Here is a 144,179-nt window from a genome sequence, read left to right as displayed (position 1 = left end):
ATCGTTATTTTTATATAGCTAGAGGTCAGACACAAGGGCCCTGAGGCTTTTCAGACGGCTATATATTTTATGTATTGTTATATTGTTATTTTTAATAAACACATACTTGAGATATTATATCCATGTAAATTTGAGCACCGTCATTCTTTTCCTAGATTTGTAAATTACTTCTATAAAAAAATCTTAATCCTTCTAGTACTTATTAGCTGCTGAATACTACAGAGGAAATGGTTTTCTTTTTGGAACACAGTGCTCTCGGCTGACATCAAGAGCACAGTGCTCTCTGCTGACATCTCTGTCCATTTTAGGGACTGTCCAGAGCAGCATATGTTTGCTATGGTGATTTTCATAAACTCTTCTATATCTTTGTATGTTTGGTGTAAGAAGGGAGGTTCACATATTTCTCCTATTTAAGATATTGATATATTTTTGTCCTGCATGGTATTTTATTTGCCTTGCTCAAAGGGATTGTCTGGTTAAGAAAACCCCTTTCCTTGTATAAAGACCAGTTCCTGATATAGTGTCTTCTATAAAAAGTCCCTTGTTGGGACCATGGTTACAGAGATTAGAGGTATATTTGCTTCCCTTTATCATGTACTTTCATGAGTGATTGTAGGTTTATATTTATCCCTTCCTCATGAGGTAAATACAAGCACTCAGGAAATATATATATACAGTGATCCCTCAACTTACAATGGCCTCTACATACAATAGCTTCCTGGACCATCGTAACTTGAAACCAGACTCAACATACAATACTATAGACAGACCAGATCTGTGAAACGTGTCAATGGCCGGAAGAACTGACCAATCAGAATGGGCATTCACTGGTAAAACCCCTTTATTACTGAAGTGCATGCACTGAATGGCTGTCTGGCAGCGCCCCCTACAGTACACGGAGGTATTTCATGTTCTGTACTCTTTACTTGTACCAAGATTAGCTGCTACTTTGCACACCAAGTTACTTTTTAGGACAGTGTGTGTAATGTACAGGACCCTGAAGAAGTTCCTGTCCTCTACATAGACAGTGATTACAGCTCCCAGCAGATCTTTCTTACTTTTATATATAAGGATTTGCTTTATCTATATTAGTTATCTATTTACTTGTCTTTAATCCTCACTTTTTCCTATTTTTGGATGACATTTTGGGTCTTCAGAACCAATTACCAGGTTTCCATAGAGTTATGGTCTCAATATACAATGGTTTCAACATACAGTGGTTGTCCTGGAACCGATTAATATGTAACTTGAGGGATCACTGTACATATATATATATATATATTGTGGGTAAACTGGTGTACCATCTCTGATTATGACATGAACAACCTCAAAAGGATATGTTGGTGTTCAATTCAATGAACTGGTATTTACCTGATTTTACCTGATGGCCCAATGCCTGTCCAAAGTTGACCAAATCCACCAATTTTGCCAGGATCAGAGGAAAGTCTAATGTGTATAGAAGCCTACCCACTCTCCTTCAGCAGATGGTGTTGGGGGCGGGAAGGATTGGAAATGTTGGCTTTTGTTCTCCGCTGAGATAAGCCTCCACCAGAAGAGTCTGAGGAGCGAGCCTTACCTCCTCTATCCCTACTTAAAACCCATGAACACTCAGCTGACCCTACTGTTTATGTGTATCTGATAAATGAGAGAGAAATCTGTCAGAAGAACATTTGGCCAACAGCTATTGAAGGTGTATGGCCACCTTTATTGTTGGCTTCAAAGAACATGGTAAACCCACAACAGCTAAGCGTGTTATGTGAGTCCTATATGGCTGATACGGTAATACAGTTACTGGTAACATTGAGATCTCAATGGTGCCCTCTACTGACCTAGATCATGATCTACTATTCGGTCATTACTGCTCTAGACTCTGGTTCAATTGTCATTGCTTGAATATATCTAATATTTGCCACTCTGACCTATGTTCTTCCCACATCACTCACTTGGGAAAAAAATCTGTTGTATAAAACAAAAAAGTGTAATGTCATTTAATTAACCGTCCTTATTCCTCTTTAAATGAATATACAATGATTTAACAATTTATTGTATGTATAACAACCAGTGATCAGATCACATCTCCAGATGTGTTTTATGACTTCCCTGTGGAACAGGCTAATACTTGAACAAGATGGGCTGTCTACTTTTGTGCCTCATATTAATTACTTAGAATAGAATTTTCCCTTCAAAAGAGAAAAATTACCCTTTTTTTTTTAATCCCCTCACTAGAGGTCCTTTGTAAGTCCTTTGAGGTCCTTTGCCCTTATAGGGCATACTCCGCTCCTAGACATCTTATCCCCTATCCAAAGGATAGGGAATAAGATGTCTAATTGCGGGGGGTCTGGTTGCTAAGACCCTCCTCGATCTCCGAGCTGGCGCCGTGTCATTCGGAACACAGAAGCTTGGAGCTCCATGTTCGTGATGTCACGCCACGCCTCTTCCATTCATGTCTATGGGAGGGAGTGTGACGGCTGGTACATAGCCATCACGCCTCCTCACATAGACATGATTAGGGGGGGTGGCGGCTGTGGTTGCCTGTCATCCGGCACGGAGCGGCGGGGGATGACAGGCAACCACATCCTCCACACCCCGTCAATTCATGTCTATGTGAGGAGGCGTGATGGCTATATCACCAATAACATCACTATACAAGAGATAGATAATAGACTAAAATCCCCCATACAGTGCTCATATGATGGTGACCACAGCTTTATACAGGCCCTGTAGACAGTATAATAGGTTACATCCAGTGACTCACAGGTGGTGTCTTCTTGGAGTGGTGAAGACTGCAATCTGGCTCAGACCACAATGAAGACTTTTTTTTAACCATTAATAATTTCCTCAGAAACTGCCAGATAAACATATTAGGCTCCACAGTTTTCCAGAATATTCTTCAATAGTCACACATACAACACACAATCACCACATTTACACATACAAACACACACTCAATAGCTAAAGCTAATGTGCAAAAAGTCACATATTTACACGTTCTAACAGACATGTTTCTGTACATTAGTGGTCCTATCAGGTTGACTTAGTCTCAGTCTCCTGGCCTCCACACTCCTCAGAACGCTCATCATCCCTTTTATTGTATAAAGAGTTAATGTACTATATTCATGTTCATGTGCCTTTAAGTATTGTTGCTAAGCCTATGTAACCAAGGAAGGTGCCAGTGACCAGGTGACTTGTTGGTGACCTATGGGACTCTTCCAAATTGCTCCCATATATAGCTGGGAGGAGCTAATCAGTTGAGTTGAATCTTAGCTGAGGTACAGTCAAGTGAAGACCTGAGAGTGTCTGCTGTTCCTGAGGGAGACCAAGGCCTAACCATGCAGCCACTATCTGTGGAACTCCCTTCAGGTGAAAGTCAAAGCCTGGTAAGCCTAAATACAGGGCAGAAGTCTAGTCTGCATACTTAAGTCTGTCAAGTCTAAAGTCAGAGTTGGATTGTATAATTGAGTCCAAGTCCACTACAAGACCCAGCGAGCCCGCAGGTCCACTGGTCATCACGTTGGGCCTAAACTGAGAAATTGAGCTGTTAAGACTTTAACATCTGTCTGCCTCAGTAAAGCTGCCATTGTTCTGTAACCTTGCATCGGAGTGATTATTTTCCCTGCGACTGGGCCAGGAACCAGCGGCCATACCTCTGGTGGTGTAGAGGACAACCATGCCCTGGCGTCATGAATACTAAGGGTTAATAATATCTGCCCTAAGGGTAACAACATCTGCCCCTCATCACACCCCTCACCACAACTTTTGGCGTCATGAACAGGATACGGGTGTGCGCCTTATGCGAAAAGTACCCCCCCGCCCCAGTCTGAATTGTGTCTGTACTGCCAAAAATTTGCACGTCAATGCAAAAAGAAATTGCCCCCAATAGTTACGGGACTTTGTCTGTAAAACTCATATGTTGAGAGGCACGAAAAAAGTCCCGCGCAGGTCAGCGTCCCATCCCTGGGTGTGGAAGTCAAGTTGCAGTCTCAAATCCAAAGTTGAACCAAAAAGGTCGGCCCCTTGTTGCCGGGGGAGTGGAAGTAAAGGATGCTCCGCTGACGTACTTCCTGCCGGCGACCATCTTGCCAAAGCCGAATATAAAAAGGAGCAGTGCCGCTTAACCTCTTCAGTCTGCAGGAAGTTGGTGAGCAAAGCAAGATGGAGGAAGCACAGGAGAGCACGAGGTCTGTGAGTCCTAAGATGGCGCCCAGCGCCTGCAAAGTAGCAGCAGCCGCGGCTTAAGTATTCCAAGAGCTGGCGGACCTGCTACAAAATTTCTCGATCAGGGACGAAGAGGCATGCTTGTGTGGTAGAGGGTGTGAGATGCAGGGCAGATGGTATGTATTTGTGATGCCAGGGTGTGGTTTATCCTCAATACCACCCAAAGGTATACCGCTGGATCCTGGGCTAGGCACGGGGGCAATAATGACTCCAAAGCCAAGTTATGGACAACGGTAGCTTTACTGAGTGACATATGGAATAGTCTATACAGTTCAGCCAGGCCCACGGAGGTGACCAGTGACTTCAGAGACCTTAAGGGCTTGCTGGGACTTGCAGTAGATTTGGACAATTTTAGTGCAGGCCAATCTGACTTGACAATAGATGACTGTGACTGACTTGACTTGAGACTGACTATGCTGTGGTTGTAGCTTACTTGTAGAATTGTGGCTGCTGGACTGACTTGAGGCCTCCCATGGACTCCAGACACATTCTAGGACTTGACTGCACTGCAACTCAGCAGAAAGAGAGAGAAGAGACTCCTCCCAGGGCTTTTATAGGGGAGACTCTGGTGGGGTCCCATAGGTCACCCTTAAGTCACATGGTCACTGATACCTCCTTGGTTACACTCACTTACCAACTTGTGATCACATGTTAACCTCTCTTAAAGTAATAACACTTTCTATATGCATTATACAGTATAACACTTAGCAAACAATACAGTGATCCCTCAACTTACAATGGCCTCAACATACAATAGTTTCAACATACAATGGTCTTTTCTGGACCATTGTAACTTGAAACCAGACTCAACATACAATGCTACGGACAGTCCAGATCTGTGAAATGTGTTAATGACCGGAAGAACTGACCAATCAGAATGGGCATTTTACTGGTAAAACCCCTGTATTACTGAAGTGTATGCACTGACTGATATCTGGTAGCGCCCCCTACGGTACAGGGAGGTATTACATGTTCTGTATACTTTACCTGTACCAGGGTTAGCTGCTCCTTTGGACACCAGGTGAGGGCGACTCCGTTACTTTTTTAGGACATTGCGTGTTCTGTACAGGACCCTGAAGAAGCTCCTTTCCTCAACATAGACAGTGATTCCCAAGCAGGGTGCCCCCAGCTGTTGCAAAACTACAACTCCCAGCATGCCCGGACAGCCTTTGGCTGTCCGGGCATGCTGGGAGTTGTAGTTTTGCAACAGCTGGAGGCACCCTGCTTGAGAAACATTGACTTAGACAGTGATTACAGCTCCCAGCAGATCTTTCTTATTTTATATGTAAGGATTAGTGTTGAGCGGCATAGGCCATATTCGAATTTGCGAATATTCGCGAATATATGGACGAATATTCGTCATATTCGCGAATATTCGCATATTCGTAATATTCTCGTTTTATTTTCGCATATGTGAATATTCGCGTGTGCGAAAATTTGCATATATGAAAATTCGCATATACAAAAATTAGCATACGTGAAAATTCGCACACCAGTCTCACACAGTAGAATTAGAGCCTTCTTACACCACATAAGCTGGAAGCCGAGAGGGATGATCACTGTGATGTGTACTGTGAAAAAAAAAAAAATATGAATATTCGTAATTACGAATATATAGCGCTATATTCGCGAATATTCGAGAATTCGCGAATATGCGATATTCGCGCATAAAATTCGAATTGCGAATATTCGCGAGCAACACTAGTAAGGATTTGCTTTATCTATATTAGTTATCTACTTATTTTTCTTTAATCCTCACTTTTTCCCATTTTTGGATGACATTTTGGAGCCTTTAGAACCAATTACCAGGTTTCCATAGAGTTCTGGTCTCAACATACAATGGTCGTCCTGGAACCAATTAATATTGTAACTTGGGGGACCACTGTATATACATAAGGGGACAGGTGTAAGGGGGCCCAGCGTACACTGTAAGGAGGCTGTCTGACAGGGCAGCAAGGGTAAGGGGCACAACTCCCATACTGGGCCACCACAAGCATATACCGTGTAGTATATTATATATTATGTGTGGTAGCCTGTAGACAACATATGCAACTGCACTACTGGTGCATATGCGGAGAGATTTTCCAGGTGTTTGCACCAAACGTAATGCCAAAACACAACGATAAGAAAGCCATGTGACTGATCCCCATATGACATTTTCATACATGACCTCATTGTATTTGGTAGCCACAGAGCAACCATCTCCATCCAGCCTGAAGCTGCCTGCAGTGTGAGATAACATCATGTCCTGAATGAATACTGCAGCAGGGTTGGGTTACAAGCCGAGCCACGTATAGCACTTGCCAAAAGCACCGTGCCAGAGAACATTGTATTCTAACCGTACGTGCCTTCTTATGAGTCTTTCTTTGCAGATTACGTAAAGCCAACAAACAATTATCACTTCAGACTGTCTGGTTTTGTTTGTGTTTAGTGGAGCTTTGGGGGTTATCGGGCTTAAAAATAGCATCTTCTACATCACAGTGTATTTCCGGCCCCTATCCATCTGTTATGGGGCTGGGTTGGGAGAACAAGGAATTCCCAAATCTCCCCTGCCAAAATATTTCTAGGAGATTGTAGCTTATGTTGTGATTCACACTCCAAACAATGAGCTCCGTTCATAGAGAAAGTGATCCATAAAATCTCCTATTCTACAAAAAGAGAACATTTATACGAGTAATCTAATAAGGGTCACAATACAAATGGCAAAAATAAATGCTGTTACTGGACCTTAACACACTGGGATTCATGAACACAGCTTTATTTTGGCTAGATTTAGTACGAAGTTGCGATAAGGCTTCTATACAGGTGTGCGGAACCTCTAAGGCACCTGGGATTTCCTATAAAGACAGAGGCTTTCTCCCGAAGACACATTGTTGTGTTCACACCTTTTGGTCATGTTTTTGCAAAGTTTTTCTGCATTTTTTTGTAAAAAGTCTTGGCAAAATGAAGGCCTCCAGAGCTGCCATTATAGTACAGTGGTCCCTCAACATACGATGGTGATCCGTTCCAAATGGACCCTCGTTTGTTGAAACCATCGTATGTTGAGGGATCCGTGCAATGTAAAGTATAGGACAGTGGTCTACAACCTGCGGACCTACAGATGTTGCAAAACTACAACACCCAGCATGCCCGGACAGCCAACGGCTGTCCAGGCATGCTGGGAGTTGTAGTTTTGCAACATCTGGAGGTCCGCAGGTTGAAGACCACTGGTATTGGAGGTTATACTCACGTGTCCCCTCCGCTCCGGACCGTCACCGCTGTCCTGGATGTCGCCGTCCATCTCTGTCGCCGCGTCCCTGAGGTGTCCCCGATGCTCCAGCAAGGCCTTTGCTTCCCCGGCATCCTCGCTCTCCGTCGCCGCCATCACGTCGCTACGCATGCCGCTCCTATTGGATGACGGGACGGCGTGCACAGCGACGTGATGACGACGATGGAGAGCGCCGACGATGCAGGGGATCCCGAAGAGGACGCGCCGGAGCCCCGAGGACAGGTAAGTGACGTCAGCGGACCACACGGGGCACTGTAAATGGCTATCCGGTGGCAGCTGAAGCGGTCTGCGCTGCCGGATAGCCGTTTATGCGATGGCCCCGACATACAAAAGCATTGATGTTGATGCTGCCTTCAACATGCGATGGCCTCTGAGATGGCCATTGTATGCTGAAATGATCGTATGTCGGGGCCATCGTAGGTCGGGGGGGTCACTGTATTCCTATTATACTCTGAAACGGGACATTGGTATAATGATAGTACTTGTACATTTAGGGGGAGATTTATCATTGAGTTTACCCCTTTTTCTTGTGTATTTTTTTGTGCAGTGACAATTTGCGTCCTTTTTGTGCGTCTTTTTTGATAGAATATTTTCCAATGTTCTCTACGTGCTCGTGTACCGTAGAAAGAAAAATGCTTTACACACTAATTTACTAATTGCACATTTTTTGATTAGATATTAAAACTTTACGCAAAGGCAACAGATTTTGAGCAAATATAGAACACCGAGGAGTACACGTACAAATGTGTAAGGCGGTAGAAACATGAAGGAATGTTGTCTATGTTTCAGCAAAATGTATCAACAAGCTTGCGCACGGTTGATACATTTTGCACAGACATGCAAAAAATAGAAAGCACTGACATGGTTTAAATGATTTCTACCTCACACCCACATTGATAAATCTCCCCCATGTTGCTTAAGTGGACTAAAAGTAGAAGTAAAAAAGCTAAATTTTAAGAATATATGACAAACACTTCTCTTAGTTATAAAAATAATAACAAAAATGTTATTGCAATATCAGTGTCTGAACTACTAAGATATAATTTAAGTTATCCTGCACAGTGAAAATAGAAAATACTCTATGCCAGAATTGCTGTTTTTAATCACCCCATCTCCCAAAAAGAATAGATTGAAAAGAAACCAAATATTTGGATGTGTGATGGTCCAGTGAGAGCTACACCAGCTGTTATGCTGCACTTAGTCAGGTAGGTGAAGGGATTATAGGGTTTGCTGGACAGTACAATGTGTATTGTAGGTGCTGAAGGTCTGTAAAACTGTATTTTCTACATTGCATATGTATTTTCCTGTCATGAGTTCTCAGCATGCATAGAGTTAACAGTTGCACTTGCAAAATTATTTTCTGTACAGCAAGAAGCAAAATATACTCACAAGCAAGATTCCTAGCCGATATATGCAGGAGTTGTCCCAACTCCACCCTCCTAGCTTGTAATTAGAGGTGGAAGTTCTTTCCCTTTAGTCAGTCTAAATCTAAATTCCTAAGGTTTGCTCTGAGCCTAGGTATAGCCAATGTCAGGCATACCTCCAATAATCCATAATATCACTAGTCTCGTTTACATTTAAAGTCAAGCCTGCCCAGGGGTCTGAGGAGCTCATCTCGGTACCTAATGGCAGTCAGGCTACCTCTGGCAAGAACATGGAGGGCTGTGCGGCCCCCAAAGAAATGCCACCCCACACCATTACTGACCCACCGTCAAACTGGTCATGCTGGAGAATGTTGCAGGCAGCAGAATGTTCTCCACAGCGTCTCCAGACTCAGTCATGTCTGTCACATGTGCTCAGTGTGAACCTGCTTTCACCTGTGAAGAGCAAAGGGCACCAGTGGCAAATTTGCCAATCTTGGTGTTCTCTGGCAAATGCAAATCATCCTGCACGTGTGTGGCTGTAAGCACAATCCCCCACCTGTGGACGTCGGGCCCTCATTGCACCCTCATGGAGTCTGTTTCTTACCATTTGAGTGGACACATGCACATTTGTGGCCTGCTGGAGGTCATTTGGCAGGGCTCTAGCAGTGCTCCTCCTTGCACAAAGGCGGAGGTAGCGATCCTGCTGCTGGGTTATTGCCCTCCTATGGCCTCCTCCATGTCTCCTGATGTACTGACCTGTCTCCTGGTAGCACCCCTATGCTCTTGACACTACGCAGACAGACACAGCAAACCTTCTTGCCACAGCTCGCATTGATGTGCCATCCTGGATGAGCTACACTACCTGAGCCACTTGTGTGGGTTGTAGACTCCGTCTCATGCTACCACTAGAGTGAAAGCACCGCCGGCATTCAAAAGTGACCAACACATCAGCCAGGAAGCATAGGAACTGAGAAGTGGTCTTTGGTCATCACCTGCAGAACCACTCCTTTATTGAGGGTCTCTTGCTAATTGCCTATAATTTCCACCTGTTGTCTGTTCCATTTTGCCCAACAGCATGTGAAATTGCTTGTCAATCAGTGTTGCTTCCTGAGTGGACAGTGTGATTTCACAGAAGTGTCATTGACTTGGAGTCACATTGTGTTGTTTAAGTGTTCCCTTTATTTTTTTGAGCAGTGTATCTGTATCAGTAAGTGTTATTCTCTGTAAGGTCATCTAATGTGAATACTAAAGCTTCCATTGTTACCTCTATGTTATGAATTATACATACTTATTATACATACTTTCCTTCTATTAATTTATTTTGGTCCTGCGGTGACATGCTTTGCTCAGAGTATGTCCACCACCATCTTTATGACTTCATGCACACAGCTGGGATGTTCCCATTGACATTTCAGTGCAGTAAAAGGACAGCAAGTCCCCTATACCAGGTAAGCATAAATGAATCCACATAATGGGCAGCGTCCATGTGTTGTCTTCTCTAAAGGAACTATCACAGCAGGACGATACATGTATTAATAAAACATGACCATGATCAACATAACCAGCTGGCATTATGGGTAAAGGCCACAATATGGAGAATGAGGCTAAGCCTACACATCAACTATAGTCAGGTCACACAAAGTTTTGCACCGTTACTGTCACGATGCCGGCTGGCAGGAGGTGGATCCTCTGTGCCAGAGAGGGATTGGCGTGGACCGTGCTAGTGGACCGGTTCTAAGTCACTACTGGTATTCACCAGAGCCCGCCGCAAAGCGGGATGGTCTTGCTGCGGCGGTAGTGACCAGGTCGTATCCACTAGCAACGGCTCAACCTCTCTGACTGCTGAAGATAGGCGCGGTACAAGGGAGTAGACAGAAGCAAGGTCGGACGTAGCAGAAGGTCGGGGCAGGCAGCAAGGATCGTAGTCAGGGGCAACGGCAGGAGGTCTGGAACACAGGCTAGGAACACACAAGGGAACGCTTTCACTAGGCACAAGGGCAACAAGATCCGGCGAGGGAGTGCAGGGGAAGTGAGGTATACATAGGGAGTGCACAGGTGAAGACACTAATTGGAACCACTGCGCCAATCAGTGGCGCAGTGGCCCTTTAAATCGCAGAGACCCGGCGCGCGCGCGCCCTAGGGTGCGGGGCCGCGCGCGCCGGGACAGGACCGAGGGAGAGCGAGTCAGGTACGGAAGCCGGGGTGCGCATCGCGAGCGGGCGCCACCCGCATCGCGAATCGCATCCCGGCTGGAGGCGGTATCGCAGCGCACCCGGTCAGTGGGTCTGACCGGGGCGCTGCCGTAGCGAGGATGTTGCGAGCGCTCCGGGGAGGAGCGGGGACCCGGAGCGCTCGGCGTAACAGTACCCCCCCCCTTGGGTCTCCCCCTCTTCTTAGAGCCTGAGAACCTGAGGACCAGACTTTTATCTAGGATATTGTCCTCAGGTTCCCAGGATCTCTCTTCAGGGCCACAGCCCTCCCAGTCCACTAAAAAAAAAGTTTTTCCTCTGACCTTTTTGGAGGCTAGTATCTCCTTTACGGGGAAGATGTCTGAAGAACCGGAGACAGGAGTAGGAGAAATAAGTTTGGGAGAGAAACGGTTGATGACGAGTGGTTTAAGAAGAGAGACATGAAAGGCATTAGGAATACGAAGAGAAGGAGGAAGAAGAAGTTTGTAAGAGACAGGATTAATTTGGCACAAGATCTTGAAAGGACCAAGATAGCGTGGTCCCAATTTGTAGCTGGGAACACGGAAGCGGACATATTTAGCGGAGAGCCATACCTTGTCTCCGGGAGAAAAAATGGGGGGAGCTCTTCTTTTCTTATCAGCAAACTTCTTCATGCGTGATGAAGCCTGTAAGAGAGAATTTTGGGTCTCTTTCCATATGGTGGAAAGATCACGAGTTATTTCATCCACAGCGGGCAAACCAGAGGGCAAGGGAGTAGGGAGGGGGGGAAGAGGGTGACGGCCGTACACCACGAAAAATGGGGATTTGGAAGAAGATTCAGAGACTCTGAAGTTGTACGAGAATTCGGCCCATGGAAGAAGATCTGCCCAGTCATCCTGGCGGGAGGAAACAAAATGCCGTAAATAATCACCCAGGACCTGGTTAATTCTTTCTACTTGCCCATTGGATTGAGGATGATAAGCAGAAGAAAAGTTTAATTTAATCTTGAGTTGTTTACAGAGAGCCCTCCAGAATTTTGACACGAATTGGACGCCTCTATCCGAGACGATCTGCGTGGGCAACCCGTGAAGACGAAAAATGTGTACAAAAAATTGTTTTGCCAACTGAGGCGCTGAAGGAAGACCAGGAAGAGGAATAAAATGTGCCATCTTGGAAAATCGATCAACGACCACCCAAACAACAGTGTTGCCACGGGATGGGGGTAAGTCTGTAATAAAGTCCATACCAATCAGAGACCAAGGCTGTTCGGGGACAGGCAGAGGATGAAGAAGACCAGCAGGCTTCTGGCGAGGAGTCTTATCCCGGGCACAGACAGTACAGGCCCGCACAAAATCAACAACATCCGTTTCCAGAGTCGGCCACCAATAGAAACGAGAGATGAGTTGCAAGGATTTCTTGATGCCCGCATGGCCTGCGAGATGGGAGGAGTGACCCCATTTGAGGATTCCGAGGCGTTGGCGTGGAGAAACGAAGGTCTTCCCTGGAGGAGTTTGCCTGATGGAGGCTGGAGAAGTGGAGATCAGGCAGTCAGGAGGAATGATGTGTTGCGGAGAGAGCTCTACTTCCGAGGCATCCGAGGAACGAGAGAGAGCATCGGCCCTAATGTTCTTATCGGCAGGGCGAAAGTGAATTTCAAAATTAAACCGGGCAAAGAACAGAGACCACCTGGCCTGGCGAGGGTTCAGCCGTTGGGCAGACTGAAGATAGGAGAGATTCTTGTGATCGGTGTAAATAATAACTGGAAATTTTGATCCCTCCAGCAGATGCCTCCATTCCTCAAGTGCTAATTTAATGGCCAGTAGCTCTCGATCCCCGATGGAGTAGTTCCTCTCCGCCGGAGAGAAGGTCCTAGAAAAAAAACCACAAGTAACAGCATGCCCAGAAGAATTTTTTTGTAGAAGAACTGCTCCAGCTCCTACTGAGGAGGCATCAACCTCCAATAGGAAGGGTTTAGATGGGTCAGGTCTGGAGAGCACGGGAGCAGAAGAAAAGGCAGACTTGAGCTGTTTAAAGGCGTCTTCCGCTTGAGGAGGCCATGACTTAGGATTGGCGTTCTTCTTGGTTAAAGCCACGATAGGAGCCACAATGGTGGAAAAATGTGGAATAAATTGTCTGTAATAATTGGCGAACCCCAAAAAACGTTGGATAGCACGGAGTCCGGAGGGGCGTGGCCAATCTAAGACGGCAGAGAGTTTGTCTGGGTCCATTTGTAGTCCCTGGCCAGAGACCAAGTATCCTAGGAAAGGAAGAGATTGACATTCAAACAGACATTTCTCCATTTTGGCATAAAGTTGGTTGTCTCGAAGTCTCTGAAGAACCATGCGGACATGCTGGCGGTGTTCTTCTAGGTTGGCAGAAAAAATCAGAATATCGTCCAGATACACAACAACACAGGAATATAAGAGATCACGAAAAATTTCATTAACAAAGTCTTGGAAGACGGCAGGGGCGTTGCACAGGCCAAAGGGCATGACCAGATACTCAAAGTGTCCATCTCTAGTGTTAAATGCCGTTTTCCATTCATCCCCCTCCCTGATGCGGATGAGATTATAAGCACCTCTTAAATCCAGTTTGGTAAAGATGTGGGCACCTTGGAGGCGATCAAAGAGTTCAGAGATAAGAGGTAGAGGGTAGCGGTTCTTTACCGTGATTTTATTAAGTCCGCGGTAGTCAATGCAAGGACGTAGGGAGCCATCTTTTTTGGACACAAAGAAAAATCCAGCTCCGGCAGGAGAGGAGGATTTGCGGATAAACCCCTTTTTTAAATTTTCCTGGATGTACTCAGACATAGCAAGAGTCTCTGGGGCAGACAGAGGATAAATTCTGCCCCGGGGTGGAGTAGTGCCCGGGAGGAGGTCAATAGGACAGTCATAAGGCCTGTGAGGAGGTAGAGTCTCAGCTTGTTTTTTGCAAAACACATCAGCAAAGTCCATATAGGCCTTAGGGAGACCGGTTACAGGGGGAACCACAGGGTCACGGCAGGGAGTACTGGGAACCGGTTTAAGGCAGTCCTTGAAACAAGAGGTACCCCAGCTCTTGATCTCCCCCGTGGACCAATCCAGGGTTGGGGAATGGCGTTGGAGCCACGGTAGTCCAAGGAAAATTTCGGAAGTGCAATTGGGGAGGACCAAGAACTCAATTTTTTCTTGATGAGGTCCGATGCACATTAGAAGGGGCTCCGTGCGGTAACGTATGGTACAGTCCAATCTTTCATTGTTAACACAATTGATGTAGAGGGGCCTGGCGAGACTGGTTACCGGGATGTTGAACCTGTTGATGAGAGAGGCCAAAATAAAGTTTCCTGCAGATCCGGAATCCAAGAAGGCCATAGTAGAGAAGGAGAAGGTAGATGCAGATATCCGCACAGGCACAGTAAGACGTGGAGAAGCAGAGTAGACATCAAGGACTGTCTCACTTTTGTGCGGAGTCTGCGTGCGTCTTTCCAGGCGGGGAGGACGGATAGGACAATCCTTCAGGAAGTGTTCGGTACCGGCACAGTACAGGCAGAGATTCTCCATGCGGCGTCGTGTCCTCTCTTGAGGTGTCAGGCGAGACCGGTCAACTTGCATAGCCTCCACGGCGGGAGGCACAGGAACGGATTGCAGAGGACCAGAGGAGAGAGGAGCCGGGGAGAAAAAACGCCTTGTGCGAACAAAGTCCATATCCTGGCGGAGCTCCTGACGCCTTTCGGAAAAACGCATGTCAATGCGAGTGGCAAGATGAATGAGTTCATGTAGATTAGCAGGAATTTCTCGTGCGGCCAGAACATCTTTAATGTTGCTGGATAGGCCTTTTTTAAAGGTCGCGCAGAGGGCCTCATTATTCCAGGATAGTTCAGAAGCAAGAGTACGGAATTGTATGGCGTACTCGCCAACGGAAGAATTACCCTGGACCAGGTTCAGCAGGGCAGTCTCAGCAGAGGAGGCTCGGGCAGGTTCCTCAAAGACACTACGAATTTCCGAGAAGAAGGAGTGTACAGAGGCAGTGACGGGGTCATTGCGGTCCCAGAGCGGTGTGGCCCATGACAGAGCTTTTCCAGACAGAAGGCTGACTACGAAAGCCACCTTAGACCTTTCAGTAGGAAACTGGTCCGACATCATCTCCAAGTGCAGAGAACATTGTGAAAGAAAGCCACGGCAAAACTTAGAGTCCCCATCAAATTTATCCGGCAAGGATAGTCGTAGGCCTGAAGCGGCCACTCGCTGCGGAGGAGGTGCAGGAGCTGGCGGAGGAGATGATTGCTGAAGCTGTGGTAGTAGCTGCTGTAGCATCACGGTCAGTTGAGACAGCTGGTGGCCTTGTTGCGCTATCTGTTGTGACTGCTGGGCGACCACTGTGGTGAGGTCAGCGACAACTGGCAGAGGTACTTCAGCGGGATCCATGGCCGGATCTACTGTCACGATGCCGGCTGGCAGGAGGTGGATCCTCTGTGCCAGAGAGGGATTGGCGTGGACCGTGCTAGTCGTCCGGTTCTAAGTCACTACTGGTTGTCACGATGCCGGCTGGCAGGTAGTGGATCCTCTGTGCCAGAGAGGGATTGGCGTGGACCGTGCTAGTGGACCGGTTCTAAGCCACTACTGGTTTTCACCAGAGCCCGCCGCAAAGCGGGATGGTCTTGCTGCGGCGGTAGTGACCAGGTCGTATCCACTAGCAACGGCTCACCTCTCTGGCTGCTGAAGATAGGCGAGGTACAAGGGAGTAGGCAGAAGCAGAGTCGGACGTAGCAGAAGGTCGGGGGCAGGCGGCAAGGTTCGTAGTCAGGGGAGATAGCAGAAGTTCTGATACACAGGCTTTAAACACACGAAACGCTTTCTCTAGGCACAAGTGCAACAAGATCCGGCAAGGAAGTGCAAGGAAGGAGGATAGATATAGTCAGGGACCAGGTGGAAGCCAATTAAGCTAATTGGGCCAGGCACCAATCATTGGTGCACTGGCCCTTTAAATCTCAGGGAGCTGGCGCGCGCGCGCCCTAGAGAGCGGAGCCGCGCGCGCCAGCACATGACAGCAGGAGACGGGAACGGGTAAGTGACCTGGGATGCGATTCGCGAGCGGGCGCGTCCCGCTGTGCGAATCGCATCCCCAACGGCCAGGACAGGGCAGCGCTCCCGGTCAACGGGACCGACCGGGGCGCTGCGGAGAGAGAGACGCCGTACGCGCTCCGGGGAGGAGCGGGGACCCGGAGCGCTAGGCGTAACAGTACCCCCCCCCTTAGGTCTCCCCTTCCCTTTGTCTGGTAACTGCCTCCCCTGGGATGAGGACACCGGGAAGGGATGGAGGGGTTCCTCAACAGCAGGCGGAACAGCAGGAGTAGGGATGGGGAGGGAGGGCAGAGGGCGAGACTTGGCACGGGGCAGTGTGACACCAGGACGAGGGCCAAGAGGGGACACAGAGGTTTGCCTGATGGGACTGGGAGAGGGGGAGAGGTATTTCTTGTGGCAGGCAGAGTCCTTAATGACCTTAGGGGGACCGGATACAGGAGGAACCACAGGGTCACGGCAGGGAGTACTGGGAACCGGTTTTAGACAGTTCTTGGAACAAGAGGACCCCCAACTCTTGATCTCCCCAGTGGACCAATCCAGGGTAGGGGAATGAAGTTGAAGCCAGGGAAGTCCAAGGAGAATTTCCGAGGTGCAATTGGGGAGGACCAAAAGTTCAATCCTCTCATGATGAGATCCGATACTCATAAGAAGGGGCTCCGTGCGGAAACGTATGGTGCAATCCAACTTGGCTCCGTTGACCGCGGAAACGTGGAGTGGCTTGACAAGACGGGTCACCGGAATGCGGAATTTATTCACTAAGGACTCCCGAATAAAATTCCCAGAAGCTCCAGAGTCCAGGCAGGCCACGGCTGAGAGAGAAGAGCTGGCTGAAGTAGAAATCCGAACAGGCACCGTGAGACGTGGAGAAGCCGACTTGGCATCAAGAGACGCCACACCCACGAGAGCTGGGTGCGAGCGTGCGTTTCCCAGACGTGGAGGACGGATTGGGCAATCCACCAAAAAATGTTCAGTACTGGCACAGTACAGGCAAAGATTCTCTTCCTTACGGCGATTCCTCTCTTCCAGGGTCAGGCGAGACCGATCCACTTGCATGGCCTCCTCGGCGGGAGGCCTAGGCGCAGATTGCAGTGGAGACTGTGGGAGAGGTGTCCAGAGATCTAAGTCTTTTTCCTGGCGGAGCTCTTGATGCCTCTCAGAAAAACGCATGTCAATGCGAGTGGCTAGATGAATAAGTTCATGAAGATTAGCAGGCATTTCTCGTGCGGCCAGAACATCTTTAATGTTGCTGGATAGGCCTTTTTTGAAGGTCGCGCAGAGGGCCTCATTGTTCCAGGATAATTCTGAAGCAAGAGTACGGAATTGTACGGCATACTCGCCAACGGAAGAATTACCCTGGACCAGGTTCAACAGGGCAGTCTCAGCAGAAGAGGCTCGGGCAGGTTCCTCAAAGACACTTCGGATTTCCGAGAAGAAGGAGTGTACGGAGGCAGTGACGGGGTCATTGCGGTCCCAGAGCGGTGTGGCCCAAGACAGGGCTTTTCCAGACAGAAGGCTGACTACGAAAGCCACCTTAGACCTTTCAGTGGGAAACAGGTCCGACATCATCTCCAGATGCAGAGAACATTGGGAAAGAAAGCCACGGCAAAACTTAGAGTCCCCATTAAATTTGTCCGGCAAGGACAGGCGGAGGCTAGGAGTGGCCACTCGCTGCGGAGGAGGTGCAGGAGCTGGCGGAGGAGATGATTGCTGAAGAAGTTGCGAATGTTGGTGCACAATGGTGGACACTTCCGACAGCTGGTGGGTTAGAAGGGTGATCTGTCGGGCTTGCTGGGCGACCACCGTGGAGATATCAGAGGCAACTGGCAGGGGAACCTCAGCGGGATCCATGGCCGGATCTACTGTCACGATGCCGGCTGGCAGGTAGTGGATCCTCTGTGCCAGAGAGGGATTGGCGTGGACCGTGCTAGTGGATCGGTTCTAAGCCACTACTGGTTTTCACCAGAGCCCGCCGCAAAGCGGGATGGTCTTGCTGCGGCGGTAGTGACCAGGTCGTATCCACTAGCAACGGCTCACCTCTCTGGCTGCTGAAGATAGGCGAGGTACAAGGGAGTAGGCAGAAGCAGAGTCGGACGTAGCAGAAGGTCGGGGGCAGGCGGCAAGGTTCGTAGTCAGGGGAGATAGCAGAAGTTCTGATACACAGGCTTTAAACACACGAAACGCTTTCTCTAGGCACAAGTGCAACAAGATCCGGCAAGGAAGTGCAAGGAAGGAGGATAGATATAGTCAGGGACCAGGTGGAAGCCAATTAAGCTAATTGGGCCAGGCACCAATCATTGGTGCACTGGCCCTTTAAATCTCAGGGAGCTGGCGCGCGCGCGCCCTAGAGAGCGGAGCCGCGCGCGCCAGCACATGACAGCAGGAGATGGGAACGGGTAAGTGACCTGGGATGCGATTCGCGAGCGGGCGCGTCCCGCTGTGCGAATCGCATCCCCAACGGCCAGGACAGGGCAGCGCTCCCGGTCAACGGGACCGACCGGGGCGCTGCGGAGAGAGAGACGCCGTACGCGCTCCGGGGAGGAGCGGGGACCCGGAGCGCTAGGCGTAACACTGGTATTCACCAGAGCCCGCCGCAAAGCGGGATGGTCTTGCTGCGGCGGTAGTGACCAGGTCGTATCCACTAGCAACGGCTCAACCTCTCTGACTGCTGAAGATAGGCGCGGTACAAGGGAGTAGACAGAAGCAAGGTCGGACGTAGCAGAAGGTCGGGGCAGGCAGCAAGGATCGTAGTCAGGGGCAACGGCAGGAGGTCTGGAACACAGGCTAGGAACACACAAGGGAACGCTTTCACTAGGCACAAGGGCAACAAGATCCGGCGAGGGAGTGCAGGGGAAGTGAGGTATACATAGGGAGTGCACAGGTGAAGACACTAATTGGAACCACTGCGCCAATCAGTGGCGCAGTGGCCCTATAAATCGCAGAGACCCGGCGCGCGCGCGCCCTAGGGAGCGGGGCCGCGCGCGCCGGGACAGGACCGAGGGAGAGCGAGTCAGGTACGGAAGCCGGGGTGCGCATCGCGAGCGGGCGCCACCCGCATCGCGAATCTGCAACATTACGCGACTGCAACAGTCACTAAAAATCTATCTTTAAAGTGTACCTGACGTCAACAAAAACATTTTATATAATGTAGATAATACCATTATATGTATATTTGTCATGTATATTGGTTAACTCCTTAACGACGCAGGACGTATATTTACGTCCTGCGCCGGCTCCCGTGAAATAACGCGGAGTCACGAGGTCCCAGCGGCCATCAACGGCCGAGACCTGCGGCTAATACAGGACTTCACCAATCGCGGTGATGCCCTGTATTAACCCTTCAGACGTGGCGATCAAAGTTGACCGCCCCGTCTGAAATTAAAGTGAAAGTATCCCGGCAGCTCAGTCAGGCTGTACGAGACCGCCGCGGTGAAATCGCGGCATCCCGAATAGCTTACAGGACCCCTGGAGGATCCCTACCTGCCTCCTCAGTGTCCGATCGGCGAATGACTGCTCCGTGCCTCAGATCCAGGCAGGAGCAGTCAAGCGCCGATAACACTGATCAATGGCATGTTAACACACGCCAGTGATCAGTGTAAAAGATCAGTGTGTGCAGTGTTATAGGTCCTTATGGGAGCTATAACACTGCAAAAAAAAAAAAAAAAAGTAAAAAAAAAGTGTTAATTAATGTGATTTAACCCCTTCCCTAATAAAAGTTTCAATCACCCCCCTTTTCCCATAAAAAAACAAACTGTGTTAAAAAAATAAACATATGTGGTATCGCCGCGTGTGTAAATGTCCGAACTATAAAAATATATTGTTAATTAAACCGCACGGTCAATGGTGTACACGTAAAAAAAAAATTCCAAAGTCCAAAATTGCGTATTTTTGGTCACTTTTTATACCATTAAAAAGCAATCAAAAAGACCGATCAAAACAAAACTTCAGATCACGGTGCAAAAAAATTAGCCCTCAAACCGCCCCATATGCAGAAAAATAAAAAAGTTATTGGGGTCAGAAAAGGACATTTTTAAACATATACATTTTCCTGCATGTAGAAAACAAAAAGTGGAGCCAGCACTGGATGACTTCTGGGGATGTGCCCGTAATCCACCCGAACGCCAAACCCGGTTACACTTCACACTATCCCTCTGTAGGAAATAGCAGCAATCGCCAGGTCCGGTATATTAGCAAACTGATTTTTTATTGCATCAAAGCTAGTACAGCAGCAACGTTTCGGCTAAAAGTAAGCCTTTCTCAGTATAGTGCAAATGACAGTGTAACAAACTTATATCCATAGTGAGAAGACATGATTGGTGAAAACACAAGTGCATTACATAAATCATTAAGCATAGTATCTACCCCCAGTCCATGATTGGATGGACTGGCGGTCATGTGATTTTAGATCTGTCAAAACTTATTCAATATTATAATCTATGAAAATAATTATATAATAACCTCCCCACGTGGAGCAATGAAGCCAGCAGGGTTCCACAATCCCTCTCTAGTCTTCTGATTGTCGATGTCTTTTGGCCGATCTTGTGTGTCAGAATCTCCGTCTCCTCGCTCCTCTGTTTGTAAACAAAGAATCTGCGGCTGCGCGAAGTACACGTGTACCTCCGTCTAGCCTCGCTATCATTATCTCATTAATACAATACTGCGCATGCGCTAACGCTTCGCGCATTCAGCACGGCCATCCTGTAGTGAATACATAGGCGCTGTTGTCAGTGTATGCAGCGGCTCCATGAATTAAATTCACCAGGGTCCTGACCTGTGACAGTAAATATGGGGCATTCTGAAAGCCAGCTGAGGAAAACATACATAGAAAAATATTTTTTTGTTTGTTTATTTTAATCCATGTTGTGGAAATCTCCCATGCGTCTTCCCGCTCCACGTGGGTTAGGTGTGAAGAGTGTATCTAAAAAATAACAAAAAAAAATACAAATGATTAAAAATTATTAAAACCAACGCCTCACATTGATTGTCATTAATACAAATAATCACAAATTCCTAAATGAATACAGAAAAATAGAAAATTTTTCAAAAGTTATAGATGAAACAATGTAATGAATTGAAAATGAAAAAAATAAATAAATAATAAGTAAAAAAATTTATAAATAAAAAATTTAAAAAATAAATAAATAAAATAAATGAATAATAAATAAAAAATAAATTTTTTTTAAAATAAATAAATAATAAAATAAAATTAAAAAATAAATAATAAAAAATTAAAAATGTAAATAAATGAAGAATAAAAAATAAAAATAATAAATAATAAGTAAAAAATAAAAAATAAACATGAATAATAACAATTAAGAGATGAAGAATGATAAGAGAAAAGAAAAAAGGGAGGAGAAAAAATAAAAGGGGATAGAGAAGAGGGGGTAAGAGGAAAGAAAAAGAGAAAAGACAAAAAGAAAGAAGAAGAAAAACTAGTAAAAGTAATGGGAAAAGAAAAGAAAAAAGAAGAGAAGAATTAAGTCATAAGTAATCCAAATCTACATAAAAGGTTTCAAATTAAAGTCTACATTTAAACCCTGTGGGTGTAAGGTGTTTAACCTATGGATCCATTTAAGTTCTTTTTGTTTGAGGATCTTCTCCCTGTCCCCACCCCGTCTGAGTGGGGGGACATGGTTGATGACCCGAAAACATAGCTGGCTGATGTTATGGCCTTTCTCTATAAAGTGTCGAGGAATGGGGAGGTCTATTTTGCCTGTCCTAATGGAGGACTTGTGACCGTTAAGAGGTATAATGATGCTATTGCAGTGGCTGCAGCCCAAACAGGGGAAATTCCCCCTCTTTGTGCCCAGCCACTGAGCCACTGCAACTCCTGTTTTACTCTCTGTTTGGCACTGCCAATATCAGATTTAATTAGAATATCCTTAAAATTGCGACCTCTGCGATACGCCATCACAGGGGGGGCTAGGCAAATCAGTTGTACGCTGTACAATACTCCAATTGTTCTTCACTATGGCAGCGATTTTATTACTCAATGTGGTGAACGTGGACACAAAAGGTATTCTTTCTGTGGTATTTTTTACCTTAGGTAAAACGCGAACATGCTAAGTTCGCCGGGAAATGTTCGTCGGCGAACAATTCGCAACATCTCTATTTTTCATATTTCCTTACCTCGGCAGGCTCAGGTGATGCGTCGGGTCTTGTGGGCTGTGACGAGTGATGTCTCCTGCGGCTCCTCTGCTCGGCGTCAGGGACGTCACTCATCATTTCCTGCAGTGCTGGGGTGTAATGGAGAAAACTGTGCCCTATAGCGGCCGCAGGACATGATGAATGACGTCTCTGAGGCAGTGCAGAGGAGCCGCAGGAGACGTCACTCGTCACAGCCCACAAGACCCGACGCATCACCTGAGCCTGCCGAGTGCGGCCAGGTAAGGAAATATGAAAAATAGAAAAAGCAGGAGGAGTCCGGGCCCACAGGAGCCGCCGCTGGTCACTGATTTAAAGTGGCCGCGGCCGGGCTATTGGGGGGGCCCCGATCCGCTAATGAGCAGCCTGCAGGGATGTCCCGAATGTGACGGGGCCCGGAGCAGGTGCTCCAAGAGCGCCAATGATGATCTGGCCCTGCAGGGGAGAGAAAGTTTGGGCACGTTGGATTTCGTTTGTCCGACCCTTTTGTTCTTGGAGAACTAAATCTGTCTAGCAGATTTTCCTCCTCTCTCCATAGAGAACACATGAACATTCCGCCGCGCCGAACATGTATTTGTATGGGGAAATCAGCTGACGACAGCTATTGAAAGTGTGTGGCCATCTTTACTTCCATAGGTCATTAACTCCAGTGAGACACTTGCTATACATCTACAATATGGAAGTGCTGAGAAATAAATGTCACATGAACATACTGTACATCAGTGGTCTCAAACTGTGGCCCTCCAGATGTTGCAAAACTTCAACTCCCAGCATGCCCGGACAGCCGTTGGCTGTCCGGGCATGCTGGAAGTTGAGGTTTTGCAACATCTGGAGGGCCACAGTTTGAGACCACTGCTGTACATATTTGTTTCATGGTAGTTTCAGTCTATTGTGTATTTTACATCCATAAAGTCACACAAGCAGGTTACACACACAGTAGGTGCAGTGTTAGAAAAGCCAAGCTAGGTATGACATCCTACATAGTGCATTAGGCTACGTTCATAATGGAAATCACAGATCCAACATATGATAGGTACCACCAATGCCTAAAGGACCCCAATTTAAATTTCTAGTTATAGTGCAGGCTAGCTGAGTTATGTAGTTCCATAGTAATGTCACGTGGCAGGGTGGTGTAGTTAACCTCTTGGTTCCCTGTGAGCTCAACAATGCTTTTATCAAATAGGTTGTCCCCATAGTACATAGTGTAGGAAGAAGACCACTGAACACCAGAATAACATAAAAATAACTGGAACACTTTACTGAATCTTCTATGTTTAGGGCAGGTGAATTAATATTTGGTCACTGTCCGTTTAAGCATTGCGTTTTCAGCAGTTTTACTGAATGGAAAGTCGCTTGTGCGCTCTTTACACATGTAAGTGAAGTGACGAATGGAGATGCAATGGCAGAAAGTTTGGATTACTATGATGCAAATGTGGCAAAGCCACGGGGTGTGAAGAGAGGTGTATGGGGCAGGTGTTGAAGCCCAGGAGCAGGTGTTGTTAACCCCTTCATGTTTGTGACGCCAGGGCGTGGTTTTAACCGAGAACCACCCGAACGGTAGTCCAAGGTCAGGTTAGGGTTAACAGTAGCTTTATTGAGGTAGACAGATGGTACAGTCTCTACAGCTAGGCCAGGATCCCAGAGAGGTGACAAGTAACACAGGGGACCTCACAGCTTGCTGGGACTTGCAGTGACTTTGACAGACTTTAACACAGCCACGCTGACTATAATAGACTTGAGTTGACTGAAGATAGTGACAGCAGACAGAGATGACTTGACTTATTGACTTTTGGCTGTAATTTAGGCTTGAGGCCTCCAGATGTGCTGGACACTGGCTCTGAGATGTCTGGACTGAACTTGACCTCAGCAGAATGAATGCAATGAATGATCAAAGAGAGAGATTGTAGTACCCCCCCCCCCCCTTATAAAGGGGGGCTGAGCAAGGAGCCCATAGGCTAGCTGCGGGTAACCTGGTGCTCTCTGGGTAACAAAACATGTGACTTTAACATGTGACAACTCTTATCATGTGACTAACAACCATGTGACCATATCAAGGGTCCTTTACATTCAATGTACAACTAATGACATTACGGGGGAACACTGCAGGTGAGCCCTGGGGACGTGTGGGGACTCAAGCCGATAGGACTGTGTAATGATGTCCTGTACTGGGACATCACACAAATAATTGTACTTTTTACTCATAGATATTGTGGAGGGCGTAGGCAGAAAATTTCTGCAATGTGTTCAGTCACACGGTCTTTCTGTCTAAGACGATACTCTTTCTTGCAGTTGGAACTTGAGCACTTTGCCTCTATAGGACCGACTGAAGACGACACATTGATCACTATACACGCATCCCATGCTAAGGCCGAGACATAGCACATGCACAATCTCATCCGCAGTGGCGTAGCGTGGGTTGTCAGCACCCGGGGCAAGGCAAGTAATTTGCGCCCCCTAACCCGTGGATTTTAGCACTCGAGTCTCTTCCATTAGATTAGTTAAAGAAACCCTTACCCCCTAAGCACATGTATTGTTTTTTATGAAAATACTGATGTAATTAAAGTAAAATGCATCTAAATACAAGTTTATTTTCAAACACTTTATTGAGTGCAAACATGCGTTACACATTCTCCACATTGTCAGCAGGTCTATGAATACAAATCTACAAATGTAGTAACCTAGCATGGGCCGTGCTATTATATGTCGTCTCACAACCATCGTAAACGACAAAAAATATCAAGAACAAAAACTAAACATCAAAATGGAACCATACCCTGGAGATGATCCAAGACTGGGCTAGATGGAGCCAACTTCCTCAATCGTAGGCAGCTCCCCCACATTAGGTCAGCATTTCCCCCACAATAGTAGGCAGGTTCCCCACAATAGTAGGCAGTTCCCCCACAATATTAGGCAGCTCCCCCCCCCCCCCACAATAGTAGGCAGCTCCCCCACATTAGGTCAGCATTTCCCCCACAATAGTAGGCAGGTTCCCCACAATAGTAGGCAGTTCCCCCACAATATTAGGCAGCCCCCCCCCCCCCCGAATAATAGGCAGCTCTCCCCACATTTGTAGGCAGCTCCCCCCCACATTAGGTCAGCAGTTCCCCCAAAATAGTAGGCAGCTTCCCCCCACCCCACAGACATACAGCTTCCAGCCATATACAGTGTATGGCTGGAGGCTGTGTGTCTGTACTGCTGCCCCCACAGTGATCCGGTCACCGCTCCTCCAGCCCGGGGTCACATCTACTGCTATGGCCTATGGACCATAGCAGTAGGTGCCGGGACCGGGGGAGCGGGGACCGGAACACTGAAGAAGATGACGCGCCGCCTGTCACTTACCAGGCCCCGCCCAGCGCGCGTCCTCCTGCAATGATCCTGCGTCAGTGACCTCTCGTGCGTACAACCATAGAGGCGGATAAGCGAAGGACTGGGGAATGGTGAGTGACCGGCGGACATCCTTATGTCCCGAAAAGATTTTTCAGGACACAGGGATGTCCGGGATAGGAATACTTCTTTTTATGTGCCCGGGCCGGCTCCCGTGTGTGGCTGCAGGCGGGGGCCGACCAGAGCATATAAAAGCTAATACTGTATACTAAAAACCAGGGGGCCTCCAGCTGTTGTGAAACTACAACTCCCAGCATGCCGGAAACAGCGTTTGTCGGTCCGGGCATGCTGGGAGTTGTAGTTTCACAACAGCTGGAAGCCCCCTGGTTTTTAGTATACAGTATTAGTTTTTATATGCTCTGGTCGGCCCCCGCCTGCAGCCACACACGGGAGCCGGCCCGGGCACATAAAAAGAAGTATTCCTATCCCGGAGAGCGCCCCCCCCCCCCCCCCAGATGTTGCACCCAGTGTGGCCGGCCCCCACGCTACGCCTCTGCTTATCCGTTCCCCTCAGACACACAAAAGGAGTAAGCTGATTGGCCAAAGAAGATGCACATGACAACAATGCTGCCCTTCCAATAGTAAACTAATCGATTAAATCTGAATGCGTTTACATTACGCTCTGCAGAAATGTAACCAAAATGTTAGTAAGCATTTGTTATTAGACAGTTTTTGTTTCGGTCATTTTAGTCTTCTGCATCATTCATATTTCATTTTTCTTATTCATATTGACCATCCGGATCATCTGTTTTGTCCGAATATATGATTTAGATGGATCCCAATGTACAATAACTTTGAAAATTAAATGGGCTTTCTTAGAATCAAAAACTTTTTATATGTTGTACATCTTGACAAAACAATAACCTTTCTAATAGACTCCAGAAGAAAACAATGATCTCCTTTTTATAGAAATGATGGCTTATAAAATCGACCACTAGGGCTCCATTTACCATCCAGAACATAATCCTGTCCGGCTGCGGCATCATCTTTGTCCAAGCTGGAGCACAGGCCGGGACAAAGTCCAGTAAGTGAGGGCAGAACTAGCACTCCGCTGTGCTCACTCCTGTCCTATCAGACTGCAGCATGAGAGGGGGGGGGGGGGGGGGGGGGGTTACAGAGCAGCCTGCAGTGATTGGATGAAAAGAACCAGCACAGCAGACTCGGAAGAAGTGAATGCATGGTGAGTGAGGACGGGCTCAGTGCTTGCCTCAGACAAGCCCCTTATTGAGCAGGGGATGTCAGAATGAATGAGCAGCAGAACAGAGTGATTTGTGAACCAAATACATAAGCTAGACACATAAAAATGACACGTAAAGCATCTTCATGACCTAGTGAGTAACATATATAAGCATAATTTTTTTTTCTGTGATATCACCTTTTAACGAAAAAATCTAATGCACATGTCTAATATATACAAGGGGGGAGATTTATCAAAACCTGTGCAGAGGAAGAGTGGTGCAGTTGCCCATAGCAACCAATCAGATTGCTTCTTTCATTTTCCACAGGCCTCTTTTTTTTCGGTGCTTTTTTTTCGCCAATGTTATTTTAACATAACAGCAGATGCGTCGAGGATACTGAGAAATCCCATTCATCACTAAAGCAGAGCCGCGTGGTTTCTAGTCACACACGTCATTTTTTCATGCCACAGAATGCTGTATTTAGGACGTTTTTGTGGCTTCTTTAATTCCATGAAAGGGGTACTCCAGTGGAAATGTTTTCTTTAAATCAACTGGTGCCAGAAAGTTAAACAGATTTTTAAACTACTTCTATTTAAAAATGTTAATCCTTCCAGTACTTATCAGCTGCTGTATACTACAGAGGAAGTTGTGTAGTTCTTTTCAGTCTGACCACAGTGCTCTCTGCTGCCACCTCTGTCCGTGTTAGGAACTGTCCAGAGTAGGATAGGTTTGCTATGGGGATTTGCTCCTGCTCTAAACAGTTGCTTACATGGACAGAGGTGTCAGCGGAGAGCACTGTGGTCAGAAAATAACTACACAACTTCCTGGAGCATACAGCAATTGATAAGTACTGGAAGAATTAAGATTTTTTTTATTAGAAGTAATTTGCAAATCTGTTTATCTTACCGGGGTCAGTTATTTTCCACGGGAGTAGACCTTTAACGTCAAAGGGGTTAAACACATAACTTCGCTTAGATGTTATACAGCAGGAATCAATATCCCCTTATTGATATTCCCTGTCTATGATCCAGAGAGGAAAGCTACTATGGGGGAAGAGCCTGGCTGGACACTGCGTCCTACACGAAAACTGGTCTCAGGGGCACAGTAAAGTGATAAGACAACCCTTTTGGGTTAAAAGTGTTGTCCAGGAATTGAAAAACAGAGCAAATGTCTTCCAAAAAACAGCGCCACCCCTGTCCTCAGGTTGTGTGTGATAATACAGCTCAGTTCCATTGAAGTGAATGGAGGCAAGTTGTAATATCACACACAACCTGAGGACAGGAGTGGTGCTGTTGTGCTATTTTTTGAAAAAATTAGCTCAGTTTTTCTATTCCTGGACAAGCCATTTAAAGTCGAAGAGTCCTGGCCTGGGGGCTTGGTGCAGGCCGGAGCATCATGTTGGTACATTGTGTGAGTAGTGTTACTCTGTGACAGTAGAACAGTGTTTCCCAACCAGGGTGCCTCCAGCTGTTGCAAAGTTACAACTCCCAGCATGCCCGGACAGCCAAAGGGCAAAGCCAATGGGCGCACACTGGTTGGAAAACACTGCAGTAGAAAGAGGAGGATATTCCGCTGGTTTTATGAGATTAAGGGTGCGTTGTGAGTTATGCTGTGAGTTACGCTACCATTCATTTGAATGGGTCCGCGGACAGTCCGCAAATCTGACACTATTGCGGACTGTCTGTGGACCCATTTAAATCAATGGTAGCGTAACTCGCAGCGGGATTCCCGCAGGGGGCCACCCGCTGCTCGCGATAGTGTGTGAACGCACCCTAAATGACCTTGATATTGTGGGTGCATAATACTGAATGTTTGCATTTGATTCTAAAAAAATATATTATATGTATTTATTACATTTTTAACTACAATAGCTACTTTTTACATATGAGGTCCTGTATGTATATATAAGGATTTATTCACATATTTCCTGTAGTTCTTCCTGCGTTAGGCTAAGTTCAAACAATGTGCAGACTATATCCTGCCGAAAAATTCCGCTGGAAATGCTGCTAATTTTAGTGCACATTGGGGGAGATCTTTCAAAATCCTTGTAGAGGAAAAGTTGCCCAGTTGCCCATAGCAACCAATCAAGTTGCTTCTTTTATTTTTGAAATGAAAGAAGTGATCTGATTGGTTGCTATGGGCAACTGGGCAACTTTTCCTGTGAACAGGTTTTGATAAATCTCCCCTGTTATCTTCAATGGGGATTCCAGTCCCATTGAAAACAAGGAAAGTTCCATTTGACTTCTGAAACTACAGTTCAATACAATGGAAGCCGCCTTCAGGGGATTAAAGAGATCAATATGATTGTCCATTGTGACCAATAGAGAAGGAATGCAACAGAGCCAGTTTACTATGTACTATGGGGGAGATTTATCAAAACCTGTCCAGAGGAAAAGTTGTCCAGTTGCCCATAGCAACCAATCAGATCTCCTCTTTCATTTTTGAAAAGGCCTCTGAAAAATGAAAGAAGTGATCTGATTGGTTGCTATGGGCAACTGGACAACTTTTCCTCTGGACAGGTTTTGATAAATCTCCCCCTATGGGCCCAGTTGCCCATAGCAACCAATCAGATCACTTCTTTCATTTTGCAGAGGCCTTGTTAAAAATGAAAGAAGCAATCTGATAGGTTATTATGGGCAACTGGACAACTTTTCCTCTGGACAGGTTTTGATAAATCTCCCCCATAGGGGGAGATTTATCAAAACCTGTCCAGAGGAAAAGTTGCCCAGTTGCCCATAGCAACCAATCAAATCATTTCTTTCATTTTGCAGAGGCCTTGTTAAAAATGAAAGAAGTGATCTGATAGGTTGCTATGGGCAACTGGGCCCATAGGGGGAGATTTATCAAAACCTGTCCAGAGGAAAAGTTTCCCAGTTGCCCATAGCAACCAATCAGATCGCTTCTTTAATTTTTCAGAGGCCTTGTTAAAAATGAAAGAAGCGATCTGATTGGTTGCTATGGGCAACTGGGCAACTTTTCCTCTGGACAGGTTTTGATAAATTCCCCCCAACCCCCCCCCCCCCTCCCCCCCCTATGTTCCCAACCAGGGAAACAAGACCATACATACAGCCTTTGGCTGTCTGGGCATGCTGGAAGTTGTAGTTTTGCAACAGCTGGAGGCACACTGGTGGGGAAACACTGGTGTATGGAATGGCAGTATGTGTTGGGGAGAAAAGAGTTCCAAAGAATGAGGAAGACCTGAATATGACTAGACGTATCCTATTTCTGTACATCTCACGGTATGTGCTGCTTTTATACAAGGTTGCAGATATTTGTATAGGGCAGAATAAATGAGGTAACACTGCGTCACTATATAAGCCTCTCACTGTGACTGTAGCATGTAGGGAATGTCAGGCTTGGCCTCAGTAGGCGTATAGTAAACACTAGTTGCTGGGTTACTCTGTTTTTGGATCCATTTCTGGTCTCTAGCGTGTGACTCTACCTTATGCCTTTCGTATGTATTTTCACTTTCTGCAGTGTGAACAGTGCCGGCTGGGGGAATTGTTCCTCCTCTCAGACCTGTCATTGCTAATTGACTTAGTACAGAACCTACTGCTCACTTTGTTCCAAATTACCGATTTTAATTGAAACACCTGTAGCAGGAACGTTACCATTGCCGCCTCTCCCAAGACTGGAAGAGACTTTTCTACCATGTATAATTGATTAGTTAACTATACTTTGCAAGAATCATTTATACACATTTCCCACAAAGCTGCAGAATTTCGCCACCCTCACTAGTAAAGCCTATTATCATCTGCGGCAAGGATGGGAATGGTATTATTTATCAGGACAATAATTTGTATTTCTGGACCTATGGGTATGGTGGCAGCAAACGCTGTTTAACTATTGGACTGTGGAATTAGGGTCCTAGTACATGGGGTGATATACGACCAAATAGACTGATATCACCTTGGGTAATAGGGCTGGCGATCAGTCAACAAAGGAGCAGATACTTATTTGTTGGCTGGTTGTCCCTATGTGACCTGCTGAAAAATCATCGGCCAACAAACACACTTCTCCCATGATATGCATCTCACAGTCCTATCAGCTTAAGTCCCTGCCCATCCCCAGGTCTCACCGGCACTGTACCCCTATAATCTGTATAATTGTATATTATGTGTAAAGGACCTTTGATATGGTCACATGGTTGTTAGTCACATGATAATAGTTGTCACATGTTAAAGTCACATGTTTTGTTACCCAGAGAGCACCAGGTGACCAGATGACCTGCAGCTAGCCTATGGGCTCCTTGCACAGCCCTCCTTTATAAGGAAGGGAGGAGCTGCAATCTGCCTCTTTTCTCTTCCACCAAACTTTCTGCTGAGGTCAAGTCCAGTCCAGACATCTCAGAGCCAGTGTCCAGCACATCTGGAGGCCTCAAGCATAAATTACAGCCACAAGTCGGTAAGTCAAGTCATCTCTGTCTGCTGTCACTATCTTCCGTCAAGTCTATTATAGTCAGCGTGGCTGTGCTAGAGTCTGTCGAGTCAATGCAAGTCCCAGCAAGCTACGAGGTCCCCTGTGTTACTGGTCACCTCTCTGGGATCCCGGCCTAGCTGTAAAGACTGTACCATCTGTCTACCTCAGTAAAGCTACCGTTAACCCTAACCTGGCCTTGGACTCTTATTTTCCCTGCCTAACTAGGACTAGCGGTGCTAACGTTCGGGTGGTTCTCGGTAAAACCATGCCCTGGCGTCACGAACATTTAGGGGTTAACATCATCTACCCCTGGGCTACAACATCTGCCCCTACACCTCACATCGCTCACCACATGATAAAGAATGTGTGGCTGATTGCAGGATAGGTCCACACAAATAATCATGCAGACTGGCCACATGACTGATCAAACCTTCTGAAGGCTCTGTAAATGAGTGCCAACCTCATTTACAGATAGGCCATCTACCAGGCCCAGTCCAAGAGGCTCTATGATCTCCAGCACAGATAGATCTCTTCTGACAGAACAATGCTTATGTACGTGCAACCCTTCAGGTACATTAAGATATCTCTGTGGTAGAAGAGCAGGTGCCTACTTAGTATAGCTATAAGCAGCTAGTTGCCTGTGGTGGCAGGTAATAACAAAATCTGATTATGGACCATGTAAATAGATGCTATGTATTCTTGCAACCAATTAAACTGCCCACTAATATATATGGGAAACCTTTGGGTGTCTGTAGCATGTAGACTGATAAGCTGTCATGTTTCAAGGCTAACGCTAATTGGTCCATACTGATATCAATCACCATTACAGAGATTTGTGGGTAACACGTGACCCAAGGACCTCCTAAGGTCCTACAACATACCATAGAGGTTACTAGCATGGTCACATGACCGAAGGTCCTGCGACACTGAACAAGGTAAGTACTATACATTTATAAAGAATATATATATAATTATTAAATATATACATTTATTATCACCAAAGATAGACTTTAGGAGAGGCGACTAGGGGCTGTCCCACCTGAGAAACCCTACCTGAACGTGGTTACTCTGACTTTGGGGACCTCTACACTAGGTACGTAATACGGTATGTAATACGGTACTGGGACACCACATTGCCCATAGCAACCAATCAGATTGCTTCTTTCATTTTTCAAAAATGAAAGAAGCGTTCTGATTGGTTGCTATGGGCAACTCAGCAACTTTTCCTCTGGACAGGTTTTGATAAATCTCCCCCTATGTGCCTTGCTGCTCAGTGAGCAGTGAGGAAGTGGTTGTAGTTTTACCGCAAAACATGTTTCTTACCTGATCCGGTCATGTAAGCTTTTTCAGCTTCTGTATTCATCCCATTATTCTTGGTAGGAACAAGTTCATTTTCTGTGCATTGTAGTTCATGGGAAGGCAACAGAAAGTCCTTGGATACCATTCTACACTCTATCCAATGTCGTGCTTGGGTCGCACAGTCATCCTTGGTAAGCACTAAACGACACTAATACATTGGCGGTATTATGCTATGGGGCGCTTATCATATTCTTTTTAGCTTTGCTGCTCAGTGAAGCATTGATGGACCTGTGTATTGGGGACGTGTTTTAGGTTGGAATACCCTTTCAAGTCCTCCAAAAAGTGTGTATCACAAAAACAGTAAGATTGATTGTAACAGAAAAGTAATGGATAGATAAACATATAGAATGAGCTGCCACAATACTGTACTGTGTACATGAAGTCTAATGGATAAAGAGATGTTTATCCTCAGGAGATTAGTCAGCATTATGCCAGCAAAAAGTGGGTCATGGACACAATACATTGATCTAAATCCTTTATTGGCCCAGTCAGTTTCCCACCGAAATCCAATTCAATATCCAGTTGCCCTATTGGAAGAACATGTAGCAGCAGAGTAGTGCATGACAAAACCTACATAATATGGAAGGAAGTTACTAAGACAAGCAATTCACACAGAGGTCTTAAAGGAATACTCCACTGCCCCAGCATCCAGAACATTTAGTTCAGAACGCTGGGTGCGGGGGTCATGACGTCATGGCCACGCCCATCGTGACGTCACACCCCCTCAATGCAAGTCTATGGGAAGGGGCGTGACGTATGTCACGCCCCCACCCATAGACTTGCATTGAGGGGGCATGGTGTGACGTCACGACCCCCGCAGCCTGTACCCAGCATTCCGAACTAAATGTCCCGGACCCTGGAGCAGTGGAGTACCCCTTTTAAAGGGGTTCTCCGGTGCTTAGACATCTCATCCCCTATCCAAAGGATAGGGGATAAGATGCCTGATCGCAGGAGTCCCGCCGCTGGGGACCCCCGGGATCTTGCAAGCGGCACCCCGTTTGTAATCAGTCCCTGGAGCGTGTTCGCTCCGGGTCTGATTACCGATGACCACAGGGCCGACGGCGTGTGACGTAACACCTCCGCCCCCGTGTGACGTCACACTCCGCCCCTCAATGCAAGCCTACGGGAAGGGGCGTGATAGCTGTCACGCCCCCTCCCATAGGCTTGCATTGAGGGGCTGAGTGGGACGTCACACGGGGGCGGAGGCGTGACATCACACACCGCCGGCCCTGTGGTTGTCGGTAATCAGACCCGGAGCGAATACACTCTGGGGACTGATTACACTAACGGGGTGCAGCATGCAAGATACCGGGAGTCCCCAGCGGTGGGACTCCCGCGATCAGGCATCTTATCCCCTATACTTTGGATAGGGGATAAGATGTCTAAGCACCGGAGAACCCCTTTAAGTAAACCCCCACCAGTGTGTGATCCCAATGGATTTATCAATAGATTTATCAAGAGCTTGTTTCCTGCATTCAGATGGACTAAGCACCAAGCCAGGGAGAGATGAACACTACTATACGCTTCACCCAGCTATATCCAATGAGTAAAGTAGGCCTCAGTACTGAAACTCTGAAGGATTTAAACTTTTGACATGTCTGCATGCCATGTCAAAAATTTTTATAAATGGCAATAACGCTTTGAATATTAGTCAGTGTTAGTAAATCTGCCCCATTGCTTCATCATGACTTACCTATAGAGGCAATATAACGACAAACTGCATTATGAAACTACTGTAATTCGCAGTAGACTATTGTTCAACACAGTTCATGGCAGCGCAGCTGGCGACCACCACCTGGATGGACAGGTTTCTGCAAACACCTGAGAAAGGTTCATTTACAAATAGCAAATCTTGTCCTTATACTTCTTGATAAGTAAGGTGGACATTCAGATATAATGTTATTTGCTTTATTTTTGTTTGATAAAAGTTGATGGAATAATGCAAAAAACAGCTCTTGCAGTTAGAAATGATCTAATATCCTTATACGTGATTTCTATGGATCCTATGGTTGACCATGGTCATGTGCAGTGTTCCGGGACCTGTGTCCCTACTACTACATATATGAAGTCATGTGGCTGATAAAACCCCCTGCTAACTGCCTAAATCTGTGTATGGGGTACTGTCAGTTTACCTGCATGACTGTTTTTTTTGCATTAAGTTGTCATAACAGCAAATACTAAGGTATAATGTGAGTAAAACATTTACATATTATAACAGATAAGTGATTCATTGGTCACATGACCTGCTCCCCAGCCAGCCTTCTATTCAGAAGTTAGAGAGAGAGAGAACACCTAGTTGAGTGTACCCTCTAGGACTCTTTAGTGTCCTGTAACCTGTATAAGTCAAATCCTGCTACAAGCAAGACACAAGTCCCATTTTAGTTCCATATTCCATCCCACCTGAGACAGATCCGGGGTGCGTGTGCAGTGATCATGGCACTTTGCGGAGTTTGGAGTATTTTGCCCAAGAGGTTGTCTCCAGTCCACACTGTGAAGGTATGGCACTCAAAAAAGAGGGCTTTGTGGCTGAACCCGTGACAGAAGGTCTTCAGTGTATGCCCTGTTCATAGGGTATTGTGCCCAAACCTATGAGTAAAAGTACAAGTATTTGCACTACAGTAAGCCAACCTGTGTAGACCTTCACAGTGGAGACCAAATGCATTAAACTAGTAACATTAATTACACTTTCATCAAGCACACAAAAGGCTGTAAAAGCATCTGTTAAACAGACAGTGACCAACTATTCAGTCATCTGCTTAAAACATGTAAAACTTCACTCTGTGTTTACAAGTCTTTATTTTATTTGGAACTGCACAGAACATTCAGTGCAGGAGAAAACCCCAAGAGCAAAGCTTTGATGCTCTGGACAGTTCCTGACAGAAACAGAGATGGCAGAAGGGAGCACTATGTTCAATTGGAAATAAATACACAACTTCTCCTGGGGGTATATTTTTTAAAATAGAGGTCCTGGCGGAAGCCAAACAGTGTAAATTAAGCCCCCTAGGGTAAAGTTAATGGACTGTGAATGCCAAGACTTGTTAAGGAATCAGATAGGAACCACAACGTCTAATATATAAAGTTATGTGATAAAACAAGATAGTGTTAGCTAATGCTATTCCATGAAGCTGTTTACATGGGTGTATAAACAAGTGCAGCATGTGCTACATTAGTCTGCTTTATAGACTAAAAACGTCCATTGAAGTCCATGGGTAAGGATTCAAATAGTTGATCCCTATTGTGTCACTATTTCTTCTGTATTGCATTCATTTGTTTTAAATATTGATACATTTCCTGTTTAGAAGACAGCCCATCCATATGTCCTATACAGAAATACAGACACAATTCTGATGACCTCCTGATATTTCGGATCCGCCTTACGGATGCCTACTAATACGCTCACATGGGCCTAAAGATCTTGGATGTCAATGGGGTTTTTCATGGCTATATATAACGTAAAAACCCTCAGGGTCCACTAGTAGTGATCATGGCAATGTTATAATAAACACCAGAAAAACCATAATAAAATAACAACTGATAGCAATGGTGTTTATTAATGGATACATTGTCGTCACTTGTGTAATATGAAGGGTTAATAATAAATCTCTCTCCCCCTGTATCAAATGTATTGTAGGGCAATGAGCGAAAACAGTGCGCAGTAATGAGTTTTGCTTCCTAGTAATGTAATCTGCGTCCAAAATAAACCCAGAACAACAATAAGACATCCTGCAGACCGGGACTATTCATTGTCAGCTGCTTTGGCCATTTTATTTATCGTCTCCAACGCTGTTCTATGTTCTCGGCTCTGGGTACAGGCAGCAGCCACCTCTGAAAACCAAAGCTCAGAATCAGCTTTTCTTTGAATTCATTTCCTACCACCGTGACCATAGTAATGACTGTCATATTCTTCTTCTTGTCAATTGGTAAGTGGCGGATATTTAACCTATTTTGTGTGCCGGCTCTGAAGAGGCTATACGGGTAAGCTTAATTTAGCAATGTACACAAACACCCGGCTGCCTTAAAGGGGTACTCCAGTGGAAAACAGTTTTTATCAAATCAACTGACTCCAGAAAGCTGTACAGATTTGTATTAAATTGCTTCTATTAAAAAATCTTAAAGGGGTACTCCCCTGGAAAAGATTATTATTTTTTAATCAACTGGTGGCAGAAAGTTACATTTGTAAATGACTTCTATTTAAAAATCTTAATCCTTCCAGTACTTAACAGCTCCTATATGCTCCACAGGAAGTTCTTTTCTGTTTGAATTTCCTGTCTGTCTGATCACAGTGCTCTCTGCTGACACCTCTGTCCAGTTTAGGAACTGTCTGGAGCAGGATAGGTTTGCTATGGGGATTTGCTACTACTCTGGACAGTTCCTAAAACATACAGAGGTGTCAACAGAGAGCACTGTGGTCAGACAGAAATGAACTTCCTGTGGAGCATACAGCAGCTGATAAGTACTGGAAGGATTAAGATATTTACAAATCTGTTTAACTGAGTGCCCCTTTAAAGAGACATAAAAAAATAAGAGTATGAGTGGATAGATATATAGGTAAAAATATAGTAAAAGTGGGGGCCCTACTTATATTTACATGCAAATATTACCTATTTTATCAATTTTTGACCTTCAGGGTGGCAAAAAAAAACAAACAAACAAAAAAAAAAAAGCAAATTCACTGTGATGTGAACAGAGCCAGCACTTTATTGCCACAATTTCTTTCAAATCACAGCAAAATGCGGAGACATGTCTTGGCGATATTTAAAGCCCATCAGGGGATCCATCTGTTCTCTCGTGAACTAAGAGAAGTGTTGATAGATAGATAGATAGATAGATAGATAGATATGAGATAGATAGATACATAGATATGAGAGAAATAGATATGTGATGTCCCAGTACGGGATAAAGTACCGTACAGTACTTAGGCCCTGTCAGGTTTACTCCCTCTGTGTCCTAGGGGCTCTCCTGCAGTGTCTCCCCCGTAGTAATATATTTTCTGTATAATGTTATGTGTGTTATGTATAAAGGACCTTTAAGGACCTTTGAGTTAGTCACATGATAATATGCTTACCTGATGTGTTTGTTTCCAGAGAGCACTAGCTAACCAGGTGACCTGCAGCTTGACCTATGGGCTTCTGGCTTTATAAGAGGGGGAGCCATTACAATCTCTCTCTTTCTGCTGAGGCACAGTAAAGACCAGACGTCTCAGAGCTAGTGTCCAGCATACCTGGAGGCCTCAAGCCTAACCTGCAGCCACTTGTCAGTAAGTCAAGTCGACTATGTCTGCTGTCACTATCTACAGTCAAGTCTATAGTCAAGTCTATTATAGTCAGCCTGGCTGTTCTAAAGTCTGTCAAAGTCATTACAAGTCCCAGCTGCGAGGTCCTTCCGTGTTACTGGCCACCTCTCTGGGATCCTGGCCTAGCTGTAAAGACTATTACCATCTGTCTATCTCAGCAAAGCTACCGTTAACCCTAACCTGGTCTTGGACTATTATTGCCCTGCCTAACCTAGGGATAGCGGTACTATCGTTCGGGTGATTACCGGGAAAACCACACCCTGGCATCACGAACATTTAGGGGTTAATAACATCTGCCCCTGGGCTATAACATCTGCCCCATACATAGTTACATAGTTACATAGTTACATAGTTAGTACGGTCGAAAAAAGACATATGTCCATCAAGTTCAACCAGGGAATTAAGGGGTTGGGGTGTGGCGCGATATTGGGGAAGGGATGAGATTTTATATTTCTTCATAAGCATTAATCTTATTTTGTTCCAGGAATGTATCTAATCCTGTTTTAAAGCTGTTAATTGTTCCTGCTGTGACCAGTTCCTGAGGTAGACTGTTCCATAAGTTCACAGTTCTCATGGTAAAGAAGGCGTGTCGCCCCTTGAGACTAAACTTTTTCTTCTCCAGACGGAGGGAGTGCCCCCTCGTCCTTTGGGGGGGTTTAACCTGGAACAGTTTTTCTCCATATTTTTTGTATGGGCCATTAATATACTTATATACGTTTATCATATCCCCCCTTAAACGTCTCTTCTCAAGACTAAACAATTGTAACTCCTTTAATCGCTCCTCATAGCTAAGATGTTCCATTCCCCATATTAGTTTAGTCGCGCGTCTCTGCACCCTTTCCAACTCCGCAGTGTCCCTTTTATGGACAGGTGCCCAAAACTGAACAGCATATTCCAGGTAAGGCCGTACCAATGATTTATAAATCACCTTCACACCCGAGTGACCACAGATAGATAGATAGATAGATAGATAGATAGATACTGTAGATAGATATGAGATAGATGGAGCTGGAGAAAGACCAGGAGAACTGGTTGAAACGTCGCTGTGACATTCACTTGTTTGATGGAATACATTTTTCACTTTTTCACGGATTGGAGTGCTGAGGATTTATCTATTGTGCCAGATAGATAGATAATAGATAGATAGATATGAGATTGATAGATAGATAATCGATAGATAGATAGATAGATAGATATGAGAGAGATAGATAATCGATCGATAGATAGATAGATAGATAGATACAGGGCCTGACTGACAACACTCAGGGCCCCTGGACCAAAAGAAGGCAAGGGCCCCTGCTAGTCTCTGGAGCTCGTCAATCTTCTGCCATGCCCCTATTCCACCCAAATCCCACACACAATAAACTAAAATTTATATATGTAAGAAACACTTAAACGTAGGTAAATTTCCATGACCAATAATACTGGTATACAAGGAGTAAATATATATCACCACACAATAACTGGATAATACCACCATACTGTACTGAATAAAACTACTATAAACAGACCAGTATAGAATAAAGGATCTGTATAAGTGATTATATACAGGACCATATGGTGGTAAATATCAGCTGTACACAGGAGGTGTATACCATATAAGTGATTATATACAGGACGATACCATATGGTGGTAGATAACATCTGTACACATGATGTGTATACCATATAAGTGATAACAGTTACATTTTGGGACTCACAATTACGTCTTTTCTGATCAGTGGCATCCTCTTTCCTTTTCTTCTCTGTCCTGATAAGACCACCATGTGGATCTCTTAACATCTGCAGGACAAACATGTCAGACTCTGCATTTTCCAGTGCCCTCCCCTCCTCTACACAATCTTTCCCTCTATAGGCCCACAAACTGTAATAATGCCCTCCTTGGTGTCCTGTACAGTAAAAAGGCAAGTAGGTAGGTAGCCAAGTAAATAGGTAACTAGGTAGGTAGATCAGGAAGCCAGACATGTAGGTAGGTGACAAGCCAGGTAGGTAGGGGGCTAGCTAGGCAGTTAGGCAGCCATGTATGAAGGCCAGGTATGTACATAGTTAGGTAGCTGGGTATGTAGGTAGTTAGCCTGCTATGTAGGTAAGTAGTTAGGCATCTAGGTATAAAGTTAGGTAGCCCCCCCCTTCCCCGTAGGTTAGGCAGCAGAGTTAACAACACCTTCCCTGTAGGTATAGACAGTAGGGTTAACCCCCCCCCCCCCTTCCCTGTAGGTATAGGCAGCAGCGTTAACCCCCTTCCCCAAAGGTATAGGCAGCAGAGTTAGCCCCCCACCCTTCCCCATAGGTATAGGCAGCAGACTTAATCCCCCTTCCCCATAGGTATAGGCAGCAGAGTTAATCCCCCTTCCCAATAGGTATAGAAACAGAGTTAACCCCCTTTCTACTTAGGTATAGGCAGCAGAGTCCCCCCCTTTCCCCGTAGGTATAGGCAGAGTTAACCCCCCCCCATTCCCCATATGTATAGGCAGAGTTAAACCCCCTTTACCCCATAGCTAAAGGCAGAGTCCTCTCCCTTTCCCCATAGGTATAGACAGAGTTACCCCCGTTCCCCATAGGTGTAGGCAGAGTCCCCCCCCCTCTTACCCTTTGGGATAGGCAGAGTTACCCCCCCCCCTTCCCCATAGGTATAGGCAGAGTTACCCCCCCTTTCCCCATAGGTACAGGCAGAGTTACCCCCCCTTCCCCTCCCCATTTCCTCATAAATATAGGCAGAGTTACCCACCCCCCTCTTCCCCATAGGTATATGCAGAGTTAAAAAATAAAAAAAAATTATGCTCACCTGATGTCCCATGCAGCGATCTCCTTAGCAGCAGTACAGGCGCCGATGAGTGACGTCATCGGCGCCTGTACTGCGGGGTCGGAGATAACGTCTCCTATGTGTAAGCTGCAGATGCGGCTCAGACAGAGGGGATGCCTTTTCCTGTATGTGCGTGTATTGCACATACCGGAGAAGGCAGCGCTGTCAGCTGGGGCTGGGCCCTCGGACGATTTCCGAATCGGACCAGGCAGTCAGTCCGCCCCTGGATAGATAGATATGAGATAGATAGATCAGTCTCCAGCTGTTGCAAACCTACAACTCTGAGCATGCCTGAACAGTTTTGCAACAGCTGGAGACACGCTGTTTGGAGAACACAGATTGATAGATAAACAGACAGACACTGTAGATATGTTTTCTCCAAACAGTGTGTCTCCAGCTGTTGCAAAACTATAACTTTCAGCCTGCCCGCATAGCAATGTGACTACCCTTTTACATTGCCAGATGTATGTTCAACATCGTAATAATAAAATAAATATCTCTTTTGGATTTACTATTTGGAGTGTATGTTAAATTTTTGCATTTTCTGCAAGTTTTACATAATGTCACATTTACATTGAGTCTGAGCGAATAGTGAAGCTTTGCCATCTGCTTCACAAATGTTTAGGTTATTGCTGACAGATTAAACACAGTTTTTATTATAAGAGCATTAAAGAGGTTTATGGGTTCTAGTAAAAGGTGGAGTAAAAGGTCTAATATCTTACCATAAATTCATGTGGATGCCTGCATTTCAGTACGGGAATCCTTTTTAGGCTATGATGCCATTTAAAGGGGTACTGCAGTCTTAGACACTTATCCTGCGGATAGGGGATAAGTGTCTGATTGCGGGGGGTCCAACCACTGTGACCCCCGCGATCTGCCGTACGGGGACCTGGCATTGCCGTGGCTCTGCTTGGCTAATGCGCGTGTTGTCGCCCCCCTCCATACAGCTCTATGGGAAAGGCGGGGTTGCACACACGCTGCATCTCCGCCTCTCCCATAGAGATACATGGAGGGGGCGTGTGGGCCGCGGCGTCATGCTGCGGCCGACAGGCCTCCTGCACGGGAGATCCACGGCAGAGCCAGGGCCCCGTACAGGTGATCGAAGGGGTCCCAGCATCCAGACCTCCCGCAATCAGACATTTAGGGGATAAGTGTCTAGAGCTGCAGATCTCCTTTAAAGACAGCTTGACTTTCTTTCTAGATTCATCCTATTAACCCAATGTATACCTACATTAGTAGATGCGGGTCTATTGTGTAATAGTCCTATAGCAGCTTTAAGCCTTATGGACAGGGCTGGATTATGAGCCATACCAGTGCTGAGTGGCATTCCTGACCACTACGTTATTCCCTGTATTCCTGATCAGTTCTCACCTGCCTGACTTTGCCTGTTCCCTGACCTTTCTCTGATTCTGTACTACCTCCTTGTTTGACCCTTGCATGCACTGACTCTGTTTCTGGTTTTGATTTTGTACTACGTTCCCCTCTAGGTTTTAACTTTAGAGCTTGTCCCTGGTTAACCCCTTGTATGCCAATTTGGTTCCTAATGCGTCTGTGTGTTGCTGGCCTGGCCCGTTTGACCTCCCTGATGCCCCATGCACTTAGCGAGAGTAGGGACCATTGCCCAGTTGTGGGGCCACCAATTAGGGCAGAACATCCAAATTGGTAGGGACAGTGGTTTGGGGCAAGCTCAGGTCTTCACTGTTCCCTACCTAACAATACAGGAAAGAGTTAGACTAGAGGGTTGAGAAGAGATCCCTACAAATACTGAGATACTTCTAAGTCTGATACTGTGACCGAAAGGGATTTTGTGCCAACAGGCGTAGCCAAAACAGCCCGTTCTACAAGTTGTGTAACTAAGACTGTGCTCTGAATTTGCCAAGCTTTGAGTGCCTCTTGAACAAGAACAGTCTAACTGTGTTAGAAATGTAAATATGGAAACCACAAGCTTGTTGCTTCTAAAGTGAGAAAGACCTTGTACTGTTTGTTATGTACTGCACCACAACTACCCCTGCCTTGTATAAGGGTTCACACTCTACCCCAGTTCACTCATGTCATATTCCCATAGTTAGAAAGTACAAATGTGTGTGTTTTGCCTCTACATCTGCTTTTTTTTTAAACTGTAAATTTTTATTACATTTTCAATAAGTTTTGACAACAAAGAGTTTCACACAAGTTGCAAAAGTCGGGGAAACAAACCCCGATAGGTTAAGGCATAGTACAGACAAACAATGCTATACAATACACTCAATCAAAGCATCAATGTATGGAACACTCAGAACCAATAAACTTTCAGAACCGGTTCTACGAAGTGTAAATAAAGGGGGAAAGGGAGGGGGGGGGAGACAACAACCAACATCAAGGAAAGACCTCCACCTGCTTTTTTGTTAACTTACAGATAGAGGAAGAGTGTGCAAATGGAGGAGAGCAAACCTTGAGACTATGTCCTATTAAGAAGCTGTAAAAACAGCTTCTATTTGTAGACATTATTTGCAGAGTTGCTTTATTTTTTTAATTTTTAGTTCCACTGCAGAATGGGGTTGCATCAGTCCCCCCCCCCCCATGTCCACTGCATGCCACGACTCAGTGGTCTTCAAACTGTGGCCCTCCATCCATTGCAAAACTCCAACTCCTAGCATGCTTGGAGTTGCAGTTTTGCAACATCTGGAGGTCTACAGTTTCGGGGGGAAAATGTGTATATTTTGGTCCCTACAGCTATTGTGTGTGTGTCTCTACGAGGAGTCCAAATACATGAAGTGTGGGTGGACAAGCAGGGCTCTGTACACAGAGGACAAGCAGGGCCCTGTACACTGAGGACATGCAGGGCCCTGTACACTGAGGACATGCAGGGCTCTGTACACTGAGGACAAGCAGGGCTCTGTACACTGAGGACAAGCAGGGCTCTGTACACTGAGGAAAAGCAGGGCTCTGTACACTGAGGACAAGCAGGGCTCTGTGCACTGAGGACAAGCAGGGCTCTGTGCACTGAGGACAAGCAGGGCTCTGTACACTGAGGACAAGCAGGGATCTGTATACTGCGGACAAGCTGGGCTCTGTACACTGACCACAAACAGGGCTCTGTACACAGAGGACAAGCAGGGCTCTGTACACAGAGGACAAGCAGGGCTCTGTACACAGAGGACAAGCAGGGCTCTGTACACAGAGGACAAGCAGGGCTCTGTACACAGAGGACAAGCAGGGCTCTGTGCACCGAGGACAAGCAGGGCTCTGTGCACCGAGGACAAGCAGGGCTCTGTGCACCGAGGACAAGCAGGGCTCTGTGCACCGAGGACAAGCAGGGCTCTGTGCACCGAGGACAAGCAAGGCTCTGTACACCGAGGACAAGCAGGGCTCTGTGCACCGAGGACAAGCCGGGCTCTGTGCACCGAGGACAAGCCGGGCTCTGTGCACTGAGGACAAGCCGGGCTCTGTACACTGAGGACAAGCAGGACTCTGTACACTGAGGACAAGCCGGGCTCTGTACACGGAGGACAAGCAGGGCTCAGTGCAGTGAGGCTCTGTGACATGCTCCAGGCTCATACATCACGATGATTGACAAGCCAGGAGCCTGCACAGAGCCCTGCTTGTCCTGCCCTCACTTCCTGTATATGGTCGCCTTACAGAGACACACAGCATTTTTTAACCCAAAAATATACAAATTTTTTAATCAATGTATATTACAAATATACATCTAATGGTATTATCTACATTATGTCAAAAGTTTTTGTTAACAGGTACACTTTAAATAAAAGTTTCATTGACTTTAATGACATTCCACTGCCCTGCTCACACTGATGAATTTCTGCTAACGGAATACAGATGCTGGGGGAGATTTATTAAAACCTGTGTAGAGGAAGAGTGGTGCAGTTGCCCCTAGCAACCAATCAGATTGCTCTTTTCATTTTTCACAGGTCTCTTTTAAAGTGAAAGAAGCAATCTGATTTGTTGCCATGGGCAACTGCACCACTCTTCCTCTGCACAGTTTTTGTTAAATCTCCCCCCCCTGAATTGAACATATTCATTCTTTAGACAGAATCCGTGTTTAAAAACCCATTGAAGTCAATGTTTTTTTCTTGCACAGAATTTTAAAAAGAAGAATTTCCCCTCACACAGTATTTCCTCCTCCTCTAGTTCTCTTCATTTTTGCACAGAGATTCTGCACCAATTCCACAGAATGGAGAAAATGGCAAATTCAACATTTTCCTGACCGAAATTATTCCTCTTCAATTCTGCACCAATTCCTCAGTGTGAACATACTCTAAGGCTATGTTCACACGGGCAATGTCTGCATGGAAAATCTTTGTGCGTACATTGCCCCTGACAGCAGAGCTAGGGATTGTGTTGTCTCATAGACGGTTATGCATTTCCATTCGGAGTTTACAGAAAGAATAGCCATGCAGATAACTCAATCAATGGGCTGCAGCGGAATCTCCATGTGGAATTAAAATGCACAATTTTGCATGGAAATTCCCTCGTGTGAACATGCCATGATCTGTTGTGAAGCTCTGTAAAAGACTGAATGACACATTATAGCAAACTACTAGACAGGTTAAAGGGGTACGCCGTTGAAATTTTTTTTTACAAAGGAATGAAAACACAACGTTTCCTAGGTTAAACAACATTTTATTTATCCAGAGATTGTGCTGTATTTATATAGATCCATTTAATGAATCTTACATAAGACAAAGCAAACAGAAGATCTGTTGATCTGCTAATCTGTAAATCTGGTACTTTTTGGATAATCTTTTTATTACACAACAGCGGTAACTGATTGACTGCGTGATACTCGTGATACGTTATAATGTTACTGCCTGAAACTAATAAGTGACATTCTGCAAGTATAAACCACAGCTATATCATTTCCAAAACTGCTTTGTGTAATATATTACCAGATACAATGAAGGAAAGAATAATTTAATTTTGTACTTTTGCCCAGAGCTGCCATCTGAAATGTTGGGGCCCTGTACACAGCTCAAGGCCTGGGCTCCCTGGACACCTCATGCCATATCGCCAGTTGCGCGTATCAGGATGTGCTTCCTACAACGCACGCTGCTACCCCCCCCCCTGTGCACTTTTAACCCCCCTTGAACACCCCTCTGTGGCATTTAATCACCCCCTTAGTACCATTTCATTCCCCTGTGCCATTTTGTTCCCCCTCTTGATCTTACTGATGCCGCTTCATTCCTCCCTCCATTAACCCCCTGTGCCATATTATTTCCCCTTTCCTCCTCCCTCTGACCCTCTGTTGTGTCCCTTACCTGGCCGGCAGGCTCAGGTGCAAGGTCTCAGTGGGCTTGACCTCCTCTTGACGATCAGTGATCAGTGCCGCCAGATGTACATAAGCAGGAGACCAATGTTTATAAAGCGGTCTATTGCTTCTCTGCTGGGGCTGCTACAGGGATGCTGTCCAAGGACCATCTTGATGAGAAGTTTACAACAGTTGATGCCATTCCTAAATGGAATAAAACATAAAATAGCTGTCAATCTTCCTCGGTCGGGGGCTCCATGCAAGATCTCACCTCGTGGAGTTTTAATAATCTGTGAGGTATCGGCCGTTATTTTGTGACGGGCGATAGTAACGGGAGAATTAGTGCAGGCACTATTTCTCCTGTTCATTCGCCTGTCACAAAATAACGTCCGTTATTAATAACGGGCAATAACAGGTTAAAACGATTATTCGATTATTAGAAAAATCCCATAGACTATAAAGGCATTTTCTAACGGCCGTTAGTGATTTTGTACCGGCCGTATAACTGCCGATTTCCTAACGGGCGTTCACAACGGAAGTGTTTTTATAGTGTGAAAGGGGCCTAAGATATATGATATACAATAGATATGGAAGCAAAAAATACTGAATATATGGGGGATGAAAAATGTGCATGAGGATGTAAACAAGATAATCTGAATATATGCCCAAATGGAGACACGTAATAGAATGTAAAGAAAATCCATTAATAATACAGTAGAGTATCCTGTCTCTTATTGACCTCATTAGGGACACGTGTCATAATCCAGAAAATTTCACGTGCAAGTACCTTTTGTCTGAAGTCCCCACCTCTATGTGGAAGTGTGACCTGTTCTATTCCTTGTACTTGTAAGGACGCTGTATGGCCTGAGTGATGTTGTACATAGATACTGCTGAGGTATTACGGGTATTGAAATGTGGAATGTCGGATAGGTGTTTTCTAATTCTAACCTTAAGTGGAGTAGTGGTACACCCGACATATTGTAGTTGACAATCAATGCATGAAATAAGGCAAATGACATGAGTTGCAGTTGATATATTTCTTGATGTTATGTGATTTACCTGTAGAGTACGATGTAATGGTATTACCAGACTGAGCAACAAGTGCAAATGTAATGTCCACATTTAAATGTACCCTTATGCCTCAACCACGTAGGAACATGTAGAAAAGGATGGGTGAAAGTAGTTGTCCCAGTGTAGGTGCTCGTCTCGCTATGCACTTATATCCACCTGTCAGGCCCCTGAAAATACGGGATCCGTAAGGATAAGTGGCATAAATCTGTGTACAGTTTTACAGATGTCATCGAAGTGTGCACTGTATTGGGTAGAAAACATGATGGGTTTGGAGGAAGTAGACTGTGACGTGCGTCTAGATGGACTTATGTCAGGATTCGGCAGGCTGGAGGTGGATCCTCTGTGTCAGAGAGGGAATGGCGTGGACCGTGTCGGTGGACCGGTTCTAAGTTGCTACTGGTTTTCACCAGAGCCCGCCGCAAAGCGGGATGGTCTTGCAGTGGCGGTAGCAACCAGGTCGTATCCACCGGCAACGGCTCAACCTCTCTGACTGCTGAGATAGGCGCGGTACAAGGGATTAGACAAGAGCAAGGTCGGACGTAGCAGAAGGTCAGGGCAGGCAGCAAGGATCGTAGCCAGGGGCAACGGCAAGAGGTCTGGAACACTGGCTAGGGATACCCAAGGAACGCTTTTACTGGCACAATGGCAACAAGATCCGGAAAGGAAGAGCAGGGGAAGTGAGGTAATATAGGGAAGTGCACAGGTGAACAAACTAATAAAAACCGTGCGCCACTAATAAAAACCATGTGCACCGGCCCTTTTAGCGGAGGACTCAGAGACTTTGAAATTGTACGAGAATTCGGCCCATGGTAGGAGATCGGCCCAATCATCCTGGCGGGAGAAAACAAAATGTCGCAAATAGTCACCAAGAACCTGATTAACTCTCTCCACTTGCCCATTGGATTGGGGATGATAGGAAGACGAGAAGTTTAATTTGATTTTAAGCTGATTACAGAGGGCCCTCCAGAATTTCGACACAAATTGAACGCCTCTATCCGAGACAATATGCGTAGGAAGCCCGTGAAGGCAAAAAATGTGCACAAAAAATTGTTTTGCCAACTGTGGCGCAGAAGGAAGACCTGGAAGAGGAATAGAATGTGCCATCTTGGAGAAACGATCAACGACCACCCAAATAACTGTGTTGCCATGGGATAAAGGCAAGTCTGTAATAAAGTCCATAGCAATCTGAGACCATGGTAGCTCAGGAACAGGCAGAGGATGAAGGAGACCGGCAGGCTTCTGGCGAGGAGTCTTGTCCCGGGAACAGACTGTACAAGCCCGAACAAAATCAGCAACATCTGCTTCCAGGGTAGGCCACCAATAAAAACGAGAGATGAGCTGGATGGATTTTTTGACGCCAGCATGGCCGGCGAGGTGTGAGGAGTGTCCCCACCTGAGAATCCTGAGGCGCTGGCGTGGAGGGACGAAGGTCTTTCCTGGAGGAGTTTGTCTGATGGAAGCTGGGGAAGCAGAGATCAGACAGTCAGGAGGAATAATGTGTTGCAGGGAGGCTTCCATTTCAGAGGCATCCGAGGAACGAGAGGGGGCGTCAGCCCTAATGTTCTTGTCAGCGGGGCGAAAATGAATCTCAAAGTTAAAACGGGCAAAGAACAACGACCACCTAGCCTGGCGAGGGTTCAGCCGTTGGGCAGACTGAAGATAAGAGAGATTCTTGTGATCAGCGTATATAATAACTGGGTATTTGGACCCCTCCAGCAGGTGCCTCCATTCCTCGAGGGCCAGTTTTATGGCCAGTAGTTCTCGATCACCAATGGAGTAGTTTTTCTCCGCCAGAGAGAAGGTCCTAGAAAAGAAACCACAAGTAACACCATGTCCGGAAGAGGTTTTCTGTAGGAGTACAGCTCCAGCTCCCACCGAGGAGGCGTCTACCTCCAGTGAGAAGGGTTTAGATGGATTGGGTCTGGAGAGTACGGGAGCAGAAGAAAAGGCAGTTTTGAGACGGTTGAACGCCTCTTCCGCTTGAGGAGGCCAGGACTTAGGGTTGGCGTTTTTCTTGGTTAGGGTCACAATTGGGGCCACAATGGTGGAAAAATGTGGAATAAATTGTCTGTAGTAATTGGCAAACCCGAAGAAACGTTGGATAGCTCGGAGTCCGGAGGGGCGTGGCCAATCCAACACGGCTGATAGTTTGCCCGGGTCCATTTGGAGTCCCTGGCCAGAGACTAAATATCCTAGGAAGGGAAGAGATTGGCATTCAAAGAGACATTTCTCCAACTTGGCATGTAACTGATTGTCCCGGAGTCTCTGAAGAACCATGCGGACATAACGGCGGTGTTCTTCTAGGTTAGAAGAAAAAATCTAAATATCGTCCAGGTAGACCACAACACAGGTATATAATAAATCACGAAAAATTTCATTTACAAAGTCCTGGAAGACGTCAGGGGCGTTGCAAAGCCCAAAGGGCATAACCAGATATTCAAAGTGTCCATCTCTGGTGTTAAACGCGGTCTTCCACTCGTCCCCTTCCCTGATGCGGATGAGATTATATGCACCTCTTAAATCCAATTTGGTAAAGATGTTGGCGCCACGTAGGCGGTCAAAGAGTTCCGAGATAAGAGGCAGGGGATAGCATTTTTTTATAGTGATTTTATTAAGACCGCGGTAATCAATGCATGGACGTAAGGAACCGTCTTTTTTGGAGACAAAGAAGAACCCTGCTCCGGCAGGGGAGGAAGACTTGCGGATAAATCCCCTTTTTAAATTTTCTTGGATGTACTCCGTCATGGCTTGTGTTTCCGGAGCAGACAGAGGATAGATTCTGCCCCGGGGTGGAGTAGTACCAGGGAGGAGATCAATAGGACAGTCATAAGGCCTGTGAGGAGGCAAAGTCTCTGCTTGTTTTTTGCTAAAAACATCAGCATAGTCCAGATAGGCCTTGGGGAGACCTGGTATCGAAGGAGCCATAGGGTTTTGACTTGCAGGACTGGGAGCAGACATAAGGCATTTTTTGTGGCAAGAAGTACCCCAGTTCTTGATTTCCCCGGTGGTCCAGTCAAGGGTAAGGGAATGGCGTTGAAGCCAAGGTAGTCCAAGAAGAATTTCAGAGGTGCAGTTAGAAAGTACCAGAAATTCAATCTTTTCGTGATGGGGTCCAATGCACATTAAGAGGGGTTCTGTGCGGTAACGCACAGTACAGTCCAATCTTTCACCATTAACTGAGGTGATGTAGAGGGGTCTGGCGAGACTGGTCACTGGAATGTTGAACCTGTTAACGAAAGAGGCCAAAATAAAATTTCCTGCAGATCCGGAATCCAAGAAGGCCACAGCTGAGAAGGAGAAGTTAGAAGAAGAAATCCGCACAGGCACCGTAAGACGTGGAGAAGCAGAGTTCACACCTAGAGCTGTCTCACCTTTGTGCGGAATCGGACTGCGTCTTTCCTGACGTGGAGCTCGGATAGGACAATCCTTCAAGAAGTGTTCGGTACTGGCACAGTACAGGCATAGGTTCTCATTGCGGCGGCGTGTCCTCTCTTGAGGTGTCAGACGAGACCGGTCTACTTGCATAGCCTTCACGGCGGAAGGCACAGGAACAGATTGCAGTGGACCAGAGAAGAGAGGAGCCGGGGAGAGAAACCGCCTTGTGCGAACAAAGTCCATATCCTGGCAGAGCTCCTGACGTCTTTCGGAAAAACGCATGTCAATGCGGGTGGCCAAATGAATAAGTTCATGCAGGTTAGCAGGGATTTCTCGTGCGGCCAGCACATCTTTGATGTTACTGGATAGGCCTTTTTTGAAGGTCGCGTAGAGGGCCTCGTTATTCCAGGACAATTCGGAGGCGAGAGTACGGAATTGGATGGCGTACTCGCCTACTGAAGAATTACCCTGGACCAGGTTCAGCAGGGCAGTCTCGGCAGAAGAGGCTCGGGCTGGTTCCTCGAAGACACTTCAAATCTCCGTGAAGAAAGAGTGTACGGAGGCAGTGACAGGATCATTGCAGTCCCAGAGCGGTGTGGCCCATGACAGGGCTTTCCCAGACAGAAGACTGACCACAAAAGCCACCTTTGACCTTTCAGTTGGAAATTGGTCCGACATCATCTCCAAATGCAGGGAACATTGCGAGAGAAAACCACGGCAAAGTCCCCATCAAACTTGTCCGGCAATGATAAACGGAGGCTGGATGCGGCCACTCGCTGCGGAGGAGGTGCAGGAACTGGCGGAGGAGATGGTTGCTGAAGCTGTGGTAGAAGCTGCTGTAGCATCACAGTCAGTTGAGACAGCTGATGGCCTTGTTGCGCTGTTGGGCGACTACCGTGGTAAGGTCAGCGACAACTGGCAGCGGGACCTCAGCTGGATCCATGGCCGGATCTACTGTCAGGATTCGGCAGGCTGGAGGTGGATCCTCTGTGTCAGAGAGGGAATGGAGTGGACCGTGTCGGTGGACCGGTTCTAAGTTGCTACTGGTTTTCACCAGAGCCCGCCGCAAAGCGGGATGGTCTTGCAGCGGCGGTAGCAACCAGGTCGTATCCACCGGCAACGGCTCAACCTCTCTGACTGCTGAGATAGGCACGGTACAAGGGATTAGACAAGAGCAAGGTCGGACGTAGCAGAAGGTCAGGGCAGGCAGCAAGGATCGTAGTCAGGGGCAACGGCAAGAGGTCTGGAACACTGGCTAGGGATACACAAGGAACGCTTTCACTGGCACAATGGCAACAAGATCCGGCAAGGAAGTGCAGGGGAAGTGAGGTAATATAGGGAAGTGCACAGGTGAACACACTAATAAAAACCATGCGCCAATCAGTGGCGCACCGGCTCTTTAAATCGCATAAATCGCAAAGAACCGGCACGCGCGCGGGCTAGGGAGCGGGGCCGCGCGCGCTGGGAGAGCACAGACGGGGAGCGAGCCCTGCAAGCGGGCCGGGATGCGCACCGCAAGCGGGCGCGCCCCGCATCGCGAATCGCAAAGAACCGGCACGCGCGGGCTAGGGAGCGGGGCCGCGCGCGCTGGGAGAGCACAGACGGGGAGCGAGCCCGGCAAGCGGGCCGGGATGCGCACCGCAAGCGGGCGCGCCCCGCATCGCGAATCGCATCCCAGCGGGTCTGACCGGGGCGCTGCGAACAGAAGAACGCCGTGAGCGCTCCGGGGAGGAGCGGGGACCCGGAGCGATCGGCGTAACAACCTATTTTGATAAGATTCTATCTATTTGTATTGAAAACAATTCTTGATGCTCGTTTTAGCATCCAGTCAGGGTACCCCCTATTTTTCAGGCGGACACTTATGTCATCCATTTCACGTGCAAAGTCCGAAGATTCGGAACAGTTGCAACGAGCGCGAATAGCCTCTCCTACAGGTAAGTTTTTTATTACGTGGAAGGGATGGCATGAGGTAGCGTGTAGTGTAGAGTTGACCACAGTCTCCTTTCTATGGGTAGTAGATATAACCCTCTTACTTGGTGTGTCACATCTGAGGTTGAAATCAAGAAACGCTACTGTATTTTTATGTGAAGTCAATGTAAAAGATAAGTTGTCCGGATTGGTGTTAAGATACATTGACAGGTCCTAAATCTCTTGTTCATCTGAATTCCACATGAAAAGCAGGTCATCTATATATCGACCATATATAAAGTATGCATTTTTTATATGGATTATTATCAGAAAACAAAAAACTCATCTCCCACCAGCTCATAAAAATATTCGCTAAGGATGGGGAGAATTTAGCCCCCAAGGCCGCCCCGGTGATCTGCAGGTAGTACATCGCATCAAACATAAAAAAAATTGTGTGTAAGAAGATAATCAATAACTGAAAGGATGTACTCCTGCAAATCAACAAGGTAGGATGAGTACTTATTCAAAAACCATTTGAGTGCTATTAGGGCTTTATTGTGTAGAATCACTGAATACAAAGAGGATACGTCGGCGGTAATCCAGGATATAGATTCATGCCATGTAATACTCTCAAGACCATGAAGCAAATGTTTAGTGGATGAAGCCTGGAATAGTGGGGATGAGGGGTTGGAGGAGGCTATCCACTCATGCAGACAGATTTTCATTAAGAGCTGGCATGGGTGGAGGCATGGGTGATACTGGCATGGGTGGAGGAAAAATAAGTTTATGAACCTTTGGAAATGAGTGAAAGATGGCTGTGGTAGGATGTAACACTTAAATAAATTCAGCCTTTCTTTCACTCAGAAAGCCTCCTTGAAGACCACATTGTACGAGATCATACAGAGCTTGGCGAAAGATGTTGGTGGGATTGCTGGACAGAGGTCTGTAGGTGTCAATTTCATGCATTGAAATTAGAAAACACCTATCCGACATTCCACATTTCAATACCCGTAATACCTCAGAAGTATCTATGCACTGTGCACAACATCACTCAGGCAGTACCACTTCCTTACAAGTGCAAGGAATAGAACAGGTCCCACTACCACATAGAGGTGGGGACAAAAGGTACTTGCACATGAAATTTTCTGGATTATGACCTTGGATACATGTGTCTCTAATTGGCTCAATAAGAGACAGGATACTCTACTGTATTATTAATGGATTTTCTTTACATTCTATTACATTTCCATTTGGACATATATTCAAATTATCTTGTTTACATGAACATTTTTCATCCCCATATATTCTGTATTTTTTGCTTCCATATCTATTGTATATCATATATCCTACAGCTCATTCATATATTGCCTTTGTCTCAGTGAACTACTTTATGTATTGTTTGATTTACTATAATAGCATAAATGGCAATATGTTATTCTCTTTTTTATTTTTGTTTATTACAAATTTCATAAAAATTACAACAATGCGGATTAAGATATAGACATCAGTGTTACACATCCAATCTTCAATGTTTCACTACATATTTTGCTGTATAAACTCACAAAACATTCCACTTCCACATTTTATATTTTTTCCCTACTTCCACCCACCCTACCGCAGAACCCATTAGAAAAGGAAGAAATCAAATCACAACAATATCATGAAAGCGACATATATTTCCTAACTCCCAATTACAAAGGATTTACATGAGAAAGAATCATCTCTTACATGTTTTCCCCCTTTTATTAAAGGGTTGAGCCCCACCCCCACCCATAAAGAAAGGAGAGAGAGAGTGAAAAAGAAGGAAAGAAAGAAAGAAAGAAAAGAAAAGGATAGGATACTGTTGTCAATGTTTATGAAGGCCGGTATTTCCATACTTTAGTCCATCCATCTTTTCCTTTCTTTCCTTTCGCCCATAATTGCTCTTTTCTCTTAACACTCTGAATTTCTCTTTGCCATTCTCCCACAGATGGTCCATCAGGTTTAATCCAGTTACACACTATTACTAATCTTGCATAGAACAATAAGAACTCCTTAATCGTCCCCATATTTTCTATGTCCCCTAAAATAATTAACACAAAAGTACGAGGAATCTTTTTTCCTATTTTATCTTTAAGAATGTTCAATACTTGCTCCCCGTAATTAGATATTACTTGACAATAGCACATATAATGTCTAAAATCTGCATCCTTACTTCCACACCTCAGGCAATTTGACGATTCACATACACCAAATTTCCTCATTTGGATGGGGGTACAATAGGCCCTATGTAACATCCTAAACTGGGTGATTTTGTGCTGCATATTCAGTGATACTCTATTCAAATTAACACCAATATTGTGCCGTTTCATCCGCCAACCCACCAACTTCTTTCATCTTTTTTTTTTTTTTTTTTACATTTTTCCAACCATCCTCTCCTTATATGTTGTTCTCCGTTTTCTCCTCTATTGTGTTTCCTATGGTAGTTTTTAGATTGTAAAGGGTTAAGTGACCTGGTACAGGTGTTCTCATCTTCCCCAGATCACTTTGTTGTATGACTAAGGGCAGGAATGCTTGAAACGCGTCATTTATGTTCACACCTTGTGTCTTCTGACTTTTATTCTAATAAATGGGATTCTGCAATTTTGAAAATCCATGCTGCCTATCTGCTGTATTTTCTATTGGACTTTGGTGTTGCCATACACCTGCCGTGCTGTGGATGGGACCTACCTGTGGTGAGCTGGCCTGTTTCCTTTATTCAGATTTTTTTTTGTTATTCTGTCTCTCAGTGATTGAATAAACCATTAAAATTATAGACTGATCATTTCTTTGTCAGTGGGCAACCTACAAAATAATCAGGGGATCAAATAGTGTTTTCCTTCACTGTATGATCAATACAAAAATAGGGGAATGAGAAGGTTACAACATTTTATACAATTAAAAATTGTGGGTCGCTCTGTATTTTGATATTAAAGGGTTATTCCGGACACAATTTATTTTTTTGTTTATTGGACTTGAGGTTCTTTCTATCCAGCCCTGATCCCCCACATCTCCCCCACACTGATACCAGGCTCCTCCTCCTTCTGACCAGAAGTCAGGAAACTCCATCTCTGGCAATCAGGAATCATGTAAATGTTCATATACCCCATATACAACAGCTCACTGATGTTTTGGACTGACTAGGAACAGAGTTGGCTAGAACAAAGTACTGAAAATAGAAATATTGAGTCAAAATGCACAGAGCATATACTATAATCCACACCACACTGCAAAAGTTAGGAATGTTTAATGAGTGGCTAACCAATCAGAAGCTCCTACTCCATACAACCCTAAGCTAAGCAGCAAGATAAGCTGATCCACTAATTGATAAGCTATGAGGCGGTAGCATGGCCACTACCCCTTACAAACTAATACACAGGAGGGGATGAATAGCAGATAGATGATCCCTGCCTTTTGTAGACCCAGATTACAAATGATATTTATTTCAGAGGATTGTCCCTGTGCCCTACTAGCCCATTCACTCTGAGGGTTTATTCCACATTGTATACATAATAAGGGTATATTCACATGCAGCAGATTTTTTTTCAATAATTTCTGCAACTATCCTGTGCATCTAAATAGGAGCTTACAGAAATCTATGCGCATGTTGTAAATATAACCCCATTTAGATGAATAGCATTTGTTTTCTGATATTTCTGCACCAAACATGCTGTGTGTGTGAATGTATCCTAATAAACATCCCAGTTTGAAGGGCGGCCTTCCCAGTGGTTTATGTTTATATACACTACACAGATCTACAGCGTACTACAATTTATACCAGTTCTACCGGCTGGTGTACGAGAAACAAAGTAAAAACAAATTGTTCCTAAATTGAATGTTATCACGGGAGCAGACATGGATGTAAAACATCCCTCTCTTCTAGAGAACATTTTATTTTGGTTTATAGTTTTTCCATTGCCAGCTGGCAAGGTATTCTGCTCTTTGTTATTTATGGGATGCCCTCGGACTCTTTGAGGTATCGTGCGGTGTCTATATGAAATAGTGTGTGGGGCTCAGACAGCAGCAGTGCATTGTTAGAGTTCTCTGTAACTGGGAGAAAAAAACTTCAGCTTTCAGTAGTATTTCTGGAACTGTATAGCACAGACCTGCCTGGAAATCGAGAGATTCCTGCCCTTCACATGGTCCTTCTTCATGTGCCCTATAGCAATGGTTCTCGATTTGAGGCCTCAGCTATTGCAAAACTACAATGCCCAACAAGTTCAAAGTGGCCCATGAGGGAACATCCTGTTATACTGTTTTTGCTGCATCCTGAAGATCTTATAAGGATAGACCAGGTAATTTTGTATGAAAAAGTTCATTTCACGGGTGGTCCCTTGGCACTCCAGTCTGATACTTACGCCCAGTGTGCCCTCACCACTACAGGATTTCGAGGCATGCTGGGAGTTGTTGCTCTACGACAACTGGTGAGAGCTCACCAGCTGAGTTTCTACTGATCGGTGAGTCTGTGTATTAGGCTATATTCACACTACGATTTCTTCATACAACTGCCGAATGCGATGGGGAAATTTCAAAACCAGCCGCTGCCATATCCCTGCCAGACCCACGCCTCATCTTATTAATTTAAATGAGCCGACCGGAGTCAGATAGGGGCTCAATTTTGCACCATAACTGGTTTTGTTGTCAGACTAAAAATCATGGTATGCCGCCGTTTTAAGTCCGGCAATAAAACTCATGCAGTACAAAAATGAGCCGACCGGAGTAACTCCGGTTGGCTCATTTAAATTGTGGCGTGGGTCTGGTGGGGATACATTAGCGGCCAATTTTGAAATTTCCCAACCGGATCCAGCAGCCGATTGAAGTAGTCGTGGTGTGAATTCACCCTTACATGGATGTGATCAGTTCTTTATTTTCTCTACAGAATTTCTGCTGAAAATTAGACTATTTTCCCAGCAAAATGTGCAGATCTCCAGGAGTCAACAGCCATTATTAATAACGGGCGATAACGGGTTAAAACGGCTATTAGAAAAATCCCATAGACTATAATGGAATTTTCTTATAGTCGTTAGTGATTTTGTACCGGCCGTATAACTGCCGACTTCCAGGCTTTTTATAATGGGCGCTCATAACGAAAGTATTTTTATAGTGTGAAAGCAGCCTTAGACCCTAAAGAGTGACCTGTAAGTGATACTGAAAACACTTCAAGGTCAGTTAAAATAGTCAGACAGAACCCACATTAACATCGACCACTATGGTCGATCTGTATGATCAGGATCTGGGAGGATTGAAAGGGTACATCACGGTAACAAGAGAGAGTATCAAGTAAATCTGCTCTAGCTCACTAGGGACTTTATCATTGAGGTTTACTCTGCACCAGATAACCAGGGACTTTACAATTAACCTCCTATATAAGCACTGAATGGAAACTTTACTTAGGCCCTGAACAAAGGTTTTGCATGAGAAATATAGTACAGTGTTATGTAAACACTAAATGGTAATATTAATTAAATAGTCACTGTCATTTCAACAAACTTTGCATAGATCAATAGTACAAGCAAATGTAAGAAACTTTGTAATATATCAGATTAGACAACAATGCTTCTTTCTCCTATTATCGAGCTTTTTCCCTTTCCCCCTCTATCCTGTGAGACTGCCTTCCAATCTGAAAATTAGCTCAGCTTTGTGTCTTCTCAGTGCTGGTCCTGCAGTTTTCTCACGGATCAAATTACAAGCAATACAAGTCTATGGAGGGGGAGGAGGGAGCTCTACCCACCTGCTCTGGGAGAACTGCAAATTAGAGGTTAAGCCTGCAGAGCAGAAAAGTGCTAAAAAAAATGCCATATGTAATGGCCAGAAATCATGCTGCTTCCCATGTACACACAGGGCAGCTTATCCTGAAAAGTTTCCTGAAATGACAGGTATGAGTTAATATAGAAGAAAACTTGTAGGCATTGTATGGTGGTATTATATGCACTTACGTAATATTGTATTATTTGGCATTGTAGAGAGGTTTGGGTATATAAATCAAGGTAGAAAGTGCATATGTATTGTGGGAGTTTGGCTCGGTAGACATGGACAAACGGCAGTAACTAGTGACTGTTCTGCCCAGAAGGGTTTGAGAAGCATTTACCATTTGCTTTCTGCCCCTTTCACTGTATCTGAGAGTTCATTAGTTACACCACCTAGTGGTGTTAAGTTGTATTACACCTTGTTTTTCTTGTTATAAGAATTCTGCCTTGTGGGTGGTGTTATGCATTGTGGGTTGTTGCATGGCATTCTGGGAAGAAGAAGGGGCAGTCCTTAGTCTCCTGGACACAAGACCAGAGCTGCTCTACATGTCTCCCTTCTAAAACTCCACCATCTGTATAACAGCATATCTGGCGAGTCACTTACCTCTAGGACATTATGGAAGCTAGAGCTGTTTAAATATTTGTGTTACTACTCAGGGAGTTAACTGTGTAGATGTTAGACTGTTAGCCAACCATGCAATCCTATGTATAGGGAGCCATTTTGTCATGTGCTTCACTGTTATGTAATGTATGATAATGCAGTTCTTATACTTGTACTTACACATATTGTTTGTATTCTTATAGTTTTACAACATTTCTACATCCCTGTTTTTCCATCACATAATTAACCTGTTAAACTACAAAGAGCAGGCCTCTTATTTGGAAGACAGGAAGGGTTTATGCTGAATATCAGACTGCACACTGTGTGAACGTGTAAGAAGACAGAACAGTGACACAAGTCAAATGCAGAGGTCCTCCTGCTCTTTATTGTCCAAAACAATAATTTACAGCCGTTTTAACACTAGCACAAAACAAAACCTGCCAAAGCGTTTACTACACACTTTAACTTGCCCTCTCTATACAAGTGGCTTCTTAAAAACCACCAGACAAAATAATCTTTAGATGTGTTACTTCATACAAATGGGAAATTGTCCTAGGAGAGGCAAGCTGACTTCACGACTTCATGAAAATCCGCAAACAGCAGGCTGATTGTTGGCTATTCTTAAAGCCCAGTGATAAGCTGTCTCCAGTGCCTGTGCTGCTCCTGGCTTGTCCAAAAAACCTGAAGTTGCCCAGGAAGCGGGATGAAAGACCCCACTACCAATCCTGCCTTTCATCCTATAAAAATTGAGGCCCAAAAATAGGCCTTACCAAAAGTCCCTAGCAAGCTTAATCTTGCCAGGGATTTAACTATCTTTCAGATTCTCTATAACTCACCAAGCTTATCCTGTATGAGATACATGTTTCCTGGAACCTGTCCACATTCGACAGATATACATGGAGGCCCGATACCAAACATAAATGTTCAGAACGCCTTTGGATAGGGGATAAGATGTCTAGGGGCAGAGTACCCCTTTAAAGAACAAGGATCTATCAAGATCTCATTTTCACAAGACATGTATGTGAAAGTATATCATGGCCTGAAAAAAAGGAGATTTCTGAGGACCTCAGAAGAAGATATGTTGATGCTCAAGATGGAAAAGTTTACAAAACCATCTCTCAGGAGTTTGGACTCTACCAATCCACAGTCAGACAGATTTACAGTGGGGATCAAAAGTTTGGGCACCCAACGTAAAAATTTGTATTAATGTGCATAAAGAAGCCAAGAAAAGATGGAAAAATCTCCAAAAGGCATCACATTACAGATTAGACATGCTTATAATATGTCAACAAAAGTAAGATTTTATTTCCATCATCTACACTTTCAAAATAATAGAAATAAAAAAAATGGCATCTGCAAAAGTTTGGGCACCCTGCAGAATTTATAGCATGCACTGCCCCCTTTGCAAAGCTGAGACCTGCCAGTGTTATGGATTGTTCTCAATCATCATCTGGGAAGACCAGGTGATGTCAATCTCAAAGGTTTTAAATGCCCAGACTCATCTAACCTTGCCCCAACAATCAGCACCATGGGTTCTTCTAAGCAGTTGTCTAGAAATCTGAAACTGAAAATAGTTGATGCTCACAAAGCTGGAGAAGGCTATAAGAAGATAGCAAAACATTTTCAGATGTCAATATCCTCTGTTCGGAATGTAATTAAGAAATGGCAGTCATCAGGAACAGTGGAAGTTAAAGCAAGATCTGGAAGACTAAGAAAAATATCAGACAGAACAGCTTGCAGGATTGTGAGAAAAACAACTCAAAACCCACATTTGACTGCACAATCCCTCCAGAAAGATCTGGCAGACACTGGAGTTGTGGCACACTATTCCACTATGAAGAGATACTTGTACAAATATGGTCTTCATGGAAGAGTCATCAGAAGAAAACCTCTTCTACGTCCTCAACACAAAAATCAGCGTTTGAACTTTGCAAATGAACATCTAGACAAGCCTGATGCATTTTGGAAACTTTGGAAAAGTTCTGTGGACTGATGAGGTTAAAATTGAACTTTTTGTCCGGAATGAGCAAAGGTACATTTGGAGAAGGGGAAAAGAATTTATTGAAAAGAACCTCTGCCCAACTGTTAAGCATGGGGGTGGATCAATCATGCTTTGGGGTTGTATTGCAGCCAGTGGCACAGGGAACATCTCCCTAGTAGAAGGAAAAATGGATTCAATGAAATTTCAGCAAATTTTGGATGCTAACTTGATGCCATCTGTGAAAAAGCTGAAGTTAAAGAGAGGATGGCTTCTTCAAATGGATAATGATCCTAAACACACCAGAAAATCCACGGGGATTACATCATGTAAATTGAAGGTTTTGCCACGGCCTTCACAATCTCCTGACCTCAACATAATTGAAAATCTATGGATAGACCTTAGATAGAACAGTGCGTGACAGACAGCACAGAAATCTTAAAGAACTGGAAGACTTTTGTAAGGAAGAATGGGCAAGGATACCTCAAACAAGAATTGAAAGACTCTTGGCTGACTACAAAAAGCGTTTACAAGCTGTGATACTTGCCAAAGGGGGCAATACAACATATTAACTCTGCAGGGTGCCCAAACTTTTGCAGACACCATTTTTTTTGTTTTCTGTTATTTTGAAAGTGTAAATGATGGAAATTAAATCTAACGTTTGTTGACATATTAAAAGAATGTCTAATCTGTAATTTGATGCCTTTTGGAGATTTTTCCATCTTTCCTTGGCTTCTTTATGCACGTTAATACAAATTTTTACCTTGGGTGCCCAACTGTATCAAACTGCTGGAAACAAAAACTGTATGGTTTCGCCCATAACAACCAATCAGAAAGCAAATTTTATTTTTATTGTTATGAGGCAAAAATCCGACAGTTTTTATTGCAGGCAGATTTATAAATTTGGGCTATATGATGTGACACTGTTGCAAGGGAAGGGTGTATTTCCCTAGCTCACCCTTGAGAAACCTCCACCTGTGGCCTAATTAATGAGGTAGAAGAAAGGGGAAGTGTGTTTAAAAAGAAGACAGACACAATAGTTGGGGCTCTCCCCAGAAGACAGCAAGGTGGTTGTAGGGGAAGCCAAAGCAAACGCTGTGTGTGAACAGTGAGTAGAAGGTTGCAGGACACATAAGTTTAACTGGCCGGGAAAAGCCAACCAGTTGATAGACAGGGCATGCTGGATTGTTTAGTTAGTGACTGGACGGTCTAGGGTTTTGTTTTGTTCCTGTGTTATTTTTTAATTTATCCTGTAACCTATCTAATAAAGCTGGCGAGGGGCCGGACTTGCATAAAGAACTGTTGTTTACCTGCTGATTGAAGTAGTAACGTGTCCTGTGGCGGTGTCAAGGACGATCCCAGAGCTATCCCCAGGGAGAAATCCTTACAATGAGTAGAAATGAAGGAAATTCAGGACCATTATTACCCTCCCCAAGAGAGGTCAACCAACAAAGAGCAAAAGATATAATAGTCTGTGAAGTCACAAAGTAACCCAGGGTAACCTTTTAGCAACTAAAGGCCTTTCTCACAGTAGTTATTGTTAATGTCCATCATCAGGAACCACTGAACAACAATGGTATGCATGGCAGGATCGCATACTGATCTCCTAAAAGAACATTGCTGCCCATCTGCAGTTTTCTAAAGATCACCTGGACAAGCCATAATCGAACAATGTTTTATGGACAGAGGAGACCAAAATGGAGCTTTTTGTTTAAATGAGAAGTGTAATGTCAATATCATCTGTGAAACATGGTGATGGTAGTATCATGGTGTGGGCCTGTTTTTTCTGCATCTGCACTAGGACGGCTTGCCATCATTGATGGAGCAATATATTCTTAATTAAACCAGCAAATTCCAAAGAAAAATGTCAGTAGATCCTTTTGTGAGCTGAATCTTAAGAAAACATAAGTTATGCAGTCCTGGCCCAGATGAAACACAGCAGGGCGTAAATATGATGCAGCATGGCAAAAACATAAGTTGTTGTACCAAACAATGGTTAAAAAATAATAATAATTACGTTTTGGAGTGGCCAAGTCAAATTTTTGACCTTAGTCCAATAGAAATGTTGTAGAAGGACCTGAAGCGAGCAAGTTATGATAGGAACCCACCAACATAACAGAGTTTAAGCAAAGTTTTTGGCATAGAGGAATTGGATATAATTCCTCCAAACCGATGTGCAGGACTAATCAACAATGAACGGAAACACTTCGATGTAGTTATTGCTGCACAAGAGAGTTACACCAGATGCTAAAATCAAAGGTTCCCATATTTTTGACTCTTACATGTATGTGATTATTGGAGTGTGGTGGCGGGGTGTGCGGTGCAAGACAGATATTGTTACCCTAGGGGCAGATGGCATTAACCCCTTGTATTTGTGACGCCAGGGCATGGTTTAGCCTATAACCACCCAAAGGTATAAAGCTGGATCCTGGGCTAGGCACGGGGGCAATAAAGACTCAGATGGAAAGTTACGGACAACAGTAGCTTTACTCAGGGTAGACAGCTGGCAAAGTCTATACAGTTCTGCCAGGGCCCAAGGAGGTGGCCAGTGACACAGAGACCTTAAGGGCTTGCTGTGACTTGTAGTAGGACTGGACAATTGAATGCAGACCACGCTGACTTGACAGATGACAGGGACTGAATTGACTTGACTCATAAAGCTGTGACTTTAGCTTACTTGACTTGATGGTGGCTTCAGGACTGGACTTTGAGGTCTCCAACACTCAGGACACACACACTAGGCACGACTGCACTGGACCTCAGCTTAGCAGAGCTCCAAGATAAAGAAGCTAGCTCCACCCAGGGCTTATATGGGGAGACTAGCAGGGAGCCCATAGGTCACTCTTGGGATCACTTGGTCACTGATACCTCCTGAGTAACAATCACATGACATATCACATGGTAAAGCAACATTACATTTTATAACACTTTACATGGTAAAACATATTTACAATAAGGAAACAAGTGCAGGGGGCCTTGGGGACACTGAAGGAGGCTGCTTTACAGGACAGCAGGAGCACGGGGTAACACCTCCCATACTGGGCCACCACAAACTCCCCCTCTTAATTAAAGTCGTCCTCAACTCCCAGTCCTGCAGGGCGGAGGACTGAAGTGGCCACTGAGGCCTAGTGACAGTTCCTGCGGCATTTATGCACAATATCCTTCTCAGTTCAGGATTACAAAACGAGATAAGGATGAGTCCATGTGGCATGGTGAATGTCCATACATGCTCTTTAAACATATGGGGTTAATTTGACTTCATAACTGCTTTCTGAAGACACTCAAGACAACAATATACATATCAAGTATATAGCGAGAAAAGAATACAAGCGCACTAACCACGTTAGTTGCTCTTCAGTTGGAATTTATTCCGTATCACAAAACATGTGCAGGGAGACAGCGGAAGGGGAGTGTTCATGGGCTACGGACCCGTCTCATGCTACAAGCGCTTCATAAGGCCCCAGGGCCTTATGAAGCGCTTGTAGCGCGAGACGGGTCCGTAGCCCACGAATACTCCACTACCGCTGTCTCCCTTTTTTTGTGATACGGAATAAATTCCAACTGAAGAGCAACTAACGTGGTGAGTGCGCTTGTTTTCTTTTCTCGCTATATACTATATTTACCTCTGAATTACTACACAAGTTGAGCACCACCACTATCTCTCCATTCACCTGGCTGCTAGTGCAGGTCCATAGAAGGAGACTCCAGCAGGTATACATGAGCTGTGCCGGGTTGAATATCTTCACTATAGACAAAATACATATCAATATACATAGATTCACGGATTGGTCTGCCGGCTATCTACCCAATGCCTTTACTGCTGGGGCCCCTCAGTTCTCAACTCTTCTCCCTAGAACTCAATATACGTTGTTACACTATTCAACAGTGTTACCTTTACATTTAGCAATTCTGTCGATCTACGTGCATTATCTAGATATCAGGTGAACCTTCTGACCAGTAGAGTACCCCGTACATGTGGACAGGAGAGAAAACATTAAACATATAACTGTATATATTTAGAACTTGTGGACTGGGACAACAAATAATGTTACAGTCCTATCTTAACTATTTACATATGTGTGGACTACTTTTACCATATGTGAACTGACTATGTGTGGTACATAACTTTACTTTATGAGTTAATCTTTGTACCTGGTGGGAATTTGTCCTTGTGTCGACCGTTGGGACCTACGCACTTCGGGGGAATCTGGAACTCTTGCATCTTCGGGAGACCTTGGAGCCTCTGAAGCTATCTCTTCCTAGGTGAATTCAAGAGCGGGTATTGATCCAGGGCTGGCGGGACCCAGAGTTGCTGGCATCTGCACTGGAGAGGCTGGAGACTGAGTTGGTACTCTAGAGACTAGCGTATAGGCCGGAGCCAATGGCAACAAGACTGGGACTGGTGTGGAGACTAGTTGTCACGATGCCGGCTGGCAGGTAGTGGATCCTCTGTGCCAGAGAGGGATTGGCGTGGACCGTGCTAGTGGACCGGTTCTAAGCCACTACTGGTTTTCACCAGAGCCCGCCGCAAAGCGGGATGGTCTTGCTGCGGCGGTAGTGACCAGGTCGTATCCACTAGCAACGGCTCACCTCTCTGGCTGCTGAAGATAGGCGCGGTACAAGGGAGTAGGCAGAAGCAAGGTCGGACGTAGCAGAAGGTCGGGGCAGGCAGCAAGGATCGTAGTCAGGGGCAACGGCAGAAGGTCTGGAAACACAGGCAAGGAACACACAAGGAACGCTTTCACTGGCACAATGGCAACAAGATCCGGCAAGGGAGTGCAGGGGAAGTGAGGTGATATAGGGAAGTGCACAGGTGAACACACTAATTGGAACCACTGCGCCAATCAGCGGCGCAGTGGCCCTTTAAATCGCAGAGACCCGGCGCGCGCGCGCCCTAGGGAGCGGGGCCGCGCGCGCCGGGACAGAACAGACGGAGAGCGAGTCAGGTAGGGGAGCCGGGGTGCGCATCGCGAGCGGGCGCTACCCGCATCGCGAATCGCATCCCGGCTGGCAGCGGAATCGCAGCGCCCCGGGTCAGAGGACGTGACCGGAGCGCTGCAGCGGGGAGAGTGAAGCGAGCGCTCCGGGGAGGAGCGGGGACCCGGAGCGCTCGGCGTAACAGTACCCCCCCCCTTGGGTCTCCCCCTCTTCTTAGAGCCTGAGAACCTGAGGAGCAGACTTTTGTCTAGGATGTTGTCCTCAGGTTCCCAGGATCTCTCTTCAGGACCACAACCCTCCCAGTCCACTAAAAAAAAATTTTTCCCTCTGACCTTTTTGGCAGCTAAAATCTCTTTGACCGAGAAGATGTCCGAGGAGCCGGAAACAGGAGTGGGAGGAACAGATTTGGGAGAAAAACGGTTGAGGATGAGTGGTTTGAGAAGAGAGACGTGAAAGGCATTAGGGATACGAAGAGAAGGAGGAAGAAGAAGTTTATAAGAGACAGGATTAATTTGACACAAAATTTTGAAAGGACCAAGATAGCGTGGTCCCAACTTGTAGCTAGGGACACGGAAGCGGACATATTTAGCGGAGAGCCATACCTTGTCTCCAGGGGAAAAAACGGGGGGAGCTCTTCTTTTCTTATCCGCGAACTTCTTCATGCGTGATGAAGCCTGTAAGAGAGAATTTTGGGTCTCTCTCCATATGATGGAAAGGTCACGAGAAATTTCATCCACAGCGGGCAGACCAGAGGGCAAGGGAGTAGGGAGGGGGGGAAGAGGGTGACGGCCGTACACCACGAAAAATGGGGATTTGGAGGAAGACTCAGAGACCCTGAAGTTATACGAGAATTCGGCCCATGGGAGGAGATCTGCCCAGTCATCCTGGCGGGAGGAAACAAAATGTCGCAAATAATCACCCAAGATCTGGTTAATTCTTTCTACTTGTCCATTGGACTGGGGATGATATGCAGAAGAAAAATTTAATTTAATCTTGAGTTGTTTACAGAGAGCCCTCCAGAATTTAGACACGAATTGGACGCCTCTATCCGAGACAATCTGCGTAGGCAACCCGTGAAGACGAAAAATGTGTACAAAAAATTGTTTAGCCAACTGAGGCGCAGAAGGAAGACCAGGAAGAGGGATGAAATGTGCCATTTTGGAGAATCGATCAACGACCACCCAAATAACAGTGTTGCCACGGGAAGGGGGTAAATCAGTAATAAAATCCATACCAATCAGAGACCAAGGCTGTTCGGGGACAGGCAGAGGATGAAGAAAACCAGCGGGCTTCTGGCGAGGAGTCTTATCCCGGGCACAGATAGTGCAGGCTCGCACAAAGTCCACAACATCCGTCTCCAGAGTCGGCCACCAATAGAAGCGGGAGATGAGTTGCACAGACTTCTTGATACCCGCATGACCTGCGAGATGGGAGGAGTGACCCCATTTGAGGATTCCGAGGCGTTGGCGAGGAGAAACAAAGGTCTTTCCTGGAGGAGTCTGCCTGATGGAGGCAGGAGAAGTGGAGATCAGGCAGTCAGGTGGAATGATGTGTTGCGGAGAGAGTTCAACTTCTGAGGCATCCGAGGAACGAGAGAGAGCATCGGCCCTAATGTTCTTATCGGCAGGACGAAAGTGAATCTCAAAATTAAATCGGGCAAAGAACAGAGACCACCGGGCCTGGCGAGGATTCAGCCGTTGGGCAGACTGGAGGTAGGAGAGGTTCTTGTGGTCGGTGTAGATAATAACAGGAGAACTTGATCCCTCCAGCAGATGCCTCCATTCCTCAAGTGCTAATTTAATGGCTAGAAGCTCTCGATCCCCGATGGAGTAGTTCCTCTCCGCTGGAGAGAAGGTCCTAGAGAAAAAACCACAAGTGACAGCATGCCCGGAAGAATTTTTTTGTAGAAGAACAGCTCCAGCTCCCACTGAGGAGGCATCAACCTCCAATAGGAAGGGTTTGGAAGGGTCAGGTCTGGAGAGGACGGGAGCCGAAGAAAAGGCAGACTTGAGTCGTTTAAAGGCGTCTTCTGCTTGAGGAGGCCAGGACTTGGGATCAGCATTTTTTTTGGTTAAAGCCACGATAGGAGCCACAATGGTAGAAAAATGTGGAATAAATTGCCTGTAATAATTGGCGAACCCCAAAAAGCGTTGGATAGCACGGAGTCCGGAGGGGCGTGGCCAATCTAAGACGGCAGAGAGTTTGTCTGGATCCATCTGTAGTCCCTGGCCAGAGACCAAATATCCTAGAAAAGGAAGAGATTGGCATTCAAACAGACATTTCTCAATTTTGGCATAGAGTTGGTTGTCACGAAGTCTCTGAAGAACCATACGGACATGCTGGCGGTGTTCTTCTAGATTGGCAGAAAAAATTAGGATATCGTCCAGATATACAACAACACAGGAGTATAACAGATCACGAAAAATTTCATTGACAAAGTCTTGGAAGACGGCAGGGGCGTTGCACAGTCCAAAGGGCATGACCAGATACTCAAAGTGTCCATCTCTGGTGTTAAATGCCGTTTTCCACTCGTCCCCCTCTCTGATGCGGATGAGGTTATAGGCGCCTCTTAAGTCCAATTTAGTGAAGATGTGGGCACCTTGGAGGCGATCAAAGAGTTCAGAGATGAGGGGTAAGGGGTAGCGGTTCTTCACCGTGATTTTATTAAGACCGCGGTAGTCAATGCAAGGACGTAGGGAGCCATCTTTTTTGGACACAAAGAAAAATCCGGCTCCGGCAGGAGAGGAGGATTTACGGATAAAGCCCTTTTTTAGATTCTCCTGGACGTATTCGGACATGGCAAGAGTCTCTGGGGCAGAGAGAGGATAAATTCTGCCCCGGGGTGGAGTAGTGCCCGGGAGGAGGTCGATAGGGCAATCATAAGGCCTGTGAGGAGGTAGAGTCTCAGCTTGTTTTTTGCAGAAAACATCCGCGAAGTCCATATAGGCCTTAGGGAGACCGGTTACTGGAGGAACCACAGAGTTACGGCAAGGGTTACTGGGAACCGGTTTTAGACAGTTCTTGGAACAAGAGGACCCCCAACTCTTGATCTCCCCAGTGGACCAATCCAGGGTTGGGGAATGAAGTTGAAGCCAGGGAAGTCCAAGGAGAATTTCCGAGGTGCAATTGGGGAGGACCAAAAGTTCAATCCTCTCATGATGAGATCCGATGCTCATAAGAAGGGGCTCCGTGCGGAAACGTATGGTACAGTCCAATCTTTCATTATTTACACAATTGATGTAGAGGGGTCTGGCGAGACTGGTCACCGGGATGTTGAACCTGTTGACGAGAGAGGCCAAAATAAAATTTCCTGCAGATCCAGAGTCCAAGAAGGCCACTGTAGAGAAGGAGAAGGCAGAGGCAGACATCCGCACAGGCACAGTAAGACGTGGAGAAGCAGAGTAGACATCAAGGACTGTCTCACCCTTGTGCGGAGTCAGCGTACGTCTTTCCAGGCGGGGAGGACGGATAGGACAATCTCTCAGGAAGTGTTCGGTACTAGCACAGTACAGGCAGAGGTTCTCCATACGGCGTCGTGTCCTCTCTTGAGGTGTCAGGCGAGACCGGTCGACCTGCATAGCCTCCACGGCGGGAGGCACAGGAACAGATTGCAGGGGACCAGAGGAGAGAGGAGCCGAGGAGAAGAAACGCCTCGTGCGAACAGAGTCCATATCTTGGCGGAGTTCCTGACGCCTTTCGGAAAAACGCATGTCAATGCGAGTGGCTAGGTGAATAAGTTCATGTAGATTAGCAGGAATTTCTCGTGCGGCCAGAACATCTTTAATGTTGCTGGATAGGCCTTTTTTGAAGGTCGCGCAGAGGGCCTCATTATTCCAGGACAATTCTGAAGCAAGAGTACGGAATTGTACGGCATACTCGCCAACGGAAGAATTACCCTGGACCAGGTTCAACAGGGCAGTCTCAGCAGAAGAGGCTCGGGCAGGTTCCTCAAAGACACTTCGGATTTCCGAGAAGAAGGAGTGTACAGAGGCAGTGACGGGGTCATTGCGGTCCCAGAGCGGTGTGGCCCATGACAGGGCTTTTCCGGACAGAAGGCTGACTACGAAAGCCACCTTAGACCTTTCAGTGGGAAACAGGTCCGACATCATCTCCAGATGCAGGGAACATTGGGAAAGAAAGCCACGGCAAAACTTAGAGTCCCCATCAAATTTATCCGGCAAGGATAAGCGTATCCCAGGAGCGGCCACTCGCTGCGGAGGAGGTGCAGGAGCTGGCGGAGGAGATGACTGCTGAAGCTGTGGTAGTAACTGTTGTAGCATAACGGTCAGTTGAGACAGCTGTTGGCCTTGTTGCGCTATCTGTTGTGACTGCTGGGCGACCACCGTGGTGAGGTCAGCGACAACTGGCAGAGGAACTTCAGCGGGATCCATGGCCGGATCTACTGTCACGATGCCGGCTGGCAGGTAGTGGATCCTCTGTGCCAGAGAGGGATTGGCGTGGACCGTGCTAGTGGACCGGTTCTAAGCCACTACTGGTTTTCACCAGAGCCCGCCGCAAAGCGGGATGGTCTTGCTGCGGCGGTAGTGACCAGGTCGTATCCACTAGCAACGGCTCACCTCTCTGGCTGCTGAAGATAGGCGCGGTACAAGGGAGTAGGCAGAAGCAAGGTCGGACGTAGCAGAAGGTCGGGGCAGGCAGCAAGGATCGTAGTCAGGGGCAACGGCAGAAGGTCTGGAAACACAGGCAAGGAACACACAAGGAACGCTTTCACTGGCACAATGGCAACAAGATCCGGCAAGGGAGTGCAGGGGAAGTGAGGTGATATAGGGAAGTGCACAGGTGAACACACTAATTGGAACCACTGCGCCAATCAGCGGCGCAGTGGCCCTTTAAATCGCAGAGACCCGGCGCGCGCGCGCCCTAGGGAGCGGGGCCGCGCGCGCCGGGACAGAACAGACGGAGAGCGAGTCAGGTAGGGGAGCCGGGGTGCGCATCGCGAGCGGGCGCTACCCGCATCGCGAATCGCATCCCGGCTGGCAGCGGAATCGCAGCGCCCCGGGTCAGAGGACGTGACCGGAGCGCTGCAGCGGGGAGAGTGAAGCGAGCGCTCCGGGGAGGAGCGGGGACCCGGAGCGCTCGGCGTAACACTAGTGTTGGTTGAACCGGCCCCCTGGGTTGGTGAGACACAGAAGATCACAGGCTGAGTTGGGGGAAACATATGGAAATCCATAGATGGGTGGATTCCCTCACCTGGGACATATTCTCTCACGGGTCTGACAGCTGGAGGAGGTGGTAGATCTTCTTTAAGACACAACTTGATTCGGTTTCAGTGAACAACTTGTGGCTCATACCCAGACTTTTGTACTTCGTATACATCAGAGTCCGGATAAGGGATGGCCGTCACCGTATAAGGTTCTGTCTCCCAGATAGAGTCTAGCTTGTGGGTCCTTGGAAACTTCCGCAGCCAGACTTTATTGCCCAATTAAAGGGGTTTGGCAGAAGCATGATGGTTATAATCCTCCTGTTATCTCTGCTGGGCCTCGCCCATCTTCTTGTTGACAATTTCTTTAGCCTCTTGGATTCTTCTGTGGTGGTCAGAGACCCATTCCAGGGAGGTTTGCGGAGAGTTGTTGAACAGGGCTTGGAGCCCAAATATTCAGTCTTTAGGCAGATGTCTATGGTGCCCCATCATCAAATAGAAAGGGGTGTACCCGTGGAACAGTGGACTGTGTTATTATAGATCTCCAATAGCTCACAGTGAGATGCTAGTGATGCGCATGCACCGCTATGTGCGGCGTGATGCGTCATCACGGCGGACACACCAGCTGCCCGCATTATTCCCTTAGCGCACACATCCCGCCCTGATACGGAGGTGAGCCCGGAAGTGTATTCAACCTTCGCAGATCATATGACCTTCACTTAGGGCCCTGATTGGCCGTTTATGCATATAAAACATAGCCACCCACTCACCCTGATTACGCCCCGGAAGAAGCCTTGGTGAAATGTTGGGTGAGGGTGGTCTGGTGCACAAGTGTCACTCTGTCTTTAGGTAACTACATCTGTATGCTGTCTATCTGTGCTCGGTACTCCTTGCTGTGACTTCCTTACCTTCTGCCTTATTTATACCTACCTATTGTTCAGTTGATCACTGTGTCTGTGGGGGGACATTATTTTCGTTTACTTCCCTACATTATAATTATTGTTATGTTCTTTTGGGTATCCTTGGTAGGGTCTTTTTGCATTATCTTAGTTACACTTACGGTAGAATCTGAGTCCCACAAGACCACCCTTCATTTTTCTGTGCCTCTGTGGCTACAGATCTGCAGTTGTATCTGCGTTATATACATTTATATGTATTTTATTTGGTTTTAAATGTCTGTATTTGGATTTTGGATTTATGTGTTAATAAAATGTTGCTAATTTTTCATAATGAATATGCATACGCTTCATTCTTCATGTCTACCTCAGGAACTGGTCACAGCAGGAAAATTTTACAGCTTTAAAACAGGGTTAGATACATTCCTGGAACAAAATAACATTAATGCTTATGAAGAAATATAAAATCCCATCCCTTCCCCAATATCGCGCCACACCCCTACCCTTCAATTCCCTTGTTGAACTTGATGGACGTATGTCTTTTTTCAACCATACTAACTATGTAACTATGTATCTATTATGTTTTGGCGTATGATCTATGCACTGTTTATGGGGACATAGTGTTTATTTATTTGTTCTCTAGAGCCCAGACTACAGCACTGTCTACAGTTCACAGTCCAGAGTCTACAGTCTCCCTAACATCTGGTTTACCAGACTTTTTAATTAGTTAGACACACCCTCCTAAATTGGAATTCCCCAATGAATGTAGGTTGGGCATGTACTTATGGTAATGACTATGGCATCACTATAATACCCAGAATGCATTGAGCATATCACCCATAATGCCTTTCCTGTGGGTGTAATGTCAACTACTCATACGCTAGGGGGTGCTATTGCATAAGTAATTAGCATCATTACCATTAAGGGTTAACTGTCAATAACTAGTCTTAAACCCACATTCCACACTTGACGAATGGAGCACTATATTAATAGGTGTGACACATATAAGTAATCAAACATGGTTTCTCCAGACATAGAGTCACCACCTAGACATTCTCAACACTATCAATTTTATGGGCAGCTTTTTATTTCAACGGTGAACAGGTGTGAAAAACACAACATTACAGTCCGGGATGTACAAAGCGGGGAGCGCGAGCGGCAGCTCAGACGCGGGGCATACCAATGAGGAGGCGAATAGTTTTGCGTCATCCGACGCTTCTTCCGGCCACAGGTATACGCCTCCCTTCAGCGGTAGCCATGTATTTATACACCGGACCATATGTAGTGAGCAATTAGAAAATATATAAATTGTGCAAAACATAAAAAAATGCATAAAAAACAACAGCACACGACTTAAAACCACTAAAGAGATAAATGACTCATAAAAATGCCAAAAACTCTTGTCTTTCATTCATGCCCAGGGCCCCATGGCATTAAGTTTAACAATCCAAAATGCCGGCGCATCAAAAATACATTTTTATCCATGTCAAATTTGCCGGATTAGAGAGAATTGACAGCGTCCCCATTGGCATGGATAAAAATTTATTTTTGATGCGCCGAGAGGCATTTTGGATTGTTAAACTTAATGCCATGGGGCCGCTGGGCATGAATGAAAGACAAGATTTTTAGGCATTTTTATGAGTCATTTATCTCTTTAGTGGTTTTAAGTCATGTGCTGTTGTTTTTTATGCATTTTTTAATGTTTTGCACAATTTATATATTTTCTAATTGTTCACTACATATGGTCCGGTGTATAAATACATGGCTACCGCTGAAGGGAGGCGTATACCTGTGGCCGGAAGAAGAAGTCGGATGACGCGAAACTAATTGCCTCCTCATTGGTATGCCCCGCGTCTGAGCTGCCGCTCGCGCTCCCCGCTTTGTACATCCCGGACTGTAAAGTTGTGTTTTTCACACCTGTTCACCGTTGGAATAAAAAGCTGCTGTTGAAGTATATCTTCCCTGGTGAGTGCGACTACTTTCTTTCTTCTGACATTGTGGACAAAATGAATTGGGACAACCAGATACAGAAACGATATCAATAGTGCAGTATTAGGTCAGCTCTACTGTTTAACCTGTTAAGGACCCATGACGTAACGTTGCGTCATGAGTCCACTCCCGATCTATAACGCGGGGCCACGGCCTCTAACAACAGCCGGGACCCGTGGCTAATAGCGCACGGCACTGATCGCAGTGCGGCGCGCTATTAACCCTTTAGACACGGCGTCTAAAGTGAAAGTAAAACCATGCCGGTTAGCTAAGGGGGCTGTTCAGGATCGCCGCGGCGTAATCGTGGCATCCCGAACAGCTGCAGGACACGAGGAGGGTCTCCTACCTTGCCTCCTGGTGTCCGATCGCCGAATGACTGCTTAGTGCCTGAGATCCAGGCATGAGCAGTCAAGAGGCAGAATCATTGATCAATGCTTTCCTATGAGAAAGCATTGAACAATGTAAAAGATCATTGTGTGCAGTGTTATAGGTCCCTATGGGAGCTATAACAATGCAAAAAAAAGTGGAAAAAAAAAAGTGAATAAAGATCATTTACCCCCTTCCCTATTAAAAGTTTGAATCATCCCACTTTTCCCATTTAAAAAAAAAATTGTGTAACTAAAAATAAACATGTGGTATCCCGCGTGCGTAAATGTCCGAACTATAAAAATATATTGTTAATTAAACCGCACGGACAATGGCGTACGTGCAAAAAAAATTCAAAAGTCCAAAATAGTGTATTTTTGGTCACTTTTTACATCATGTAAAAATGAATAAAAAGCGATCAATAAGTCCGATCAATACAAAAATAGTACCGCAAAAACCTCCCCATACACGTAAAAATAAAAAAGTTATAGGGGTCAGAAGATGACAATTTTAAAGCGTACCTGTCATGTCAGTGCAAAAAAAAGTGATATGTTACTCAGGACCCAATCCTGATCATGTGCATATAATTGTTATGTGTCTCAGACCTATATATCAAGAGATATAAGCATTTATCTGCTGGTGAGTTACTTTTTCATTGTGCAGGCTGGAGGGGGCGTGTCAGTCTGTCTCCCTCACAGGAGCAAGCCTGGGCAGTCAGCCAATCAGTACTCTCTACTCTGTAACCCTTTCCTCTCTGGTTTTATGCTGTGTCATGTGTCAGAGGAAGATACTTGGAGCTTGCCTGCATTAATCAGAAGACATTATGGTGAATTCATAACAGGATAAAATGTATAAATATAAGAATAGATCTTTATAAAATTAGTGCAAGGATTTTTTAGATAAAAGTACAGCATTTTTATGAATACATGTTCTATCTGTTTTATCTTCTCCTAGTAAAGTTGGATGCTAATCAGCATAGCTGTCACTATGTGTGTCATTCATCTTTCACAGACTCCTGAATGTCTGATAAACTTCTTTGTCATTCAGGAGTCCAAGAAAGCTTTGACTATTTCAGCATGTTGAGAGTTGTAGTTTAGTAACAACTGAAGCTTCAATGTTTGTAAATAACTGTGTTAGAGAAGTGTTGCCTCCAGCTGTTGTAAAACTACAGCTCCCAGCATGTGCACACATCCTTTATCTGTAGTATTGCATACACAATAGAAATCTCCTATACTGGATACTGGTATGCTTTACGGCCGGTATCCAGTATGCTGTAAAATCTAGACTAGTCTGTCTGGCTAAAAGACAGGCAACCCCTAGTGGTGGCTATTTTGAGCTTGAATTTCAGGTGAAAATTTAAATGTTTTTTTAACAGGTGTATATTGTGAAATGTCATATTATAATGAGTCCTGCAATATATGAAAAGTTTTTAACAATGACAGTGCCTCTTTAAACGTATAAATTTTCCTGCGTGTAGTCATGATTTTTTCCAGAAGTACGACAAAATGAAACCTATATAAGTAGGGTATCATTTTAACCGTATGGACCTACAGAATAAAGATAATGTGCCATTTTTACCGAAAAATGTACTGCGTAGAAATGGAAGCCCCCCAAAAGTTACAAAATGGCGTTTGTTTTGTTTTTCAATTTTGTCTCACAATGATCTTTTTTCCCGTATCGCTGTAGATTTTGGGTAAAATGACTGATGTCATTACAAAATAGAATTGGTGGCGCAAACAATAAGCCATCATATGGATTTTGAGGTGCAAAATTGAAAGAGTTATGATTTTTTTAAAGGTAAGGAGCAAAAAACGAAAATGCAAAAACGGAAAAACCCCTGGTCCTTAAGGGGTTAAACCGTGAGGCTGTATACAATTCAACAAGTATATCCACATAATTTCTCTATTGCGGAGGGACCGTATTTGATCACCCCCTCTCTTCCATTATCTTACTTTTTCAATCCCAGAAAAATGGAGGGATGACGCATCTGAATTATGACATAATAAAAAGTGTTTAGACACATTCGAAATACTGGATGACAACGGACCGGCAGATTGTCTCAAATGTTCCTGCATTCGTTTCTTAAGTAACCTCTTAGTGCTGCCCACATGTAACTTGACATGCCATGCATACAATCTTGTAAACTACAAAAGTGCTTTTAATAAAGTCATGGATCATGTGCCTCTTTCCATCAATGGTATTTTCTATTGCATTACATTTAAGAGCATATGGGCATACCACACATTGTGCATTGCCGCACTTGTGAAAGCCTTTTGTGTTTAGCCAGTGGGACGTAATATTAGGTGTTTGCACCATGCTAGGGGCGAGTATATTGGACAGAGTTGGAGCACATCTGGCCGAAAAACGCACCCCAGACTTAATGATTTCACTCACTACTGCATCCGTTGACAGCAAAGGTAAGTGTTTGGTCACAATCTGCTTAATCTCATTAAACTCTGTACTGTATGTTGTAACGAATGTAGGCTGTTCATGAGCAGGAAGACGTCTCTTACCTTTAAGAAGGACATCTCTGCTCATATGATCAACACGAACTCGAGCTTTCTTTAACATCCACTTAGGATATCCCCGCTGACTCAGGTGAGTGCATACCTGATCGTCTTCCCTGTGATACATCTCCTGTGAAGAACTGTTTCGTTTTATACAGATCAGTTCCCCAACTGGGATCGCCGATATCATGTGCTTAGAATGGCACTGTTACGCCTAGCGCTCCGGGTCCCCGCTCCTCCCCGGAGCGCTTACAGCGTCTCTCTCTCCGCAGCGCCCCGGACGGTCCCGCTGACCGGGAGCGCTGCACTGTCATGGCCGTCGGGGATGCGATTCGCACAGCGGGACGCGCCCGCTCGCGAATCGCATCCCAGGTCACTTACCCGTTCCCATCCCCTGCTGTCATGTGCTGGCGCGCGCGGCTCCGCTCTCTAGGGCGCGCGCGCGCGCCAGCTCCCTGAGACTTAAAGGGCCAGTGCACCAATGATTGGTGCCTGGCCAATTAGCTTAATTGGCTTCCACCTGCTCCCAGACTATATCTCATCTCTGCCCCTGCACTCCCCTGCCGGATCTTGTTGCCTTAGAGCCTAGTGAAAGCGTTACTGTGTTTGTCCATACTGTGTACTTGACCTCCTGCTATTACCTTATTGACTACGATCCTTGCTGCCTGCCCCGACCTTCTGCTACGTCCGACCTTGCTTCTGTCTACTCCCTTGTACCGTGCCTATCTTCAGCAGTCAGAGAGGTTGAGCCGTTGCTAGTGGATACGACCTGGTCACTACCGCCGCAGCAAGACCATCCCGCTTTGCGGCGGGCTCTGGTGAACACCAGTAGTGACTTAGAACCGGTCCACTAGCACGGTCCACGCCTATCCCTCTCTGGCACAGAGGATCCACCTCCTGCCAGCCGGCATCGTGTCAGTAGATCCGGCCATGGATCCCGCTGAGGTTCCTCTGCCTTATATCTCTGATCTCACCACGGTGGTCGCCCAGCAATCCCGACAGATCGCCCATCTAACCCACCAGCTGTCGGAAGTGTCCACCATGGTGCAGCAACTTCAGTCACAACTTCTGCCTCTGCTACAGCAGCAACCATCTCCTCCGCCAGCTCCTGCACCCCTTCCGCAGCGAGTGGCCACTCCTAGCCTCCGCTTGTCCTTGCCGGACAAATTTAATGGGGACTCTAAGTTTTGCCGTGGCTTTCTTTCGCAATGTTCCCTGCACTTGGAGATGATGTCGGACCAGTTTCCTACTGAAAGGTCTAAGGTGGCTTTCGTAGTCAGCCTTCTGTCTGGAAAAGCCCTGTCATGGGCCACACCGCTCTGGGACCGCAATGACCCCGTCACTGCCTCTGTACACTCCTTCTTCTCGGAAATTCGAAGTGTCTTTGAGGAACCTGCCCGAGCCTCTTCTGCTGAGACTGCCCTGCTGAACCTGGTCCAGGGTAATTCTTCCGTTGGCGAGTACGCCATACAATTCCGTACTCTTGCTTCTGAACTATCCTGGAATAATGAGGCCCTCTGCGCGACCTTTAAAAAAGGCCTATCCAGCAACATTAAAGATGTTCTGGCCGCACGAGAAACTCCTGCTAACCTGCATGAACTCATTCATCTAGCCACTCGCATTGACATGCGTTTTTCTGAGAGGCATCAAGAGCTCCGCCAGGAATAAGACTTAGATCTCTGGACACCTCTCCCACAGTCTCCATTGCAATCTGCGCCTAGGCCTCCCGCCGAGGAGGCCATGCAAGTGGATCGGTCTCGCCTGACCCTGGAAGAGAGGAATCGCCGTAGGGAAGAGAATCTTTGTCTGTACTGTGCCAGTACCGAACATTTTTTGGTGGATTGCCCTATCCGTCCTCCACGTCTGGGAAACGCACGCTCGCACCCAGCTCTCGTGGGTGTGGCGTCTCTTGATGCTAAGTCGGCTTCTCCACGTCTCACGGTGCCTGTACGGATTTCTCCTTCAGCCAACTCTTCCCTCTCAGCCGTGGCCTGACTGGACTCTGGTGCCTCTGGGAATTTTATTCGGGAGTCCTTGGTGAATAAATTCCGCATCCCGGTGACCCGTCTCGTCAAGCCACTCCACATTTCCGCGGTCAACGGAGTCAGGTTGGATTGCACCGTGCGTTACCGCACGGAGCCCCTCCTAATGTGCATCGGACCTCATCACGAAAAAATTGAGTTTTTGGTCCTCTCCAATTGCACTTCCGAAATTCTCCTTGGACTACCCTGGCTTCAACACCATTCCCCAACCCTGGATTGGTCCACAGGGGAGATCAAGAGCTGGGGTACCTCTTGTTTCAAGGACTGCCTTAAACCGGTTCCCAGTACTCCCTGCCGTGACCCTGTGTGTTCCCCTGTATCCGGTCTCCCTAAAGTCTTTATGGACTCTGCCTGCCATAAGAAGTGCCTCTCCCCCCCTCCCAGTCCAGTCAGGCAAGCCTCGGTGCCTCCTTATGGTCCCCGTCCTGGTCTCACACTGCCCCGTGCCAGGCCTCGCCCTCTGCCCTCCCTCCCCATTCCCACTCCTGCTGTACTGCCTGCCGTTGAGGAATCCCTCCATTCTTTCCCGGTGTCCTCATCCCAGGGGAGGCAGTTACCGGACAAAGAGAAGGGGAGACCTAAGGGGGGGGGTACTGTTACGCCTAGCGCTCCGGGTCCCCGCTCCCCCCCGGAGCGCTTACGGCGTCTCTCTCTCCGCAGCGCCCCGGAAGGTCCCGCTGACCGGGAGCGCTGCACTGTCATGGCCGTCGGGGATGCGATTCGCACAGCGGGACGCGCCCGCTCGCGAATCGCATCCCAGGTCGCTTACCCGTTCCCATCCCCTGCTGTCATGTGCTGGCGCGCGCGGCTCCGCTCTCTAGGGCGCGCGCGCGCGCCAGCTCCCTGAGACTTAAAGGGCCAGTGCACCAATGATTGGTGCCTGGCCAATTAGCTTAATTGGCTTCCACCTGCTCCCAGACTATATCTCATCTCTGCCCCTGCACTCCCCTGCCGGATCTTGTTGCCTTAGAGCCTAGTGAAAGCGTTACTGTGTTTGTCCATACTGTGTACTTGACCTCCTGCTATTACCTTATTGACTACGATCCTTGCTGCCTGCCCCGACCTTCTGCTACGTCCGACCTTGCTTCTGTCTACTCCCTTGTACCGTGCCTATCTTCAGCAGTCAGAGAGGTTGAGCCGTTGCTAGTGGATACGACCTGGTCACTACCGCCGCAGCAAGACCATCCCGCTTTGCGGCGGGCTCTGGTGAACACCAGTAGTGACTTAGAACCGGTCCACTAGCACGGTCCACGCCTATCCCTCTCTGGCACAGAGGATCCACCTCCTGCCAGCCGGCATCGTGACAGGCACGAATTAGCCCTTAAAGTTGTATTGCTTGAAATTTCCTTGCGATATGGTTTTACCTCAACTCTGCCTGTCACAAGATTTCCATGCAACACAATGTCAAGGAAGGGAACCTCGTTTTTGCACCATGTATGTGTAAATCTCAAGTTACATTGATTATTATTCATATATTCCATGAACATAGTGGCCGACTGATAATCTGATGACAAAGCCATGACAATGCCATCCACATACCTCCCATACCATGAGAGGCATGTGTTAGACGGATTAGAATCTGAAAAAATAATTCTCCTCCCACCAGAAAACAAAAAGGTTGGCTAAAGCAGGTGAGGATTTGGCCCCCATAGAAGCACCTGTGCGCTGCAAATAAAAATTACCTTCACCAAAATAATTGTGTTTTAACACATAATCTACCACCTCAATGATAAACAGTTTCAAATCAAAGGAATATTTTGAGAACCTATTCAAGATCTCAGAAACAGCTACTAAAGCCAAATCTTGGAGGAGTGCCTGGTGCAATATTCTGCTGGTAGGTTTCTGCTCCGGCAGCCCCTAGTTTGTTGACATTCAAACTATAGTAGAATCCTGGATATGTAGTTGCGGTATGATCAGTGGCGTTGCTAGGGTTGGTGTCACCGGTGCGGTAGAAAATGGTGTCACCCCCATACCTACCCCATCCCCCAGTAAGTTTTTAGCCTGTTGTTACAGACACCACTGTTGTAGCGCATTGTGAGAAATTCCAGTATAATAATCAGATATACCAGTTGCCACAGAATAGGAAAGTGTTAAAGAAGTTTTCACCATTGAAATATACAGCTCCCAGAATTACTTAAAGGGGTACTCCACTGGAAAACATTTACTTTTATATCAACTGGTGCCAGAAAGTTAAACAGATTTTTAAATTACTTCTATTTAAAATCTTAATCCTTACAGTACTTATCAGCTGGTGTATGCTCCACAGGAAGTTGTGTAGTTCTTTCCAGTCTGACCACAGTGCTATTTGCTGACACCTCTGTCCATGTCAGGAACTGTCCAGAGCAGGATAGGTTTGCTATGGGGATTTGCTCCTACTATGGACAGTTCTTGACATGGACAGAGGTGTCAGCACAGAGTACTGTGGTCAGACAGAAAAGAAATTAAAAAAGAAAATAACTTCCTGTGAATCGCTTATACAGCAGCTAATAAGTACTGGAAGGATTAAGATTTTTAAATAGAAGTAATTTACAAATCTGTTTAACTTTGTAGCACCAGCTGATTAAAAAAATGTTTTCCAGTAGAGTACCCCTTTGAGCAGTGGTGAGGTTATGCTGGGAGTTGTAGTTTCACTGACCTAACTGTAGAACTGACAAGCGACTACAGCTCTGATAGGACATAGAGAGGAGAATGTACAATGGAATCAGTGACTACAGGTGACATCTTCTCTATAGTGAGGAGAATGTACAATGATATTAGTGACTACAGGTGACGTCTTCTCTATAGTGAGGAGAATACACAATGATATCAGTGATTACAGGTGACGTCTTCTCTATAGTGAGGAGAATACACGATGATATCAGTGACTACAGGTGACGTCTTCTCTATAGTGAGGAGAATACACAATGATATCAGTGATTACAGGTGACATCTTCTCTATAGTCTTCCCTTATCTAATTCAGATGGTACATACTGCCAGGACTTGTTTCAGTTAAAACTTCTCTCTGCAGAATGTGACGCCCAGACGTCTCCTCACTATGTCAGCGCATTCTCATCCTCTATATGAAAACAATTATTATTATAAACCTGACAGACACTGTATCCCCTAAATATAATACTACTATACACTACACTCTTTGATTATAAACCTTCCATACACCATACCCACTGAATATAATACTACCACACACTGTACATTCTGAATATAATACCAACACATACTGTACCCTCTGAATATAAATCTGTCACATACTGTACCCCTGAATATAATACCGCCACACACTGTACCCACTGAATATAATACTACCACATACTGTACCCTCTGAATATAATACTACCACAAACTGCGCCCTCTGAATATAAATCTGCCACATACTGTACCCTCTGAATATAAATCTGCCACATACTGTACCCTCTGAATATAAATCTGCAACATACTGTACCCCTGAATATAAATCTGCAACATACTGTACCCCTGAATATAAATCTGCCACATACTGTACCCCTGAATATAAATCTGCCACATACTGTACCCCTGAATATAAATCTGCCACATACTGTACCCCTGAATATAATACCGCCACATACTGTACCCTCTGAATATAATACTACCACCCACTGCGCCCTCTGAATATAATACTTAGAGATGAGCGAACTACAGTAAATTCAACTCGTCACAAACTTCTCTGCTCGGCAGTTGATAACTTTTCCGGCATAAATTAGATCGGCTTTCAGGCGCTCCCGTGGGCTGGAAAAGGTGGATACAGTCCTAGGAGACTCTTTCCTTGGACTGTATCCACCTTTTCCAGCCCACCGGAGCACCTGAAGGCTGAACTAATTTACACAGGATAAGTCATCAACTGCCGAGCCGAGAAGTTCGTGACGAATAGAATTTACTGTAAGTTCCCTCATCTCTAATAATACTACCACAAACTGCACCCTCTGAATATAATACTACCACCCACTGCGCCCTCTGAATATAATACTACCACCCACAGCGCCCTCTGAATATAACGTTGCCATACAGTGCACCCTCTGAATATAATACCACAACCGCAGTAACACCCCTCAACATCCGTTAGCTGATGCTATTACCACGGGAGGGGGGGATTGGTGGTGTTGCTAGTGGATGATGGGGGTGCTACTACTGGGGGGGTGTTGCTGGAGGATGGTGAGGGTGCTACTGGCCATCCCCCCTGGCAGTATCACCCCCATCATCCATCGGCAGAATCATCCTCCTGGCAGGAGCACCTCCATCATCCACCATCAGGATCTGCTGATGGAGGTGCTGCTGGGGGGGGGGATGTTGCTGGTGGATGATGAGGGTGCTACTGCCAGGGGGGGAGCATTAGGTAGGCAGCAGTTCCCCCACATTAGGTAGGTCGCAGTTTCCCCACATTAGGTAGCATCTATTCCCCACATTAGGCAGCATAGATTCCCCACATTTGGTACCAGTTCCCCCACATTAGGTAGGTACCAGTTACCCCACATTAGGTAGCAATTTCCCCACATTAGGTAGCACCGATTCCCCACATTAGGTAGCAATTTCCCCACATTAGGTAGCACAGATTCCCCACATTCAGTAGCACAGATTCCCCACATAAGGTAGCATAGACTCCCCACATTTGGTAGCACAGATTCCCCACATTAGGTAGCATAGACTCCCCACATTAGGTAGAATAGACTCCCCACATTAGGTAGCATAGACTCCCCACATTAGGCCGCAGGTTCCCTTGCAGGTTCCCCACAATGGGTCAAAGTCTCCCCACAATAGATCGCTGGTTATAGCCCCCCACCCACCCACACACACAAAAAACACATACAACACAGAGAGACACACACACAAACACACACACACACAGTCACACACAGAGTCACACAAACACACAGAGTCGCACAAACACACACACACAGAGTCACACACACAGTCACATACACACACACAGTCACACACACAAGCATAGATAGAGACAGACAGACAGAGAGAGACAGAGAGACAGACATACACACCCACCCATCCAGCGCAGCGCTCCTTCTCACCGTGCGCCGTGCGAGTGACGTAACAGACGTCCTCCTGCGCGGCCATGTGGTGTGATGTCAGGCCGGCGCAGACGTGGGAGCGGAGGCTGGGCACAGTGCTGGTGAGGGGGGGGGTGTGATGATGGACGGGCGCACAGTGAAGGTGAAAGAGAGGGGTTGCTGACGGACGGGCACACCGCACACACAGCGCAGGGGGGGAGGGGTGCTGATGGATGGAAGGCCGGTCGGGCACAGATGGGGGGGTGTCTGTGTAGCTGGGGAGGGGGGGGGGTGCTGCGGAGCGTCTTGGTGTCACCCCATTAGGTTGGTGTCACCCAGTGCGGGCCGCACCCGGGTCGCAACGCCACTGGGTATGATGCACTGCAGATCTGCACCTTAAATAAAGTGCCTGGTGAGCCCTATTAAAGCCCCTCCCCCCAATAGCATAGATGCCCTTCAGCATGGTTTTGCTGGATGAAAAAATTGCTGCATGCAAAAAATTTTTATCTAACACCTACACGCTGGCATCTGTGCCATATCGCCGTATTAATGGGAACAAGCCCTTTACAGGGGTACACCGGTTCTTACACATCTTATCCCCTATCCAAAGGATCGCAGGAGTCCCGCAGCTGGGGACGCCCGTGATCATGCACGCGGCACCCCGTTAGTAATCAGTCCCCGGAGCGCGTTCGCTCCGGGTCTGATTACGGTCGACCGCAGGGCCGGCGGCGTGTGAAGTCACGCACCCGCCCCCGTGTGATGTCACGCTCTGCCCCTCAATGCAAGCCTAAGGGAGGGGGCGTAATAGCTATCACGCCCCCTCCCGTAGGCTTGCATTCAGGGGCGGAGCATGATGTCACACGGGGGCGGGACGTCACACGCCACCGGCCCTGCGGTCGACCGTAATCAGACCCGGAGCCAACACGCTCCGGGGACTGATTACTAACGGGGTGCCGCGTGCATGATCACGGTCGTCCCCAGCTGCGGGACTCCTGCAATCAGGCATCTTATCCCCTATCCTTTGGGTAGGGGATAAGATGTGTAAGCACCGGAGCACCCCTTTAAGGGAAACTTTCTTTATTAAAAGGACTAACATATTCCTCCAATTATCAGCTATTTCAGCAGTAATGGAAGTTATTCAATTGGTATCAGGCACCAAGCACAGCTGAGTCATCCTAGGCAAGGGTGAAACGAATGAAAGCTTAATAATAACTAAAAATTACATATTTCATTATTTATCTGAGCAGCATTGCAGGATGACAGTTGCATCGGCCATAGTAATCATGAGTGTCACTAGACGTGTCAATTGTTGTGTGACAAATCTTTTGCATGCGATGACATCAATAAAAAGTCACAAGATTGGAAAATTCTTTCCTGCTACCGAACATGTAGACTGTAGTGTGTCCCCCCCAACCCCTAAAAAAAATTGAAGGTACGTTCAATATAAACTAAAAATGATAATGTATAAAACTAACATTTATAAGTCTTTTCTTTTTTATTAAATAAATGTGATTAGGTGTTTAATGAAAATTATGCAACTTTTCTTGGTTTTATGATCTATGCTTGCTGTCAGAAATGGTTATTTAAAGGGAATCTGTAAGCTCTATATCATGTTCCGAGCTGCAGACATGGGCAGATAGCTGACAGGGAAGTAAAACAAATGATACCTGTTTCTTAGCTGATGGCTGATTAGAAAAATTATAAAATCGTGTTTTTCTTCTAAGCTCAGGTACCATAGAGGCCAGTCTGAGCTGCAGTATGCATGAGCCCCTCCCTCCCCCCACCCCTTCCTGCTCTGCAATATTGATGTACAGGGTTTGTGTTCCCTCTCTGAGCCTTGTACATCAATCATGCAGGGCAGGGAGGAGGTATGCTGCAGCTCAAGCCAGCCCCTACGACTTCTGAGCTTAGAATGAAAACATGATTTTATAGACCAAAATCTATCATCAAACATAGTGCATGAAAAAGAACATATGGTCACTCCCTTACAACCTTACACAAATTATTAAAAGTAGAGAAAAACTGCTCACCTTTTGGTTTTGAGATCAGGGTACAACACCTATGATCGCATACAGTATTTGATAGTAGGAGTTAGCCGATGCTGCTGCCTGCTACCCAGACGGGTGTCACCTATAATGGTCAGTGGAAACTAAATACAGAAGGTCCGAGTGGACTCTTGGAACAACGGGTATGATTCTTGGCGCACGCCATCTTGCAGAGGTGACAAACAAGGTCCTCAATTAAAATAACAAAGAACATTTATTGAGCAATAGGGAAAACATGTTTCAAAAGGATCACCCCTTTGTCAGGTCTATCAATGATTGAGTTAGGCTGGGTTCACATCACGATTTTCCAATCCGGTTCCCGTATGCGGTTTCTTAGTAAAAACCGTATGGGACCGTATTGAAAAACGTATACATTGATAAATCATTGAAAACCGTATGCATCAGAATGCATACGGGTGCATACGGTTTGCTGCCAACACGTTTTTTTCCCGTTCTGAAAACCGTGTCCGACCACGGTTTTTAGTCCTGTTTGAAAACCATATTGCAACCGTATGCGGGTCAATACGGTTAACCGTACGCGTTTTGTGCATTGTGCATGCGCTTTGGACTCCAAAGTCAATTAAACAATGAAATCTTTATTTAAAAATGTACAAAATTGCTAGACAAAATCAAATATTCACAGCCAAAAACGTATGGAACAGTATGGAAACTGATACATTTTTTCAAACCGTATACAGTTAAAAAACGCATACGGTTTGCTTTTTCTCATACTGTTCAATCCGGTTCAGTCTGTTTTTAGACCCATACGGTTTTGGGAAAAAAACTGATGGAAAACAGTATTGCAAAATCGTGATGTGAGTATTACCTCCTATGCAGTGGTCTTCAATCTGCGGACCTCCAGATGTTGCAAAACTACAACTCCCAGCATGCCCAGACAGCCAACGGCTGTCCGGGCATGCTGGGAGTTGTAGTTTTGCAACATCTGGAGTTCCGCAGGTTGAAGACCACTATTGGGTTCAAAATCTTTCATTTTTTAGATTTTGCACCTAAAAATTGGGTGCGTCTTATACGCCGGTGCGTCCTATAGGGCGAAAAATACGGCAGTTATTAATCCAATCCCAAATTTATTATAGACAAGAAGGTGAATAGTTAATAATTTATGATGAACAAGTAAGTAAATAGTTAGTTAATATGTCATCACAAACCTATTATGAAATAAAAACAACAGTATAGAATAAATACTGCAGGACCCTTGCTGTTAAATAAATATACTCTGAACTTCATAATGAGACCTAAAATACACATTCAAATAACATGATAAGTATATCTAATTATAGTTAAATGGTTAATTGTAGATTAATAGTTAAATTAGTAGGTTAGTTGATGAATTGAAACGGCAATAGCCAATATCCAGAATATTGCAGTATATTGTCATAGATGATAAAGTGCAGTCCTTGAGATGATCTGTTAATCGTTGCTATGGACAACAAGGCCAGTTTTTCTATTAAGCCGTTTAGGTATTAGTTATTATTTTATATATATATATATATATATATATATATATAGATTTTTTTTTTTTTTTTTTTTTTTGTTTCGACTAAAAAAAACTGCAGAAATTCTGTGATAGGTTAAATGACAAATGATAAGCACTGGCTTCTGGTGCTGTTGGGGATCAACCTTATGACATCACGGGTTTTTGACATCAAAGCACAATGGTTTTCGCTAAAATAACATTCCAACATTCAACAATTCCTTCACTCTGATAGTTACTAAGGATTGGAGAGAAGGTCTCATTATGTATCTATAGTTGACTTGGTACACTGTATATTCTGCCAAAACTTTCTATCAAAAATATGAATGGCAATGTGAAGTCTTCACATATGTTGATGACCGTAAAATGGATGCGGATAATATGTTCCACCATTCCAGTCATGAGGAGCCACAGTCTGTAAGCAGCAGATCATTAAGGTCACGATTTAAAACATTTTTAACACAAAAGGAAAAGACTGATAGAGGAGAAGACTGTAACTGTAGCCTTAGCGGAAGGCAACATAGCAGGGACCTTCTTATTCCCAAAACTTTTTTTGCTGTAGGTTATTACTTGTATTTCTGTATTTATTCTTTTTGCCATTTATTCCCTATTGGTCTAGTCCACATCCCTATATAGGAGTATGGATGGTTAGAGCTGGCTTGGGATTGACAGCTGTATCGAGCAGCGGAAAGAAGAGTGGGCTATATACCGCCACAGTGAGGGTCTGTGCCACCGAAGAGGAGCTCATGTTGGTGTTGAAAACGAGTCAAGAAGTGAACAGCGGCCCTGCAAGAAAGAAGAACAAAGATGGGCTCTGACCTTGGTTCCTCTGCCACAGCCGCAGTAAAAGAGCTGTGCCAACAGCTGTTGGCAAGGGCTGAGGGAACCAGCAGTGAGACATGGCTGCAGCAATGCCTGGAAGATGGAGATGCGGGACTGGATGAGATAGTGGCAGACCAGGACCCAGAACTTTGGGTGCAGCAGGATAGTGAAACTCCCTATGCCTCTGCAGGAAGAAGGAGTGCCCGGCAGGGACACACCAGTGATGATGTGGCAGTGTTTGGTTAAAGGCTAAGTATGTTAGGGGTGTTATTCCGGTCTCAATTCCACAGGTTCCAGGAGCTGGCACCGGAGGTCGATTCCATTGGTTTTCCCTGCTCACACCACTTGTGGGAGCTGGTTTGGGATTTTTTTTTATTATTTTCATGGTTTGGGATTATTTTCATAGCTTGGTGGCAGAGAAGACATGGGCTGAGCTGAGCTTCGATCTACCTAGAATGGATTTATCTAACTTGTGCTCTGTATTTTACACCTGTTCTTTCAATAAAACCTCTTTTGAATTTGAAAAAAGTTTTTTAATTTTTCGGCCTAGGTCACCTTAAATTCAGTTCACACTCGTTTAGAATTGGTGCAGCCACAGAGGCCCCATTATGGGGTTTAAATCCAGAAGCAAAAAAGCAGTGGGGTATCATTCAAGTATTTGAGCTATGTTCGTCCCAACCTTTAGACTGTTTGATTTCTTTCAGGAGCCGGTTGCCAAGTGGTCTGGATACTGGGCCACACTTTTGTGCAGTGCAACAAATTTAGATTTAAACAGGAAGGATTTTAAAGTATGTTGGGGTTACGTTAGTGACCTGAGCTGGTTAAATTAAAGATGGAAATTTGGTAGACCCACCTAACATTCTTGTCATACACGCAGGAGGGTACGACAATTCTGTGCTTTTTTCATAATGTAAGTGTGGTGAACCAGGAGAGTTGTGCGGTCTGGGGTGTTGCGGTGATGTAAGTGCAGGGTCTGGTGGTATTAACCCTTAGATGTTGTGATGCCAGGGTGAGGTTTCCTTAGTGTTAATGGTCCTACCGCCCACCGTCCCAGAAACGGCAGGGAAAATAACGGAATGTCCACAGCAGACTTTATAAATAAACTGAAGAACTTTACTTGAAGATTTTATGCAACAGTCTCTATAAATAAGTCTCTTAAGAGGCAACCGGAATGCAGGTTCCTCACAGGTTTTGCTGGGACTTGGTAGCAATGAGCTTTGATGCAGGCCACGGTGCTACTAATTATAATATTCTAGCTGGTAGTAGTCACACAGGATTTGATAGATTGAGCTTTGTAACTCACGGTTTAGTACCTGCTGGTTCTTAGGCTTTGGCCTAGATTAATTGTGATTTCTGCTGAGATGTTGTCACGATGCCGGCTGGCAGGTAGTGGACCCTCTGTGCCAGAGAGGGATTGGCGTGGACCGTGCTAGTGGACCGGTTCTAAGCCACTACTGGTTTTCACCAGAGCCCGCCGCAAAGCGGGATGGTCTTGCTGCGGCGGTAGTGACCAGGTCGTATCCACCAGCAACGGCTCACCTCTCTGGCTGCTGAAGATAGGCGCGGTACAAGGGAGTAGGCAGAAGCAAGGTCGGACGTAGCAGAAGGTCGGGGCAGGCAGCAAGGATCGTAGTCAGGGGCAACGGCAGAAGGTCTGGAAACACAGGCAAGGAACACACAAGGAACGCTTTCACTGGCACTAAGGCAACAAGATCCGGCAAGGGAGTGCAAGGGAAGTGAGGTAATATAGGGAAGTGCACAGGTGAAAACCCTAATTGGAACCACTGCGCCAATCAGCGGCGCAGTGGCCCTTTAAATCGCAGAGACCCGGCGCGCGCGCGCCCTAGGGAGCGGGGCCGCGCGCGCCGGGACAGAACAGACGGGGAGCGAGTCAGGTAGGGGAGCCGGGGTGCGCATCGCGAACGGGCGCTACCCGCATCGCGAATCGCATCCCGGCTGGCAGCAGGATCGCAGCGCCCCGGGTCAGAGGACGTGACCGGAGCGCTGCAGCGGAGGGAGTGAAGCGAGCGCTCCGGGGAGGAGCGGGGACCCGGAGCGCTCGGCGTAACAGTACCCCCCCCCTTGGGTCTCCCCCTCTTCTTGGAGCCTGAGAACCTGAGGAGCAGACTTTTGTCAAGGATGTTGTCCTCAGGTTCCCAGGATCTCTCTTCAGGACCACAACCCTCCCAGTCTACTAAAAAAAAATTTTTCCCTCTGACCTTTTTGGCAGCCAAAATTTCCTTGACCGAGAAGACGTCCGAGGAGCCGGAAACAGGAGTGGGAGGAACAGATTTGGGAGAAAAACGGTTGAGGATGAGTGGTTTGAGAAGAGAGACGTGAAAGGCATTAGGGATACGAAGAGAAGGAGGAAGAAGAAGTTTATAAGAGACAGGATTAATTTGACACAAAATTTTGAAAGGACCAAGATAGCGTGGTCCCAACTTGTAGCTAGGGACACGGAAGCGGACATATTTAGCGGAGAGCCATACCTTGTCTCCAGGGGAAAAAACGGGGGGAGCTCTTCTTTTCTTATCCGCGAACCTCTTCATGCGTGAAGAAGCCTGTAAGAGAGAATTTTGGGTCTCTCTCCATATAATGGAAAGGTCACGAGAAATTTCATCCACAGCGGGCAGACCAGAGGGCAAGGGGGTAGGGAGGGGGGGAAGAGGGTGACGGCCGTACACCACGAAAAATGGGGATTTGGAGGAAGATTCAGAGACCCTGAAGTTATACGAAAATTCGGCCCATGGAAGGAGATCTGCCCAGTCATCCTGGCGGGAGGAAACAAAATGTCGCAAATAATCACCCAGGATCTGGTTAATTCTTTCTACTTGTCCATTGGACTGGGGATGATATGCAGAGGAAAAATTTAATTTAATCTTGAGTTGTTTACAGAGAGCCCTCCAGAATTTAGACACGAATTGGACCCCTCTATCCGAGACAATCTGCGTAGGCAACCCGTGAAGACGAAAAATGTGTACAAAAAATTGTTTAGCCAACTGAGGCGCAGAAGGAAGACCAGGAAGAGGGATGAAATGTGCCATTTTGGAGAATCGATCAACGACCACCCAAATAACGGTGTTGCCACGGGAAGGGGGTAAATCAGTAATAAAATCCATACCAATCAGAGACCAAGGCTGTTCGGGGACAGGCAGAGGATGAAGAAAACCAGCGGGCTTCTGGCGAGGAGTCTTATCCCGGGCACAGATAGTGCAGGCTCGCACAAAGTCCCCAACATCCGTCTCCAGAGTCGGCCACCAATAGAAGCGGGAGATGAGTTGCACAGATTTCTTGATGCCCGCATGACCTGCGAGATGGGAGGAGTGACCCCATTTGAGGATTCCGAGGCGTTGGCGTGGAGAAACAAAGGTCTTTCCTGGAGGAGTCTGCCTGATGGAGGCAGGAGAAGTGGAGATCAGGCAGTCAGGTGGAATGATGTGTTGCGGAGGGAGATCAACTTCTGAGGCATCCGAGGAACGAGAGAGAGCATCGGCCCTAATGTTCTTATCGGCAGGACGAAAGTGAATCTCAAAATTAAATCGGGCAAAGAACAGAGACCACCGGGCCTGGCGAGGATTCAGCCGTTGGGCCGACTGGAGGTAGGAGAGGTTCTTGTGGTCGGTGTAGATAATAACAGGAAATCTTGATCCCTCCAGCAGATGCCTCCATTCCTCAAGTGCTAATTTAATGGCTAGAAGCTCTCGATCCCCGATGGAGTAGTTCCTCTCCGCTGGAGAGAAGGTCCTAGAGAAAAAACCACAAGTGACAGCATGCCCGGAAGGATTTTTTTGTAGAAGAACAGCTCCAGCTCCTACTGAGGAGGCATCAACCTCCAATAGGAAGGGTTTGGAAGGGTCAGGTCTGGAGAGCACGGGAGCCGAAGAAAAGGCAGACTTGAGTCGTTTAAAGGAGTCTTCTGCTTGAGGAGGCCAGGACTTGGGATCAGCATTTTTCTTGGTTAAAGCCACGATAGGAGCCACAATGGTAGAAAAATGTGGAATAAATTGCCTGTAATAATTGGCGAACCCCAAAAAGCGTTGGATAGCACGGAGTCCGGAGGGGCGTGGCCAATTTAAGACGGCAGAGAGTTTGTCTGGATCCATCTGTAGTCCCTGGCCAGAGACCAAATATCCTAGAAAAGGAAGAGATTGGCATTCAAACAGACATTTCTCAATTTTGGCATAGAGTTGGTTGTCACGAAGTCTCTGAAGAACCATACGGACATGCTGGCGGTGTTCTTCTAGATTGGCAGAAAAAATTAGGATATCGTCCAGATATACCACAACACAGGAGTATAACAGATCACGAAAAATTTCATTGACAAAGTCTTGGAAGACGGCAGGGGCATTGCACAGTCCAAAGGGCATGACCAGATACTCAAAGTGTCCATCTCTGGTGTTAAATGCCGTTTTCCACTCGTCCCCCTCTCTGATGCGGATGAGGTTATAGGCGCCTCTTAAGTCCAATTTAGTGAAGATGTGGGCACCTTGGAGGCGATCAAAGAGTTCAGAGATGAGGGGTAAGGGGTAGCGGTTCTTAACCGTGATTTTATTAAGACCGCGGTAGTCAATGCAAGGACGTAGGGAGCCATCTTTTTTGGACACAAAGAAAAATCCGGCTCCGGCAGGAGAGGAGGATTTACGGATAAAGCCCTTTTTTAGATTCTCCTGGACGTATTCGGACATGGCAAGAGTCTCTGGGGCAGAGAGAGGATAAATTCTGCCCCGGGGTGGAGTAGTACCCGGGAGGAGGTCGATAGGGCAATCATAAGGCCTGTGAGGAGGTAGAGTCTCAGCTTGTTTTTTGCAGAAAACATCCGCGAAGTCCATATAGGCCTTAGGGAGACCGGTTACTGGAGGAACCACAGAGTTACGGCAAGGGTTACTGGGAACCGGTTTTAGACAGTTCTTGGAACAAGAGGACCCCCAACTCTTGATCTCCCCAGTGGACCAATCCAGGGTTGGGGAATGAAGTTGAAGCCAGGGAAGTCCAAGGAGAATCTCCGAGGTGCAATTGGGGAGGACCAAAAGTTCAATCCTCTCATGATGAGATCCGATGCTCATAAGAAGGGGCTCCGTGCGGAAACGTATGGTACAGTCCAATCTTTCATTATTTACACAATTGATGTAGAGGGGTCTGGCGAGACTGGTCACTGGGATGTTGAACCTGTTGACGAGAGAGGCCAAAATAAAATTTCCTGCAGATCCAGAGTCCAAGAAGGCCACTGTAGAGAAGGAGAAGGCAGAGGCAGACATCCGCACAGGCACAGTAAGACGTGGAGAAGCAGAGTAGACATCAAGGACTGTCTCACCTTTGTGCGGAGTCAGCGTACGTCTTTCCAGGCGGGGAGGACGGATAGGACAATCCCTCAGGAAGTGTTCGGTACTAGCACAGTACAGGCAGAGGTTCTCCATACGGCGTCGTGTCCTCTCTTGAGGTGTCAGGCGAGACCGGTCGACCTGCATAGCCTCCACGGCGGGAGGCACAGGAACAGATTGCAGGGGACCAGAGGAGAGAGGAGCCGAGGAGACGAAACGCCTCGTGCGAACAGAGTCCATATCTTGGCGGAGTTCCTGACGCCTTTCAGAAAAACGCATGTCAATGCGAGTGGCTAGGTGAATAAGTTCATGTAGATTAGCAGGAATTTCTCGTGCGGCCAGAACATCTTTAATGTTGCTGGATAGGCCTTTTTTGAAGGTCGCGCAGAGGGCCTCATTATTCCAGGACAATTCTGAAGCAAGTGTACGGAATTGTACGGCATACTCGCCAACGGAAGAATTACCCTGGACCAGGTTCAACAGGGCAGTCTCAGCAGAAGAGGCTCGGGCAGGTTCCTCAAAGACACTTCGGATTTCCGAGAAGAAGGAGTGTACAGAGGCAGTGACGGGGTCATTGCGGTCCCAGAGCGGTGTGGCCCATGACAGGGCTTTTCCGGACAGAAGACTGACTACGAAAGCCACCTTAGACCTTTCAGTGGGAAACAGGTCCGACATCATCTCCAGATGCAGGGAACATTGGGAAAGAAAGCCACGGCAAAACTTAGAGTCCCCATCAAATTTATCCGGCAAGGATAAGCGTATCCCAGGAGCGGCCACTCGCTGCGGAGGAGGTGCAGGAGCTGGCGGAGGAGATGACTGCTGAAGCTGTGGTAGCAACTGTTGTAGCATAACGGTCAGTTGAGACAGCTGTTGGCCTTGTTGCGCTATCTGTTGTGACTGCTGGGCGACCACCGTGGTGAGGTCAGCGACAACTGGCAGAGGAACTTCAGCGGGATCCATGGCCGGATCTACTGTCACGATGCCGGCTGGCAGGTAGTGGACCCTCTGTGCCAGAGAGGGATTGGCGTGGACCGTGCTAGTGGACCGGTTCTAAGCCACTACTGGTTTTCACCAGAGCCCGCCGCAAAGCGGGATGGTCTTGCTGCGGCGGTAGTGACCAGGTCGTATCCACCAGCAACGGCTCACCTCTCTGGCTGCTGAAGATAGGCGCGGTACAAGGGAGTAGGCAGAAGCAAGGTCGGACGTAGCAGAAGGTCGGGGCAGGCAGCAAGGATCGTAGTCAGGGGCAACGGCAGAAGGTCTGGAAACACAGGCAAGGAACACACAAGGAACGCTTTCACTGGCACTAAGGCAACAAGATCCGGCAAGGGAGTGCAAGGGAAGTGAGGTAATATAGGGAAGTGCACAGGTGAAAACCCTAATTGGAACCACTGCGCCAATCAGCGGCGCAGTGGCCCTTTAAATCGCAGAGACCCGGCGCGCGCGCGCCCTAGGGAGCGGGGCCGCGCGCGCCGGGACAGAACAGACGGGGAGCGAGTCAGGTAGGGGAGCCGGGGTGCGCATCGCGAACGGGCGCTACCCGCATCGCGAATCGCATCCCGGCTGGCAGCAGGATCGCAGCGCCCCGGGTCAGAGGACGTGACCGGAGCGCTGCAGCGGAGGGAGTGAAGCGAGCGCTCCGGGGAGGAGCGGGGACCCGGAGCGCTCGGCGTAACAGATGTGCTTGGCTTTGTAGTGCAGGAACAAGAGAGTGAATTTAGTGGCTACAGCTCTTTATATAATAGGGGGCTGGACTTAGCTCATTGGTCAGCAAACCTGTAAGTCCTGAACCCAGTGAACTCTGGGTACATCACATGACCCTGGAAGGTCCTTGAACAATAGTACAACCATAATTATAGTCACACGACCTACTAAGGTCCTATACATTTATAATACCTATGTATATACATTAAATAATACACAATTTATATGAGGCGACCAGGGGTAAGCCCTGCAGGAGAGCCCTATGGGAATGAAGGGACTCTGGCTGAGGGGACTTTAGACAGGGACAGGACCAGGTCCTGTACCGGGATACCACATAAGTTCTTTTGTTTTTCCCTCCTGCACAGTCTTTTTCTCAGAAATTTTTCCCAGGGTATTATGGGCTTCCAAGGAATTAAGTTTCTCTCAAAAAGAGGCTAAATAGAGGTATGGCGCATTACATTCATTCCCTTGGTGGTTGCTCTCATAGGCACATGGATCTGGAAGGTTTTCTCCAGGGACTATACAGGTCTGATCGCACTAACTTGTCGGATATTTGGGTTGATATTTTCAAACTGGGACTTCAGTCCCTAATTGAAAAGGCCACGGTTGCTGATGGGGACTAGTGCCTAGTCATGTCTGTGGGTGTCACCCAGCTATGCTGGGTAGAGAGGTTGAATGATATCTGATGGGAGTTTTTATGAATAATTTATTTTCAAATGTGTTGTTTATTAAACATGTATTAATTTATTTAATTGATTTATGTTACCCTTAATAAAGGACTGTGGAAAGGACTGTGGCCTTTTTACATCCAAGAGAGTAATATGTTATTTTTTTTTTAAATAAATATTTGGTTTTGGGATTATGGAGGCTAGCAGTTCCATGAGCCCATGAAGCCTAAAGGACGGAAGATAGAAAGAAAGTAAGATGGATGGAATAGGCTTATAGAGAGAGACATGTAGAGGTAAATGTTCACTAATTACCTATATGTTCCTGTAGTCTACTTTGTGGCTAAACCTAAAAAATGTGTTAATTAAGTAATGTATTTTTTCATATCAATGACTGCTACACAAATGGAAGAAAATGCTTTGTCATTCTCACGGTTTGCATTTATCTCAGCCCTGAAAAGGACACAGAGAAATAAAAGCGTTCACATCTGCAATGTAGGACCTCGATATGTAATGTATTTGGATCCTCCCTATCCACTAGACTAAAACCTAAATCTTGCTTTTATCCCTCTCATCATCAGGGGAATTTTATTGAAATATCCTCAGCTAAAGTGTCTTCTAATAAGTTGTGTCACTGATCATATTCCTACCCTCATAACTTGACATACAAGCAAAAAGCAGAACTGAAAAATCTGGCTATTCACAATAGTATTGTCTTCATATCGGAGGATAAAGAAGGAGGAATTGTCATTATGGATTGTGATAATTATATTGCAGAAGCAAATAGACTTCCATCTGACACAACTTTTAACATTACACTTGACAAAATCCAACATCCCTATACTATGCTGATCTTAAATCCTTCTTCAAAATTGATTCTCTACCAGGGTACTTAATAAACAAGAACTGGATTTTATCACGATTCCAGAATCTAGTATTCCCCTATTTTACCACTTGCCCAAAGTCCACAGAAATCCAAATAAACCCCTAGATAGACCAATTATTTCGGGCATTAACTCACTTACCTCCAATCTATCTCAATACATAGATATTTTTCTTTAAAAATACGAAATTCTATTCCCTACATATGTAAGAACCTGAGGGATTAATCTGCACCGAGAGCTTTTTGTTTATTCTGGTTACTGTGGAAAGGCCCTGTTCTCTGGGTGGTCAGCTGACCTTGTTGGCTTTTCACCTGTGTAGCTCCGTATTTAAACCCTCAGTATTCATCCAGGCTTATCCAGGCTTTGCCTGCGAAAGTGCTTCACCTCCTAGCTAGCATTTATATTGTATCTTGTATTTTGGGCATATCTGACCTATTGGCTCCGTACTCTGACCCTTCTCCTGTTTCTGCGACTTGGCATTTCTGTGATCTCTTGGTACTGACTCGGCTTGTGGACTGTGACTTATTGTGTGTGTGTTTAGATATTATTTCTGTTAGTCTGTGTGCTCCCTTACAGTATCCTGACTTTGACTGTATTATAGTTTGTTTTGTTGACAGTGACTTCCATTACGTATTTAGACTGTCACCGTGGTTGTCGATCCGCTGCCTAGGGCAGATAGGCAAGTACGCAGGAAAAGGGGGAGTGGGCGAGAATAGTGTTGCACTTCTTCCCTGTCCATACGTGACATCATAAACTTGAGACACAGTCAATTTAATCAACTCTGTGTTACATGTTTAGTGGAAGGAGCAATATTTTTTTGACCATGGACGTTACGTCTTTATACATGATAACTGAACATGAACTGGTTATTACATCAGTCTCTCTCTTCCTACAATCCGATACCAGTTTACCACAAGCCAGTTTTTATTAGACAGAATCTGTTTTTATCCACCTTTTATAAAACTAGATCCTTGAAAAAACTCTTAGCTAATAGTAAGCTTGAACACATCAAGAAACCTAATGCCATGGGTCTACCTGTAACACCAAGTAGTTATAGATGCCATGAACTTTAAATGTTGCCTAAATATTTCACACAGACATAAAACCTTCAAATCTTATATAACTAATGAATCCTTCCAATTGAAGACATTCCTGAACTGTAACACCTCATATACTCATATATAATATGCCTACTTAAATGCCCGTGTGGGCTGCAATATGTGGGCCGGACGATACAGCCTTTGAGAAGCAGAATAAATAAACACTGATCAAATGTCACCAATAGATTCCAGTTACACAGTGTCTCCCGTCATGCCTCTACTGAACACGATTGCAATTTCCGTTCCTTCAAAATTACTCCTTTTGAACACGTTCCCAAGGAAACCAACCAACGCTTTGAAAGCTTGAGAAAAAGAGAAAACTACTCGATCTTCAGATTAAAGACCCTCTTTCCCCAAGGAATACATTAAAAACCTCAACCTAATAGATTAATTCGATCTCTGTACATCCATAAGATACCCCAGGCTCCTTGACATACACCCCTTCACTTTTTTTATGTGTACAGTACTTATTACTGTACATCATCTATTCCCCAAAATTATCTGCTACTCCGTTTATATAGACGGTGATCTATGCCTCTGTACTGTCTTTCATAAGGTTCACCAACTATCAATTGATCATATGTGATGCTTGATCACACACACATCTAAGTTACCAGCATTTCATTAAAAAGTTGCTGTCTCCCTCTAGTTTTTAGTACTACAGTCTCAGCCGCCTGTAGTAATGGAGGGCCTATAACACTGATCAATGCTATGCCTATGGCACAGCATTGAGCAGTGTATGCAGTCAAAATATTGCATGTAATAGTCCCCAATGTGGACAAAAAATTGCCCCCCACCCCTATTTTCCACATAAAATAATGTAAATAAAATAAACATTAACATATTTCATATTGCTGCAAGCATAAATGTCCAAACTATTAAAATATAACATAAGTGAAATTGCACGATGAAAGGCATACACTTAAAAAAACATACAAAAGTCCAGAATTGCTGATTTTGGTCATGTCAATATCAGAAAAAAACTAATAAAAATCAAACCGTACACAGCCCCAAATTATGTAAAAATAAAAGTTATATGGGCAAGAAAGGTCAATGTGAAGCCTACTCATTTTCTTACAAAAAGTTAACATTTTTAAAAGTAGTGTAATAAAACGTAACCTCTATAAGTTGGGCATTAAAGGGGTACTCCTCTGCCCTAGCTGGCTGGCGGGGATCGTGAAGTCACACCACGCCCCCTCAATGCAAGTCTATGGGAGGGAGCGTTGTAGTCATCACACCCCCTCCCATAGACTTACATTTAGGGGGGGTGGAATGACATCACAAGGGCGTGGCCAAGCAGTCATGATACCCGCAGCCTGCACCCAGTGTTCGGAACAAAATGTTCTGAACACTGGGGCAGTGGAGTACCCCTTTAACCCCTTAAGGACTGAGCCCTTTTTCACCTTAAGGATGCAGCCCTTTTTTGCAATACTGACCACTATCACTTTATGCATTAATAACTCTGGGATGCTTTTACCGATTATTCTGATTCCGAGATTGTTTTTTCATGACATGTTGTACTTTAACACAGTGGTAAACATTACTTGAATCCTTTCTTGGTGAAAAATCCCCAAATTTCATGAAAATTTTGAAAATGTTGCATTTTTCTAACTTTGAAGCTCTCTGCTTGTAAGGAAAATGGATATTCCAAATAAATTACCGTACATATTTATTCACATATACAATATGTCTACTTTATGTTTGCATCATAAAGTTGACATGTTTTTACTTTTGGAAGACATCAGAGGGCTTCAAAGTTTAGCAGCAATTTTCCAATTTTTCACAAAATTTTCAAAATCAGAATTTTTCAGGGACCAGTTCAGTTTTGAAGTGGATTTGAGGAGTCTTTATATTAGAAATAACCCATAAATGACCCCATTATAAAAACTGCACCCCTCAAAGTATTCAAAATGACATTCAGAAAGTGTGTTAACCCTTTAGGTGTTTCATAGGAATAGCAGCAAAATGAAGGAGAAAATTCAAAATCTTCATTTTTTACACTCTCATGTTCTTGTAGACCCAGTTTTAAAATTTTACAAGGGGTAAAAGGAGAAAAAGCCCCCCAAAATTTGAAACCCAATTTCTCTCGAGTAAGGAAATACCTCATAGGTGGATGTCAAGTGCTCTGTGGGTGCACTACAAGGCTCAGAAGGGAAGGAGCGACAATGGGATTTTGGAGAGTGAGTTTTTCTGAAATGGTTTTTGGGGGGCATGTCACATTTAGGAAGCCCCTATGGTGCCACAACAGCAAAAAAAAACAACAACATGGCATACTATTTTGGAAACTACATCCCTCAAGGAACATAACAAGGGGCCAAGTGAGCCTTAACACCCCACAGGTGTTTGACGACTTTTCACTAAAATTAATGATTTTTTTTTTCACTAAAATGCTGGTTTTCCTCCAAATTTTACATTTGGGGTTATAGGAGAAAATGCCCCCCAAATTTTGTAATCCCCATTTCTTCTGAGTATGGAAATACCCCATGTGTGGACATCAAGTGCTCTGCTAGTGCAGTACAATGCTCAGAAGAGAAGAAGTCACATTTGGCTTTTGGGAAAAAAAAATTGTTGAAATGGTTTTTGGGGGGCATGTCGCATTTCGGAAGCCCCTATGGTGCCAGAACAGCAAAAAAAAAAACACATGGCATACTATTTTGGAAACTACACCCCTCAAGGAAAGTAACAAGGGGTACAATTAGCCTAAACACCCCACAGGCGTTTGACAAATTTCTGGTAAAGTTGGACAGGAAAAGAAGAGAAGGAGGGCCATTGAGCGTTTGGTGAGATAATTTGGTTGGAATAGAAGTCAGGGGCCATGTGCGTTTACAATGCCCCCCGTGGTGCCAGAACAGTGGACCATTGGGATTTTGGAGAGAGAATGTGTCTGAAATTGAAGGCCATGTGTGCTTACAAAGCCCCTATAGTGCCAGAACAGTGGCCTCATGTGACCTCATTTTGGAAATGTGACCTCATTTTGGAAACTACACCCCTCACAGAATTTAATAAGGGGTGCAGTGAACATTTACACCCCACTGGCGTTTGACAGATCTTTGGAACAGTGGGCTGTGCAAATTAAAAATAAAATTTTTCATTTTCACGGACCACTGTTCCAAAAATCTGTCAGACACCTGTGGGGTGTAAATGCTCACTGTACCCCTAATTACATTATGTGAGGAGTGTAGTTTCCAAAATGGGGTCACATGTGGGGGGTGGGGTCCACTGTTCTGGCACTATGGGGGCTTTGTAAACACACATGGCCTTCAATTTCGGACACATTCTCTCTCCAAAATCCCAATGGCGCTCCTTCTCTTCTGAGCATTGTAGTTCGACAGCAGAGCAATTTACATCCACATATGGGGTATGATCTTACTCAGAAGAAATGGGGCTACAAATTTTGGGGGGCTTTTTTCCTATTCTCCCTTGTAAAAATGAAAAATGTAGGGTAACACCAGCATTTTTTTTTTCACATCCAACTTTAACGAAAATTTGTCAAACACCTGTGGGGTGTTAAGGCTCACTATACCCCTTGTTACATTCCGTGAGGGGTGTAGTTTCCAAAAAGTGGTCACATATGGGTATAAATTTTTTTGCGTTTATGTCAGAACCGCTGTAAAATCAGCCACCCCTGTGCAAATCACCAATTTAGGCCTCAAATGTACATGGTATGCTCTCACTCCTGAGCCTTGTTGTGCGCCCGCAGAGCATTTTACGCCCACATATGGGGTATTTCCATATTCAGGAGAAATTGCGTTACAAATTTTGGGGGTCTTTTTTTTCTTTTTACCGCTTGTGAAAATTAAAAGTATGGGGCAACACCAGCATGTTAGTGTAAAAATTTTTTTTTTTTTACACTAACATGCTGGTGTAGACCCCGACTATACCTTTTTATAAGGGGTGAAAGGAGAAAAAGCCCCCCAAAATTTGTAACGCAATTTCTCCAGAGTACAGAAATACCCCATATGTGGCCCTAAACTGTTTCCTTGAAATACGACAGGGCTCCAAAGCGAGAGAGTGCCATGCGCATTTCAGGCCTAAATTGGGGATTTGAGTCTGCCACAAAATTAACCCACGGCAGTGTTTCCCAAACAGGGTGTCTCCAGCTGTTGCAAAACTCCCAGCATGCCTGGACAGTCAGTGGCTGTCCGGCAATACTGGGAGTTGTTGTTTTTCAACAGCTGGAGGCTCTGTTTTGGAAACAGTGCCGTACAAGACATTTTTTTTTTTTTTTATTGGGGGGGGGGGGGGCTGTGTAGGGGTATGTGTATATTTAGTGTTTTACTTTTAATTTTGTGTAGTGTAGTGTAGTGTTTTTAGGATGCATTCATACGGTTGGGTTTATAGTGAGTTTGTAGTTTCCAAAAAGTGGTCACATATGGGTATAAATTTTTTTGCGTTTATGTCAGAACCGCTGTAAAATCAGCCACCCCTGTGCAAATCACCAATTTAGGCCTCAAATGTACATGGTATGCTCTCACTCCTGAGCCTTGTTGTGCGCCCGCAGAGCATTTTACGCCCACATATGGGGTATTTCCATATTCAGGAGAAATTGCGTTACAAATTTTGGGGGTCTTTTTTTTCTTTTTACCGCTTGTGAAAATTAAAAGTATGGGGCAACACCAGCATGTTAGTGTAAAAATTAATTTTTTTTACACTAACATGCTGGTGTAGACCCCGACTATACCTTTTTATAAGGGGTGAAAGGAGAAAAAGCCCCCCAAAATTTGTAACGCAATTTCTCCAGAGTACAGAAATACCCCATATGTGGCCCTAAACTGTTTCCTTGAAATACGACAGGGCTCCAAAGCGAGAGAGTGCCATGCGCATTTCAGGCCTAAATTGGGGATTTCAGTCTGCCACAAAATTAACCCACGGCAGTGTTTCCCAAACAGGGTGTCTCCAGCTGTTGCAAAACTCCCAGCATGCCTGGACAGTCAGTGGCTGTCCGGCAATACTGGGAGTTGTTGTTTTTCAACAGCTGGAGGCTCTGTTTTGGAAACAGTGCCGTACAAGACATTTTTATTTTTTTTTATTGGGGGGGGGGGGGGGGGGGGCTGTGTAGGGGTATGTGTATATTTAGTGTTTTACTTTTAATTTTGTGTAGTGTAGTGTAGTGTTTTTAGGATGCATTCATACGGTTGGGTTTATAGTGAGTTTGATCTGGGAGTTTGAGCTGCGGCTGAAAATTTGCCGCATCTCAAACTTGCAGTAGAAAACATGCTATAAACCCGCCCGTGTGAATGTCCCCTGCATTCACATGGGGGGGCGGGGGCAAACTTCCAGCTGTTGCAAAATTACAACTCCCAGCATGCACTGGCAGACCATATATGCTGGGAGTTGTAGATATGCAACAGCTGGAGGCACATTGGTTGCGAAACACTGAGCATTTGTTACTTAACTCAGTGTTTCGCAACCAGTGTGCCTCCAGCTGTTGCAAAACTACAAATCCCAGCATGTACAGTCTCTCAGTACATGCAGGGAGTTGTATTTTTGCAACAGCTGGAGGCACACTGGTTGCGAAACACTGAGTTAGGTAACAAACTCTGTTTCACAATGGGTCTCCAGCTGTTGCAAAACTGCAACAATCAGCATGCATTGACAGTCAAAGGACATGCTGAGAGTTGTAGTTTTGCAACAGCTGGAGGCACAATGCTTCAACTCCCAGCATGCCCTTTGGTAGTCTGTGCATGCTGGGAGTTGTAGTTATGCAACAGCTAAATGCACACTTTTTCATAGAAAAAATGTGCCTCCAGCTGTTGCTTAAATACAACCACCATGGCACAGACTACCATCGGACAGCCCCATTCACCCTTTTTTACCCGGTCACCCGAGACCCGATTAACCCGGAACAGCGGCAAATCGCCGGTCTGAATTGACCGGCGATTTGCTGCGATCGCTGACATCGGGGTGGGGGGGGGGGCGGGGTGGAGGGGTCAGGACCCCCCTGGGCGATATGCCAGGATGGCTGCTGATAGATATCAGCAGTCATCCCGTTCCGATCACTGCGTCCGGAATTTACGGCACTCGTCCTTAAGGGGTTAATGTAAACGTACTGACCTACAAAATACAGAAAACATGTCATTTTAACCGTGAAGTGCACTGTGTTAACACAAAACCCCACCCCCAACCCAAGTTATTTTGTGGTCAAAGGAATAATGCAACAACTAAATACAAATTTTCCCGAATAAAACAAGTCTATATACGGCCCTGTAGGAGGAAAACTGAAAGCGTTATGGATTTTAAAAAGTGAAAAAGCCCAAAATCACAAAATAATTTTTTTTTTATCCCAAAACAAGCCTGCATCATTAAAGGGTTAACCCTCTATGTATCTTCAGTGTATTTAATTTATATGGGCAACAATTTAGAAATTTAGAAAGAAAGTCAGTCAGTCAGTCAGTCAGTCATTTATATGGGGAATCCCCTATCCTCAATCATGGATTCCTCCTCCTTCTATTCTTCATTCACATTGATGGACGCCATATAAATCAAGGATCTGAGAAGTCTTTATATTAAAATGTTCCTATATATTATGCCTATTCCGGTGTTGTTTTTTTAAAATGAGTAAAAGGAGAAGTTCTCACCTTGTAATGCGCTGTAATAATGATTCTGTATGATCATCAAAGTACATATCACTCATGTATCTGGGCTGTGAAGGAAACTCTGTCAGGCTCCTGGAAGAGGATAAAAGGCTTAGATAATAGTACAGTGACACTGGCACATGGGAGGAAAAATGTGATGCCAAGTGTGTCGTCTCACCAACTGGGAAGCCCTGATCCGAAGACAGAACATCCCTCACAGCTGCTGCCAGTCTTCTATTTGATATCCATTGAGCGCTGCAGCTATATACTGCAATGGGCACAACAAAAAGTTTATTTTTTTTAATGTTTCAGTTCTGTAAGTTGATGAAGTTTCTGCTAAAGGATGTAACTTGGGGGGCAGAGATGGTGGTGGAAATCTACATTGTCCATGTAGACAGGATAAGAAATATATAACTCATTGGGGAGGGGTTCCCCTGTGATCTCGGGAACAATGACTTAAAGGGGTTCTCCACAAGTTTTTTTTTTTAAATAAACTGGTGCCAGAAAGTTAAACAGATTTGTAAATTACTTCTATTTAAAAATCTTAATCCTTCCAGTACTTATCAGCTGCTGTATACTACAGGGGAAGTTTTTTTCTTTTTGAATTTCTTTTCTGTCTGACCACAGTGCTCTCTGTTGACACCTCTGTCCATGTCAGGAACTGTCCATAGCAGGAGAGGTTTACTATGGGGATATCTTCTGCTCTGGACAGTTCCTGACATGGACAGAGGTGTCAGCAGAGAGCACTTTGTTCAGACAGAAAAGAAATCCAAAAAGAAAAGAACTTCCTGTGGAGCATACAGCAGCTGATAAGTACTGGAAGGATTAAGATTTTTAAATAGAAGTAATTTACAAATCTGTTCAACTTTCTGGCACCAGTTGATTTAAAAAAAAAATTCCATCGTAGTACCCCTTTAAGTTTCCCATTAGAATGGAGTGGCGGGTCATGCTTGCCGCTGCTCCATTCATTCTATAGGAGCAACAGAGACATCAGAATTCTGTACTTGGCTACCTCCGGCAGTTCCCATAGAGAGTGAATGGAGTGGGGGTGCGCATGCGCTACCTGCTGCTCCATCATAACAGGAGGCTTGGGTCCCCATAGTTAAGACTGCGGAGGCCCCATTGGTCAGACACCCTGAAATTAGATAAGTATCCTTTATCCTGTGCATAGGGGATAACTTTGCAAGATGTGAAAACCCCTTTAAAGGGGTACTCCGGTAAAAACCTTTTTTCTTTGAAATCAACTGGTGCCAGAAAGTTAAACATATTTGTAAATTACTTCTATTAAAAAATCTTAATCCTTCCAGTACTTATTCGCTGCTGAATGCTACAGAGGAAATTCCTTTCTTTTTGGAACATTGATGACATCACGAGCACAGTGCTCTCTGCTGACATCTCTGTCCATTTTAGCAACCGTGCATAGCAGATTTATGCTAAGGGCAACATGGTGGCTTAGTAGTTAGCACTGCTGCCTTTCAGTGCTGGGGCCTTGGGTTCAAATCCCACTAAGGACAACACTAAATAAATAAAGACTTATTATTATTATTATAATAATAATGTCAGCAGAGAGCACTGTGCTCGTGATGTCATCAGAGAGCATTCCAAAAAGAAAAGAATTTCCTCTGTAGTATTCATCAGCTAATAAGAACAGGAAGGATTAAGATTTTTTAATAGAAGTAATTTACAAATCTGTTTAACTTTCCGGAGCCAGTTAATTTAAAAGAATGAAGGTTTTCCCTGGAGTACCCCTTTAAGGCCCTTTTACATCAGTTGAATGAGAATTTGAAGGAATACTTGTTCTAGATAACTGGTCCTTGTAAAAGGACTAGAAACAATAATCAATGGAGACCGGCCACTGCAAGAACAGGAGCAGAATATCGGGTTCTAGAGTACTGCTTTTTTTTTTATTTTTAAACCATCCTGAACACTTAAAAGCATTTTTATTGCCAGACACCCCTTTTTATGGTATGTCACATGACTCTACTTTGTCAGATTTGACTGTAAAATAATTATAATCAGGCTATTCTAAATGGAAGCACTGGATATACTACACTGCATTTGTTTTCCAGGAAACACACAGGGTAGCGATGGGCTGAGATATGTTTAATAAGGCATTCCATCCATCTTCTGGTAAAACGCTCAGCGGACAGTTTTATGAAACATATTTATCAAGTGTCAAGCTTTTCCTTTCAATAAAATCTAGAAGTGAATATATGGATAAGTGACAGCAACAATGCCTCCACCCATCCACATTCTATCATGTTTCCAATTTTAGATATTTCAATGAACAGCTATGAATGAGGTTAAAAAGATCTATACAAAAAAAAAAAAAAGTTAAAGGGGTACTCCACCCCAAGACATCTTATCCCCTATACAAAGGATAGGGGATAAGATGTCTGATCGCGGGGGTCCCGCCGCTGGGGACCCCCACAATATAGCATGCACCACCCACCTGTTACTGCTCCGGAAGCGCTGGAGGGTCTGGCTCTCGACCACAGGGAATTAAGATCGTGACATCACGACTCCGCCCCCGTGTGACATCACGCCCTGCCCCCTCAATGCAAGTCTATGGGAGGGGGCGTGACAGCCATCACGCCCCCTCCCATAGACTTGCATTGAGGGGGCGGGGCATGACGTCACACGGGGGGCGAAGTCGTGACATCACGATCTTCCGTCCCCGTGGTCGGGAGCCAGACCCTCCAGCGCTTCCGGAGCAGTAACAGGTGGGTGGTGCATGCTATATTGCGGGGGTCCCCAGCGGCGGGACCCCCGCGATCAGACATCTTATCCCCTATCCTTTGTATAGGGGATAAGATATCTAGGGGTGGAGTACCCCTTTAAGCTACAGTTTCAGACTGGTATTATTCATTAGGGCAGTGTTTCCTAATCAGGATGCCTCCAGCTGTTGCACAACTACAACTTCCAGCATGCCCAGACAGCAAAAGGCTCAGTGCTGGTGTAGACTTTAGCTTCAATGTATGCCTTTTTGCACATCTAGGATGCCACAGAACTATTCCTGGTGTCACACCCACTTTGCATCACACTACGCCCACTTGGCGACAGAGTATCAGAGTATCAAAAATAATACTAATAGTACTAATACTAATACACCAGACAAAGGGATGCTAAAACCCATAATGGACAGTTCCTGACATGGACAGAGGTGTCAGCAGAGAGCACTGTGGTGAGACTGAAAATAAATTCAAACAGAAAAAAACTTCCTGTTTAGCATACAGCAGCTGATAAGCACTGGAAGGATTAAGATGTTTTCATAGTAATCTGTTTAACTTTCTGGCAACAGTTTATTTAACCATCAAACAACAAAGCTTTATTAAAGAAATGTAGCAGTACAATCATTATACTGAAAACATGAGTGAAGACATCAGGTCCGTAGACCAAACCTAAACGGAAAGTTCCAGGTCACCATACACAGTTAGCAAGACTATAAACATACAATATAACTGTAATATCGGATGTATTTCACACAAAACATATATATAACAAGCAGGTGAGCAAGCAAGGCATACAAATATAACATATTCCCAATCCCCCCCCCCCCTCCCAACATACCCCAACATACCCCAACAATCCCTCAATCAAGTGTAAATGTATGAGTCATGTCAGGACAGTATGTGGAATCAAGCCAAGGTTCCCATAGGGTGTTAAAGGGGTACTGGCTCCAGAAAGTTAAACAGATTTGTAAATTACTTCTATTAAAAAATCTTAATCCTTCCTGTACTTATTAGCTGCTGAATACTACAGAGGAAATTCTTTTCTTTTTGGAATGCTCTCTGATAACATCACGAGCACAGTGCTCTCTGCTGACATTATTATAATAATAATAAGTCTTTATTTATTGTTGTCCTTAGTGGTATTTGAGCCCAAGGCCCCAGCACTGAAAGGCAGCAGTGCTAACCACTAAGCCACCATAGTGCCCTTAGCATAAATCTGCTATGCACGGTTGCTAAAATGGACAAAGATGTCAGCAGAGAGCACTGTACTCGTGATGTCATCAGTGTTCCAAAAAGAAAGGAATTTCCTCTGTAGCATTCAGCAGCTAATAAGTACAGGAAGGATTAAGATTTTTTAATAGAAGTAATTTACAAATATGTTTAACTTTCTGGCACCAGTTGATTTAAAAGAAAAAAGGTTTTCACCGGAGTACCCCTTTAAAGCTTTCCACCCGATCCTCCCATATAGCTGACAATTTTTCGTTCAACATTACAGTATTGATCCTATCAACCACCATAGAGAAATGGAGTACAGATTTCTGCCACTGTGCTGCAATATGAATTCTCATCGCCATGAGTACATGTTGTGAAAGTTTAAATGTACGGTACATCATCTTGGAAGGTTTGTGACTCAATGGGCAATATGCTGGTGTACGTGGGATCCTAACATCTAGTATTGAGGTAAGTAAGTCTATAATCTGTGACCATAATAGCTTCACTACCGGGCAAGTCCACCATGTATGATAAATTGTACCCCTGGATTGACATCCCCTAAAGCATAAGGGCGATATAAGGGGATACATTCTATGTAAAAGCACTGGAACCCTATATGTGCGGTGAAGTATTTTCAACGACGTCTCCCTCAAGGAGACCTGCCAACTACCCCTGCCTATCGCCACACAGCAATCCCTCCACTGTGCCAGTGTTAATGATGCATTGATATCTCTCTCCCACGTCATAAATCTCAACTTCGTCTCAGCCGGGGGAGAGTTAAAGTGTTCATATAGGAGAGAAAGTAAACCAGGAGGGGTGTATAACATATGTCTCTCAAAAGAAGTAGGGGTCACTTGTGTATGGCGAGGAATACAGGAATTATAGAAAGACGAAATCTGACGGGCCCCAAACAGCTCATTCATGGGTATCTCATAGTGTTGGCATAGAGATTCCAAAGTATGCAAAGAGTGCCCCACCAGGAAATGGTGCATACAAAGTAAACCCTTTCCAAGCCACCAGTGAAAAGAGATTAAAACCAGGAAGGAAATATGAGTTAGAAATGAAGGGAATCAGAGGGGAGGGAATCGACTGCTGAAGAAACTTGAAGCGAACCTGACGCCATAGAGAAAGAGCATACATTGCGACCTGAGCCGAGGAGGGTAGACGTGTCGCTATTGGGAGAGTGGACCACATCAGGGCAGACAGAGAGTGCGGAGCAACCATCGCCTCCTCCAAGCCCACCCACCTCGGGGCACCCCTCCGTATATTAATTTGGGCCAATTGGGCAATACGCGCCGCATTATAATACTTAAGAAAATTAGGGACCGAAGCCCCCCCTAACCTCTTATTATAGTGCATCATCGCCCTTCTGATCCTAGGTCTCTTGTTAGATCATACATACTTGAAAACTAATTTCTGAAATGCCTCCAATTCTTTCTTCTCAATCGGTATAGGGAGCGTTCTAAACAGGTATAGCAGGCGTGGTAGAATTACCATTCTAACAACTGTTACTCTCCCCATCCAAGAGATATAGGGGTGGTCCCATTTCAACAGGTCCTCCTTCAAGGATTTATACATCGGGGTATAATTTGCATGGTACAGTGAGGAAAGCGAGTTGGTCAACCTAATCCCCAGGTAAGTGAGACCCCTAGAGGAGTCCCTATACCCAAAATATAGAAGTACAAGTTGTTTGACCCGTTCCGAGACATTACAAAACATCACCTCTGATTTAGAAGTATTGACCTTCAAGCCCGAAACCCCAGAAAATGTATCTAGGACTGAAAGTAAATTGGGAAGTGAAGTAAGCGGATTGGTTATTGTGAGCAAGAAGTCGTCAGCAAATAGGTTGCACTTGTATTCCTTGTCCCCCACCCCCACGCCCCCAATACTGGTATTGGAGCGTATATTAGCCACCAATGGCTTCATGGCCAGGGCAAACAACGCCGGAGACAACAGGCAACCTTGGCGGGTGCTCCTCCATATCACTAGGGGCGGTAGAGGGAATTTTGAGAAATGCTTTGGGAGAGGAATATAAATGGTGCAAAATGGTTATAAAAGGACCAGTAAAATCGCACTGGGCAGTGTCCCGGATTATGCATTGATTGAGTTTTACTGACTTCTTGTTTTTTATGTGAAAATCTTTAATAAAAATTACAGTTAAAAAATAAAAATAAAAGGACCAGTAAAACCATATTTATGAAGCACGGCAAACATGTATGGCCATGTTACGCTATCAAAGGCTTTTTCTATATCCAAAGCCAGAGCTAACATAGGGGTTTTAGAAGTGGTAGACCAATGAATCAGATTAACAATCTTTCGCACATTATCAGGAGCCTGCCTTCCCGGGACAAATCCCACTTGGTCAGAATGGACCAAGGAGGGTAGAAATCTATTTAGACGGGCTGCAAGTATGGACGTTAAGATTTTAGTATCTAAATTCAATAGGATGATGGGCCGGTAATTAGCTGGGTGTAAGGGATCCTTATTAGGTTTGGGCAGCACAGTTATATGAGCATCTAAAAACTCACTCGTAATCGGGGCAGAGGTTCTCATAGAATTAAATAGGGCCACCAGATGGGGAACTAAGTGTTTAGCAAATTTTTTATAGTAGGCCGCTGAAAAGCCATCTGGCCCGGGGGATTTACCATTTTTAAGCTTTTTAATCGCATCCTCCACCTCCTCAACAGAAAATGGGCCATTCAGTACCTACAGGGCGTCAGAGTCCAAAGTAGGTAGAGTAAGAGAAGACAGATAAGAGGACACAGAAGAGGCAGAAGCAGAGTCAACAGGTGGAGGGGCATATAAGGAGGAATAATAAGAATAGAAAGCTGAGTATACCAAATCCGGATTAGAGGTAGTCACACCAGGGCGGAGCTGTACCGCATGTACCTTATTATAAGAAATAGTGTTACGTAAGATAGATGCAAGTAAACGGTCCGGTTTGTTAGCATACCTATAATAAGTGGACCGCGTCCATCTGACCGCCTTTTCCACTTCATTAGATAGCAGCGCATCCAGCTGCACCCTGGTGTTTCCAATCTCAGTATAAAGATACAGGGAGGGATTCTGCTGGTGGGCAAAAGTCAACCGGAGTAATTTAGCCTCTAGGGCAACTCTTGTTGCCGAGCGATCTTTTTTGAGTCCCGTTGCCACTGATATAAAACGACCCCTCATGTATGACTTATGGGCCAACCAAAGCCAGCACGGCTCCTGTCTGACTATTTTTTTAGTGAAAAAATAGTCAGACATCTCAGAATCTAGTTGAGCACTAACCCTGGGTATAGTGAGTAAAGACTCGTTTAGTCTCCAATGGAAAGGGACCGTGGAGGGTGTAGCTAAATGAAATCATGTCATGATCTGACCAGGCACAGGGAACATGCCTCGCGTATAACAAGAAGGGCAGTAGGGAAGTGCTAGCTAAAATCCAGTCAATGCGTGTGTATGTATGCTGGGAAGGAGAATTGTATGTGTAGCCACTCGCCCTCCCGTTTTGTTCTCGCCAAACATCCGCTAAATGATTGTCTCTAAACAACCCCTGCTGGATCCCGGATCTACGAAGCGGGGCGGTGTGAGAACGGTCCAATTCACTGTGGTACACAAAGTTAAAATCACCAGCCCAAATCAGCCAATCGTACCTCAGGGATCCTAGCACCGAGCACAATGTACGAAAAAAAGAAATAGGGTCATCAGTTGGTGCATATGAATTAACAATACATAGCAGTCTATCATGCAATGTCCCCTGCAATATCACGTATCGGCTATCAGGATCAACTACAACAGTACCCACAGTATACGGTAAGGCATCATTTAAAAAAGTAATAACCCCTCTACTCTTTGTGGAGAAGGTGGACATGAAATAGCGTTTATACGATCTATGAAAAAACTTTGGGTGGGAAGAAGGGGTAAAATGAGACTCCTGAACACAAATTATATCAGGGTGTAACTTGGCATAATCTTTAAACGATTTGCTGCGTTTGTGAGGGGAATTAAAGCCCCTCACATTATGCGATATGACCTTACACATCGCGACAGTTTAGGGATGCTTAGGAGGAGGAAACAATACAGAGCGAGAACGTGGGCACAATCACATTGCAATACGTCACCCAATATGGTTAAGAAAGGTTCACTTAAATAGGCACCCCTCGGATGAGACCTGGAAATAACAAAAAAACAAACAGCAAAACACAACTAAAACAAACAGACAGAAAGACACAGAAACCTAGTCCAGTTAGGAAAGATGGGTCCGGTCGAACCAGGATCCATCATTCTTCCTAGTCCCCTGTTCGGGTGGTGAGGTCACTCTGTTCCGGACTATGCACCGCCATCTGCAAAAGATTACAAGTCCCTTCCGAGGTAAAAAGTCCCGAGGTGCAGTCCTAGCAATGGTCAAAACGGACAGACAACAAACTATAATGCACCTTTTCAGTAGGAAAAGTCCAGTATGCACACAGGCTAAGTAGCAATAATCCGGTCTCTCATGCAAAGCACTGGGTATCAGGTGCGTTTTTTAGGTTTATAGGGCCGAGTCACTGTAGTCCAGGTGCGAGTCGGGCGACGGACTCTCTGTGGAAGCGGTGGTGAATCCACAGGGTGTATGTTCTCAGTTTTCAGAGCCTCCAGCGCTTCCTTCATAGTGCGGAGCAGGTACGATCGCCCATTAAGCTGGAATGATAGGGCGAAAGGGAACCCCCATCTGTATTTCACCTTCTTCTGGACCAGCGCCAAGGTTATGGGCCTAAACTCCCTGCGACACGCCAAGGTGGAGGGCACAAGGTCGGAATACAATTTCGCAGTGGGTGGCATACCCGGTAGAACTGGCAAATTACGGGCTGCAAGCAACAGTACATCCCGCACCTCCGGGTAATGCAATTTAAGTATAATGTCTCTCGGGAGTTCTGCATTTTTTTGGGCCTAGCCAGGGCCCTATGGATCCTATCGAACCGCAGCAGTTCTGGCTCAAGCTGAGGTGCTAGTGCAAAGAAGAGGTCGGTAAGTACCTTGGTTATGTTAGTAACTGATTCCGGGAGTCCTCTCAGCTGCAGATTGGCTCTCCGTGACCTGTTTTCCAGATCCTTCAGCTTGTATACCAGGGCCGCCACTTAATCCACCTGGTCGTCCAGGTCCCGATGGTCTGATTCCACCGCGTCCGCCAGCTCATCTATTTTAGATTCATTGTCCGCCACCCTATGGGTAAGTTCCTGAAACTGCTACGTGAATGTGGCTACTGCCTGTGAAAGTTTGTTCCGGAACAATTTTTGTATACTGCGGAACATGGCTGCTGGCGTGAGGTCTTCCGGGTGTGCTGCGTCTCGTCCTCAGAGTTCTCCTCCGACATGAGGGAGCTCGCGACGGCCATCTTGGATTTCGTCACGGTTCTGAACAAGTCAGGAATTGACTGGGAAAGACCGTGTGAAAGGTTGCTTGAGTTTCCTCCTGGACGTGCGGGAGACGCTCATAGTACCTCAGGTATGCTTGTCATAGCTGAGGAGCCTGTTTAAGGCGCTGAGAATGGCGATAAGTGCACAGCCGGCATGGAGCTCACATGAGATGCGACTTCCTAAGTGAGCCGCGTGCATGCGCCCCTTTCTGGCAACAGTTTATTTAAAAAAGAAAACATTCCACCGTAGTACCCCTAAAGTTAGGGCTTGTTCACACTACTGAAAATTAAGGCAAAATCTATAAGGAATTCTGCATGAATCCTGCCTTCCATTACACTCCTGCAATAATATTTTTTAATCAGCGCCAACAAACTCAGCAGCACTTTACAATTCTGAGGGAAAAAATAAAGACAAATATTAGTGTCAGAACCTATAGGGTTCAGGGAGAGTGAGCCCTAAACTGACCCTAAAACATCTCTCCCTGCCCACTTGCCCATCCATCCTAAACAATGGATCGACAACTGGGAGCCGGTCCCTTCCTGCTCTAAAGTGCAGTGGCGTAAAAACCCATAATATACATAGTTGGTCACAGACCAGAACAGAAGCAGAAAACTACTAGACAACCAGATGTACCAGACAGAATACAAACACCAACAGGGCAGAGTAGTGAATTAACAAACAGTTCATAAACCGGATGTCAGATAAATGGCAGACATGATAAAGTGAACAAGACTAGGCATAACAAGAGTGGACAAAATGCTGACCCAGTAGGAAACGGAAATATAATTGTTACGCCGAGCGCTCCGGGTCCCCGCTCCTCCCCGGAGCGCTCGCAACATCCTCGCAATCGCAGCGCCCGGTCAGACCTGCTGACCGGGTGCGCTGCGATACCTCTCCCAGCCGGGATGCGATTCGCGATGCGGGTGGCGCCCGCTCGCGATGCGCACCCCGGCTCCCGTACCTGACTCGCTCTCCCTCGGTCCTGTCCCGGCGCGCGCGGCCCCGCTCCTTAGGGCGCGCGCGCGCCGGGTCTCTACGATTTAAAGGGCCACTGCGCCGCTGATTGGCGCAGTTGGCTTAATTAGTTCATTCACCTGTGCACTTCCCTATTTAACCTCACTTCCCCTTCCCTTCCTTGCCGGATCTTGTTGCCATCGTGCCAGTGAAAGCGTTTCCCAGTGTGTTCCTAGCCTGTGTTCCAGACCTCCTGCCGTTGCCCCTGACTACGATCCTTGCTGCCTGCCCCGACCTTCTGCTACGTCCGACCTTGCTCTTGTCTACTCCCTTGTACCGCGCCTATCTTCAGCAGTCAGAGAGGTTGAGCCGTTGCTAGTGGATACGACCTGGTTACTACCGCCGCAGCAAGACCATCCCGCTTTGCGGCGGGCTCTGGTGAACACCAGTAGTAACTTAGAACCGGTCCACTAGCACGGTCCACGCCAATCCCTCTCTGGCACAGAGGATCCACCTCCTGCCAGCCGGCATCGTGACAGTAGATCCGGCCATGGATCCCGCTGAAGTTCCTCTGCCAGTTGTCGCCGACCTCACCACGGTGGTCGCCCAGCAGTCACAACAGATAGCGCAACAAGGCCATCAGCTGTCTCAACTGACCGTGATGCTACAGCAGCTACTACCACAGCTTCAGCAATCATCTCCTCCGCCAGCTCCTGCACCTCCTCCGCAGCGAGTGGCCGCTTCCAGCCTACGACTATCCTTGCCGGATAAATTTGATGGGGACTCTAAGTTTTGCCGCGGCTTTCTTTCACAATGTTCCCTGCACTTGGAGATGATGTCGGACCAGTTTCCTACTGAAAGGTCTAAGGTGGCTTTCGTAGTCAGCCTTCTGTCTGGAAAAGCTCTGTCATGGGCCACACCGCTCTGGGACCGCAATGACCCCGTCACTGCCTCTGTACACTCCTTCTTCTCGGAAATTCGAAGTGTCTTTGAGGAACCTGCTCGAGCCTCTTCTGCTGAGACTGCCCTGCTGAACCTGGTCCAGGGTAATTCTTCCGTTGGCGAGTACGCCATACAATTCCGTACTCTTGCTTCCGAATTATCCTGGAATAATGAGGCCCTCTGCGCGACCTTTAAAAAAGGCCTATCCAGCAACATTAAAGATGTTCTGGCCGCACGAGAAATTCCTGCTAACCTGCATGAACTCATTCATCTAGCCACTCGCATTGACATGCGTTTTTCCGAAAGGCGTCAGGAGCTCCGCCAGGATATGGACTTTGTTCGCACGAGGCGTTTTTTCTCCCCGGCTCCTCTCTCCTCTGGTCCTCTGCAATCCGTTCCTGTGCCTCCCGCCGTGGAGGCTATGCAAGTTGACCGGTCTCGCTTGACACCACAAGAGAGGACACGACGCCGCATGGAGAATCTTTGCCTGTACTGTGCCGGTACCGAACACTTCCTGAAGGATTGTCCTATCCGTCCTCCCCGCCTGGAAAGACGTACGCGGACTCCGCACGAAGGTGAGACAGTTCTTGATGTCAACTCTGCTTCTCCACGCCTTACTGTGCCTGTGCGGATATCTGCCTCTACCTTCTCCTTCTCCACTAAGGCCTTCTTGGATTCCGGATCTGCAGGAAACTTTATTTTGGCCTCTCTCATCAACAGGTTCAACATCCCTGTGACCAGTCTCGCCAGACCCCTCTACATCAATTGCGTTAACAATGAAAGATTGGACTGTGCCGTGCGTTACCGCACGGAACCCCTCCTAATGTGCATCGGACCTCATCACGAAAAAATTGAGTTTTTGGTCCTCTCCAATTGCACTTCCGAAATTCTCCTTGGACTACCATGGCTTCAACGCCATTCCCCAACCCTTGATTGGTCCACAGGAGAGATTAAGAGCTGGGGTACCTCTTGTTTCAAAGACTGCCTTAAACCGGTTCCCAGTACTCCCTGCCGTGACCCTGTGGTTCCCCCTGTAACCGGTCTCCCTAAGGCCTATATGGACTATGCTGACGTATTTTGCAAAAAACAAGCTGAGACTTTACCTCCTCACAGGCCTTATGACTGTCCTATTGACCTCCTCCCGGGCACTACTCCACCCCGGGGCAGAATTTATCCTCTGTCCGCCCCAGAGACTCTTGCTATGTCTGAATACATCCAGGAAAATTTAAAAAAGGGGTTTATCCGCAAATCCTCCTCTCCTGCCGGAGCTGGATTTTTCTTTGTGTCCAAGAAAGATGGCTCCCTACGTCCTTGCATTGACTACCGCGGAATTAATAAAATCACGGTAAAGAACCGCTACCCCCTACCTCTTATCTCTGAACTCTTTGATCGCCTCCAAGGTGCCCACATCTTTACCAAACTGGACTTAAGAGGTGCTTATAATCTCATCCACATCAGGGAGGGGGACGAATGGAAAACTGCATTTAACACTAGAGATGGACACTTTGAGTATCTGGTCATGCCCTTTGGCCTGTGCAACGCCCCTGCCGTCTTCCAAGACTTTGTTAATGAAATTTTTCGTGATCTCTTATATTCCTGTGTTGTTGTGTATCTGGACGATATTCTGATTTTTTCTGCCAACTTAGAAGAACACCGCCAGCATGTCCGCATGGTTCTTCAGAGACTTCGAGACAATCAACTTTATGCCAAAATGGAGAAATGTCTGTTTGAATGTCAATCTCTTCCTTTCCTAGGATACTTGGTCTCTGGCCAGGGACTACAAATGGATCCAGATAAACTCTCTGCCGTCTTAGATTGGCCACGCCCCTCCGGACTCCGTGCTATCCAACGTTTTTTGGGGTTCGCCAATTATTACAGACAATTTATTCCACATTTTTCCACCATTGTGGCTCCTATCGTGGCTTTAACCAAGAAGAATGCCAATCCTAAGTCCTGGCCTCCTCAAGCGGAAGACGCTTTTAAACGGCTCAAGTCTGCCTTTTCTTCTGCTCCCGTGCTCTCCAGACCTGACCCATCTAAACCCTTCCTATTGGAGGTTGATGCCTCCTCAGTGGGAGCTGGAGCGGTCCTTCTACAAAAAAACTCTTCCGGGCATGCTGTTACTTGTGGTTTTTTTTCTAGGACCTTCTCTCCGGCGGAGAGGAACTACTCCATCGGGGATCGAGAGCTACTGGCCATTAAATTAGCACTTGAGGAATGGAGGCATCTGCTGGAGGGATCAAAATTTCCAGTTATCATTTACACCGATCACAAGAATCTCTCCTATCTCCAGTCTGCCCAACGGCTGAATCCTCGCCAGGCCAGGTGGTCTCTGTTCTTTGCCCGTTTTAATTTTGAAATTCACTTTCGCCCTGCCGACAAGAACATTAGGGCCGATGCTCTCTCTCGTTCCTTGGATGCCTCGGAAGTAGAGCTCTCTCCGCAACACATCATTCCTCCTGACTGCCTGATCTCCACTTCTCCAGCCTCCATCAGGCAAACTCCTCCAGGGAAGACCTTCGTTTCTCCACGCCAACGCCTCGGAATCCTCAAATGGGGTCACTCCTCCCACCTCGCAGGCCATGCGGGCATCAAAAAATCCTTGCAACTCATCTCTCGTTTCTATTGGTGGCCGACTCTGGAGACGGATGTTGTTGATTTTGTGCGGGCCTGCACTGTCTGTGCCCGGGATAAGACTCCTCGCCAGAAGCCTGCTGGTCTCCTTCATCCTCTGCCTGTCCCCGAACAGCCTTGGTCTCTGATTGGTATGGACTTTATTACAGACTTACCCCCATCCCGTGGCAACACTGTTGTTTGGGTGGTCGTTGATCGATTTTCCAAGATGGCACATTTTATTCCTCTTCCTGGTCTTCCTTCAGCGCCTCAGTTGGCAAAACAATTTTTTGTACACATTTTTCGTCTTCACGGTTTGCCCACGCAGATTGTCTCGGATAGAGGTGTCCAATTCGTGTCAAAATTCTGGAGGGCTCTCTGTAAACAAGATTAAATTAAACTTCTCTTCTGCTTATCATCCTCAATCCAATGGGCAAGTAGAAAGAATTAACCAGGTCCTGGGTGACTATTTACGGCATTTTGTTTCCTCCCGCCAGGATGACTGGGCAGATCTTCTACCTTGGGCCGAATTCTCGTACAACTTTAGAGTCTCTGAATCTTCTGCTAAATCCCCATTTTTCGTGGTGTACGGCCGTCACCCTCTTCCCCCCCTCCCTATTCCCTTGTCCTCTGGTTTGCCCGCTGTAGATGAAGTGACTCGTGATCTTTCCACCATATGGAAAGAGACCCAAAATTCTCTTTTACAGGCTTCATCTCGCATGAAAAAGTTTGCCGATAAGAAAAGAAGAGCTCCCCCCATCTTTGCTCCCGGAGACAAGGTATGGCTCTCCGCTAAATATGTCCGCTTTCGTGTCCCCAGTTACAAACTGGGACCACGCTATCTTGGTCCTTTCAAAGTCTTGTGCCAGATTAATCCTGTCTCTTACAAACTCCTTCTTCCTCCTTCTCTTCGTATTCCCAATGCCTTCCATGTCTCTCTCCTTAAACCACTCATCATCAACCGTTTCTCTCCCAAACTTGTTTCTCCCACTCCTGTTTCCGGTTCCTCTGACATCTTCTCCGTAAAGGAGATACTGGCCTCCAAGACGGTCAGAGGAAAAAACATTTTTTTTATAGATTGGAAGGGCTGTGGTCCTGAAGAGAGATCCTGGGAACCTGAGGACAACATCCTAGACAAAAGTCTGGTCCTCAGGTTCTCAGGCTCCAAGAAGAGGGGGAGACCCAAGGGGGGGGGTACTGTTACGCCGAGCGCTCCGGGTCCCCGCTCCTCCCCGGAGCGCTCGCAACATCCTCGCAATCGCAGCGCCCCGGTCAGACCTGCTGACCGGGTGCGCTGCGATACCTCTCCCAGCCGGGATGCGATTCGCGATGCGGGTGGCGCCCGCTCGCGATGCGCACCCCGGCTCCCGTACCTGACTCGCTCTCCCTCGGTCCTGTCCCGGCGCGCGCGGCCCCGCTCCTTAGGGCGCGCGCGCGCCGGGTCTCTACGATTTAAAGGGCCACTGCGCCGCTGATTGGCGCAGTTGGCTTAATTAGTTCATTCACCTGTGCACTTCCCTATTTAACCTCACTTCCCCTTCCCTTCCTTGCCGGATCTTGTTGCCATCGTGCCAGTGAAAGCGTTTCCCAGTGTGTTCCTAGCCTGTGTTCCAGACCTCCTGCCGTTGCCCCTGACTACGATCCTTGCTGCCTGCCCCGACCTTCTGCTACGTCCGACCTTGCTCTTGTCTACTCCCTTGTACCGCGCCTATCTTCAGCAGTCAGAGAGGTTGAGCCGTTGCTAGTGGATACGACCTGGTTACTACCGCCGCAGCAAGACCATCCCGCTTTGCGGCGGGCTCTGGTGAACACCAGTAGTAACTTAGAACCGGTCCACTAGCACGGTCCACGCCAATCCCTCTCTGGCACAGAGGATCCACCTCCTGCCAGCCGGCATCGTGACAATAATACATGAAACACTAGACTAAAACCGGATGAGTCTGAATAGACTCCAGGACAGGAAAATAACATACAGGGCACAGGTAACAAGCAAGACTCAGACATAGTGTGAACACCAACAAAGATGAACAGACATAATCCTAAAACTGACTAATGTAACACAGACTAAAATACAAGGAGCATGCTATATAACAATGGCTAAAAACCCATATAAAATGATAAGATAACTACAAGGATGATGCTCAAGCAGACATAGTCAGAATACAGAACAAAAAGACATGGTAGTATTGCACTCAATAACCAGCACCAGAATGCAAGAGAACTCTGGCTAAATAACTCCTCCCGAGTTCTCATTCGCTCAGAGCATTAACTATTCCCAATCAAGGTCGAATAGCAAACTGCTCTGAACAAACTAGTGTGTGAATACACACCTAAACATAAGAATACAAAAACAAATAAACGGACATTACAACTCGGTTTGATTTTGTTATTACTTACTAACCGGGTACTAAGAATGTCAAGGCTGACACCTTATCTCAGAGTTTCAGGGCTTCTCAGCCTATAGATTCTAATCCAGAGACTATTCTTCCAGAAGGTGTGGATATTTCTGCAGTGTCTGCTGGTTTAACCCCTTAAGGACCAAGGACGTACCGGTACGTCCTTGGTCCTGCTCTTCTGATATAACGCGGGGTTACACAGTAACCCCGCGTCATATCATGGCGGGCCCGGCGTCATAGTGAAGCCGGGACCCGCCTCTAATAGCGCGCAGCGCCGATCGCGGCGCCGCGCGCTATTAACCCTTTAGCCGCGCGCTCAGAGCTGAGCCGCGCGGCTAAAAGTGAAAGTAAAAGTTCCCGGCTAGCTCAGTCGGGCTGTTCGGGATAGCCGCGGCTAATCGCGGCATCCCGAACAGCTGACAGGACAGCGGGAGGGCCCCTTCCTGCCTCCTCGCTGTCCGATCGCCGAATGACTGCTCAGTGCCTGAGATCCAGGCATGAGCAGTCATGCGGCAGAATCGTTGATCACTGGTTTCTTATGAGAAACCAGTGATCAACATAGAAGATCAGTGTGTGCAGTGTTATAGGTCCCTATGGGAGCTATAACACTGCAAAAAAAAAGTGAAAAAAAAAAGTGAATAAAGATCATTTAACTCCTCCCCTATTAAAAGTTTGAATCACCCCCCTTTTCTAATAAAAAAAAAAACACAGTGTAAATAAAAATAAACATATATGGTATCACCGCGTGCGGAAATGTCCAAATTATAAAATATATAATTAATTAAACCGCTCGGTCAATGGCGTGCGCGCAAAAAAATTCCAAAGTCCAAAATAGTGCATTTTTGGTCACTTTTTATATAATTTAAAAATGAATAAAAAGCGATCAATAAGTCCTATCAATGCAAAAATGGTACCGTTAAAAACTTCAGATCACAGCGCAAAAAATGAGCCCTCATACCGCCCCATACACGGAAAAATAAAAAAGTTATAGGGGTCAGAAGATGACAATTTTAAACGTATTAATTTTCCTGCATGTAGTTATGATTTTTTCCAGAAGTCGGCCAAAATCAAACCTATATAAGTAGGGTATCATTTTAATCTTATGGACCTACAGAATACATATCAGGTGTCATTTTTACCGAAAAATGTACTACGTAGAAACGGAAGCCCCCAAAAGTTACAAAACAGCATTTTTTTTTCAATTTTGTCGCACAATGATTTTTTTCCCCGCTTCACCGTAGATTTTTGGGCAAAATGACTGACGTCATTACAAAGTAGAATTGGTGGCGCAAAAAATAAGCCATAATATGGATTTTTAGGTGCAAATTTGAAAGAGTTATGATTTTTTAAAGGCAAGGAGCAAAAAACGAAAATGCAAAAACGGAAAAACCCCCGGTCCTTAAGGGGTTAACTTCTGAGATATTGAATAATCAGAGATCTTTGTACCTAGCCAATTTTGCCTCCATATTATTGAGGAGTCTCATTGTTCCCCATTAGCAAGTCATCCTGGCATTCGGGGTACAAGGAAATTGATTCAAAGGAAGTTCTGGTGGCCAACTCTCAACAGGGATGTGGAGGCTTTTGTTGCTTCTTGTGAAATTTGTGCTTGAGCAAAAACTCCTCGGACACATCCTGCAGGAGAGTTGTGTCCATTGTCCATTCCTAAAAGACCCAGGACTCATATTGCTATGGATTTTATGACCGATCTACCTCTATCTGGGGGAAAAACTGCTCTATGGGTGGTGATGGACAGGTTCAGTAAACAGTGTCATCTCATTCCTTTGAAAAATCTCCCTTCTACAGGTATCACTCTGGCTCCTCCTTCCCTACTCCTCTGTTAACTGTGGCTTAAGTTTGGTCCGTGATGTCAGGTCAATTTCCATTGCCTCTGGTATCTCCTAGGGCACCCTTGTGGGGGAACTTTCATCTGTCTCACCTGCATGGGTTACAGGAGGCCAGATTTTGGGGTACTCATGGAGTCAAATTTGTGATCCACCTGTTCCAGGAGGACCAGGTTTTCCTGCCCTTCGAAGAGATGAGGAAGCGCCATGGCATCCTCGGGTCTGCTATGTTTAAGTATTTCCAGCTTTGGCATGCGGTCCAGGTGCAGTTTGGCTCCCTGATGTTTACCCCTGCCTTTTCCGAGATGGAGCTTCTCTTGGGCACCACGGATCTCTCTAAACCTCTCACCTAGTCCTATGCCCTTCTCCAGTCGTTAGGGCCCTGTCCCTTTTCCTTGGCCTTTTCTAAATGGGTAGCTGATATCCAGGACTTGTCGGAGAGTCAGTGGAAGGAAGTCGAGGGCTTATACTATTCTACTGTTGTCAGTAGCAGGGACATGTTGATCCAATGTAGATATGTTCTGCGGTTGTACTATACCCCTGCGAAGCTTAAGCATTTTGGACTGTCTCCCTCTGACCTTTGTTTTCGATGTTCCTTGGAAGTTGGTACCTTTCTGCATGCTGTATGGGATTGTCCTGTTATTGCAGCCTTCTGGAGGGAGGTGATGGGTTTCTTGGGTGCTCATTTGGACTTTCCCTCTGTATTTAGCCCTATGGTATGTCTATTAAGGGTTATCAATGACTTGATCTTTAGTGCTCATAGACGGTTGTTGATCCGTTTCCTGCTGTTTTGTGTCCGCAAGGTGGTAGTTTTGACTTGGAAGGACACGTCCACCCCTCCGTTGTCTCGTTGGATAGCCCTGGTGAACAAATATGTCTCTTTGTATCAGGCCCTTTATGTTAGTCGTAAGTGCCCTAAGAAGTTTGGTATGGTGTGGACCCCTTGGGTGTTGGTAGCAGAGTCGGCTGATCGGCCGGTTGGACTATCTTAGTAGGTCGCCAGGGGAATTCACTGCTCGGTCGGTGTCCGGGCTGGCATGGGGGGGGGGGGGGGGTGGTGCTGGGACGTATGTATGGATGTGTGTCTGGTTGTTTATCTTTGTTGGATTCCTCTGGGGGCTTCGGAGTGGACTCCTATGTACCTTGCTGATCCCTTTGGTATGCATTGTCTCCTTATTGTTGGTTATTGGGGTTCACTGGGGCCTTTGGGAGGCGCTGTTCTCTCTGTTTCTGTTATCTCGCCAGACGGGCGATGTTTGTTATCTTTATATGCAAAATTTTAATAAATAGTTTAAAAAAAAAGAAAAATCTCCCTTTGGCCAAAGTTCTTGCTGATTTATTTTTATGACATGTTGTTAGGTACCATGGGGTTCCGGAAAATATTGTATCTGATCGAGGGGTACAATTTGTTTCAAAATTTTGGCAAGCTTTTTATAAACAGTTTGGTGTTGAGTTGTCTTTCTCATCTGCTTTTCATCCTCAATCTAACAGTCAAACAAAAAGATTGAATCAAAATGTTGAACATTACCTTACATGTAATGTAGCAGATAGACAGGATGAATGGGTATATTTTCTGTCTATTGCTGAGTTTGCCTTGAATAATCAAGAAAATTCTTCTACTGGTATGTCACCATTCTTTTGTGTTTATGGATTTAATCTGCAGTTTTCTTCCTGTACCAATACTGATAATGATAACCCTGAAGTCGAGACTACATGAGTTAACTGTGCACAGCTTGGGCCTAGGTTCAGAAGAACCTGAGAAATGCCCAAGAACTACAAAGAAAATCTGCCAACAAGAGACGTACTTGTGGCATAAAATTTAAAGTAGGTGATAAATTGTGGTTATCTACAAAAAATCTTCGTCTCAAGGTTCCATCCAAAAAGTTGGCTTCTAGGTTCATTGGACGGTAATTGAAGTTATTAATCCTGTCTGTTACAGATTAAAATTACCTTCTTCATTTAAGGTTCATAATGTGTTGCACTGCTCTTTGTTAAAACGTTATGTTCCTGCTCAGTCTCCAGTCTCGGTGCCACCTCCTTCAGTTGAGATAGACGGAGAACTGGAGTATGAGGTCTCCAAAATACTGGACAGTCGAAGGGTAGAAAATTCTGCCCAGTATTTGGTTCCCTGGAAAGGCTATGGTCCGGAGGAGAGATCGTGGGTTTCAGCCTCTTCTATTCATCCTTCCACTTTGGTAAAAAGGTTCCACGATTCTCATTCGGACAAACCTAGACCAAAATTTAAGGGTCCAGTGGCCCCTCTTAAAAGGGGGGTACTGTCAGAACCTATAGGGTTAAAAGGTTCTTTGTTTGTTTTTAGTTGCTGGGTTACGCTTAGCTGTCTGGCTGGTCAGCTGACCTTTGGATGAGAGCACCTGCCCATACATGACAATTAGATATTACAATATTACGCACTGAATAATGAAGCAAGGAGTAAGAGCCCTGCTCGTGAGAGCTTATGTATTGACTTTAATGAGTTTTCCTCTCATACAGTAGAAATTCACACTACAGAATTGTTTTCAATGGGATTTTGCTGAGCTGTGCACACAGATGAATTTTCATAGCAGAGATGGTGACAGTGCATATCTGAGCAGTCCTAGCGCTAACTGAATAGTAATGCTGGGCGGACAGTCCATAGTGTGAACCCAGCCCAAATTCTAGTAAAAGATTAAATATGTTTAAACGTCCACCGGTATCTGGTAGTAAAAGCACATAAGTCAATGGGACTTTGATTTTAAGTGCTCATTTACGCAGAAAATTCAGCGAAAATAAACACTTATTCAGAATACATTCTGCAAAATCTGCAAGGAATGTCTGCAAGGAATTTCTAAGAAATGTGGGTTTATAGTTTGTCTGACAATTCTGGGAATCCGTCAGATGGGCATAAACTGAATTTTAACAAGGGGAGTGATTATCAGGTGATGGGCGGGTTATACAGTAAGGGGGTGTGTATTAGGCATACAGACCCCTCAGTATAAAACATTCACACTCCCTGTTAAATACAGGTAAATTAGTTGTTGTCAGCATGTGCAATATATATGTATATCTGTGTTTGTAGTTCTAAGTAGATTTAGTAAAATTATTACTTTTAAAAGAAGGATTATGTGGTGAGGGTGTGATGAGGGTAGATGGAATTACCCAAGGGGCAGATGGCATTAACCCCCCCATGATGCCAGGGTGTGGTTTTACCTCTACATCACCTAAAGGTATACCGCTGGATCCTGGGCTAGGCACGGGGGCAAATAATGACTCCGATGGCAAGTTACGGAACAACGACAGCTTTACTGAGTCAGACATGAATGAATTTAAGGATAACATAGATATGACCAAAAATGGCATCTGATCAAGATGGCCAACCAATAAAAGGACAACAAACCCAAACCAAAATAAGAATACAATGCCTTACATAAAATGCTCCAGAGCTTAGTGGTGCAGGCCATGTGCTTCCCATCCTTGTCTTGTCATTCGTCTCCAGTTAACATTGCTTTGCAATCCAAGTTGTTATGCTCTACATCCTCTGCCAGCTTCTAGCCATCAATTATTTATATATACTACATGTCTTATCCCTTTGCTATTTTCATGTTAAATTTTTTGCCACCCTCCAGTTTAGACCTCATATATTTATTTCATAGGACAAGACCCAATTGCGGGCACTTAAAGGGATATTCCGCCCTTAGACATCTTATCCCCTATCCAAAGGATCTCAATCCGTGATCTCGGCTGCGGCACCCCAGACATCCAGTGAGCGGAGCGAACTTCGCTCCATGCCGGATGACTGGCGATGTGGGGCGAAGATTTGTGATGCCACGGCCATGCCCCCTCAATGCAAGTCTATGCAATGCAAGTCACGCCCTCTCCCATAGACTTGCATTGAGGGGCGTGGCTGTGATGTCACGAGCCTCCGGCTCTGTACCTGATGCACCCGGGTGCAGCAGGGAGATCGTGGGGGTCCCCTATCCTTTGGACCCCATTAATATTATGTACTGTTGAGGGACGTTATGTTGAGAGGACTTTCAAGCAGCGTCACAATCGCTTGGCCAAGTGGCCACTTTGGGTATGCAGGGATCCTTACACCTGTCCAGTCAAACCTAAAAATCCCTGTAAAAATGACGTTAAATCTAGTTCCCCACCATGGGGAAGACCATGTGACTGCTTATGGTCAAAGTTAGCCAGGGACTAAGGCTGCGTTCACATATGCATTGAAGCTCTGTTTAGGAGCTCCACCGCAGAGTCCGTCCTAGTGACAAACAACGGACCTGTACGTTCAGTTGCACAATAGACATAGGGGTTCTATTGACTTTTTTATGGGGTCTGTTGGGTTTCCATCTGGTGTCTATTGCTTTGTAGGAATTTAGCGGAAAAAATAAATGGACCTGCAGTATTTTTCTCCCCATTTAAGTCCCATCATTTGAACGGACTTGATGGTACTTACAGCATAGAGATTTTTACAGCTCTAATTCAGTTCAACAGTAGCTGTATAAAAGCACAGAGCTCTCCCTAGTGGTGGCTGCAGGAAGCCAGAGTTTTATTATTTAAAAGGGTAGTTCAGCCATCGATATCTGACTGGTGGGATACTGACACCTGGTATTGATGCCAATTGGCTGTTTGCCAGGGCATATTAGGATAATAAAGCCAGAGACAGAAAGCTCCACACTTTGTGTGGTATCTGTGCTGGGTTACTGCAGCTTGGCAGCTAGACATTATACCTGTTTTTCCAAAAAGTGTACTTCCAGCTGTTGCAAAACTGATACTCCCAGCATGTCTGGACAGCCAAAGGATGTCCAGGCATGCTAGGAGTTGCAGTTTTGCAACAGCTGGAGGCCCATTGTTTGGAAAACACTGCAGTATACAGAGCTATCTGCTTCCGGCTCTGTTAAATTATGTATGATGGAGCTGTACCCACATTCTCAGGACACAAGTATAGTTGAAAACTATGGCAGGACAGAGAGCCATTGACCACTTTCTAGAATCACAGGGATTTTTATGTCTGCAACCTATGAGAAGTCAGCACTGCTTGCCAAACTACTGTGTGAGGGCACAAAGGGGACCTGAATCATGTGTGGGGGCACAAAGGGGTAGAAGAACATTGAACATAGTTAAAGGGGTTTTCCACTGTGGTGCCTTGGGGGGGGGGGGTGTATGGCAGTTGGGGTGTTGCTGTGAGGTATATCACGGTTATAATTAACTTTTGTAAGTCATGACACCAGGGTGAGGGTTAAATGCTGTATGGCTTGGCCTATCGCCAACCTTCCCAAGAGCGATAGGTAGATGTAGAATAAAGTATTGTCCACAACCAGAGCTTTGCTGAAAACTTGCGTAAACTTTACTGAAGATTTTCTGTAACATGCGAATACAGGAACAGTCTTTATAACAAAGTCTATGTACAGCTTAGCTGAAATTGACGTATGGTTGGGACTTTTGTAAGTTCTTTAGCTTAGTAGGATTTAGTATGCGCAGATCCGCCGGATTTAGGGTTATGTTTAGGTCCAGGGTCCTTGCTAGAAGTAGCGGGGAAGTTTGTAAGAACTCGCTGTCTGATTCGAGCCGAGGCCGGCAGGCTTTGGCCCAGTAGCAGTCGTTGTAAGTTGCGGAAGTCTTTCCTCATGAAGTGTCAGCAACCCAAGAGCAAACAGATGCTGCTTGCTTTGCAGCACAGGAACAAGAGCACAAGAGAGCGTCTATTGGCTGCGGCTCCCTTATATGGGCAGGGGCTGGCCGTTTCAGGATTGGTCGCCACCATCTGTCAATCAGCTTTACAAGGTATTGTGGATAATCACCTGACCCATGAACCTCCAAAGGTCCTTTTACCTACCATAGAGACTAAACTACAGTCACATGACCCCCAGGCCCTGCGACGCTATGCAAGGTAAGTATACACTTTCTATACAGTATTTACATTTATTTTAGCAATATATTAACTATATGAGGGGTGACTAGGGGATGACTAAAGAAGCGGAACCCCACAGTTCCTAGGAACTCTGACTTTGGGGACCCCTAACCAAGGTACGGTATGCAATACGGTACCGGGACACCACAAACCCCCTTATTTAAAACAAGTCGACCCTGATGCCTGTCCCCTAAGGCAAAGGAACTAGGACAAAGGTTGAAATTATCATACATTATATACATTCTAACAAAACTTTGTATTCTCTGACTAGCATTATCTCGCTAGACAATTTAAAGCTTTCTATACATTGATGAAGCTCTCTAGACATTTCTCAAGCTTCCTAGACATTTCTAAAGCTCTCTAAAACATTTCTCAAGCTTTCTAGACATTTTATATCTCACTAAACATTTTTATATCTCACTAGACATTTTTATATCTCACTAGACATTTTCTTTTTGCCATTTAAGTTACCTGCTTGTACACGAAAGTTATATTGGCTTGCCTGAGGCTTTCTACCAATAAGCTAGCTACTAGGGTATATTGACTACATGCTCTTAACCCCAAGAACACTATAACCTTACCTAGGTTACCTTTAATAAATACGTGCATCAATTTTTAGCTTGCAAGAGCACCTGCTGGCCGGGCAGGGCATCTCACACACGTAGAGAGAAAAGAGAAATTAGTGTACATAACAGTGGCAGGAATTGGATAATGAATTAGGCTACAATTCCTAAAGTGTTTTTTTTTTCTTAGTGTGAGATATATTTTATTTTTGTGTACTAAGTTAGAATGAGATAAGTACATTTTAAGTGATTTATGTGATGTACTATGTGTACAGATACTATTTGAAAGATCAGTCTTGGTATCTTAAGGGCAGTTTACCCTGAGTAGACCTTTGAGACCGTCGCAACATCACCTCTGGGCTGACAGGAGTCTCTTCAAGTAACAATTCTGTGGAAACTTCAGTCCCCGAGGGACCAGCTTGAGGGCTGGAAACGGAAGCAACATCTTTGGTTGGACTGGGAGATTTCCTAAAGTCAGGTAGTGGAGATCCTGCATGACTTGGAGCGGCCACAGGAGAGGTTCTGGTGCTAACTGGAGTGACTGGTTGCGGCAGACTGGGTGGAGCAATCAGTGGCGGCTGGCTAGGTGGAGCAACTAGGGGCGGCTGGACTGCAGCTGGACATGGCATACCCCAATACATGACAGGCTGTTGAGAGGAGAACAAGGGAACGTCCATGGTGGGATGAATTCCTTCTCCTGGTACGTATTTCCTCACTGGCTTGGCCGGAGGAGGAGTATGAGGAAGAGTAGGAGGAGGGGGCCCAGGTAAATCTTTTTCAGGCACGCCTTTATCCTGTTTCTGTGTATCACCTTGTTACGCCGAGCGCTCCGGGTCCCTGCTCCTCCCCGGAGCGCTCGCGGCGTTCTCCTCTCTGCAGCGCCCCGGTCAGACCCGCTGACCGGGAGCGCTGCACTGACACTGACGACGAGGATGCGATTCGCATAGCGGGACGCGCCCACTCGCGAATCGCATCCCAAGTCACTTACCTGTCCCGGTCCCCGGCTGTCACGTTCTGGCGCGCGCCAGCTCTCTAAGATTTAAAGGGCCAGTGCACCAATGATTGGTGCCTGGCCCAATCAGTCTAATTAGCTTCCACCTGCTCCCTGCTTATATTACCTCACTTCCCCTTCCCAGGATTGCCGGATCTTGTTGCCTTGTGCCAGAGAATGCGTTTAGTGTTTGTCCCAAGCCTGTGTTCCAGACCTTCTGCTGTTGCCCCTGACTACGACCCTTGATGCCTGCCCTGACCTTCTGCTACGTCCGACCTTGCTCTTGCCTTGTCCTTTTGTACCGCGCCTGTCTCAGCAGTCAGAGAGGTTGAGCCGTTACCGGTGGATACGACCTGGTTGCTACCGCCGCAGCAAGACCATCACTTTGTGGCGGGCTCTGGTGAATACCAGTAGCAACTTAGAACCGGTCCACCGGTACGGTCCACGCCAATCCCTCTCTGACACAGAGGATCCACCTCCAGCCTGCCGAATCCTAACAGTAGATCCGGCCATGGATCCCGCTGAGGTGCTGCTGCCAAGTCTCGCTGACCTACCCACGGTGGTCGCCCAGCAATCTCAGCAAATCGCCCAACAAGGACAGCAGCTGTCGCAGTTGACCGCCATGCTACAGCAACTTCTGCCACTGCTACAGCAGCAACCATCTCCTCCGCCAGCTCCTGCACCTCCTCCGCAGCGAGTGCCCGCTCCTAGCCTCCGCTTGTCCCTGCCGGACAAATTTGATGGGGACTCTAGTCTCTGCCGTGGTTTCCTGTCTCAATGTTCCCTACATATGGAGATGTTGTCGGACCAATTTCCTACAGAACGGTCTAAGGTGGCTTTCGTAGTTAGTCTTCTGTCTGGAAAGGCCTTGTCTTGGGCCACACCGCTCTGGGACCGCAATGATCCTACCACAGCCACAGTCCAGTCCTTCTTCGCTGAAGTCCGTAGTGTCTTCGAGGAGCCAGCCCGGGCCTCCTCTGCTGATACTGCCTTGCTGAACCTAGTCCAAGGAACTTCTTCTATAGGCAAATACGCCATCCAGTTTCGTACCCTTGCCTTAGAGCTAGCCTGGAACAATGAGGCCCTCTGCGCGACCTTCAAGAAAGGCTTATCCAGCAACATCAAAGATGTACTGGCCGCACGAGAAATTCCAGCTAACCTGTCTGAACTTATCCTTTTGGCCACCCGCATCGACAAGCGTTTTTCTGAAAGACACCAGGAGCTCCGCCAGGAAAAGGACCTTGATCTCTGGGCACCTCTCTCCCAGTATCCTTTGCAATCTACCCCTGTGCCTCCCGCCGAGGAGGCTATGCAAGTGGATCGGTCTCGCCTGACCCATGAAGAGAGGACTCGCCACAGAGATAAAAACTTATGTCTGTACTGCGCAAGTACTGAACATTTCCTAGTGGACTGCCCTATTCGTCCTCCGCATCTGGGAAACGCACGCACGCACCCTGTTCAAATGGGAGTGGCGTCCCTTGGTGTGAATTCTGCTTCTCCACGTCTCAATGTGCCCGAGCGGATTTCTCCTTCTGCCAACTCCTCCTTCTCAGCTGTGGCCTTCTTGGACTCTGGTTCTGCTGGAAATTTTATTCTGGCCTCTTTTGTCAATAGGTTCAGCATCCCAGTGACCCGTCTTGTCAAGCCGCTCTACATTTCTTCCGTCAACTGAGCAAAATTGGACTGCACTGTGCTTTACTGCACGGAACCCCTGCTTATGAGCATTGGACTGCATCACGAGAAAATTTTATTTTTTATTCTGCCCAACTGCACCTCTGAAGTTCTCCTTGGTCTGCCATGGCTCCAACGTCATTCTCCCACCCTTGACTGGACCACCGGGGAGATCAAGAATTGGGGTCCTGCTTGTCACAAACGTTGCCTCACATCTGCTCCTCATAGCCCCCTTCCTGGTAACACTCTGCCCCGTGACAAGCTTCACCCTCTGCCCCCCTCCCCATTCCCACTTCTTCTGGATTGCCTGCCGCTGATGTAGCTTCCCAGGACTTTTCTTTTTTCCAGAGGGAAACTCAAGAGTCGCCCCCTATGTTCTCATCTCATTTGAAGGGACAAGGAGACAAAAAAAGGGGGAGACCTAAGGGGGGGGGGGGGTCCCTGCTCCTCCCCGGAGCGCTTGCGGCGTTCTCCTCTCTGCAGCGCCCCAGTCAGACCCGCTGACCGGGAGTGCTGCACTGACACTGACAACGAGGATGCAATTCGCATAGCGGGACGCGCCCGCTCGCGAATCGTATCCCAAGTCACTTACCACGTATCCCGGTCCCCGGCTGTCACGTTCTGGCGCGAGGCTCCGCTCTCTAGGGCGCGCGCGCGCCAGCTCTCTAAGATTTAAAGGGCCAGTGCACCAATGATTGGTGCCTGGCCCAATCAGTCTAATTAGCTTCCACCTGCTCCCTGCTTATATTACCTCACTTCCCCTTCCCAGGATTGCCGGATCTTGTTGCCTTGTGCCAGAGAATGCGTTTAGTGTTTGTCCCAAGTCTGTGTTCCAGACCTTCTGCTGTTGCCCCTGACTACGACCCTTGCTGCCTGCCCTGACCTTCTGCTATGTTCGACCTTGCTCTTGCCTTGTCCTTTTGTACCACGCCTGTCTCAGCAGTCAGAGAGGTTGAGCCGTTACCGGTGGGTACGACCTGGTTGCTACCGCCGCAGCAAGACCATCCCGCTTTGCGGCGGGCTCTGGTGAATACCAGTAGCAACTTAGAACCGGTCCACCGATACGGTCCACGCCAATCCCTCTCTGACACCGAGGATCCACCTCCAGCCTGCCGAATCCTAACACACCTGTGGCTCAAACCCTTCTTTCTGTACCTCATACACATCTGTGTCGAGATAAGGCATTGCAGTAATAGTATAGGGTTCTGTCTCCCACAGAGAATCTAGCTTATGAGTCCTGGGGAACTTCCTGAGCCACACCTTGTCTCCAAGCTGCAAGGGCTGAGCTGAGGCGTGTCGATTATAGTGGCTTTGCTTTCGGTCCTGGGCCTCGCCCATTTTCTTCTCCACAATGTCTCGGGCCTCTTCGATCCTCCTTTGATGTTCAGAGACCCAGTCCTGAGAGACTTGAGGGGAGTTGATGAAAAGGGCCTGCAGGCCAAAGGTTCTGTCCTTCAGTAATTGACCATGTCAGCCCATCATCAGAAAGAAGGGAGTATACCCTGTAGAGCAATGGATAGTGTTGTTGTAGATTTCTAGTAGCTCAGACAGTAATCGGGCTACTCTTCGTGTTTCGAGACAGAGGCTGATCTGAGCATCTGGATGAACACCTGGTTGATTCTTTCGCAGAGCCCATTTCCTTAAGGATGGTAGGCTGTCGTTCGGAGCTTCTTGCAATCACGCAGCTGGCAGAGTTCTTGAAACAACTGAGCTTCGAACGCTGTTCCTCGATCTGTAAGGACCAATTCAGGACAACCCAAAGGCTGGATCCAGTGACTGTAAAAGAGTTGAGCCGCCATCTTGGCGTTCAGATCCTTGACGGGAACAACAACCACCCACTTAGAATAGTGATCCACCATGGGCAGGGCATAGCAGTAGCCAGATCGAGTGGGAGTCAGTTTCACGTGGTCCAGAGCAACCATTTGGTTAGGCCTCTCAGTGTGGATGGGGTGCAAGGGCGCTCTTGCAGCTTTATGGGGGTTCCTGGTGACATTGCACACGGTGCATTCAGCACACCACTTCTCAATATCTCCTGCATTCCTATCCAATAAAATCTTCTTCGGACAGTAGCCTCCGTCTTATAGACCCCGAAATGCCCGGACTGGTCGTGATATGCATTAAGGACCATGGCTGCATCTCTTCTTGGACCTAAAATTTGATGCAAACGTTCTCCAGACACCGGGTTCAGGGAGTTTCTGTATAGCAGTCCCTTGTGGAGGAATAGGTGATTTCTCTGTCGCCACAGCAACTTCAACTCAAAGTCCCCATGCTGTTTGTGGAGTCGAGTGGGTATCTTCTTGTGGAGGCAGTAGTCCAAGAGGTCCCTTATGACCCGACTCTCATCCTGAAGAGTCTACCAGGTGTATAGATCTTCAGGGACTTTGAGAGGTCCAGGTTCGTCACCCTCTTGGGCAGTTAGAGCATTCTGTCTCATGAATCGTTGGTAGAAGGGTGGCATCTCCACATCTTCCCATTCATCCTCCGCAGGGGGTGCTTCACCTGGGGCCATCCGGGAGAGAGCATCTGCATTCACGTTGGATTTCCCACTGCGGTACTTAATCTTAAAGTTGTAATTGGCCAACCGGGAGGCCCAGTGTTGCTCAATAGCCCCCAACTTAGCAGTGTTCAGGTGGGCCAAGAGATTGTTGTTCGTATAGACTGTGAAGGGAGTGGCTGCCAGGTAATCCTTAAATGTTTCAATAATGGCCCAGACCAGGCCTAGGAGCTCCAATTTGAAAGAGCTGTAGTTGGCGTCGTTCCTCTCCGCGTCTCGAAGATGTCGGCTAGCGTAGGCTATTACTCTCTCTTTACCATCCTGTATCTGAGATAGGACGGTGCCCAGACCTTCGAAACTGGCATTGGTATATATGCAGAACGGCTGGCCGTAGTCAGGATATGCCAAGACCGGGGGTTCTGTGAGAAGAAACTTCAAGGCTCGGAAGGCAGTTTCTTGATCTTGAGCCCACTGTATCGGGAGCCTTCCGTTATAATTCTCCTTGGCAGTACCTCTCAATAGTGCAGTCAGGGGACCGGCAATTTGTGCAAAGTGTAGGATGAAACGTCGGTAGTAGCCGGCAAATCCTAGAAAACTCCGGACGTCCCGCAATGTCTTGGGTGTAGGCCAATCCCTCACGGCACTTATTTTATTTGGATCAGGTTGGACACCTTCGGCACTTACAACATGTCCTAGGTAATGCACTTGGGGTTTCAACAGATGACACTTGGAAGGTTTGACTTTCAATCCGTGCAGTATAAGGACCTGGAAAACTTCATTAAGGTGGTCCAAATGTTCCTGATACGTTCGAGAATAAACAACGACATCATCCAAGTACAGGAGGACACTGTCACGATGCCGGCTGGCAGGTAGTGGATCCTCTGTGCCAGAGAGGGATTGGCGTGGACCGTGCTAGTGGACCGGTTCTAAGCCACTACTGGTTTTCACCAGAGCCCGCCGCAAAGCGGGATGGTCTTGCTGCGGCGGTAATGACCAGGTCGTATCCACTAGCAACGGCTCACCTCTCTGGCTGCTGAAGATACTGAAGATAGGCGAGGTACAAGGGAGTAGGCAGTAGCAAGGTCGGACGTAGCAGAAGGTCGGGGGCAGGCGGCAAGGTTCGTAGTCAGGGGAGATAGCAAAGGTACTGGTACACAGGCTATTGAACACACAAGGAACGCTTTCACTGGCACTAAGGCAACAAGATCCGGCAAGGGAGTGCAAGGGAGGAGACTAGATATAGCCAGGGAACAGGTGGGAACCAATTAAGCTAATTGGGCCAGGCACCAATCATTGGTGCACTGGCCCTTTAAGTCTCAGGGAGCTGGCGCGCGCGCGCCCTAGAGAGCGGAGCCGCGCGCGCCAGCACATGACCGCAGGAGACGGGAACGGGTAAGTGACCTGGGATGCGATTCGCGAGCGGGCGCGTCCCGCTGTGCGAATCGCATCCCCAACGGCCATGGCAGAGCAGCGCTCCCGGTCAGCGCTGACCGGGGAGCTGCAGGGAGAAGGACGCCGTGAGCGCTCCGGGGAGGAGCGGGGACCCGGAGCGCTAGGCGTAACAGTACCCCCCCCCTTAGGTCTCCCCTTCTCTTTATCGGGTAACTGCCTCCCCTGGGATGAGGACACCGGGAAAGGATGGAGGGATTCCTCAACGGCAGGCAGAACCGCAGGAGTAGGAATGGGGAGAGAGGGCAGAGGGCGAGACCTGGCACGGGGCAGTGTGACACCAGGACGAGGGCCATGAGGGGACACAGAAGCTTGCCTGATGGAACTGGGAGGGGCATTTCCTGTGGCAGGCAGAGTCCTTAATGACCTTAGGGGGACCGAATACAGGAGGAACCACAGAGTTACGGCAAGGGTTACTGGGAACCGGTTTTAGACAGTTCTTGGCACAAGAGGACCCCCAACTCTTGATCTCCCCAGTGGACCAATCCAGGATTGGGGAATGAAGTTGAAGCCAGGGAAGTCCAAGGAGAATTTCCGAGGTGCAATTGGGGAGGACCAAAAGTTCAATCCTCTCGTGATGAGATCCGATGCTCATAAGAAGGGGCTCCGTGCGGAAACGTATGGTACAGTCCAACCTGGCTCCGTTGACCGCGGAAATGTGGAGTGGCTTGACAAGACGGGTCACCGGAATACGAAATTTATTCACAAAGGACTCCCGAATAAAATTCCCAGAAGCTCCAGAGTCCAGGCAGGCCACGGCTGAGAGGGGAGAGCTGGCTGAAGTGGAAATCCGAACAGGTACCGTGAGACGTGGAGAAGCCGACTTGGCATCAAGAGACGCCACACCCACGAGAGCTGAGTGCGAGCGTGCGTTTCCCAGACGTGGAGGACGGATTGGGCAATCCACCAAAAAATGTTCAGTACTGGCACAGTACAGACAGAGATTCTCTTCCTTACGGCGATTCCTCTCTTCCAGGGTCAGGCGAGACCGATCCACTTGCATGGCCTCCTCGGCGGGAGGCCTAGGCGCAGATTGCAGTGGAGACTGTGGGAGAGGTGGCCAGAGATCTAAGTCTTTTTCCTGGCGGAGCTCTTGATGCCTCTCAGAAAAACGCATGTCAATGCGAGTGGCTAGATGAATGAGTTCATGCAGGTTAGCAGGAGTCTCTCGTGCGGCCAGAACATCTTTAATGTTGCTGGATAGGCCTTTTTTGAAGGTCGCGCAGAGGGCCTCATTATTCCAGGACAATTCTGAAGCAAGAGTACGGAATTGTACGGCATACTCGCCAACGGAAGAATTACCCTGGACCAGGTTCAACAGGGCAGTCTCAGCAGAAGAGGCTCGGGCAGGTTCCTCAAAGACACTTCGGATTTCCGAGAAGAAGGAGTGTACAGAGGCAGTGACGGGGTCATTGCGGTCCCAGAGCGGTGTGGCCCATGACAGGGCTTTTCCGGACAGAAGGCTGACTACGAAAGCCACCTTAGACCTTTCAGTGGGAAACAGGTCCGACATCATCTCCAGATGCAGGGAACATTGGGAAAGAAAGCCACGGCAAAACTTAGAGTCCCCATTAAATTTGTCCGGCAAAGACAGGCGGAGGCTAGGAGTGGCCACTCGCTGCGGAAGGGGTGCAGGAGTTGCTGTGTCATGGTGGTCAAGTACGACAGCTGGTGCTCTTGTCGGGCGACCAATGTAGGGAGGTCGGCGGCAGCTGGCAGAGGAACTTCAGCGGGATCCATGGCCGGATCTACTGTCACGATGCCGGCTGGCAGGTAGTGGATCCTCTGTGCCAGAGAGGGATTGGCGTGGACCGTGCTAGTGGACCGGTTCTAAGCCACTACTGGTTTTCACCAGAGCCCGCCGCAAAGCGGGATGGTCTTGCTGCGGCGGTAATGACCAGGTCGTATCCACTAGCAACGGCTCACCTCTCTGGCTGCTGAAGATACTGAAGATAGGCGAGGTACAAGGGAGTAGGCAGTAGCAAGGTCGGACGTAGCAGAAGGTCGGGGGCAGGCGGCAAGGTTCGTAGTCAGGGGAGATAGCAAAGGTACTGGTACACAGGCTATTGAACACACAAGGAACGCTTTCACTGGCACTAAGGCAACAAGATCCGGCAAGGGAGTGCAAGGGAGGAGACTAGATATAGCCAGGGAACAGGTGGGAACCAATTAAGCTAATTGGGCCAGGCACCAATCATTGGTGCACTGGCCCTTTAAGTCTCAGGGAGCTGGCGCGCGCGCGCCCTAGAGAGCGGAGCCGCGCGCGCCAGCACATGACCGCAGGAGACGGGAACGGGTAAGTGACCTGGGATGCGATTCGCGAGCGGGCGCGTCCCGCTGTGCGAATCGCATCCCCAACGGCCATGGCAGAGCAGCGCTCCCGGTCAGCGCTGACCGGGGAGCTGCAGGGAGAAGGACGCCGTGAGCGCTCCGGGGAGGAGCGGGGACCCGGAGCGCTAGGCGTAACAGACACTTTGAAAATTGAGGTGTCCCAGACATCGTTCCATTAGGTGTTGAAAAGTGGCGGGTGCGTTACAGAGCCCGAAGGGCATACTTTTGAACTGAATAGCCCCATTGGTGTCACAAATGCCGTCTTCTCCTTATCTTCCTCAGCCATTGGCACTTGCCAGTATCCACTGGTCAAGTCTAGCGTAGAGAAATAGGCTGCAGATCCCAATGCAGTCAGAGATTCTTCAATTCTGGGAAGAGGATAGGCATCTTTGTGGGTCACATTGTTTAACTTCCTATAATCCACACAAAAATGGATAGTTCCATCCTTCTTCTTCACAAGAACCAAAGGAGTTGTCCAAGGACTTTGGCTTTCCTGAATCACGTCAGCCTCCTTCATTTCTTCCAACACTTTCTTTATGGTCTGGTACATTCCAGGTGCCACTGGGCGGTGCCTCTCCTTGATGGGGGGTCTGTCGCCAGTAAGGATCCGATGCTGGATCATCGTGGTCTGGCCAAAGTCAGTGGGAAACTTGCTGAAGGCTTCCTGGTACTGTTTGGCTACTCGAAGGATCTCTTGTACTTGTTCCTCAGGAGTTTCTCCATCCCCAATTTGTAATTGTGTCCACCAGGGTTCCATGGGGTCCTTGTCTGTTCCTTGTCGGGCAGCCTGCGTCCTCAAGACCACGTCCTTGGAGTCCAAGTGATTCAGCCGGGCCACCGGGTATACTTAGGTAGCCTCGCAGTGACTTCAGAGAGATTAACAAGTCTCACCGGAACTCTTCCAGTTCTTACTGTCACCAGACTCCTAGACGCTCGCACCAGTGGGTAGTCTTCCAACAGAGTAGGCTCCAAGAGTGCTTGATAATCCTGATTCTTCACCCCAGGTCGGGCGCGACACCAGATAACTGTCTCTGTCTGTGGTTGCAGAGTAACGGCTCTCATATCTTGGATCCTTACCCGACAGTTCTCTCCCTGATGATTCACGAACTTTCGCTCAGCTTGAAGTATCTGGAGGTGATTTTGTGCGGCTCGCCGGCCTGGTGGTGACATGTGAGGGAGAGATGCATGAAGTGAGTTAACAACGTCATCAAAACAGTGCCTCAGAATGTTCATGCCTAGTATGAATTCCGCTGCACCCTCGTCATTAACACTAGTAACAATTACACCCTGCTCCTTTAGAATATGCTCCCCCACCTGTATTGTGGGCTCCCAGTAGCCATGCCATTTCTCCCCAGGCTCACATAACCTTTCAGGGCCCTAATACCTGTAGAAAACCCCTTGTGGAATTGTGGACACTTGCGATCCGGTATCTATTAAAGCCTTCAGCTTGACCCCCTCTACTATCACCTGTACATAAGGGCAAGGAGCAATATACATAAACAGTCCCTTCTTGGTGTTAGTTGATTCTGGACCTTCCACTGTTACTCCTGGGGTGCGGTCCTCGACCCCAGGGGACGCCCGTTTAAAGCCCAGCATTGGCTCTTCCAGTGTCCAGTTTTACCACAATGGCTGCAGACAGGCCTCTGATTGCCAGGTGGCCTCCAAGGAGGGGTGCCAGGTGGATTGGCAGGGCGGGGATCAGGTTTCTTAGGTGGGAGAGTTGCAGGCCTAGGGGAGTTTGACCGGCCTGCCATTTCCTTGAAAGCCTTAGCTAATTGTTCAATGTCTTGTTTTATGTCTTGCAAGTCAGCAGTCCATGGACTAGGGGAAGGTGTAGCAAGGACAGGTTGTGACGGGGTTGAGGATTGGGGCGAGGCCGCCTGGGGTTCCGAAACAGGGAAGCTAGCCTTCTCTACCTGGGACCCAGACTCAATAACTTTGACTGCCAATTTTTTTTAAAGCTGGAAAGTCAATAGCAGGATTTTGCACCTGTTGGTCAGGTGGCGGTGATGGTGTTGCAGGCTCTGACATTCTTCTATTAAGTGCGTTGGCCCTTTAAATGAAACTCGGACTCGGATGTCCCCGACTTTGGGCTCCAGCAAGATGGCCGCCGCCACACCGCAGACTTCGGTGGGCGAAGTTTCTGGATCCCGCGCGCGGGAAGGCCTCGCGCCGGTTTTAACTCTTTTCAACGCGGATTGCAGCTCTGCTGTACTCTTCGCCTCCCCCCTTACTTTTCGTGTGGCCCCCTTGTACTGTACACCACACGCACTGCTTTTGTATATAAAATGCGGTTTGCCGCACGTAAACACAGTCTCTTATATGAACACAGTCTCTTATATAGGGGGGAGTACACTTTCACTGGTGGCAACACCAGCAGGCACACACCCATATCTTGTTCGTGACACTCCAAAAAGGCTTTGTGGTCCCTTGGGGGGGGGGGGGGGGTGTATGGCAGTTGGGGTGTTGCTGTGAGGTATATCACGGTTATAATTAACTCTTGTCAGTCGTGACACCAGGGTGAGGGTTAAATGCTGTATGGCTTGGCCTATCGCCACCCTTCCCAAGAGCGATAGGTAGATGCAGAATAAAATATTGTCCACAACCAGAGCTTTGCTGAAAACTTGCGTAAACTTTACTGAAGATTTTCTGTAATATGCGAATACAGGAACAGTCTTTATAACAAAGTCTATCTACAGCTTAGCTGAGATTGACGTATGGTTGGGACTTTTGTAAGTTCTTTAGCTTAGTAGGATTTAGTATGCGCAGATCCGCCGGATTTAGGGTTATGTTTAGGTCCAGAGTCCTTGCTAGAAGTAGCGGGGAAGTTTGTAAGAACTCACTGTTTGATTCAAGCCGAGTCCGGCAGGCTTTGGCCCAGTAGCAGTCGTTGTAAGTTGCGGAAGTCTTTCCTCATAAAGTGTCAGCAACCCAAGAGCCAAGAGATGCTGCTTGCTTTGCAGCGCAGGAACAAGAGCACAAGAGAGCGTCTATTGATTGCAGCTCCCTTATATGGGCAGGGGCTGGCCATTTTAGGATTGGTCGCCACCATCTGTCAATCAACTTTACAAGGTATTGTGGGTAATCACCTGACCCATGAACCTCCAAAGGTCCTTTTACCTACCATAGAGACTAAACTACAGTCACATGACCCGCAGGCCCTGTGACGCTATGCAAGGTAAGTATACACTTTCTATACAGTATTTACATTTATTTTAGCAATATATTAACTATATGAGGGGTGACTAGGGGATGACTAAAGAAGCGGAACCCCACAGTTCCTAGGAACTCTGACTTTGGGGACCCCTAAGCAAGGTACGGTATGCAATACGGTACCGGGCACCACACCACCATAAGGTGATTTTAGTACGTACCCGCCAGGCAGTAATGGACATGTTTAGGAAGGATCTGTGCTTGTCTTAGGGCTAAATGGCTATGTTGTAAAATTAGCATAATGCTGAGGCTATCTTTTTGTGAACTGGCTATTTCCTGTTGGAGTTTGTTTCCTTAAACTACAAATCCCATCATGCCTTGTTTGTAAGCGTAAGGTCACTTTTCTTGCTCCCACACATCAGCCACCCCCACCCATTGAAACACACCAGTGCTCCCTTTCATGCAATAGACCAGTGTTTTCTGACCAGGGTGCCTCCAGCTGTTGCAAAAACACAATGATCTTCCTCCCACCCGGCTGTCGCTCCACCCATTGAAGCCAAGACCAGCTCCCTCTGATCACCTGACTTGTGATGTAATGTCTAAAGCTGCACTGCAACCTGGGAAAACCTGAGATGGCAGTAATTTTGTATGCTGTTAAAAATAAACCTTGGGGCAAAAATCACAGAAGAATTGCAAGACCACCATGAAACAAAAGTGCAGACACTATATTAACTACACTAACTTTATAGCCCCTGTGGCAGAGTCAAATAAATAAATAAAAATTCCGGAATACCCCTTTAAGACAGAGTCAGTGAATGTTAAATATGCTTGAAAACAAGGTGTTCTTTGTCACAGACTACAGTATTGCCAGCATTTGTTTGAAGAGAACAAGATGCCCATAGAGGTATGACTCTAGATATGCCCATTACTTTGAATGATATGTGGCAGTGATATGTGGATATGCGGGTGGGACATAAATACTATTTTATGGCACAATGATCCATGGCAATTTGTCTGAAACCAATACTTTTAGGTTTTGCCCATAGCATCCAATCAGAGCTAAGCTTTCATTGGTTAACAGGCTCTGGTAAAATTAAAGCTGAGATGTGATTGGTGACTACTGTATGTGGGCATAAAAAGGGGCACTGGAAACAATGTCTGTGCCCCATGAGGGCACTATTACTGTGGGGGGAGAAATCAAGCTGTGCTATTACTTTATATAAGAAACAGTTGAATAAACTTCAGTGGAAGTGTCCCCCCCACCCTGTCTGCGGAGACTGATAATCTGCGCAGAAAACCGACAGTGACTGCTGACTGGGGCAGGGACAGCTCTTCATTGATGAACACTCCAAACTCATAACCAAGTCCGCTGTATTCTGTGATGTCTCTCATTTGTTTTTGTACCACAATAGGATAGCAGACTTGTGCCCGAGGTTTGTGTTTTGTTTTTTGTATTGCTGCGTGCATTCCGCAGACAGCAGACGCCGGCAGAACATGATGACGAAAGGACAGCTCGGAAATGCGCTATAGACAATACATTTCCGAGAGTTTTCTGCAGAAAGAATTCACATATCAATTCTGCAGAAGATGTTTCCACCGTGTGCACGGTACAGCAGAATCCCATAAAAAAACAGGAATTCCACCATGTGGAATTTCGGCAGCAATTCTGCAATTATTGTATTTATTGTTAAAATGGCTCTCACCATGCGGGATAAATAATATGCTATCTTTGTAGTTCGGTTATATATGTGATTATACTAAATGTGTGTTTTATTTATTTATTTTTTCTTTCAAAACAAAGATCTTTGTAAATAGTTTTTTGTTGCAATACTTCTGTATTATAGTGTATCACGCCTGTCACTTTAAGTCAGTGATTCCCAACCGTCAGGCCCTGCCCGGGGTACCGCGACACTCCAGCAATTTTATTTTTATTTTTTTAAATTTCCCGCACTGGCCTGCGTGCCTCTGAATCACGGTGGCGCAGGGGGGAATGGAAGCCTGAGTGCGCATTGCGTGTACGTGCGCACTGTGCACACAGCGTCCCCCTCCCCCCCTGTGGCGCCGTGAGTCACAGACACGCAGGCCAGGAAGGGGATAAATGCAATAGGGATGGTGCGCTGGAACATCCTCCCGGCCCCAGGACCATCCTCCTGACCCCAGGACCATCTTCCCGGCCCCCAGCAGAAGGACATTGAAAAACAGCTCAGCTTAATTAAGATACTGCACCCTCTTCCCTCTGTCACCCATGTCCACCCCCCTTTGTCACCCCTCTGTAACCCCCTTTCACCCTTGTCCACTTTCCTGTCATCCATGTCCACCTTGTCCGCCCCTGTCACCCATGTTCACCACCCCTCTGACCACCTCCCAGTCTACCCCCCTATCACCAATGTCCAACGCCCACTATTCACCCCTCTGTCCCTTTGTCACTCCTGTCCACCCCGCTGTTACCACCTTGTCCTTCCTGTCCACCCCTTTCACCCCCTACGCCCCCTGTCACCCATGTACACTCTTCTACACCCATCTGTCACCCCTGTACACTCAACACCCCTCTGACACCCATGTACACTCATCTACACCCCCTATGCACCCCTGTCAACCATGAACACTCTTCTACACCCATGTACACCCCTCTGTCATCCCCTACACCTCCCTGTCACCCATGAACACTCTCCTACACCCATGTACACCCATCTGTCACCTCCTATGCTCACTCCCGCCACCCATGTACACTCTTCAACCATCTGTCACCCATGTACCCCCCTAAACAGCCCTCTGTCACCCATGTACACTTCTCTACACCCATGTACACCCCTCTGTCACCCCCTATGCCCGCCTGTCACTCATGTACACCCCTCTGTCACCCATGTACACTCCCCTACACATCTGTCACCCATGTACACTATTCTACACCCCTTTGTTACCTCTTAACACCTATATGCCCCTGTATTCCTCTTCACTTGTAAAAGGGAAATCTGGAGGCTGATGCAGGAAAAGTGCAGAGCCTAATAGGTTTGTTTTGCAGGTGAAGAATTGTGGCTGGAAGAAATCGTTATGATGACCCGGAGAAGAGAAGGGAACAACGCTGATTTTAGAAGATGTCCCTTGTGAGTTGCTGTATAAAGCAGCACTGTAATCTACATACCCACAGATAAATTGATGTTGTGCATTGCGGCTGTAGACCCCCCCTCTTTTTCTTTTTGTTGCTCGACAAATTCGGGAGGGGTACCCTGCGGAATTTTTTTTAGAGGGGTTCCCCGAACCGAAAAAGGTTGGGAAACACTGCATTAGGCTATACTCACACAGTGCAGACCTATTTATTTATTTATTTATATAGCGCCTACAGATTCCGCAGCGCTTACAATTATGGGGTACAAACAAAGACAAGTATCAGACATAAAATTACACAATAACTATTCAAACAAGAGGTGTGGGGATATATTGAGGATATGTTGGGGAT

The 144,179-nt window shown here is 46.4% G+C and overlaps 1 long non-coding RNA gene across 1 annotated transcript; it reads right to left on the bottom strand.

Moving 5' to 3' along the window:
• Positions 1-45,914: 45,914 nt before the first annotated feature.
• Positions 45,915-104,385, bottom strand: LOC130274277 (uncharacterized). The gene is made up of 4 exons (XR_008844307.1): positions 104,294-104,385; positions 104,119-104,208; positions 85,541-85,640; positions 45,915-46,101 (listed from the first exon to the last, which is right to left on the bottom strand). It is a non-coding gene; the product is annotated as an uncharacterized LOC130274277 (long non-coding RNA).
• Positions 104,386-144,179: the final 39,794 nt, after the last annotated feature.

The sequence above is a fragment of the Hyla sarda genome, chromosome 5 (genome assembly GCF_029499605.1).
Source record: "Hyla sarda isolate aHylSar1 chromosome 5, aHylSar1.hap1, whole genome shotgun sequence".
NCBI classification, from domain to species: Eukaryota; Metazoa; Chordata; class Amphibia; order Anura; family Hylidae; genus Hyla; species Hyla sarda.
Note: the sequence above shows the minus strand (reverse complement) of the source record. Positions and strands in the feature narration are given on the sequence as shown.